Source organism: Nerophis ophidion, unplaced genomic scaffold (assembly GCF_033978795.1).
Source record: "Nerophis ophidion isolate RoL-2023_Sa unplaced genomic scaffold, RoL_Noph_v1.0 HiC_scaffold_37, whole genome shotgun sequence".
Classification (NCBI taxonomy): domain Eukaryota; kingdom Metazoa; phylum Chordata; class Actinopteri; order Syngnathiformes; family Syngnathidae; genus Nerophis; species Nerophis ophidion.
In genome coordinates this window covers 908,539-1,052,717 of record NW_026906959.1, presented here as the reverse complement: position 1 = coordinate 1,052,717, position 144,179 = coordinate 908,539, and the positions used below count along the sequence as shown (strand labels likewise).

Below are 144,179 nucleotides of genomic sequence, written 5' to 3'. Positions count from 1 at the left end.
TTATTGACGTGTTTCTTGCTGCTTTATGTTGTATATTTTTTATATGAGATTTCCAGTTCATTTTATCATCAATCATTATAATTTTTATCATTTTAATTTCTATTCCATCTATTTGTAATTGTGTTTGACATTTCTTTTCTACTGTTACCAAATAGCATTATTTTAGTTTTACCGAGATTCAAAGAGAGTCTGTTTTTGTCAAACCATCTTTTCAATTAAATTTCTTCTGTTATTATTTGTATTATCTTCTGTGTGTTCTCTCCTGAACAAAACACTGTTGTATCATCCGCAAATAATACTAGCTTTCAATATTTTATAACTTTACAAATGTCATTTTCTATAAAGATTGAATAATTTTGGTCCTAGTATTGATCCCTGAGGTACACCACAGGATATATTTAGTGTTGTAGAAGTGTGTTCGCCTAGCTTCACGTATTGTTTTCTGTTGGTTAAATAACTTCTAATCCAGTTTAAGACCAGCCCTCTGGTGCTATATCGTTCTAGTTTTTTGATGAACATATTGTAATTAATTGTGTGAAATGCTTAGGTTGGATCAATAAACACTGCTGCCGCATATTTTTTTTTTTTACTATCTATTGCATTGGTAATTTCTTCTGTCATTTCTATTACAGCCATCGTAGTTGAAATATTAGCTCTGTATACATATGGGTTCTCATCTAATATTCTATGTTGGTTTGTGGAACTCTCTAATCTGTTATTGGACAGTTTTTCCATGATTTTAGAAAATATTGGAAGTAAAGAAACAGGTCTATAATTTGTAAATTGGTGTTTGTCTCCAGTCTGATAAATTGGTGCAATTTTAGCTATTTTCATTTTGTTTGGGAATTTACCTGTTTGAGATGATGGGTATTTTTACGCTGCTTTTGCAGTGTAGCGTGTAGTGTAGCTTGCTACAATTCTCTGAGGATAGCTTAGCTACATTTAATGGAGAGTAACTTGTAGCTTAGCTTACTACATTTTCCAGGTAGTTTGCCCATCACTGTCTATTTGGCCTAGATTAGATAGTACTTTATTTATTCCGTCAGGAGAGTTCCTTCAGGAAAATTAAAATGTTCAGCACAATCCCATTCAAGATCAGACAAACATTAAAGGGAGACAGAACAGGATCGTTGACGGGTCTGCCGGCTTCCAGCGCCCCTTACAAAAAAGATGAGATACAGGTAAACAAGGGCGGGGAATGGGAGAAAAAAATAGAAGATTAAAATAAAATTAAATAAAAATCGGTCTTAGCCTGGGCCCTGGAAAGGGGGTGCAGACTGAGGCCAAGGGAAAAAACAACAACTCATAGCCATAGTACACATCCCTCTTACATGTGTGTAAGAGGGAAACATCAAACATCAAAGAACACAGAGGACATTAAAGACATTAAAGCAGCAGATCCAACCAGACACTTCTACATACATACATGAATAAAAAGTTAAAGAAACATATACACTTTGGTGGCCTCTGCGGTGTTCCACGCCATCGTCTGCTGGGGTGGAGGGAGCATGGACAGAGACAGGAGCAGACCCAACAAAGCAACCAAGACAGCCGACTCCACTCTCGACCAGTGTCCAGTCCGCATGGATGAGCGAGGATACGTCCAAGGTGACTGAGGTGTCCGACACCTGCTCACCCAGCCAAGACACCGCGAGGCCTCTCCGTCCCGGCGCTCAGTGCTAGCTCCGCAGCCCTGTCCCCTCATCCGCATCTCCTCCAGTCCCTCCAAACAGACTCCGGTGTGGCAGAGACCCAGCAGCTGGTCTCCATGGCCAAAAGGCTCCCGGGAGGCAGATCCAGAAGTCCCCCAAAAAAGCACCACAGAGGTCACGAAAGTGCCACCCCTTGTCACACAGTCCCGAAGGGTCCTGGACCAAAAAGCAAAAAAAAATATAATAACACATGAAAACAAGAGGGAAACACAAAAGGATGACACAAGAGCACAGAGATCCTGCCAACAGCAGCCACTACAGCAGCGCCATCTTGGAAAAAAAAAAAAAAAAAAGCTCACATGTGAATAGTTTGAATACTGCAAACTTCAATACAGTAACACCTCATTTGTGTTTTATGTTCTGCAGACGTCCAGCAGGTGTCAGCAGAGAGTCAAGAAGAGATTCCCTCTAAGCAGCAGGAGTGGAGCTCCAGTGTGGGACAAAAGGAGCTACAGGCCCCCTCTCACATTAAAGAGGAAGAGGAAGAACTGTGGGAGCAGCTTCAAAGGTTGGTGGAGGATAATGATGAAGATGAAGCTCAGTCCTTACAGCTTCATCACAGTCAAAGTGAGGAGAACAGAGGGGCGGAGCTTGTAAGTCAACACATCACAGAAGCTGATGGAGAGCATTGTGAAGATATAAAGTCAGAACCAGACAGCATCTTTGCTCCACTGTCAGACATGGACCACATGATGTCACACTCTTCTGATCACAGTGACCACATCCAAAAACCTTTGGAGAGTAAAAATTACTTTAAAGGTGATACGAGACATCACACTAACAACAAACACTTTGACTGCTCTGAATGTGGGAAATCATTTAGACTGAAGACTGATTTTACAAGACACATGAGAATACATACTGGAGAGAAACCTTTTACTTGCTCTGTTTGTAAAAAAAGTTTCTCCACAAAGCAACACATGACCACACACATGAGAACACACACTGGAGAGAAACCTTTTACTTGCTCTGTTTGTAAGAAGAGTTTCTCCATTAAGCCTGCCATGACCAGACACATGAGAACACACACTGGAGAGAAACCGTTTACTTGCTCTGTTTGTAAGAAGAGTTTCTCCAGAAAGTATAACATGTCCTCACACATGAGAACACATACTGGAGAGAAACTTTTGTCTTGCTCTGTTTGTAAGAAGCGTTTCTCCACAACGCAACATATGATCACACACATGATCACACACATGAGAACACATACTGGAGAGAAACCTTTTACTTGCTCTGTTTGTAAGAAGTGTTTCTCCAGAAAGCCTGACACCTCCACACACATGAGAACACACACTGGAGAGAAACCTTTTACTTGCTCTGTTTGTAAGAAGAGTTTCTCCACAAAGTCTAACATGTCCTCACACATGAGAACACATACTGGAGGGAAACCTTTTACTTGCCCTGTTTGTAAGAAGCATTTCTCCACAAATCTTGTCATGACCAGACACATGAGAACACACACTGGAGAGAAACCATTTAGTTGCACTGTGTGTGATAAGATGTTCTGGCATAAGTGTCAGGACAGTAAACACAAGTGTGTAACAGTCATGGAAGCTGCAGGGATTTAAAAACACTTAGTGATTGTGCTAAATGTACTTTAAAAACACAGCATGTTTAATATGAATGTATATTTGATGTTGTATGTAGTGCCTCTCATCTTCTACTGTTAAATTTAAAGGCCTACTGAAAGCCATTACTACCGACCACACAGTCTGATAGTTTACATATCAATGATGAAATATTAACATTGCAACACATGCCAATACGGCCTTTTTAGTTTACTAAATTGCAATTTTAAAGGGGAACATTATCACCAGACATATGTAAGAGTCAATATATACCTTGATATTGCAGAAAAAAGCCCATATGTTTTTTTAACGGATTTCCGAACTCTAAAAGGGTGAATTTGGCGATTTAAACGCCTTTCAATTGTTCGCTGTCGGAGCAATGACCTTTCACCTGTGACGTTACAACGGGAAGCAATCCACTATTTTCTCAAACACATTACACACACAAGTCAAATCAGCTCTGTTATTTTTTGTTTTTACTACTGTTTTCCGTCCCTTGGAGACATCATGCCTCGTCGGTGTGTTGTCGGAGGTGTAACAACACGATCAGGGACGGATTCAAGGTGACTTACGTGGCGTGTGCATCGATTAGCATGGCATGCTAATCGATGCTAACATGCTATTTAGGCTAGCTGTATGTACATATTGCATCGTTATGCCTCATTTGTAACTATATTTGCATCCAGCCTTTCCCTCCACCCACATTTAATGTCAAACAAACACATACCAATTGACGGATTCAAGTACACCAAAGGTCAAAAGATGCGAAAGTCCCTTGTTTGTTCTGCACATTTTACCGACGACAGCTATGCTACGACAGATGGCACAGAGATGTGTGGATATCCTGCGACACTCAAAGTAGATGCATTTCCAACGATAAAGTCTACGAAATCCCAAAGGTGAGTTTTGTTGATGTTATTGACTTATGTGCTAATCAGACATATTTGGTCACGGCATGACTGCCAGCTAATTGATGCTAACATGCTATTTAGGCTAGCTGTATGTACATTTGTAGCTATATTTGCCTCCAGCCTTTCCCTCCACCCACATTTAATGCCAAACAAACACTTACCAATCGACGGATTTAAGTTGCTCCAGTGGTCAAAAGATGCAATCTTTGGTTAGAAGGCGATCGCCGAATAGCTTCAATAGCTATTCACTCAAAAGCTTCAGTTTCTTCTTCAATTTTGTTTTCGCTATCTGCCTCCACACTCCAACCCTCCGTTTCAATACATACGTAATCTGTTGAATCGCTTAAGCCGCTGAAATCCGAATCTGAATCTGAGCTAATGTCGCTATATCTTGCTGGTCTATCCGCCAAGTTTGATTGTATTGGCATCACTATGTGACGTCACAGGAAAATGGACGGTGGATTTACAGATAGCGAAAATCAGGCACTTTTAAGCCTTTTTTCGGGACATTCCATGATTGGTAAAATTTTGAAAAAAACTTAGAAAAATAAAATAAGCCACTGGGAACTGATTTTTGTTGGTTTTAACTCTTCTGAAATTGTGATAATGTTACCCTTTTATATGAATGTATATTTGATGTTGTATGTAGTGCTTCTCATCTTCTACTGTTATATGTTGTCCTGGAGTTTTTAAGTTGTGTGCATGTATTGAATATCATGTATGTAGCTACTAATTTATTTGATTTTCTCATTGTTAAAGAGAGGACATCTTTATTTTCACTTGGGGTTTTTTTTCACACATTTTCTTCCTATGTATTTTTATTGATGTTATTATCCAATTAAAAGTATGAATGAATAAAATATTTAACAAAATGTGGACTCTAGTAGATGAGCAGCATTGTTACATCATGGATGTTAACTACTGCAAAACATCAACAAAGAAGAAAAAGGCTGAAGTTAGCAACACATCACTGAACTTTAGAGCCATCGTGAGTGGAGATGCTTGTTTTTATTGCTGCATTTGTACTTATTTCACCTCACATCAATCACTTTCAACTCTAAAGTCTTTTTCAAATATATTGTTGTATGCTTCTAAGATTGATGTTTACTATGTGTGTGTAGTCTGTGGAAAGGGTTGTTGTCCCTTGTGGATCCATTTGTTCACTTGAACAGATACATCATCATCATCATCATCATCATCATCATTATCAAAATACAGATTTAAGCACTGTATTAGAGTGTCTCTTGTAGTACTCCAACTCGCCACACTGAGAAGTGGGGGCGATCGTGAGCTAGCAGATGCATGTTGCTATCATGTTTTATCAGCGAGGAAGACAGCAATTGTGTTTACTTTTTTGTCAGATCCAAGTTGTATTGCTCCGCTGAATAAATGAATCACTATGGCTGCCAATATGGAGGATTTTATATACACACATATATATATATATATATATATATATATATATATATATATATATATATATATATATATATATATATATATATATATATATATATATATATATTTAAAGGCCTACTGAAATGAGATGTTCTTATCTAAACGATGTGTCATACTTGATCATTTCGCGATATTGCCATATTTTTGCTGAAAGGATTTAGTAGAGAACATCCACGATAAAGTTCGCAACTTTTGCTTGCTAAGAGAAAAGCCTTGCCACTACCGGAAGTCGCAGACGATGACGTCACATGTTGATGGCTCCTCACATCCTCACATTGATTTTAATGGGAGCCTCCAAGAAAAACAGCTATTCGGGCCGAGAAAATTACAATTTCCCCATTAATTTGAGCGATGATGAAAGATTCGTGTTTGAGTATATTGATAACCAAGGACAAGAAAAAAAAAAATAAGTTAAAAAAAAAAAACGCGATTGCATTGGGACGGATTCAGATGTTTTTAAACACATGTACTTGGATAATTCTGGGAAATCCCTTATCTTTCTATTGTGTTGCTAGTGTTTTAGTGGGTTTAATATTACCTGATAGTCAGATGTGTGTGTTCACGGGTGTGTTGACGCCAGTGTCTCAGGGAAGTCGACGGCTGCTTTATGGACGGCACAAGCTGACCTAAGAAGAGACTTTTTACCACAATTTTCTCACCGAAACCTGCTGGTTGACATTGGGTCGGGATCCATGTTCGCTGTGATCCATAGTAAAGTTTCACCTCTGTGAATTTTAAACAAGGAATCACCGTGTGTTTGTGTGGCTAAAGGCTAAAGTTTCCCAACTCCATCTTTCTACTTTGACTTCTGCAATACTAATTGAACAAATTGCAAAAGATTCAGCAACACAGATCTCCAAAATACTGTGTAATTATGCCGTTAAAGCAGACGACTTTTAGCTGTGTGTGTGTGTGTGTGTGTGCAGCGCTCATATTTCCTAACAGCCTGTGACGTCAAGCGTACACGTCATCATTACGCGACGTTTTCAGGAAAAAACTCCCGGGAAATTCAAATTGCAATTTAGTAAACTAAAGCGGCCGTATTGGCATGTGTTGCAATGTTAATATTTCATCATCGATATATAAACTATCAGACTGCGTGGTGGCTAGTAGTGGCTTTCAGTAGGACTTTAGGTCGGGGTCTGATGTCCAGTCATTGATATTGACACCTAAATCGCCCCCTTGTGGTGGAAAATGATAACAGTCATAACTTCCTTCCACATGCTCCAATCTTCCTGATTTGTTTTATGGTGGGTGAAGATCATCGTCATTCTACATCCTGTACGCAAATTCAAAATGACATTTTTCATACTCAGCACATTTTCTAACAGAATCTTGTTAATATGCTCAATAAGGTTCTATTCAAATGTAATACAAGTAATACGTAAGACTTTATTTGCACACTTAAGGAGATAAGTTTCCAGGTGAAAAAGATTGTTTATAAATTTATTTTCCATGAATCAATTTAGATCCAGAACACACAGTTATATATCTTATTATATTATAATCATTACTATAATTGAATGTAAGTTTGTGTAAAATATTTTCACACAACAAAGTGTGAATACATGTTGTAAAGTGTGGGCTTGAGTTATAATTGATATAATACAATTAGGTATGGCAAATGCATTTTGTTTACTTGCCAACTATTCAAATTATATTTAATATACATATTTATATAATGTCATGTAATATGACTTCAACATTATTTTTGTTAAAATAAGAGTTTATTTGCTAACCAGTTCTACTTCTGAGTATTTATTTTATTTTGTTATTGAACAATTAAACACACATAAACAATGTTTAGACACATTAAGGTACTTTCAATACAATATGAGTGTCAGGCCTTGACGTGGATTGAGTGTGCTCCTTCGACGCAGCGGGATTACAGGACGAGCCAGGCGTGAATTCAGGTACATGTTTTTATTTAAACACTCTAATCAAAAATCATCAAACTAAGGGCGCTCACAAAGAGGAAGAAACTTGGCTAAACAGTACAAACGTGAAACAAAAACACCTGCTCAAGGGCATGAAAGAAAATGTAACTATAAACTTAAACAGCACAATGGCAAGACTAAAGACATGAAACAAAAGAGTGCACTGTGGCATAAATATATAAACTTACTCGGCATGGAACTGTGGACAGGGCATAAAGGTTTGGACAGCATGGGTAGGGTGCGTGTGAGTGTGAAGATCCCAGGACGAAGACAAGAAAAAGAGTGACTTAAATAGCTGTGACTATTAGTGAAAACAGGTGTGAGGCTGAGAACAGGGATGTGACAGGTGAAAACTCATGAGGTTGGCATGGAAACAAACAAAACCAGGAAGTGCAAAACGTGACTGATTGTCCAAAATCAAAAACATAACATGACAAAACAAAACATGATCCATAGGTGTGACAATGAGTCAATGTTTTTTCAATATTTTACTCAGCAATATAAAAAAAACATCACCATCCATCCATCTTCTTACGCTTATCCGAGGTCGGGTCGCGGGGGCAACAGCCTAAGCAGGGAAACCCAGACTTCCCTTTCCCCAGTCACTTCGTCTAGCTCTTCCCGGGGGATCCCGAGGCGTTCCCAGGCCAGCCGGGAGACATAGTCTTCCCAACGTGTCCTGGGTCTTCCCCAAGGCCTCCTACCGGTTGGACGTGCCCTAAACACCTCCCTAGGGAGGCGTTCGGGTGGCATCCTGACCAGATGCCCGAACCACCTCATCTGGCTCCTCTCCATGTGGAGGAGCAGCGGCTTTACTTTGAGTTCCTCCCGGATGGCAGAGCTTCTCACCACTTTCCTCCATCCCGAAGACGGATTTAGATGGAAAATGCGAGACTACTGGTCTGGGTAAGGAGTCTGTTAAATTAGAACAAGTTTTTTCTGCTTTGAGTGTTTCAGAGTTGGACATGTGTTTTACTGAGGTGGCTAACTATGATGCGTGCAGTTTATCAAAGCAACAAACAAACAATCGGAAAATCCCCGTTACTGAGGTGGCTAACCATGATGCGTGCAGTTTATCAAAGCAACAAACAAACAATCGGAACATTCCCGTCGTATCAATTCCTAGATACGGTCGTAATTATACTGAATGCACTGGGCATAATAAACACAACATTATTAATATTGCTACTACGGATAATTTGATCAAAAACTCCCTAAAACAGCCCACTACCTATAATATAGGTTTTTTAAACATAAGATCATTGTCTCCCAAAACGTTGTTAGTTAATGATATTATCAGAGACAACAATCTTAACGTCATCGGTCTCAGTGAAACCTGGCTTAAACCAAACGACTTTTTTGCGCTAAATGAGGCATGTCCTCCTAACTTTACACATGCGCATATTGCCCGTCCGCTTAAAAGGGGTGGGGGGGTCGCACTAATATACAACGAAAACTTTAACCTTAGTCCTAACATAAATAATAAATATAAATCGTTTGAGGTGCTTACTATGAGGTCTGTCACACCGCTGCCTCTACACCTGGCTGTTATCTACCGCCCCCCAGGGCCCTGTTCGGACTTTATCAATGAATTCTCAGAGTTCGTTGCTGATCTAGTGACACACGCCGATAATATAATCATAATGGGGGACTTTAATATCCATATGAATACCCCATCGGACCCACCGTGCGTAGCGCTCCAGACTATAATTGATAGCTGTGGTCTCACACAAATAATAAATGAACCCACGCATCGCAACGGTAATACGATAGACCTAGTGCTTGTCAGGGGTATCACCGCTTCCAAAGTTACGATACTCCCGTATACTAAAGTATTGTCCGATCATTACCTTATAAAATTCGAGGTTCAGACGCATGTTCGTCAAACTAATAATAATAATAACTGCTATAGCAGCCGCAACATTAATACGGCCACAACGACAACTCTTGCTGACCTACTGCCCTCGGTAATGGCACCATTCCCAAAGTATGTGGGCTCTATTGATAACCTCACTAACAACTTTAACGACGCCCTGCGCGAAACCATTGATAACATAGCACCGCTAAAGTTAAAAAAGGCTCCAAAAAAGCGCACCCCGTGGTTTACAGAAGAAACTAGAGCTCAGAAATTATTATGCAGAAAGCTGGAACGCAAATGGCGCACGACTAAACTTGAGGTGCACCATCAAGCATTTAGTGACGGTTTAATAACTTATAAACGCATGCTTACCTTAGCTAAAGCTAATTATTACTCAAATCTCATCCACCGTAATAAAAACGATCCTAAATTTTTGTTTAGTACGGTAGCATCGCTTACCCAACAAGGGACTCCTTCCAGTAGCTCCACCCACTCAGCTGATGACTTTATGCAATTCTTTAGTAAGAAAATTGAAGTCATTAGAAAGGAGATTAAAGACAATGCGTCCCAGCTACAACGGGGTTCTATTAACACTGACACGATTGTATATACGGCGGATACTGCCCTCCAAAATAGTTTCTCTCGTTTTGAGGAAATAACATTAGAGGAATTGTTACAACGTGTAAATGGAATAAAACAAACAACATGTTTACTTGACCCTCTTCCTGGGAAACTGATCAAGGAGCTCTTTGTATTATTAGGTCCATCAGTGCTAAATATTATAAACTTATCACTTTCCTCGGGCACTGTTCCCCTAGCATTCAAAAAAGCGGTTATTCATCCTCTTCTTAAAAGACCTAACCTCGATCCTGACCTCATGGTAAACTACCGACCGGTGTCTCACCTTCCCTTTATTTCAAAAATCCTCGAAAAAATTGTTGCGGAGCAGTTAAATGAACACTTAGCGTCTAACAATCTATGTGAAACCTTTCAATCCGGTTTCAGGGCAAATCACTCGACGGAGACAGCCCTCGCAAAAATGACTAATGATCTATTGCTAACGATGGATTCTGATGCGTCATCTATGTTGCTGCTCCTCGATCTTAGCGCTGCTTTCGATACCGTCGATCATAATATTTTATTAGAACGTATCAAAACACGAATTGGTATGTCAGACTTAGCCCTGTCTTGGTTTAACTCTTATCTTACTGATAGGATGCAGTGTGTCTCCCATAACAATGTGACCTCGGACTACGTTAAGGTAACGTGTGGAGTTCCCCAGGGTTCGGTCCTTGGCCCTGCACTCTTCAGCATCTACATGCTGCCGCTAGGTGACATCATACGCAAATACGGTGTTAGCTTTCACTGTTATGCTGATGACACCCAACTCTACATGCCCCTAAAGCTGACCAACACGCCGGATTGTAGTCAGCTGGAGGCGTGTCTTAATGAAATTAAACAATGGATGTCCGCTAACTTTTTGCAACTCAATGCCAAAAAAACGGAAATGCTGATTATCGGTCCTGCTAGACACCGAACTCTATTTAATAATACAACTCTAACATTTGACAACCAAACAATTAAACAAGGCGACACGGTAAAGAATCTGGGTATTATCTTCGACCCAACTCTCTCCTTTGAGGCACACATTAAAAGCGTTACTAAAACGGCCTTCTTTCATCTCCGTAATATCGCTAAAATTCGCTCCATTCTGTCCACTAAGGACGCTGAGATCATTATCCATGCGTTTGTTACGTCTCGCCTCGACTACTGTAACGTATTATTTTCGGGTCTCCCCATGTCTAGCATTAAAAGATTACAGTTGGTACAAAATGCGGCTGCTAGACTTTTGACAAGAACAAGAAAGTTTGATCACATTACGCCTGTACTGGCTCACCTGCACTGGCTTCCTGTGCACTTAAGATGTGACTTTAAGGTTTTACTACTTACGTATAAAATACTACACGGTCTAGCTCCATCCTATCTTGCCGATTGTATTGTACCATATGTCCCGGCAAGAAATCTGCGTTCAAAGGATTCCGGCTTGTTAGTGATTCCCAAAGCCCAAAAAAAGTCTGCGGGCTATAGAGCGTTTTCCGTTCGGGCTCCAGTACTCTGGAATGCCCTCCCGGTAACAGTTCGAGATGCCACCTCAGTAGAAGCATTTAAGTCTCACCTTAAAACTCATTTGTATACTGTAGCCTTTAAATAGACTCCCTTTTTAGACCAGTTGATCTGCTGTTTCTTTTCTTTTTCTTCTATGTCCCACTCTCCCCTGTGGAGGGGGTCCGGTCCGATCCGGTGGCCATGTACTGCTTGCCTGTGTATCGGCTGGGGACATCTCTGCGCTGCTGATCCGCCTCGACATCTCTGCGCTGCTGATCCGCCTCCGCTTGGGATGGTTTCCTGCTGGCTCCGCTGTGAACGGGACTCTCGCTGCTGAGTTGGACCCGCTTTGGACTGGACTCTCGCGACTGTGTTGGATCCATTGTGGATTGAACTTTCACAGTATCATGTTAGACCCGCTCGACATCCATTGCTTTCCTCCTCTCTAAGGTTCTCATAATCATTATTGTCACAGACGTCCCACTGGATCATTATTGTCACCGATGTCCCACTGGGTGTGAGTTTTCCTTGCCCTTATGTGGGCCTACCGAGGATGTCGTGGTGGTTTGTGCAGCCCTTTGAGACACTAGTGATTTAGGGCTATATAAGTAAACATTGATTGATTGATTGATTGATCTCTAAGGGAGAGACCCGCCACACGGCGGAGGAAACTCATTTGGGCCGCTTGTACCCGTGATCTTATCTTTTCGGTCATGACCCAAAGCTCATGACCATAGGTGAGGATGGGAACGTAGATCGACCGGTAAATTGAGAGCTTTGCCTTCCGGCTCAGCTCCTTCTTCACCACAACGGATCGGTACAACGTCCGCATTACTGAAGACGCCGCACCGATCCGCCTGTCGATCTCACGATCCACTCTTCCCCCACTCGGGAACAAGACTCCTAGGTACTTGAACTCCTCCACTTGGGGCTGGGTCTCCTCCCCAACCCGGAGATGGCACTCCACCCTTTTCCGGGCGAGAACCATGGACTCGGACTTGGAGGTGCTGATTCTCATTCCGGTCGCTTCACACTCGGCTGCAAACCGATCCAGTGAGAGCTGAAGATCCCGGTCAGATGAAGCCATCAGGACTACATCATCTGCAAAAAGCAGAGACCTAATCCTGCAGTCACCAAACAGGAACCCCTCAACGCCTTGACTGCACCTAGAAATTCTGTCCATAAAAGTTATGAACAGAATCGCTGACAAAGGACAGCCTTGGCGGAGTCCAACCCTCACTGGAAATGTGTTCGACTTACTGCCGGCAATGCGGACCAAGCTCTGGCACTGATCGTACAGGGAGTGGACCGCCACAATAACACAGTCCGATACCCCATACTCTCTGAGCACTCCCCACAGGACTTCCCGAGGGACACGGTCCAATGCCTTCTCCAAGTCCACAAAGCACATGTAGACTGGTTGGGCAAACTCCCATGCACCCTCAAGAACCCTGCCGAGAGTATAGAGCTGGTCCACAGTTCCACGACCAGGACGAAAACCACAGAGTTCCTCTTGAATCCGAGGTTCGACTATCTGGCGTAGCCTCCTCTCCAGTACACCTGAAAACCTTACCGGGAAGGCTGAGGAGTGTGATCCCACGATAGTTGGAACACACCCTCCGGTCCCCCTTCTTAAAGAGAGGAACCACCACCCCGGTCTGCCAATCCAGAGGTACCGCCCCCGATGTCCACGCGATGCTGCAAAGTCTTGTCAACCAAGACAGCCCCACAGCATCCAGAGCCTTAAGGAACTCCGGGCGGATCTCGTCCACCCCTGGGGCCTTGCCACCAAGGAGCTTTTTAACTACCTCTGGGACCTCAGCCCCAGAAATAGGAGAGTCCACCACAGATTCCCCAGGCACCGCTTCCTCAAAGGAAGACGTGTTGGTGGGATTGAGGAGGTCTTCGAAGTATTCCTTCCACCTATCCACAACATCCACAGTCGAGGTCAGCAGAACACCATCCGCACCATACACGGTGTTGATAGTGCACTGCTTCCCCTTCCTGAGGCGGCGGACGGTGGTCCAGAATCGCTTCGAAGCCGTCCGGAAGTCGTTTTCCATGGCTTCCCCGAACTCCTCCCATGTCCGAGTTTTTGCCTCCGCTTCCGCTGAAGCTGCACACCGCTTGGCCTGTCGGTACCTGTCCACTGCCTCCGGAGTCCTATGAGCCAAAAGGACCCGATAGGACTCCTTCTTCAGCTTGACGGCATCCCTCACTGCTGGTGTCCACCAAGGGGTTTTAGGATTGCCGCCCCGACAAGCACCAACTACCTTGCGGCCACAGCTCCAATCAGCCGCCTGGACAATAGAGGTGCGGAACATGGTCCACTCGGACTCAATGTCCAGCACCTCCCTCGTGACATGTTCAAAGTTCTTCCGGAGGTGGGAATTGAAACTTTGTCTGACAGGAGACTCTGCCAGACGTTCCCAGCAGACCCTCACAATGCGTTTGGGCCTCCCAGGTCTGTCTGGCATCCTCCCCCACCATCGCAGCCAACTCACCACCAGGTGGTGATCGGTAGAAAGCTCCGCCCCTCTCTTCACCCGAGTGTCCAAAACATATGATTGTACATGTTATACTGTACAATTGAATAAATCAGAAACTGATGACATAGTGCTGTATTTTACTTCTTTATCTTTTTTTCAACCAAAAATGCTTTGCTCTGATTTACTTGAATTAAAAAAATGTTCCCAGGGGGTACATCACTGAAAAAAGGTTGAGAACCACTGTTGTAGTAATTTGCTCCCTGGCCCCCAAAGTCCTAGTGGCAGGTGCTAACCACCGACAGGCAATCAGCCTAATTCTTACCTGTATGATAAGGCTATGGAACGCCTCTACCTTGGAAGTCTGGTGTTCACTCGACAGCATGGCGATATCTTTCAGCAGGGACTTGTTGTTGACAACCTCCTCCAGTTTCACTGCTGAGCGTGAGACTAAACATACATTTAAAATAGAACAATGTTTATACAAAATGTTCCAGTCAACTTGAAAACTGGTTATCTATTCACAAGTTTATCTGAATTTTTTGACTTTCAAAAGATCCATCCATCCATTTTTCTACCGCTTATTCCCTCTGGGTTTGCGGGGGGAGCTGGTGCCTACCTCAGCTACAATCGGGCGGAAGGCGGCGTACAGCCTGTACAAGTCGCCACCTCAAAGCAGGGCACTTTCAAAAGATGTGCAGTAAAATATTGCTATTCCCTCACTGCTTTCGGGCAACTTATTTGCCTTCTTACTTGGTTTGAGACATTTCTTTTGCATACTTCTACCGTGCAGTTGTCCAAGAGCACAAATTGGGAAGAGGTGGCCATGGTCCTTGTGGATGTTCTGAATGTGTCTCTCCACAGACTTCCACTAGGCAACCAGAAGTTCCCCCTCTCCAGGCGGTGTAGACGCTGCACTCCCATGCTGTTCAGCACTTGCAATACCTTGCCAGAAGATCCGCCAGCGAAGAGAATGCCAGCAGATAGCAGGATGTTGCCCGCGGCATAAGGGCCAATGTTTGGCTGGCTGCTCCACCTACTCCTCCGGTCACATGATGTACATTGTATGGTCATGATCAGCTGTGTACCGTTCCAATCCCAAGAAGGGCTTATGTCCTGGCTGCCACAGGCTGGACAGTGACACCACTTGACGAGACTCTGGAGGCACGACTCAAAGATGATGTACTTCGGTACCTTGTGGGCGCCCTCTTCCCGCATCTTGGGAGTACGTGTGGGATCTGGCGGCCCGTCAGATTGACACGGATCCGACGTCGATGACCCACTCGGCACGTAGCTGACATCGGAAGAACCACTATCAGAAGGACTTGATGCTGGTCCTTCATCAAACAATGCAGGAGGTGGTCGTAGCTTGGCTTGCATTCCAGACACACCTGGAGATGCTATGTTGGGCTGCATCTCGGGGCTGCTGCACTTGACGATGGGACTTCACTAACCCTGGCTGGCCCAGCTCTAACCCTCTCGAGGATCTCTGGGGTCACCTGCTGTCCTAGCAATAAAATAAAACACAAGTTGTTTTATATAATCTGTTAAATTTGAACTAGGATCACATACTAATTATTATCTTTGAATCCACTGCTTTCCACCAACAACTTTCTTCTTCGTAGTCTCCATTATTAATTGAACAAGTTGCAAAAGATTCAGCAACACAGATGTCCAAAATACTCTGTAATTACGCGTTGAACAGAGACGACTATTAGCCGTGTGTGGACGTGAGCCAAAATGTCCCCAACAATTTGTGACGTCACGCGCACGCGTAATCATAAACGTCATCATTCCGCCACGTTTTAACTCCGCGGGAAATTTAAAATTGCAATTTAGTAAACTAAAAAGGCCGTATTTGCATGTGTTGCAGTGTTAATATTTCATCATTGATATATAAACTATCAGACTGTGTGGTCGGTAGTAGTGGCTTTCAGTAGGCCGCTAGGTGACGTCATACGCAAATACGGTATTAGCTTTCACTGTTATGCTGATGACACCCAACTTTACATGCCCCTAAAGCTGACCAACACGCCGGACTGTAGTCAGTTGGAAGCGTGTCTTAATGAAATTAAACAATGGATGTCCGCTAACTTTTTGCAACTTAATGCCAAAAAAACGGAAATGCTGATTATCGGTCCTGCTAGACACCGACCTCTATTTAATAATACAACTTTAACATTTGACAACCAAATAATAAAACAAGGTGACTCTGTAAAAAATCTGGGTATTATCTTCGACCCAACTCTCTCCTTTGAGTCACACATTAAAAGCGTTACTAAAACGGCCTTCTTTCATCTCCGTAATATCGCTAAAATTCGCTCCATTTTGTCCACTAAAGACGCCGAGATCATTATCCATGCGTTTGTTACGTCTCGTCTCGATTACTGTAACGTATTATTTTCGGGTCTCCCAATGTCTAGCATTAAAAGATTACAGTTGGTACAAAATGCGGCTGCTAGACTTTTGACAAGAACAAGAAAGTTTGATCATATTACGCCTGTACTGGCTCACCTGCACTGGCTTCCTGTGCACTTAAGATGTGACTTTAAGGTTTTACTACTTACGTATAAAATACTACACGGTCTAGCTCCAGCCTATCTTGCCGATTGTATTGTACCGTATGTCCCGGCAAGAAATCTGCGTTCAAAAGACTCCGGCTTATTAGTGATTCCTAGAGCTCAAAAAAAGTCTGCGGGCTATAGAGCGTTTTCCGTTCGGGCTCCAGTACTCTGGAATGCCCTCCCGGTAACAGTTCGAGATGCTACCTCAGTAGAAGCATTTAAGTCTCATCTTAAAACTCATCTGTATACTCTAGCCTTTAAATAGACCTCCTTTTTAGACCAGTTGATCTGCCGCTTCTTTTCTTTCTCCTATGTCCCCCCCTCCCTTGTGGAGGGGGTCCGGTCCGATGACCATGGATGAAGTACTGGCTGTCCAGAGTCGAGACCCAGGATGGACCGCTCGTCGGGACCCAGGATGGACCGCTCGCCTGTATCGGTTGGGGACATCTCTACGCTGCTGATCCGCTCGAGATGGTTTCCTGTGGACGGGACTCTCGCTGCTGTCTTGGAGCCACTGTGGATTGAACTTTCGCAGTATCATGTTGGACCCGCTCGACATCCATTGCTTTCGGTCCCCTAGAGAGGGGGGGTTGCCCACATCTGAGGTCCTCTCCAAGGTTTCTCATAGTCAGCATTGTCGCTGGCGTCCCACTGAATGTGAATTCTCCCTGCCCACAGGGTGTGAGTTTTCCTTGCCCTTTTGTGGGTTCTTCCGAGGATGTTGTAGTCGTAATGATTTGTGCAGTCCTTTGAGACATTTGTGATTTGGGGCTATATAAATAAACATTGATTGATTGATTGATTTAAAGATGTTCTGTGAAAAACTCGAACAAAATAATGCACAATGAAGAAAAACAATTAATGTGCTCAGTTTGTAATAAAATATTTTCTGTGAAAAACCTGATAAACAAAAGTATGCGGATTGGAGAATAAACATTCAAAAGCTCAATTTGTAAACAAGGATTCTATGCGAATAATCTATTGATAACAGATTAAAAAAATACACACAGAAGTAAAAACATTATTGTGCTCAGTTTGTAATAAAATAGTCTTTGTGAAAAAACTTGATGAACAAAATAATGCACACTGAAGAAAAAACATTAATGTACTCAGTTTGTGATAAAAGATGCTCTGTAAAAAAAAGTGCTAACAAACAAAAGAATGCACACTCGGGAAAAACCATTAATGTACTCAGTTTGTGAAAAAGGATTCTGCGTGAAGAAACTTTTGATAACAGACAAAATAATACAAACTAAAGAAAAACCATTAAAGTGCTCGGTTTGTAATAAAAGATGCTCTGGAAAAAAACATAACAAGCAAAATAATGTACACTGGAGAAACACTCGTGCTCAGTTTGTAAAAAAAAGGATTATCTGTGAAGAAACTATTGATAACAAATAAAACAAATGACACACTGGGTAAAACCATAAATGTGCTTAGTTTGTAATAAAAATATTATCTGTGAAGAAACGTATGATAACAGACAAAATTACACAAAGTAGAAAAACCATTAATGTGCTCAGTTTGTAATAAAAGACTCTGTGAATAAAATTTTGCTAACAAACAAAATAATACACACTGGAGAAAAACATTAATGTGCTCAGTTTGTAATCAAATATTATCTGTGAAGAAAGTCTTGATAACAGAAAAAATTATGCACACTGAAGAAAAACCATTAATGTGCTCAGTTTGTTACAAAGATGCTGTGTAAACAAAACTTGATAAACAAACAAATTCACACAGGAGAAAAACACATTAATGAGCTCAGTTTGTAATACAAGATTCTGTGTTGAAGAGTTTAAGATTCTATGCACACATGGAGACAAACCATTAATGTGCTCAGTTTGTGAAAAAAAAAAAAAAAGATGCTCTAAGAAAAACTTGATAAACAAAAGAATGCACACTGGAAAATCAAGTGCTCAGTTTGTAAACAAAGATTCTCTGTGAAGAATCTATTAATAACAGATTAGAGAAATTCTAAAGGAATCATAATTAAAGGGAGAGAGTATAAATTGGCCAGATGTGGATGACATTTTAGTCTTCCTCTGGCACCCAACATACTCTCTTCCTAAATGAATGCACTCATTTGAACGGTAGGGTCTATTATCAGGATATAAAATCAACATCGGTAAAACTCAACTCCTCTCGTATAATTATAACCCAGAAGCAGTGAAATTGTGTACAAAAATCACACACAAAGGAATATTTTCTTATATTGTTTATTTAATCTCTATAGTTCAAGTTTTACTTAGCTATTGTCTCCATCCAAAATGGATGGAGACTATATATATATATATATATATATATATATATATATATATATACCCCCTGATATGTCTATTAAATACTTGGGCCTCATTTTATCAAAATATATAACAACCTTATCAGTATAAAATTATCTACCCATACATAAGAAAATAAAAGATGACATAGCACGATGGAACTTAATCCCTTTTTTTCGCCTTAGCTGTAGAATTGATCGTATTAAAAGGAATGCACTTCCAAGACTGCTGTACCGATTTCAAACTCTGCCAATAGAGATCAACAAAAAATAATTCAGCTTCATGTAGTGTAATGAAAGATTAAAAATTGCTCAGTTTTGAAACTATTAAAGGGGAACATTATCAGCAGACCTATGTAAGCGTCAATATATACCTTGATGGTGCAGAAAAAAGACCATATATTTTTTTAACCGATTTCCGAACTCTAAATGGGTAAATTTTGGCGAATTAAACGCCTTTTTGTTTATTGCGCTGGAGGCGATGACGTCAGAATGTGACGTCGCCGAGGTAATACAGCCACCATTTTCATTTTCAACACATTACAAAGACCAGGTCTCAGCTCTGTTATTTTCCGTTTTTTCGACTATTTTTTGGAACCTTGGAGACATCATGCCTCGTCGGTGTGTTGTCGGAGGGTGTAACAACACTAACAGGGAGGGATTCAAGTTGCACCACTGGCCCGAAGATGCCAAAGTGTCTGCCGCCAGACCCCCATTGAATGTGCCAGAGTGTCTCCACATTTTACCGGCGATGACAGACATGGCACAGAGATGTATGGATAACCTGCAGATGCATTTGCAACGATAGTCAACGAAATCACAAAGGTGAGTTTTGTTGATGTTGTTGACATATGTGCTAATCAGACATATTTGGTCGCGGCATGACTGCCAGCTAATCGATGCTAACATGCTATTTACTGACGGTTGTAAAGCAGACATGGCACAGAGATGTATGGATAACCTGCAAATGCATTTGCAACGATAAAGTCAACGAAATCATAAAGGTGAGTTTTGTTGATGTTGACTGCCAGCTAATCGATGCTAACATGCTACGCTAATCGATGCTAACATGCTATTTACCGGCGGTGCTAAAGCAGACATGGCACAGAGATGTATGGATAACCTGCAGATGCATTTGCAACTATATTACGTTTCCTTCCACCCACATTTTATGCGAAAAAACCACTTACCAATCGACGGATTTAAGTTGCTCCAGTGTCACAAGATGCGAAAGTCCTGATCGTTTGGTCCGCACATTTTACCGGCAATGCTAACGCAGCTACTCGGCCATGCTATGGCTATGAATAGCGTCAATAGCTATTTGCTCAATAGCTTCAGTTTCTTCTTCAATATTTTCATACTCCGACCATCTGTTTCAATACATGCGTAATCTGTTGAATCGCTTAAATCGCTGAAATCCGAGTCTGAATCCGAGCTAATGTCGCTATATCTTGCTGTGGTATTCCCATTGTTTGTTTACATTGGCAGCACTGTATGACGTCACAGGGAAATGGACAGTGGTTTCGAAGATAGCGAAAATAAGGCAATTTAAAGCTTTATTTAGGGATATTCCGAGACCGGTAAAATTTTGAGTAAAACTTCAAAAAATACAACAAGCCCCTGGGAACTGATTTTTATTGTTTTAACCCTTTTGAAATTGTGATAATGTTCCCCTTTAAAAGGACACATTTTAAAAAAAAAACAAGACTTCTATCAATATCTGCAGTTGCAGCATTTTGTTAATATGAAGGTGAAACATGTAACAAAGACAAGCATTTGTTTCGTTGAACTATTTACAAAAGCATATAATTCAGAAACTATTGATAGAAGTGTTTCATGCTTGTATAAGAAATCATATTTAACTTCATATGTTAAAACAAAATGGGAGAAGGAAGGAGGGATAACTACATCTGAGGAAGAATGGACAATAAAAAGGAGATATCAATGGACTTGTAGCAGCTCACCCAAGTGGAGAGTTTGGCTGGGAAAGTTTTATTCCACCTTCTCAGAAGTCTCAGTATGATAACAACTCCCCTGCCTGTTGGACAAATTGTGGGAATCTAAAGGCAAACCACTAGCATGTTTTCTGGGACTGCTCTGCCATAAAGGACTATTGGAAAGAGATACACCAAGCTCTACAGGATATTTTCAAATCACCCCTTGAAAGTAACATTCTGTTTTTCACACATCGCACCTCAGGATTGGCTGAAAAAAGAGAAATACTTCATGAATATCCTACTAGTGGCTTGTAAAAAGAGCATTACCAGGAAATGGATATTACAGGAGAGCCCAACTTTGAAGAAATGGATGGAAATCACAATGGACATTTATAAAACACAGGAGATAACAGCTTTTATTATTTATAAACTAGAGATATTTACTTCATACTGGGAATACTGGGTTGATTATGTCACGCCACATAAGACTATTTTTTTTTCTAATTAGTGATTAAACTGTTTGAAAAAAAAAAGATTACTCCCTATATGTATATAGTTTTTTTCTATGTATTTATTTACTATCTGTTTATACTATTTATTATTATTATCGTTATTAATTTTATTAATATTATTATTACTTTGTTTTTTTGCTGTTTTTTCTCTTTTTGTGGGGGAGGGGTGCAGGTGTCATCGTTGGGAAATAAACAAAAAATAATATGTTGATCTTTCGGTCAGACAATAGATGTATGATGTATGCACATATGATGTAATGGATAACAATGTCAGCTGATGGATGTCCATGAAAAAAACCAATAACAATAACAATAATTTGTAAGTAAAAAATACATTTAAATGAAATAAGAGTAGTTGTAGTAGTGACTTCTGTCATGCGGACTGTAGCCTCCACATGAGAGAGAAGTGAGAAGAAGATTGTGTGAATCCTGCCTTCCAGTCCCAGTGTGCTGACATGACACTAGATTGCTTCTCCCTCATTATCCAGCCTGTCAATCTTGGCTCAGCTCATTTCTGACACTCCATTTGTCACATCTGGCAAATTTTGTTCACATTTTGTTCGTGTTTTCCGCTGTTTAATGTTTGAATTCCTGTCCTGTGCTTTTATTTTGGTGGCTCTCCCAGTTTTGTACGTGTTTTCCCGTGGCAGCTTCACTTCTGTCCCCGAGCATTTCCCCTCACCTTTTTTCTGTTTGCAATCAAGACTATTTCAATTGATCCTCTTGCTACCTTTGTTGTCCGGACATTATTCTTTGTTCACGGGTGACTATCCTTTTTGATGTCAAGCTCGAGTACGCACATATTTTGTGGACGCCGTCTGCTCCACATTTCCTGTGAGTGTTTTGCTGGGTTTCAGCGGTTTGTTTTGTTGTCTTCACAGTTCCCTGTTGCTCTCGGTTTTTGTTCGTTTATCAAAAACATCCATTTTTTTTACTGCATGGTGCCACCTGGTTCATCTGCATCTTAAGAAATCATTCCCAATTTCCGATTTTTGGTGAATTCTTGTAAAATTTCCACTGTCATGTTACTCTTTAGGGCTTCACGGTGGAAGAGGGGTTAGTGTGTCTGCCTCACAATATGAAGGTCCTGAGTAGTCAGGGTTCAATCCCGGGCTCAGGATCTTTCTGTGGGGAGTTTGCATGTTCTCCCCGTGAATGTGTGGGTTCCCTCTGGGTACTCCAGCTTCCTCCCACCTCCAAAGACATGCACCTGGGGATAGGCCCCTCCCACCTCCAAAGACATGCACCTGGGGATAGGCCCCTCCCACCTCAAAGACATGCACCTGGGATAGGTTGATTGGCAACACTGAATGGTCCCTAGTGTGTGAATGTTGTCTGTCCATCTGTGTTGGCCCTGCGATGAGACGGCGACTTGTCCAGGGTGTATGCCACCTTCCACCCGATTGTAGCTGAGGTAGGCAGCAGCGCCCCTCGCAACACCAAAGGGGAATAAGCGGTAGAAATGGATGGATGTTACTCTTTATAGTTGATTAGAAAATTAAGAAAATATTTACTGAGTCCTGCTGCTAGTTCACTTTTTGTGGAGTCATTTTGCTACCTGTCAAGTAGGGAATTTGTTCTTAAATATATATAAATAATCCTTAATATTGGCCGGCATAGTGATTAATTTATTCAGCAGAGCATTAAAACTTGAATCCGACAAAAAAGTAAACACAAATGCTGTCTTCCTCGCTGCTAAAACATGATAGCAACATGCATCTGCTAGCCCCCACTTCTCACAATGTGGCGAGGTAGATCTATAAGAGGCACTCTAATATGGTACTTAAATCTCTATTTTTAGTCTTATTATCGAGGAATATTGAGGTCACACTTATATTAAAAAATTAATGTCAAAGTTTCGTCCAGTATTCTGATGATGATGATGAATCTGCGTCCAAACTCAGAGTCCAAATTTTGTTAACAATTTTATTAATTCGTACTTTTAATTGGAGAATAACATCAATAAAATGCAATGGAACAAATGTGTGAAAAAAATAAAAAAAGAAATATGACCTCTCTTTAACAATGGGAAATTAGAATAAAAATTTAGAAACATTTATAATATTCAATAAATGCACACAACTTAAAAAGTCATTCCAGGACAACATATAAGAGTAGAAGATAAGAAGCACAACATTCAACATAAAATATACGTTCATATTAATCATGCTGTGTTCTTAAAGTACATTTAGCACAATCACTGTTTATAAGTGTTTTTAAATCCCTGCAGCTTCCTTGACTGTTACACACTTGTAATTACTGACCTGATGCTTAAAACTTAATGTTTTATCACACAATCGGTTTCTCTCCAGTGTGTGTTCTCATGTGTGTGGTCATGTATTGCTTTCTGGAGAAACTCTTCTTGCAAACAGGGCAAGTAAAAGGTTTCTCTCCAGTATGTATTCTCATGTGTGTGGTCATGTCAGGCTTCATGGAGAAACTCTTCTTACAAACAGAGCAAGGAAAAGGTTTCTCACCAGTGTGTGTCCTCATGTGTGTGGTCATGTGTTGCTTTCTGGAGAAACTCTTCTTACAAACAGAGCAAATAAAAGGTTTCTCTCCAGTATGTGTTCTCATGTGTGTGGTCATGTTTGGCTTTGAGGAGAAACTCTTCTCACAGACGGAGCAAGTAAAAGGTTTCTCTCCAGTGTGTGTTCTCATGTGTGTGGTCATGTGATGCTTACTGATGAAAATCTTCTTACAGACAGAGCAAGTGAAAGGTTTCTCACCTGTGTGTGTTTTCATGTGTAATATCATGACACTCTTAGCGTTGAATCTTTTAGCACAAATTGAGCAAGCAAAAGGTTTCTCTCCAGTATGTGTTCTCATGTGTGTGGTCATGTCATTCTTTCTGGGGAAACTCTTCTTACAAACAGAGCAAGTAAAAGGTTTCTCTCCAGTATGTATTGTCATGTGTGTGGTCATGTATTGCTTTCTGGAGAAACTCTTCTTACAAACAGGGCAAGTATAAGGTTTCTCTCCAGTATGTGTTCTCATGTGTACTGTAAAATTACTCTTATGTCTAAAAGATTTTTCACATTCAGAGCAGTCAAAGTGTTTGTTGTTAGTGTGATGTCTCGTATCACCTTCAGAGTCATTTTTACTCTTCAAAGGTTTTTGGATGTGGTCACTGTGATCAGAAGAGTGTGACATCATGTGGTCCATGTCTGACAGTGGAGCAAAGATGCTGTCTGGTTCTGACTTTATATCATCTTCGTCATTAACCTCCTCCAACCTTGGAAGCTGCTCCCACAGTTCCTCTTCTTCCTCTATATGAGTGGGCTCGAGCTTCTTCTGTCCCACACTGGAGCTCCACTCCTGCTGCTTGGAGGGAATCTCTTCATGACTCTCTGCTGACACCTGCTGGACGTCTGCAGAACATAGAACACAAATGAGGTGTTACTTATTGAAGTTTGCAGTATTCAAACTATTCACAGGTGAGTTAGGCCAAATAGACAGCACTCCACGTTATGCATTTATTTAGTTTACCTTTTCTTTGGCCCACCCCTATAAAGTTATTCATTTTCTCCACCTACATTCAAAAGACAGCATCTATCTATATCTTGAAAAACAAAAACAATGATGTGTGTGGTGTTTGAGAACAGTTTGTAAGAGTTTGACAGTAAAACTTTTCATGAACTTTAACTCACCTTAATGTGCTGGACGTCTTTGATCATTATGATTTTGGTTTAGGTTTAGAGCAGGGGTCTCAAAAATGCGGCCCGCGGGCAAAATTGCGATCCGCGATACGTTATTATGCGGCGCGCGCTTTGATGTGACAATTTTATGTTGGTGCGGCCCATGAGTTTAATCTGAACGGCGCTTGATAGGTCATGCTTGCCCACGTCCCCAATTTTCCCGGGAGACCCCTGAATTTCAGGGCACCAATTCTCTCGAAGCCCCTTTCAATTTTTACCAGATCAACAATATTCAGGGAGTGCCATAATGGCACTGCCTTTAGCGCCCCCTATATCCTGAATTGACAGCGTGCAAGCCTAATTAGAATAGAATAGAATAAAATAGACTTTATTGTCATTATATTTGCATATAACGAGATTAAAGACTCCAACTTGAGTGGCGGTTGTGGGAACAAATATGGGGTGAAATAAATAACACAAGAGGTAATAAAGGAAAAACTAACAATTGAAATAAACAGACAACTATCCAATAAAAATAACAAGCAATCCTGTACAATATACAGCACACTGTAGAAATACAAAATACTGTACAATATACAGAACAAGACAAGAGTACGGAAGTAATAAATAACAATCAGTATTGCACTGGAAGGGTATTAGGGCATGATATTGTACAGGGGTGAATTATTATTATTATTATAAGTTAGATTTTAACATGGTGACAGCTCTGGAGAAGAAGCTGTCTCTGAGCCTGTTTGTTCTGGCTCTGATGCACCTGTAGCACCTCTAGCGCCTGCCTGATGGTAGCAGGTGGAACAGGTGGTAGCCAGGGTGTGTGCTGTCTTTGGTGATGGTTTTTGCTTTCTTGAGGCAACGGGAGTTATGTAAATGCTTCAGGGAGGGCAGGGGGCAGCCGATGATTTTTTGTGCAAACTTTATGACCCTCTAATTCGCCCGTTTGTCTGCTTCAGTGCAGCTGGCGTACCACACGGTTATGCAGAGTGGTCTAAAGTCCTGTTTTCAGAAGAAAGCAAATTTTGTATTTCATTTGGAAGTCAAGGCGCTATAGTCTGGAGGAAGGCTGGAGAGGAGCAAAATCCAAGTTGCTTGAATTCCAGTGTGTTCCCACAGTCAGCAATGGTTTGGGGAGCCATGTCAGCTGCTGGTTTTGGTCCACTGTGTTTAATCAAGTCTACAGTCAATGCAGCTGTGTACCAAGAGCACTCCATGCTTCCATCTGTTGTAAAGCTCTATGGAGATGATGACTTCATCTTCCAGCATGATCTGCCAAAACCAGCAGGAACTGGTGTACTGACCATGGCATTACTGTCCGCGATTGGCCTGCCAACTCCCCTGACCTGAACCCCTTAGAGAATTTGTGGGGTATTGTGAAGAAGAAGCTGTAAGACACCAGACCCAATAATGCAAATGAGTTTAAGGCCACTAGCGAAGCATCCTGAGCATCCATAACACCTCAGCAATGCCACAGGCCGATTGCCTCCATGCCACGCCGCATTGATGCAGTAATCCATGCGAAAGGATTCCCAACCAAGTACTTAGTGCATTATTTGACATTTTCAAATATTTGATTTTGTTTTGCTGTTATAAATCTTTTTTTTTACTTGGTCCTAGGAAATGTTCACATTTTTTGAGATAGGATTTTTGAGTTTTCTTAAGCTGTATGCCATAATCAGCAATATTAAAATAATAAAAGGCTTGCAATATTTCAGTTGATGTGTAATGCATCCAGAATGTCTGACATTTCCATGTTTTTAGTTTCATTACAGAAAATAAAGGACTTTATCACAATATTATAATTTTCTGAGACAGTCCTGTGTGTGTGTGTGTGTGTGTATATATATATATATATATATATATATATATATATTTCGCCGCTTCTGTCATCACACATACGAGATTGCAAGGCATATAGTCAACAGCCACACAGGTTACACTGAAGGTTGTGATATAAACAACTTTAACACTCTTATTAATATGCGCCACACTGTGAACCCACACCAAACAAGAATGACAAACACATTTCGGGAGGACATCCTGATAGTAACACAACATAAACCGAACGGAACAGATACCCACAATCCCAGGCATCCGTGACTATTCCTGGCTATATTATACACCCCGCTAGCACCAACCCTCCCCCCCCCCCCCCCCCGCCCCCCGTGTGTCGCTTGAGGTGGGCGGGGTTGGGGGGGCAGGGTTTGGTGCTAGCGGGGTGTATAATGTAGCCACGAATAGTCACAGATGCATGGGATTGTGGGTATTTGTTCTGTTCTGTTTTATGTTGTGTTACTGTGAGAATGTCCTCCCGAAATGTGTTTGTCATTCTTGTATAATCTTGTATAATGTTGAGCTTACTTGGACTGTGATGAAGCTGTGAGGACTCAGGTGGTTTGTCTTCATGCTCTTCAGTCTTCACAGAGACAACAGTCAGTGGAAACTTGCTGACATCAGCCTCCTCCTGCCCTACAGGACACTCTCCCTCCTGACTCATCCACACTTCCTCCTCTTCCTCTTTCATGTGGGGGGGGCTGTGGATCCTCTTCTTCCTCTTTAATGTGTGGGGGCTGTGGATCCTCTTCTTCCTCTTTAATGTGGGGGGCTGTGGATCCTCCCCTTCCTCTTTAATGTGGGGGGGCTGTGGATCCTCCCCTTCCTCTTTAATGTGAGGGGGCTGCTGGACGTCTGTTGGGTAAATAAGTAAATAAGATAAAGAGAGTATAGAAATAGTTTTGAACTGACACTGTTAACACAATGACATGATTTGTGTTCTTTTGTGTGTTGTGTTAAAAGTGTGTAGCAAAACAACCAATAAAAACACTGGAAATACCTACTTTTTTCCTAAAATAATTCAAAAGTGGTAGTGAGTACACAAACAGACTTGGAAATTTGATGGAGGGCAATTTGAAAAGTTTGTATAAGTACGAGGCAGCATTGATTGAAGCATTCTTAACTTCACTGATGTAAAGTGGGTAAATATTGTTTTGTGTATACGGTCTATGACACCTAAACTTGATCAGTAAACTTAACCATAATATTATAATGATATTGTCATTACCATAACTTCAATATCATGGAAATAAAAAAAATATAATTCCAAAATCACTAAAAAAACAAAAAAAACATTCATGGTATGTTTTTGTTATCATGCAACATACTTTCTTGAGGTCATTTTGTTGGCTGGGCCAAAAGGAACTTTTACCAAAACATGTTTTACTATGTGCTGTTTTATGGAGTATCTTCATCAACAATTCCTCTTTAGGAATTGGAGACCATCTACGACACGCTGAAGGAAAGTCAGTCACCTTTATGTGCTTTTAATAAAACAAGTGTTGACTACTTTGGTTACTGAAAATAAATGTTTACTTTCACTTATTGATGCATGTAGGTCAGAATCATGACGTGAAATAATTAGATTTGATTACAGTATAAAATGTATCTTGTGAGTGTGTGAGTTTAGTGTAAACATGTTGATACAGGTTTACTTCTTGGGGACTGGAACACAGATATGTCCTGAAAGGATGCACCCATTTTTAAAACGTTCACTAAACTGTGCCACCAACATTGTCTCACTTAGCTCATTAAGCAAACTACCAGGGTGAGTGAGTTCTTTTAAACCTTCATAGACCTCCTTGTTACTTCTGACCAGTCTCAGATCACCACAACTGGAACTACTGTATGAGGCTTAAGTGATCATTCCATCATTTTCTGTACCCATAAAGAACAGAACCGAGGCTAACGGCCACAAAACAAGCGAAGCTACAATCCTCAAGACCAAGACTAGCAAGGCTTTCAATGACAAACTGCCGAAATAAGACTTGCCTCGGTACTTGCAAGTACACAGGTCTTTGGGTCAATTCCTAACCTCAGAAAAGTAAATAACTTCACAGTCAAAGTGGGCGACAATATTATAACAAACAAAAATTAGATTAACTTTCTTGGCTGCATCGTAGAGACTAATCTCTCCAGTGAAAAAATGACTACTCAGGTAGTGAAAGAATCAACCGACAAATTATATTCTTACTAATGTTGTCCCGATACCAATATTTTGGTACCGAGACCTGTACAAAAATGTATTTTGATACTTTTCTAAAAAAAAGGGATCACAGAAAAGTGCTTTATTGGCTTTTTTAAAATAACATTTGTTTTGGGGTACATTAAACATGTTTCCTATTGCAAGTTTGTGAACATACTGGACAACTTGTCTTTTAGTAGTAAGTATATAAAGAAAAGCTCATAATTTAGTCTGTTGACGTATCCAGTAACATATTGTGTCATTTATATTCTATTATTATTAGGTCAAAATTATTAAGGACAAGTGGTAAAAAATGGATTATTAATTTACTTATCAATTAACTGTAAATATCTGCTTATTTTCTGTTTTAACATGTTCTACCTACACTTCTGTTAAAATGTAATAATCACTTATGTTTCTGTTGTTTGGATACTTTACATTAGTTTTGGATGATACCATAAATGTGGGTATCAATCTGATACCAAGTAGTTACAGGATCATATATTGGTCATATTCAAAGTCCTCATGTGTCCAGTGACATTTTTCCTGAGTTTATAAACATAATATAAATAATTACAAATAAAAAAACGAAAGAAGATGTGATGGCAAAACATTTTGATGTAAACATAGAAGTAGTACTTTTTAGAGGCGGTTTAGTACCGAATATGATTAATGCAGTTGAGATGGGGTCCAACACCCGCCACGACCCCAAACGTGACAAGCAGTAGAAAATGGATGGATGGATAGTATCACGGTACTTTACCAATACCGGCATTCCGTACACCCTTACTTCTTATATAGTAGGATCACCCCGCTGGTGGGTAGAAATACACTTAAGACTCTGACACAAGCACTCATTTAAAGGCCTACTGAAAGCCACTACTAGCGACCACACAGTCTGATAGTTTATATATCAATGATGAAATATTAACATTGCAACACATGCCAATACGGACGGTTTAGTTTACTAAATTGCAATTTTAAATTTCCTGCGGAGTTTATTGGTGAAAACGTCACGGACTGTAAGGAAATATTAGCGGTGCACCACACACAGCTAAAAGTTGTCTGCTTTAACGGCGTAATTACACAGTATTTTGGACATCTGTGTTGCTGAATCTTTTGCAATTTGTTCAATTAATAATGGAGAAGTCAAAGTAGAAAGATGGAGTTGGGAAGCTTTAACCTTTAGCCACACAAACACACGGTGATTCCTTGTTTAAAATTCCCGGAGGTGAAACTTTACTATGGATCAGAGCGGTCCAGCAAACATGGATCCCGACCAAATGTCAACCAGCAGGTTTCGGTGAGAAAATTGTGGTTAAAAAGTCACCTCTTACCGGAGATCAGCTGAACTTGCGCCATCCATACAGCTGCCGTCGACTTCCCTCAGAGACTGGCCTCAAGACACCCGTGGACACACCCCTCCGACTATCAGGTACTATTAAACTCACTAATACGTCACTTCCTGTTCACGAGAAAGGACACAAAAGAAAAAGGCTCCGCTTTTGCTACCGGACTTTTTATTTATTCTGAAGATTTTGACCACTGATTTGCGATCACAGCCACAGGAGAGTCACCTGGCATCCTTGACCTCATTTTGGTCAGTTGTGAGGCACTGATACGCTGAAATGAGGCAAGTTGGATGAGACGTTTGCCTCAAGCCATCGGCGCCTTACCGCAGCTCAAAGCGGTTGCCTAGCAACCAAAAGCTACGGCGAGTTTACAGCTGTTTTAAAGTGCTTCCAACGTCGCAGTGTTATAAGTTGACAGACTAACACCTGAAATCGATCTGTGAACAACGCAATGCACGCATTGTTGGAACAAACAAGTTAAACGTGCTGCAAGTTGCTAAAGTAACTGCCGTTTAAGACACAAGAGTCACTGATGTCATCGATCTGCCACAATGCCAAAAGTTAAAGAGAAGACTGAAACCCAAAACCTTCGTGTCAGCCGACACAGGACACAACTGGGACCAAGATTTGAGACTGGAAACAGGACATGATGGGAATCAAGAAGGAGTACTACTAAAAATACTCCATGAATTAAAAGAAGATTGGAAAGAAATGAAAGAAGAAATGAAAGAAATAAAAAACGATCTGAAAAAAGCAATGGAAGAACACAAACAAGATGTGAAAAGTCTGCAAACTCAAATCATCACCAGAAAAAATGAAGTCTCTGATATGTGCCAACAATTGAAGACCTTTCAAGAAGATATGCGCCAACAAATGAAGACCCTTCAAGAAGACAACTCCATGCTGTGGAATATCATAGATGAAATGGAGCAGGATAAACGAATGAATGATATCATGGTGACAGGGCACCGAATTAAACCAAGATCCTATGCGAAGGCTGTGAATAATGAAGGTGAACCAGATGAAATGGACCTTGTCTCGGCAGAACAGCAAGTGGTCAACTCTCTGCAATCAAAGGAAATTGAAATCGATATTATTACCATCGAAACATGCATCCCACTGAACAGAAGAGACAACAACGCCACTCCAGTCGTGCTCGTGAAACTCGTAAACAGAACATCTAAAATGGCATTGCTGAGACAGGGAAAGAAGCTGAAGGGAACAAATGTGTACATGAATGAGCATCTCACTAAACATAATGCTGGAATCGCCAAGAAAGCACGCAACTTGAGAAAGCAGGGAAAAATCCAGGGAACTTGGAGCGCCAACTGTAAAATCTACATCAAGCTGAATGGAGGTCCAGAAGCAAGAGTAATTGTTGTCAATGACATCAAAGACCTGGACAAATTTGAAGTTTACACAGCTTCCACAGCAATGATGATAATGGACTCTGACAGAAAACAAGCACCTAAATTCAACATCAACACTACTACGCTGCAAGGGACGACTAAAAAAGAAGACCTAGATTCAGGACTGCTTCCATCTACACTTATAGACATTATTGAAACGACATCAAAGATTGTTGAGCAAGGAAATATGGAACTACAAAACTTCTGCAACAAAGAGCACAAAAACCAGGATTTGGAAAACGATATAGATCCAGATACAATTTTTTTCCCCCACATTAGTAATAATTGTTTTTATTACAAAGATGAGCAATACAATAGCATCATTAAAAGTGATAACAAATTGTCAATTGTTCATTTTAATAGCAGAAGCTTGTATGCAAACTACAACAACATTAAGAACTTTTTGAAATACATCAAAAAACCCTTCAAAGTGATCGCCGTCACAGAAACATGGATTGATGATAAAAAAGGAATAGATTTTGATCTGGAAAGATATGAACTAAACTACATCAACAGAGCCAACAAAAATGGAGGAGGAGTAGTTGTGTATGTGATGAAGAACCCGAACCTCAAAGTGGTAAAAAACATGTCATTAGCTATAGATAATATCTTAGAATGTATTACCATTGAAATATGTCTGGAAAATAGCAAAAACATAGTAATCAGTTGTATATATAGATCACCTAAGTCAAGTATAGAAACATTTGAAGAATGGATCAAGGCAACTTACATGGACAATGGTCAAAAAATAATTTTCTTATGCGGTGACTTTAATATTGACTTATTGAACCCTAACAAGCAAAGGTCTATTGATGACTTCATTGATACAATGTACAGCATCAGTTTATATCCTAAAATCACAAAGCCAAGCAGCATCACAGGACACTGTGCCACACTTATTGATCATATTTTTACCAATGATTTTGATAATAACACCACAAGTGGTCTACTTATAACCGACTTTAGGGATCATCTGCCAGTTTTTACAATATATGATGGAAACTGCAAAAAGAACATGGAAGACAAAAGGACATTTCAAAGACTGTGCACAGAGAAGAGGATGATTGCTTTCAAAATGGAGCAACAAAAGCAGGATTGGGACAATGTGTACAATGAAAAAGAGGTTGATGAAGCATACGAACATTTCTTAAACAAGTTCATAATACTTTATGACAAACATTGTCCATGGAGATAACTCAGTAGTAAACAGAGAAAGAATAATCAACCATGGATGACAAAAGGATTAAACAATGCTTGTAAGAAGAAGAATACGCTATATAGAAAATTTATAGTACAAAGAACTACAGAGGCAGAAGTTAAGTACAAAAAGTATAAAAACAAGATAACAAACATACTACGATCATGTAGAAAAGAATATTACATGAGAGCAACATGGGGCATTCTCAATAGCATTATTAAAAATGGCACTAAGAGGGATTACCCCCAATACTTCTTAGATCAGGGGTGTCAAACTCAAATACAGAGTGGGCCAAAATTTAAAACTGAACAAATCCGCGGGCCAAGGTTGAACACATTGCCTTTTAATAGGGACCCAAACAAGTTTTGTAATGAATATTAAACAAGCAAGGCTTAAATATGGCAGCATGGTGGAACAGGGGTTAGTGCATCTGCCTCACAATACGAAGGTCCTGAGTAATCCTGGGTTCTTTCTGTGTGGAGTTTGCATGTTCTCCCTGTGACTGCGTGGGTTCCCTCCGGGTACTCAGGCTTCCTCCCATGGAACAGGCAGAGCTTATATAACGTAATAGTGCAAAATCAACTTTTAAAAAACAAAGGAAAAAACTTCAGTGGTATATTAAATAGAATTTAACTTAAAAAATTAATGCCTCTTTTCTATTTGCAGCCTTCTGAGGTAAATACCAACATTAACTTTTTCCACAGGCTAATAAATTTGAAAATAAAATTAAAATGAGGTGGGCGGGGATTTGGTGGTATATTGTAGAGTTGGTGCTGCAAAGGGTTCTTGGTATTTGTTCTGTTGTGTTTATGTTGTGTTACGGTGCGGATGTTCTCCCGAAATATGTTTCGTCATTCTTGTTTGGTGTGGGTTCACAGTGTGGCGCATATTTGTAACAGTGTTAAAGTTGTTTATACGGCCACCCTCAGTGTGACCTGTATGGCTGTTGGCCAAGTATGTGTGTGTGAAAGCCACATATATTATGTGACTTGGCCAGCACGCTGTTTATATGGAGGAAAAGAGGACATGACGGCATGTTGTAGAGGACGCTAAAGGCATCGCCTTTAAAGCACGCTACCAATATTGTTGTCCGGGTGCAAATCAGGAAAATGGTTGCCCAGAGAGATTTTCGAGAAGGGCACTAAACTTCGGGAGTCTCCCGGGAAAATCGGGAGGGTTGGCAAGTATGAGTATTAGCGGTGAATGTGGTGTTACCGGCGGGCCAGCTCTAATGTTAATTTGATATTACCTCAAGGGCCAAATGAAATTAAACGGTGGGCCAATGTTTGGCCCGCGGGCCAGAGTTTCACACCCATGTCTTAGATGGAAATAAACATAATGACAACATAAAGGAAGTAGTCGAAAGCTTTAATAACTACTTTGTAAATATTGGACCAAAATTGGAAGAAAGGATTCCAGACCTAGTTTCAATTGAGGACTATAATGATACCATAGAGCGAAATCCCAACTCCATGTTCCTCAGAAATGTGACACAGGAGGAAATAGTTAAAATCGTGAAAAAATGTAAATCAAAGTCTTCAACTGATTGTAACGGAATTGATATGGATACGATAAAAAAGGTTATTGATGAGATCTCAGGACCATTAATGTATATTAGTAACCTATCATTTCAAACAGGTACATCTCCAAACAAAATGAAAATAGCTAAAGTTGCACCAATTTATAAGACTGGAGATAAACATCTATTTACAAATTATAGACCTGTTTCTTTACTTCCACAAATTTCTAAAATCATTGAAAAACTGTTCAATAAAAGATTAGAGAGTTTCATAAATAAAAATAGAATACTCGAAGAGAACCAATATGGATACAGAGCTAATGTTTCAACTTCAAAGGCTTTAATTGAAATCACAGAAGAAATGACCAATGCAATAGATAGTAAAAAATGTGCAGCAGCAGTGTTTATGGATCTAACTAAAGCATTTGACACAATTAATCACAATATTTTAATCAAAAAACTGGAATGATATGGCATCAGAGGGTTAGTCTTAAATTGGATAAGAAGTTATCAAACGAACAGGAAACAATACGTGAAACTAGGCGAACACACTTCTACAACACTAAATATATCCTGTGGTGTACCTCAGGGATCAATACTGGAACCTAAATTATTCAATCTCTATATAAATGACGTTTGTAAAGTTACAAGAGATTTAAAGTTAGTATTATTTGCGGATGAAACAACAGCGTTTTGTTGAGGAGAGAACACACAGAGGATAATACAAATAATAACAGAAGAAATGAACAAATTAAAAAAATGGTTTGACAAAAACAGACTATCATTGAATCTCAGTAAAACTAAAATAATGCCATTTGGTAACAGTAGAAAAGAAGTGTCAAACACAAATACAAATAGACGGAATAGAAATTGAAAGAGTAAATGAAACCAAATTTCTAGGTATAATGATTGATGATAAATTGAACTGGAAATCTCATGTAAAAAATATACAACATAAAAGTAACAAGAAATACGTCAATAATGTATAAAGCCAAAATATGTTCTGGACCGAAAATCAGTTTATATTCTCTACTGCTCACTAGTGTTACCATATCTGAGTTACTGTGTAGAAATATGGGGACATAATTACAAAAGTACACTTCATTCACTAACAGTGTTACAAAAAAGATCAGTTAGAATAATACATCATGTTGGATATAGACAACATACAAACCCTTTATTTATTGAATTAAAGATACTGAAATTCCACCACATAGTGAAATTGCAAACAGAAAAAATTATACACAAAGCAAACTATAACCTGCTTCCCAAGAATATACAACGATTCTTCTCAACAAAAGAGAAATATAATCTTAGAGCAAAATGTAATTTCAAACATTTGTATGCACGTACAACACTTAAGACCTTCAGTATATCAGGATGTGGAATTAAATGATGGAATGGATTAAGCAAAGCAATCAAACAATGTACTAATATCATCCACTTCAAGAAACTCTTCAAACTGGAAGTGTTTACAAAGTAGAAAGAAAAAGAACCATGATAATAAACATTCTGATTTTATTCACCCATTCATTCTCAAAATAATCGTACTTATCTCATCGTATGGAATAAAACTTACTTCACCAATTATTTATTTATTTAATTTTATTGTGATTACTTATTACTTATGGAGTATACATTGTGAATACATTGAGAACAGGAAGTGAACAAAAGTTTTAGCAACTGTTATGTAAAGAAAAGGGGTAGGAATAAATAAGCTCTGCTTCTTCCTACTCCTTTTCCAACATGTTGAAAATAGAAACTGGAAATTGTGATGTATCATGTTGTATGTGTGATGTATCATGTTGTATGTGTGATGTATCATGTTGCATGTGTGATGTATCATGTTGTATACATGCATGTGTGATGTATCATGTTGTATGTGTGATGTATCATGTTGTATGTGTGATATATCATGTTGTATACATGCATGTGTGATGTATCATGTTGCATGTGTGATATATCATGTTGTATACATGCATGTGTGATGTATCATGTTGTATGTGTGATGTATCATGTTGTATACATGCATGTGTGATGTATCATGTTGCATGTGTGATGTATCATGTTGTATACATGCATGTGTGATGTATCATGTTGTATGTGTGATGTATCATGTTGTATGTGTGATGTATCATGTTGCATGTGTGATATATCATGTTGTATACATGCATGTGTGATGTATCATGTTGCATGTGTGATGTATCATGTTGTATGTGTGATGTATCATGTTGTATACATGCATGTGTGATGTATCATGTTGTATGTGTGATGTATCATGTTGTATGCATGCATGTGTGATGTATCATGTTGTATGCATGCATGTGTGATGTATGTAAGGGACGACGTGGCGCAGTGGGAGAGTGGCCGTGCGCAACCCGAGGGTCCCTGGTTCAAATCCCACCTAGTACCAACTTGGTCACGTCCGTTGTGTCCTGAGCAAGACACTTCACCCTTGCTCCTGATGGGTTCTGGTTGGCGCCTTGCATGGCAGCTCCCTCCATCAGTGTGTGAATGTATGTGTGAATGGGTAAATGTGGAAGTAGTGTCAAAGCGCTTTGAGTACCTTGAAGGTAGAAAAGCGCTATACAAGTACAACCCATTTATCATTTATCATTTATCATGTTGTATGTGTGATGTATCATGTTGTATACATGCGTGTGATGTATCATGTTGTATGTGTGATGTATCATGTTGTATGTGTGATGTATCATGTTGTATGTGTGATGTATCATGTTGTATGTGTGATGTATCATGTTGTATGCTTGCATGTTCCAAATAAACTCAAACTCAACTCACTAAAACACAAGCAACACAATAGAAAGATAAGGGATTTCCCAGAATTATCCTAGTAAATGTGTCTAAAAACATCTGAATCAGTCCCAATGCAATAACCTTTTTTTTTTAACTTGATTTTTTATTTTTTTTTCTAGTCCGTCGCTATCAATATCCTCAAACACGAATCTTTCATCCTCGCTCATATTAATGGGGAAATTGTCATTTTCTCAGTCCGAATAGCTCTTGCTGCTGGAGGCTCCCAGTAAAAAGAGTGTGAGGTTGTGAGGAGCCCCCACACTTGTGACGACATTGTCTGCGACATCCGGTAAAGGCAAGGCTTTTTTGTCAGCACCAAAAGTTGCGAACTTTATCGTGGATGTTCTCTACTAAATTATTTCAGCAAAAATATGTCAATATCGCAAAATGATCAAGTATGACACAGAATGGAACTGCTATCCCCGTTTGAATAAGAAAATCTAATTTCAGTAGGCCTTTAACCCCACTTTGACTACGGAGTTCATGTTTGTTACCGTGATGCCTTAAAAGCCCTGAAAAACAAACTCCAGACAGCCCAAAACCAAATGATTGGGCTTCTGCTTAACCGTCAATCTCGGCCTCACCTTTCAGCCAACCATTTCCTTAACGTGGGGAGGCTCTTGGTATCTGACAGAGTACATCTTCTTGCAGTTGGTCTGGTGTACAAGATACACCATACCACTAAAATACCCATGTACCTGTCTAGATACTTCAAAATATATTCACCATTATAACACCAAAGGTAGTTGTACAAATCACATTCAACCTAGATCTCACTCCAAAAAAGGTTCTAATGTGTTTGCCTGCCATACCACCAACATGTGGAAGTCCCTATCAAAAAGAAAACATATTACTGCTTGCGGCTACTCGTAACTGGGAATAAACATAGCCTTTTATCTACTTGAAATTATATTTGCATGTATTTTCTTGCAGTATATTTGTATTTTAAATGCTACTTTCTACATAGTACTATGTGAGTTCAAATATATATTTCAACTGAAAGCATCTCAGGCTTTCTTGTAGCAGTGAATGTGTACCGTGATGAAAGTGTACCCTTTCCTATGCAAACTTCTCATAACTCCTTCAATCAATCAATCACACATTGTTACAAACTGAGAGGAACATCAACCTCAAACTGTCCCCTTTTCGTGAAGAATCTAAGTCAGGGGTCTCAAACTCAATTTACCTGGGGGCCACTGGATGCAGAAACCGGGTGAGGCTGGGCTGCAAGAAAATATGTCTTAAAAAATCCAACATGCACTTTTTAATGAATTCACCTTCTTTGAATGGCTTTCCCGCCCTCGTAACATACTTGCCAACTGTGGCGATCTCTCCGGGAAACACCCGAATATCAGTGCCCCTCCCGACAATCCCCCGGGGCAAGCATTCTCCCGGTTTTAACCTGGACAACAATATTAAGGGCGTGTCGCGATGTCACAGTCTTTAGCGTCCTCTACAACCTGCCGTCTCGTCCGCTTTTCCACCATGGCGCACATTAGTAACAGTGTTAAAGTTGTTTATACGGCCACCCTCAGTGTGACCTGTATGGCTGTTGATCAACTATGTCTTGCAGTTGTTTACTGCATCTACAGAAGCCAAATACGGCATGTGGCTGGGCTGGCACGCTGTTTGTACAGGTTGTAGAGGATGCTAAAAGCAGTTCCTCCACGGTGCCCCCTTAATATTGTTATTTTGGATGAAATTCGGGAGAATGATTACCCCAGGAGGGGCACTGAAAAATTGGGAGTCTCCCGGAAGAATCAAGAGTATGCAAGTACACCGCTGTTAGGCGCCGTTCATATAAAACACGCGGGCCGCACCAACATTAATTTTTCATATTAATCAATCGATCAATCAATCAATGTTTATTTATATAGCCCCAAATCACAAATGTCTCAAAGGACTGCACAAATCATTACGACTACAACATCCTCGGAAGAACCCACAAAAGGGCAAGGAAAACTCACACCCAGTGGGCAGGGAGAATTCACATCCAGTGGGACGCCAGTGACAATGCTGACTATGAGAAACCTTGGAGAGGACCTCAGATGTGGGCACCCCCCCCCTCTCTAGGGGACCGAAAGCAATGGATGTCGAGCGGGTCTAACATGATACTGTGAAAGTTCAATCCATAGTGGCTCCAACACAGCCGCAAGAGTTCAGTTCAAGCGGATCCAAGACAGCAGCGAGAGTCCCGTCCACAGGAAACCATCTCAAGCGGATCAGCAGCGTAGAGATATCCCCAACCGATACAGGCGAGCGGTCCATCCTGGGTCCCGACGAGCGGTCCATCCTGGGTCTCGACTCTGGACAGCCAGCACTTCATCCATGGTTATCAGACCGGACCCCCTCCACAAGGGAGGGGGGGACATAGGAGAAAGAAAAGAAGCGGCAGATCAACTGGTCTAAAAAGGAGGTCTATTTAAAGGCTAGAGTATACAGATGAGTTTTAAGGTGAGACTTAAATGCTTCTACTGAGGTAGCATCTCGAACTGTTACCGGGAGGGCATTCCAGAGTACTGGAGCCCGAACGGGTGCGGGCCGCAAAATAACGTCTCGCGGGCCGCAATTGGCCCGCGTGTTTGAGATCCCTGATCTAAATCAAAGCATTGCATCATCCCCACAAGACAAAGCATCTTCCTACTGAAGAAGTGTTAATAATGAAATGTAAAGTTAGTAAAGATGTGAGAGTAAGAAGTAAACAAACCTGTTCTGTGTAACACAACTTGATGTTTCTTGAAAACAGCGTCCAGTAGTTGATGTTGTCGCTCCTTCTCCTCTTTTGTAAGACAAAGTTCCTCCTCATACTTTGCTATAGTTCTTTCGCACATTTTCACACAATCACAACACTTTACTCTCACACTTGATCTCTACTTAGCGATGTGTTGATAACTTCTGTGTCTTCTGTTAGCAGCTAACAAGCTAAGCTAACTAGCGAGCTAAGCTAACTAACAAGCAAAGATAGCACGAGAAGCAGCACAGTGCTTCTAGAGCATCGAGACCACTTTATCCTTACATAAAGAATCAAAGATGTATTTTATACGACGTAAATATTTCAAACTGGATAACAAATAATAAGACTGTCTTTCTCCGTCCATGTGCTGCACACTTGACGTTACAAGGCAGTACTGCTCTCTTCTGCTGCCTTCCGTTTACACCGGAAGCTGGGAATGACGTCACAGCCGAGTTAACGAAGAGGTAGCTCTATATAAGATATTGCCTGCTGTCACTGTTACCATGCTTTTATAACCTGTAATATTTATTTGAATAACAATGTGATATAAACGAGTGTCTTGTTTTTCAAAAATAAATTCAAAGTATATCAAACAAAGCTTTAATGTTGGGGTTCAGTGGCGCCCCCGTGCGACATTTATTGCAATGACAAGAGTGAAAGTGCTAGAAATTGTAGCGATATTACTGCCTGATTCCACGTATTTTTATTGTGGTTCCCTTTTACTCCTAGATAATTTATTTTCATACAAAACATTAATAAAACATTCAAATATCACAGAACGTGATGTCACACGAACCAGAGGTGTGGACTCGAGTCACATGAATTGGACTCGAGTCGGACTCGAGTCATAAATTTGATGACTTTAGACTCGACTTGACCACATTTAAAAAGACTTGCAATTCGACTTAGACTTTAACATCAATGACTTGTGACTTGACTTGGACTTGAGCCTTTTGACTTGACATGACTTGCTACTTTCCCCGAAACCCAAAGATTAAAAAGTTATTCAGGAGCGCTCCGTATCTTTCATTTAGTATTTGTGTGTGTCTGCGTGTTGTTCCCGTCAGCTTGTATGCTCTCAGTACAACAGCCAATCACATTGCAGGTCAGCTTGTATGCTCTCAGTACAACAGCCAATCACATTAGTACTGTTGTTTTGCTCCCACAGCACTCATCCAATCACATTGCAGGTCAGCTTGTATGCTCTCAGTACAACAGCCAATCACATTGCAGGTCAGCTTGTATGCTCTCAGTACAACAGCCAATCAAATTAGTACTGTTGTTTTGCTCCCACAGCACTCATCCAATCAAATTGCAGGAAAACCAAGGAAGAATAATTCTTAAACAACGCGCCATTGAGAAAAAAAATATGCCAACGTTGGTTTCGTCCGGGTATAAAAAACTACGACTTGGTCAACAAAAAACGAATTGCCGTATGCAAAACATGCAGTTCGAATATGTAGACGCAACAACTTCCAATTTCGTTCGACATTTGAAGATGCACAAAGAAGGGTAAGTTTTGATTGTAAGCTAAAGTTTATTGGCTGAGTAATGTGACTTTTATTTGCTGTGTAGTTAAATGAGTGAGGCTGTAAACTCACTGCTAACGTTATAACCATAGTCATCTTATAAGTAGACGCGGTATAGAGCACTTCTGCTACTGGCGCTGAGGAGACGAGACGCGCGGCCGCCATCTTGGAGTGGTGATCCGCTTCACTCAGTGCAATTAATTTGTCAGGAGCAATGAACAGTCGGCCTCCATCTTGGAGTGGTGATCCGCTCCACTCAGTGCAATTAATTTGGCAGGAGCAATGAACAGTCGGCGCATTTAATTAATCTTACCTCACTAAAAAACACTGATTTTCGTCATACGTGTAACTATGATAAAAGGACACATGTTTTGGTGTGTTTTATTATTCATTGTTTGCTTAACAGTAACAGAATATTTGTATATGCTATAAGTGACCAGACGTCCAAGATCAATACTGGGAATATAATCCCAGAGAAGGGGAAAAAAACATATGCATGTACATATGTATATACATGCATATGTTCTACATAAAAAAATGTATGAATACATTAGATATCTATGTATCTTACGGACCTATAGACTATCTCTGTTGCTGCAGCAGCAGGGAGTTTATTCTGTCTCGGCATTTTGTATTGATATTCTATTATATTCTTCCCTTAAATGATCATGTTTTCAGTGATTGTTTTATATGTATTTTTTATGTATGTCACTTTGGATAAATGCGTCTGCCAAATACTTCAACATAAACATATATTAACACGCCGAGTCATACCAAAGACTATAAAAATGGGACTCATTACCTCCCTGCTTGGCACTCAGCATCAAGGGTTGGAATTGGGGGTTAAATCGCCCAAAATGTTTCCCGGGCGCCCACTGCACCCCTAACCTCCCAGGGGGTGAACAAGGGGATGGGTCAAATGCGGAAGACAGATTTCACCATACCTAGTGTGTGTGTGACAATCATTGCTACTTTAACTTTAACCTGTAAGTTTTTAGATCAGCTAAAACCACCAATCTGTTTGACTGGATTCAGAATAAAACTAAATTCTGTTGTACCCAACAATGTTAGTATTTGAATATTGTTACTTGAAAACTTATTCCTGGTTACATACATACTGTTAAGAAAGTATTGTCTTATATTTTGCCTAAAATGAGAATGCATCATAATCATTGGCAACTGGTGAATTTTGTTTTAGGTGGGGCTGAAAGTTTGTAAAGCAAATACCTGTAGGGGCGTCATCCTCCCCCAGAAGATTTCTTTGTGATTTTCACATACAAATATTGAAGATCTTTGCTCCTTCACAACTCTGTTGTAATATTCTTTTCACAAAATACAACCATCCATCCATTTTCTACTCCTTATTCCCTTTGGGTTGCGGGGGGCACTGGTGCCTATCTCAGCTACAATCAGGCGGAAGGCAATAGTACGTTAATGTTAAATCTTACTTGTGAAAAGTAATCCCCCAATTCCTATTTTCAACAGTCCGCTAATATTAACAGGAAAACGCTGAACACCGCCCGGCATCTTTGTTTTCTACCTGTCAACTGTCAGTTTAAGCTGCTCGCCAGCTCCTCATCACCACTTCAAGATGGCGGCCAAATTGCTCGCGTCACAGCAGCCAATGCGGCGTCTACTTATAAGATGTCTCTGGTTATAACGTCATTGCAAACACGACAATCTGTTGCATCCACTGCAGTTTGCTACCATATTCATACTTTTTGTAAAGTGATTTTTTTCAAGCAGGGTTGCATGAGGTACCTACACATAGTGTTACGTTTGTCAGTGTATCACAAACGGTAACGTAAGGTTATACGGTGGTCAGCAGCACCGCATATTTTAGCCACCTACAAAAAGACAAACATAGTCAAATAAAGGTCAGTTAAAATGTAAACTATATTAAGAATATGTGTACAGATTGCTTTTGCATAGGGCCCTGAAATCTAAACAGTACATTGTTCATTGTTATTTTCATGTATTTGTTATGTTTTTCATGTGTACGCAGACATAAACACACAAACAGAATGAGATGAGATCAATGACATAAGGTAAGAACAGGATAGAAACTGCTGTGGAACTAACTAGCTACAATGCAATATGACATGGAAATACAATGTTAACACTTTTGTACAAATAAGTACAGTTCAACTTGTTTTTCCAAATGTGTTTATTCTGTAAAGCAATGAGTTAAATGTTTAAAATGACTGGTTAATAGTGTTATTATGAATTGCAAGGTCAGCACTATTTTTTTTCCTGCAATTTCAAATGCACTTGGTTTTAATAAATAAATACAGCATTTTAAAAACATACATAATCTGTGTAAATGTATTAGTCTGTGATTAAAATGACCTGAAAGGACTCGAAACTCAAAATGCAGGACTTGGGACTTGACTTGAGACTTTCCAGTCTTGACTTTGGACTTGACTCGGGACTTGCCTGTCTTGACTCGAGAGTTGAGGGCAAAGACTTGAGACTTACTTGTGACTTGCAAAACAATGACTTGGTCCCACCTCTGGCATGAACTCTGACATAAAACAAATTGTAAGTACAGGAAGTGACGTACTCTTCGCGCATGCGTGGATCGATCGTGTCGTGAATTTATATCAATTTTTAAAAAGTGTGAAACATTTGCTCTCATACACAAAAGTGTCTTTCTTAAAGTGAAATCCAAATTCTAACATTGTGTTAATGATTTGAATTTATTAATTTAATCTTGGAAGATTGTACAAAATAGAAAAAGCCCTTATTATATTTACTGAAATAATTTAAGTGTATCATTTATTTATATACATTTTATTTTAATCTTATTCGAATGGTCTCTCATATTTACTTTTACTTTCTTTAACGGGTTTTGTTTGTAAGAGGATTGGATTTAATGTGATGTTTTTTATATTGCTGAGTAAAATATTGAAAAAGCATTGACTCATATTGTATTGAAAGTACCTTAATGTGTCTAAACATTGTTTATGTGTGTTTAATTGTTCAATAACAAAATAAAATAAATACTCAGAACCAAAACTGGCTAGCAAATAAAGTCTTATATTAACATAAATAATGTTGAAGTCATATTACATGACATTATATAAATATGTATATTAAATATAATTTGAATAGTTGGCAAGTAAACAAAATGCATTTGCCATACCTAATTGTATTATATCAATTATAACTCAACCCCACACATTACAACATGTATTCACACTTTGTTGTGTGAAAATATTTTTACACAAACTTACATTCAATTATAGTAATGATTATAATATAATAAGAAATTTAACAATGTGTGTTCTGGATGTAAATTAATTCATGGAAAATAAATTGATTAACAATTAATCTTTTTAGCGAGGTAGCATCTTTTTTTACCTGGAAACTTATCTACTTAAGTGTGCAAATAAAGTCTTACGTATTACTTGTATTACATTTGAATAGAACCTTATTGAGCATATTAACAAGATTATGTTAGAAAATGTGCCGAGTATGGAAAATGTCATTTTGAATTTGCGTACAGGATGTAGAATGACAATGATCTTCACCCACCTTAAAACAAATCAGGAAGATTGGAGCATGTGGAAGGAAGTTATGACTGTTATAATTTTCCACCACAAGGGGGCGATGTTGGTGTCGATATTTATGACTAGTCATGATCAGACCCCGACCTAAAGACCTACTGAAAGCCACTACTAGCCACCATGCAGTCTGATAGTTTATATATCAATGATGAAATATTAACATTGCAACACATGCCAATACGGCCTTTTTAGTTTACTAAATTGCAATTTTACATTTCCCGGGAGTTTCTTGTTGAAAATGTTGCGGAATGATGGCGTATACGCGTTACGTTAAGGACTGTCAGGAAATATTAGCGCTGCGCACACACACAGCTAAAAGTTGTCTGCTTTAATCGCATAATTACAGATAATTTTGGACATCTGTGTTGCTGAATCTTTTGCAATTTGTTCAATTAATAATGGAGACTATAAAGAAGAATGCTGTTGGTGGAAAGCGGTGGATTGCAGCTGTCTTTAGCACCGAGACACAGCCGGTGTTTCTTTGTTTGTTGTGAAAGCAGAGCGGTCAAGCGAACATGTTTTCTCTACGTCAACCAGCAAGTTTTTGGATGGGAAAATGGTGATATATATCTTACCGAAGACATCAGTGGATTATTTGTCGTTCTGCAGCAGCTGTGAGTTTGGCTCCTCGGCTTCTCTCTTAGACTCGAGGTATGCCTTTACAATCTTTAAAACCTCACTAAAACACTATTAAAACAATAAGCAGATAAGGGATCTTTCAGAATTATCCTAGTAAATGTGTCTAATTGCATCTGAAACGCTCACACTGCCGTCGCCCGGAGCTGTCACTTTTTTTTTTCCCTTTCTATTCCTTCACTTTCAATATCCTAATTCAAGAATCTTTCATCCTCACTCAAATTAATGGGGAAATTGTTGCTTTCTCGGTCCGAATTGCTCTTACTGCTGGTGGCTCCCATTAAAAACAATGGGAATATGTGTGGAACCCTGCAACTCGTGACATCACGCGCACATACTTCCGGTAAAGGCAAGGCTTTTCTATTAGCGACCAAAAGTTGCGAACTTTATCGTCGATGTTCTCTACTAAATCCTTTCAGCAAAAATATGGCAATATCGCAAAATTAAATGATCAAGTATGACACATAGAATGGACCTGCTATCCCCGTTTAAATAAGAACATCTCATTTCAGTAGAGATTTTCAATGAGATTTTCTTATTTAAACGGGGATAGCAGGTCCATTCTATGTGTCATACTTCATCATTTCGCGATCTTGCCATATTTTTGCTGAAAGGATTTAGTAGAGAACATCCACCATAAAGTTCACAACTTTTGGTCGCTAATAAAAAAGCCTTGCCTGTACCGGAAATATGTTGCCGTGACGTCACGAGTTGTAGGACTCCACACATATTCACATTGTTTTTAATGGGAGCCACCAGCAGTAAGAGCAATTTGGACCGAGAAAGCGACAATTTCCCCATTAATTTGAGCAAGGATGAAAGATTTGTGAATTAGGATATTGAAAGTAAAGGACTAGAAGAAAAAATGGCAAAAAAAAAAAAATGTGACGGCTCCGGGCGACGGCAGTGTGAGCGTTTCAGATGTAATTAGACACATTTAGTAGGATAATTCTGGAAAATCCCTTATCTGCTTATTGTTTTAATAGTGTTTTAGTGAGGTTTTAAAGATTGTAAAGGCATACCTCGAGGTCGGATGGCTGCGGTGAACACACTGTGTCTCAGAGAGAAGCCGAGGAGCCAAGCTCACAGCTGCTGCAGAACGACGAATAATCCAATGATTTCTCCGGTAAGATATATATCACAATTTTCCCATCCAAAAACATGCTGGTTGACGTAGACAAAACATGTTCGCTTGACCGCTCTGTGTTAAAAACAAACAAAGAAACACCGGCTGTGTCTCGGTGCTAAAGGCAGCTGCAATCCACCGCTTTCCACCAACAGCATTCTTCTTTATAATCTCCATTATTAAATGAACAAATTGCAAAAGATTCAGCAACACAGGTGTCCAAAATACTTTGTAATTGCACGATGAAAAGAGACGACTTTTAGCCGTGTTTGGTGCTACGCTAACATGTCCCCTCCAACAGGTGATGTCACGCGTATGAGTCATCATTCCGCAACGTTTTTAAAGGGGAACATTATCAGCAGACCTATGTAAGCGTCAATATATACCTTGATGGTGCAGAAAAAATACCATATATTTTTTTAACCGATTTCCGAACTCTAAATGGGTGAATTTTGGCGAATTAAACGCCTTTCTGTTTATCGCTCTGGAGGGGATGACGTCAGAATGTGACGCAGCTATTCGGCCATGCTATGGCTATGAATAGCGTCAATAGCTATTCACTCAATAGCTTCAGTTTCTTCTTCAATACTTTCATACTCCAACCATCCGTTTCAATACATGCGTAATCTGTTGAATCGCTTGAGCCGCTGAAATCCGAGTCAAAATCAGAGCTAATGTCGCTATATCTTGCTGTGCTATTCGCCATTGTTTGTTTATATTGGCAGCACTGTATGACGTCACAGGGAAATGGACAGTGGCATCGCAAATAGCAAAAATCAAGCACTTTGAAGCTTTTTTTAGGGATATTCGGAGACCGGCAAAATTTTGAAAAAAAATTCAAAAAAAACAACATGCCACTGGGAACTAATTTTTATTGTTTTTAACCCTTTTGAAATTGTGATAATGTTCCCCTTTAACAAGAAACTCAAGGGAAATTTAAAGGGTAACATTATCACAATTTCAGAAGGGTTGAAACCAATAAAAATCAGTTCGCAGTGGCTTATTTTATTTTTCGAAGTTTTTTTCAAAATTTTACCAATCATGGAATATCCCAAAAAAGGGTTTAAAAAGCCTGATTTTCGCTATCTGTAAATCCACCATTCATTTTCCTGTGACGTCACATAGTGACGCCAATACAACCAAACATGGTGGATAGAACAGCAAGATATAGCAACATTAGCTCGGATTCAGACGTGGATTTCAGCGATTTAGGTGATTTAACAGATTACGCATGTATTGAAACGGATGGTTGGAGTGTGGAGGCAGATAGCGAAAGCGAAATTGAAGAAGAAACTGAAGCTATTGAGCGAATAGCTTTAGAAGTTATTCGGCGATCGCCTTCTAACCAACGATTGCATCTTTTGACCACTGGAGCAACTTAAATCCATCGATTGGTAAAAGTTTGTTTGGCATAACATGTGGGTGGAGGGAAAGGCTGGAGGCAAATATAGCTACAAATGTACATACAGCTAGCCTAAATAGCATGTTAACATGGATTAGCTAGCAGTCATGCCGTGACCAAATATGTCTGATTAGCACATAAGTCAATAACATCAACAAAACTCACCTTTGTGATTTCGTTGTCTTTATCGTTGGAAATGCATCTGCTTTGAGTGTCGCAGGATAGCCACACATCTCTGTGCCATCTGTCGTAGCATAGCTGTCGTCGGTAAAATGTGCAGAACAAACAAGGGACTTTCGCATCTTTTGACCACTGGTGTACTTGAATCCGTCAATTGGTATGTGTTTGTTTGGCATTAAATGTGGGTGGAGGGAAAGGCTGGATGCAAATATAGTTACAAATGAGGCATAACGATGCAATATGTACATACAGCTAGCCTAAATAGCATGTTAACATCGATTAGCACGCCATGCTAATCGATGCACACGCCACGTAAGTCAACTTTAATCCGTCCCTGTTAGTGTTGTTACACCCTCCGACAACACACCGACGAGGCATGATGTCTCCAAGGCACGGAAAACAGTAGAAAAAACGGAAAATAACAGAGCTGATTTGACTTGTGTGTGTAATGTGGTGGAGAAAATGGCGGATTGCTTCCCGTTGTAACGTCACGGGTGAAAGGTCATTGCTCCGACAGCGAACAATTGAAAGGCGTTTAAATCGCCAAATTCACCCTTTTAGAGTTCCGAAATGGGTTAAAAAAACATATGGTCTTTTTTTCTGCATCATCAAGACCGAACTCTATTTAATAATACAACTCTAACATTTGACAACCAAACAATTAAACAAGGCGACACGGTAAAGAATCTGGGTATTATCTTCGACCCAACTCTCTCCTTTGAGGCACACATTAAAAGCGTTACTAAAACGGCCTTCTTTCATCTCCGTAATATCGCTAAAATTCGCTCCATTCTGTCCACTAAAGACGCTGAGATCATTATCCATGCGTTTGTTACGTCTCGTCTCGATTACTGTAACGTATTATTTTCGGGTCTCCCCATGTCTAGCATTAAAAGATTACAGTTGGTACAAAATGCGGCTGCTAGACTTTTGACAAGAACAAGAAAGTTTGATCACATTACGCCTGTACTGTATATACCTTTATATACATATATACATACATATATACATATACTGGCTCACCTGCACTGGCTTCCTGTGCACTTAAGATGTGACTTTAAGGTTTTACTACTTACGTATAAAATACTACACGGTCTAGCTCCATCCTATCTTGCCGATTGTATTGTACCATATGTCCCGGCAAGAAATCTGCCTTCAAAGGACTCCGGCTTGTTAGTGATTCCCAAAGCCCAAAAAAAGTCTGCGGGCTATAGAGCGTTTTCCGTTCGGGCTCCAGTACTCTGGAATGCCCTCCCGGTAACAGTTCGAGATGCCACCTCAGTAGAAACATTTAAGTCTCACCTTAAAACTCATTTGTATACTGTAGCCTTTAAATAGACTCCCTTTTTAGACCAGTTGATCTGCTGTTTCTTTTCTTTTTCTTCTATGTCCCACTCTCCCCTGTGGAGGGGGTCCGGTCCGATCCGGTGGCCATGTACTGCTTGCCTGTGTATCGGCTGGGGACATCTCTGCGCTGCTGATCCGCCTCGACATCTCTGCGCTGCTGATCCGCCTCCGCTTGGGATGGTTTCCTGCTGGCTCCGCTGTGAACGGGACTCTCGCTGCTGAGTTGGACCCGCTTTGGACTGGACTCTCGCGACTATGTTGGATCCATTGTGGATTGAACTTTCACAGTATCATGTTAGACCCGCTCGACATCCATTGCTTTCCTCCTCTCTAAGGTTCTCATAATCATTATTGTCACAGACGTCCCACTGGATCATTATTGTCACCGATGTCCCACTGGGTGTGAGTTTTCCTTGCCCTTATGTGGGCCTACCGAGGATGTCGTGGTGGTTTGTGCAGCCCTTTGAGACACTAGTGATTTAGGGCTATATAAGTAAACATTGATTGATTGATTGATATATTGATGCTTAAATAGGTCTGCTGATAATGTTCCCCTTTAAAATTGCAATTTAGTAAACTAAAGCGGCCGTATTGTCATGTGTTGCAATGTTAATATTTCATCATTGATATATAAACTATCAGACTGCGTGGTCGCTAGTAGTGGCTTTCAGTAGGCCTTTAAATTTAACAGTAGAAGATGAGAGGCACTACATACAACATCAAATATACATTCATATTAAACATGCTGTGTTTTTAAAGTACATTTAGCACAATCACTAAGTGTTTTTAAATCCCTGCAGCTTCCATGACTGTTACACACTTGTGTTTACTGTCCTGACACTTATGCCGGAACATCTTATCACACACATTGCAACTAAATGGTTTCTCTCCAGTGTGTGTTCTCATGTGTCTGGTCATGACAAGCTTTGTGGAGAAATGCTTCTTACAAACAGGGCAAGTAAAAGGTTTCTCGCCAGTATGTGTTCTCATGTGTGCGGACATCTTAGGCTTTGTGGAGAAAGTCTTCTTACAAACAGAGCAAGTAAAAGGTTTCTCTCCAGTATGTGTTCTCATGTGTGAGGTCATGTTAGACTTTGTGGAGAAACTCTTCTGACAAACAGAGCAAGTAAAAGGTTTCTCTCCAGTGTGTGTTCTCATGTGTATGGAGATGTCAGGGTTTCTGGAAAAACACTTATTACAAACAGAGCAAGTAAAAGGTTTCTCTCCAGTATGTGTTTGCATGTGTGTGATCATATGCTGCTTTGTGGAGAAACGCTTCTTACAAACAGAGCAAGTAAAAGGTTTCTCTCCAGTATGTGTTCTCATGTGTTCGGTCATGTTAGACTTTCTGGAGAAATTCTTCTTACAAAGAGAGCAAGTAAAAAGTTTCTCTCCAGTGTGTGTTCTCATGTGTCTGGTCATGGCAGGCTTAACGGAGAAACTCTTCTTACAAACAGAGCAAGTAAAAGGTTTCTCTCCGGTGTGTGTTCTCATGTGTGTGGTCATGTGTTGCTTTGTGGAGAAACTTTTCTTACAAACAGAGCAAGTAAAAGGTTTCTCTCCAGTATGTATTCTCATGTGTCTTGTAAAATCACTCTTCAGTCTAAATGATTTCCCACATTCAGAGCAGTCAGAGTCTTTGTTGTTAGTGTGATGTCTTGTATCACCTTTAGAGTCATTTTTACTCTCCAAAGGTTTTTGGATGTGGTCACTGTGATCAGAAGAGTCTGACATCATGTGGTCCATGTCTGACAGTGGAGCAAAGATGCTGTCTGGTTCCGACTTTATATCTTCACAATGCTCTCCATCAGCTTCTGTGATGTGTTGACTTACAAGCTCCGCCCCTCTGTTCTCCTCACTTTGACTGTGATGAAGCTGTAAGGACTGAGCTTCATCTTCATCATTATCCTCCACCAACCTTTGAAGCTGCTTCGACAGTTCCTCCTCTTCCTCTTTAACGTGGGAGGGGGCCTGTAGCTCCTTTTGTCCCACACTGGAGCTCCACTCCTGCTGCTTGGAGGGAATCTCTTCATGACTCTCTGCTGACACCTGCTGGACGTCTGCAGAACATAAAACACAAATGAGGTGTTACTCTATTGAAGTTTGCAGTATTCAAACTATTCACATGTGAGCTAGGCCAAACAGACAGTGATGGGCAAGCGACCTGGAATATGTAGTAAGCTAAGCTACAAGTTACTCTCCATTAAATGTAGCTAAACTATCCTCAGAGAATTGTAGCAAGCTACACTACACGCTACACTGCAAAAGTAGCTTGCCACATCAAAGCTACATTTAACAGCATTTCTATCTATTGGCCCACATGTATAATATCAATGTTAATGTAACTGAGAGTGTACACATGGACCCAGTGAGGTTCCATTGCTGTTAACTACCTGTCATTCAGCTGGGGATACCTTACAACTACCTCAAGGGGTCTCCGCAATCCACTGTATGTATTTATTCATTTATTTTATTTCTACCATTCTTGAGAATCCATCAAGGATAAGTAGCTTCCGTATGAGCAGGTGTGAACAAGTTAGGACATACATCATGGTCCCTATACGGAAAACCATTGCATCGAATAGAGAATGTCTCATTTGCACCCCTGGTGGTGAAATCTATCAAAATGAGGGTGGTCCCAAAAAGGAGGAATTTTTCAAATTGACTGTGTGTCAGTTTTGAATGTGTTCCCCTTCTGAGCAACGTATGAAATAACAAGTGTATGTAAGACATTGAAATGTGCCCCTTTTGGCCAAAATTATTAAAGAAAATATGTTTACACACACAGAGAGAAAGAGAGAGAGAGATCGTAATAACATCAAATAAATAATGTATCAATCAATGATTATTTATATAGCCCTAAAACACTAGTGTCTCAAAGGGCTGCACAAACCACAACACAAACCACAACGACATCCTCGGTAGAGCCCACATAATGTAAAATAAAAACCAGTTAAAAAACAGAATCCAAAAGAAATTTACAAAAAGCTTATTTTTTTATATTAGAATAGTATGTATATATTAATAATGTTGTAAATATAAATCTTGATATATCTAAAAAGGGTAAACCTAAATAGGTCGGCATTTTTCAGAGGTCTCAAGAAGGTCACACATACAAGAATGTACAGTATGTGTGTGTGCGTGTGTGTGTGTGTGTGTGTGTGTGTGTGTGTGTGTGTGTGTGTTTGTACAAACCCTGTTTCCATATGAGATTGGAAATTGTGTTAGATGTAAATATAAACGGAATACAATGATTTGCAAATCATTTTCAATCCATATTCAGTTGAATATGCTACAAAGACAACATATTTGATGTTCAAACTCATAAACATTTTTTTTTGCAAATCATTAAATTTAGAATTTGATGCCAGCAACATGTGACCAAGAAGTTGGGAAAGGTGGCAATAAATACTGATAAAGTTGAGGAATGCTCATCAAACACTTATTTGGAACATCCCACAGGTGTGCAGGCTAATTGGGAACAGGTGGGTGCCATGATTGGCTATAAAAACAGCTTCCCAAAAAATGCTCAGTCTTTCACAAGAAAGGATGGGGCGAGGTACACCCCTTTGTCCACAACTGCGTGAGCAAATAGTCAAACAGTTTAAGAACAACCTTTCTCAAAGTGACATTGCAAGAAATTTAGGGATTTCAACATCTGTGCTCCATAATATCATCAAAAGGTTCAGAGAATCTGAATAAATCACTCCACGTAAGCGGCATGGCCGGAAACCAACATTGAATGACCGTGACTTTCGATCACGAATCTCTAAATGAAATCACCACATGGGCTCAGGAACACTTCAGAAAACCACTGTCACTAAATACAGTTGGTCGCTACATCTGTAAGTGCAACTTAAAGCTCTACTATGCAAAGCGGAAGCCATTTATCAACAACATCCAGAAACGCCGCCGGCTTCTCTGGGCCCGAGATCATCTAAGATGGACTGATGCAGAGTGGAAAAGTGTTCTGTGGTCTGACGAGTCCACATTTCAAATTGTTTTACGAAATATTTGACACTGTGTCATCCGGACCAAAGGGGAAGTGAACCATCCAGACTGTTATCGACGCAAAGTTCAAAAGCCAGCATCTGTGAAGGTATGGGGGTGCATTTCCACTTCCTGGGAAACTGATCAAGGAGCTCTTTGTATTATTAGGTTCATCAGTGCTAAATATTATAAACTTATCACTTTCCTCGGGCACTGTTCCCCTAGCATTCAAAAAAGCGGTTATTCATCCTCTTCTTAAAAGACCTAACCTCGATCCTGACCTCATGGTAAACTACCGACCGATGTCTCACCTTCCCTTTATTTCAAACATCCTCGAAAAAATTGTTGCGGAGCAGTTAAATGAACACTTAGTGTCTAACAATCTATGTGAAACCTTTCAATCCGGTTTCACGGCAAATCACTCCACAGCCCTCGCAAAAATGACTAATGATCTATTGCTAACGATGGATTCTGATGCGTCATCTATGTTGCTGCTCCTCGATCTTAGCGCTGCTTTCGATACTGTCGATCATAATATTTTATTAAAACGTATCAAAACACGAATTGGTATGTCAGACTTAGCCCTGTCTTGGTTTAACTCTTATCTTACTGATAGGATGCAGTGTGTGTCCCATAACAATGTGACCTCGGACTACGTTAAGGTAACGTGTGGAGTTCCCCAGGGTTCGGTCCTTGGCCCTGCACTCTTCAGCATCTACATGCTGCCGCTAGGTGACATCATACGCAAATACGGTGTTAGCTTTCACTGTTATGCTGATGACACCCAACTCTACATGCCCCTAAAGCTGACCAACACGCCGGATTGTAGTCAGCTGGAGGCGTGTCTTAATGAAATTAAACAATGGATGTCTGCTAACTTTTTGCAACTCAACGCCAAAAAAACGGAAATGCTGATTATCGGTCCTGCTAGACACCGAACTCTATTTAATAATACAACTCTAACATTTGACAACCAAACAATTAAACAAGGCGACACGGTAAAGAATCTGGGTATTATCTTCGACCCAACTCTCTCCTTTGAGGCACACATTAAAAGCGTTACTAAAACGGCCTTCTTTCATCTCCGCAATATCGCTAAAATTCGCTCCATTCTGTCCACTAAAGACGCTGAGATCATTATCCATGCGTTTGTTACGTCTCGCCTCGATTACTGTAACGTATTATTTTCGGGTCTCCCCATGTCTAGCATTAAAAGATTACAGTTGGTACAAAATGCGGCTGCTAGACTTTTGACAAGAACAAGAAAGTTTGATCACATTACGCCTGTACTGGCTCACCTGCACTGGCTTCCTGTGCACTTAAGATGTGACTTTAAGGTTTTACTACTTACGTATAAAATACTACACGGTCTAGCTCCATCCTATCTTGCCGATTGTATTGTACCATATGTCCCGGCAAGAAATCTGCGTTCAAAGGACTCCGGCTTCTTAGTGATCCCCAAAGCCCAAAAAAAGTCTGCGGGCTGTAGAGCTTTTTCATTTCGGGCTCCAGTACTCTGGAATGCCCTCCCGGTAACAGTTCGAGATCCTACCTCAGTAGAAGCATTTAAGTCTCACCTTAAAACTCATTTGTATACTCTAGCCTTTAAATAGACTCCCTTTTTAGACCAGTTGATCAGCCATTTCTTTTCTTTTTCTTCTATGTCCCACTCTCCTTTGTGGAGGGAGTCCGGTCCGATCCGGTGGCCATGTACTGCTCGTCTGTGTATCGGCTGGGGACATCTCTGCGCTGCTGATCAGCCTCCGCTTGGGATGGTTTCCTGCTGGCTCCGCTGTGAACGGGACTCTCGCTGCTGTGTTGGATCCGCTTTGGACTGGACTCTCGCGACTGTGTTGGATCCATTATGGATTGATCATTCACAGTATCATGTTCTCATAGTCATCATTGTCACCGACGTCCCACTGGGTCATTATTGTCACCGATGTCCCACTGGGTGTGAGTTTTCCTTTCCTTGCCCTTATGTGGGCCTACCGAGGATGTCGTAGTGGTTTGTGCAGCCCTTTGAGACACTAGTGATTTAGGGCTATATAAGTAAACATTGATTGATTGATTGATTGAAATTACTCAATGCAAGATGCAGAATTAGTAACACTAATAGAAGCATGTAAAGTAATGAAAGATCTAAAGGTCACAATATACACAGATAGCCAATACACATTTTCAACAGTGCACACATTTGCATAACACTGGAAGAATATAGCAACGTCAACAGGAAAACCTGTAAAACATGGAGAATTATTGGAAAAAAATGAGTAAAAGCAGTACAGCTACCAGCTAAAATAGCAATATGCAAATGTGCAGCACACACACCAAAGGAGCAGACGCAGTGTCACTGGGAGGTGTGTTTGCTGACAGCAGCAAAACAAGGAACAGGAAAAAGAAATACACATTTCAAATTACAAATTAGTGACATAAATAATGATATACTAAAATATATGCAACAACAAAGTACTCCAAAAGAAAAAGATAAATGAATAAAAAAAAAACAGAGTCACGTTGTACAAAGAATACATCTATGTATGTCCAGACAATACACTAATCATACCAAACAATCAGTAGAAGTGGGTAGCAGTTGTGAGCCATAGGTGAACTTATGGCTCAACAGGAGGGACATGACTAGAAGTACCATACTTCCTATAGTTTCATTCATACAAAAAATAAAAAAAATGTATACAACATCTATGCATGGATTTTATTGAACTAAATGAGAGTGAAGGAAAACATTATTGTCTGGTCATAGCAGATGCATTTTCAAAGTGGGTAGAAATATTTCCTAAAGGAAAAGCAGATGTGCTAACAGTAGCAAAAGCATTATGCAAAGAGTTAGTAAAAATGTACAGTATATGAACCTTACAAGTACAACAGGACTAAGACCCTTTGAAATAATATTTGGAAGACCTTGTCAGCTCCCAAAATTTTGAAAAATCGATGAAAAGGAAACATTGGCATTCTCCAAGGGGGGAGAGAGGTTGTAAACAACTAAGACAGCAGTAAAGATAGTGGAAAGACCAAGCTGACTACACTTAGCACATTGTAAAAAGGTCATATAATGGAAAAAAAAGTATTTGGGATTGTATTTGTCTTATTAAAGGGACATGTTAACTAGCACACTACAAATTCCACTGTCACAGTTGTGTCAAAGTTTGATAATAATTGGTTCCTGTTTTGGCAATTAATTTGTTCCTTATGGCAGAGCAAGTAGGAAAAGCTACACAAATTGATTGTGTTGTATGCAAAAGCCCAGACAATTGCTCAAGATGAGTCAAAAAGGTTTGATTGAAGTAATGAGCAAAACAAAATGTACCTGTAGCTAAAGAGACAAAACAGAAACTAATATTTGATAAATATGTAAAATAATAAAATAAAATAAAAAAAAGCTAATTATACCTGCATTGACACGTACAGCAGTTAGGAAACTTATCATAAGATAACTGCTTACACATAGCAAATGTATGGATATTTGTACAAGGGTTGTTAACATATCTGAACAGTTTGATACCTGGACATTGGAAAATAACTAGACATGATGTAAACTGGCAAAGTGTTTTAGATCTAACTTGATCGATCCAATGGGTGTCCAAAGAAGTGTATCTGACGACTATAAATTGGTAAATTAAGTTGTAGCTGGATTTGAATCCTCCGTCTACTGGTGGTGTACGATTAACAAGAATGTTGATAGAATAAACTACGTCTACTACAACGTACAGAGATTAGAAAATTACACAGGCCGACTTGAAGCCGTCGCTGATCAACTCGTCGCCACCTTCCTTATGGCTTTTCAAAACCGTATAACGCTAGACATGTTGTTAGCGGAAAAAGGGGGCGTGTGCACAATATTTGGTGAACAGTGTTGCACGTTCATACCAAACTACAATGATGCAGAAAGTAGCCTGACCAAAGCACTGGAAGGCCTGCACACCCTTAACGGTAAGATTAAAAAGTACTCTGGCATAGATACATCTATGTGGGAGGGGTGGTTGGACGTGTTTGGCAAATACAAGTCTTTGATATTTAGTATCTATGGCCGTGTTCAACAAGACTGACGTTGTGTGGATGTTGTTGTATTCCCTGTCTTGTGTTCTCTGCTTAACCGTCTTGATTACCACAGTGATTAGCCCAGCAGACAATAAAGCTGTTCAGACGCACTTTCTGGCGGACGACAGAGAAGATGAATCTGACGACGAGAATACCTACCTGGATGGTGTTCCTGATTTATTTCCAGAAATGTCATAATAAATAAAAAAATACCGGACAATTCTGCAAACTTTATGGCTGGCTCACATCGTGGTCACTCCGTGATCACTTACGACCGCCAGACACTTCTGGATGTGTATAGATCGGGCCATTTTGGACTGATAGACGCGTGCTTGCTAGACCTGCTAGCTAGCACGGGAATACTTCACCGGCTACATCCAGCGGCCTGTGAAGCAGCGGAGTATAGTAGCGGCGGAGGCCGTCAACGGAGCAGACGCCAGTGGTGTGATCGGAAACGCGGATGCCGAGCGGGGCTAAAAACAAAGCTAAAGGCTAATGCCCACAGAACACCACTTCCCTCCATCCTGAAGCAGGATTTAAATGGAAGATACGAGACGACTGGTCTAGGTAAGGAGTCAGTTAAATTAGAACAAGTTTTTTCTGCTTTGATTGTTTCAGAGTTAGACATGCGTTCTACTGAGGTGGAAAACTATGATGCGTCCAGTTTATCAAAGCACCAAACAAACAATCGGAAAATTCCCGTCGTATCAATTCCTAGATATGGTCGTAATTATATTAGGTGCACTGGGCATAATAAACAGACCATTATTAATATTACTACTACAGATAATTTGATCAAAAATTCCCTAAAACAGCCAATTACCTATAATATAAGTTTTTTAGACATAAAATCATTGTCTCCCAAAACGTTGTTAATTAATGAGGTCATCAGAGACAACAATCTTAACGTCATCGGTCTCAGCGAAACCTGGCTTAAACCAGTCAACTTTTTTGCGCTAAATGAGGCATCTCCTCCTAAATATACATATGCGCATATTGCCCGTCCCCTTAAAAGGGGTGGGGGGGTCGCACTAATATACAACGTAAACTTTAACCTTAGTCCTAACATAAATAATAACTATAAATCGTTTGAGGTGCTTACTATGAGGTTTGTCACACCGCTGCCTCTATTCCTGGCCGTTATCTACCGCCCCCCAGGGCCCTATTCGGACTTTATCAATGAATTCTCAGAGTTCGTTGCTGATCTAGTGACGCACGCCGATAATATAACTATAATGGGGGACTTTAATATCCGTATGAATACCCCATCGGACCCACCGTGCGTAGCGCTCCAGACTATAATTGATAGCTGTGGTCTTACACAAATAAAAAATAAACCCACGCATCGCAACGGTAATACGATAGACCTAGTGCTTGTCAGGGGTATCACCGCTTCCAAAGTTACGATACTCCCGTATACTAAACTATTGTCAGATCATTACCTTATAAAGTTCGAGATTCAGACGCATGTTCGGCAAACTAATAATAATAATAACTGCTATAGCAGCCGCAACATTAATACGGCCACAACGACAACTCTTACTGACCTACTGCCCTCGGTAATGGCACCATTCCCAAAGTATGTGGGCTCTATTGATAACCTCACTAACAACTTTAACGACGCCCTGCGTGAAACCATTGATAGTATAGCACCACTAAAGTTAAAAAAGGCTCCAAAAAAGCCTACCCCGTGGTTTACAGAAGAAACTAGAGCTCAGAAATTATTATGTAGAAAGCTGGAACGCAAATGGCGCACGACTAAACTTGAGGTGCACCATCAAGCATGGAGTGATAGTTTAATAACTTATAAAAGCATGCTTACCTTAGCTAAAGCTAAATATTACTTGAATCTCATCCACCTTAATGAAAACAATCCTAAATGTTTGTTTAGTACGGTAATAATAATAATAATGGATTAGATTTATATCGCACTTTTCTATTGTTAGATACTCAAAGCGCTCACAGAGAAGTGGGAACCCATCATTCATTCACACCTGGTGGTGGTAAGCTACATCAGTAGCCACAGCTGCCCTGGGGTAGACTGACGGAAGCGTGGCTGCCAGTTTGCGCCCACGGCCCCTCCGACCACCACCAATCATTCATTCATTATTCATTCACCAGTGTGAGCTGCACCGGGGGCAAGGGTGAAGTGTCCTGCCCAAGGACACAACGGCAGCGATTTGGATGGTAATAGGTGGGAAGCGTACCTGAAATCCTCAGGATTCTGACACGTCCGCTCTACCCACTACACCATGCCGCATCGCTAACCCAACAAGGGACTCCTTCCAGTAGCTCCACCCATTCGGCAGATGACTTTATGAAGTTCTTTAATAAGAAAATTTAACTTATTAGAAAGGAGATTAAAGACAATGTGTCCCAGCTACAACTGGGTTATAGTAACACAGATACGACTGTATATACAGCAGATACTGCAAATATCCAAAAATAGTTTCTCTCGTTTTGAGGAAGTAACATTAGAGGAATTGTTACAACGTGTAAATGGAATAAAACAAACAACATGTTTACTTGACCCACTTCCTGGGAAACTTATCAAGGAGCTCTTTGTATTATTAGGTCCATCAGTGCTAAATATTATAAACTTATCACTTTCCTCGGGCACTGTTCCCCTAGCATTCAAAAAAGCGGTTATTCATCCTCTCCTTAAAAGACCTAACCTCGAAACTGACCTCATGGTAAACGACCGACTGGTGTCTCACCTTCCCTTTATTTCAAAAATCCTCGAAAAAATTGTTGCAGAGCAGCTAAATGAAAACTTAGCGTCTAGCAACCTGTGTGAAATCTTTCAATCCGGTTTCAGGGCAAATCACTCCACTGAGACAGCCCTCATAAAAATTACTAATGATCTATTGCTAAAGATGGATTCTGATGCGTCATCTATGTTGCTGCTCCTCAATCTTAGTGCTGCTTTCCATACCGTCGATCATAATATTTTATTAGAGCATATCAAAACACGAATTGGTATGTCAGACTTAGCCCTGTCTTGGTTTAACTCTTATCTTACTGATAGGATGCAGTGCGTCTCCCATAACAATGTGACCTCGGACTACGTTAAGGTAACGTGTGGAGTTCCCCAGGGTTCGGTCCTTGGCCCTGCACTCTTCAGCATCTACATGCTGCCGCTAGGTGACATCATATACAAATACGGTGTTAGCTTTCACTGTTATGCTGATGACACCCAACTCTACATGCCCCTAAAGCTGACCAACACGCCGGATTGTAGTCAGCTGGAGGCGTGTCTTAATGAAATTAAACAATGGATGTCCGCTAACTTTTTGCAACTCAACGCCAAAAAAAACGGAAATGCTGATTATCGGTCCTGCTAGACACTGACCTGTATTTAATAATACAACTTTAACATTTGACAACCAAACAATTAAACATGGCGACTCGGTAAAGAATCTGGGTATTATCTTTGACCCAACTCTCTCCTTTGAGCCACACATTAAAAGCGTTACAAAAACGGCCTTCTTTCATCTCCGTAATATCGCTAAAATTCGCTCCATTCTGTCCACTAAAGACGCTGAGATCATTATCCATGCGTTTGTTACGTCTCGTCTCGACTACTGTAACGTATTATTTTCGGGTCTCCCCATGTCTAGCATTAAAAGATTACAGTTGGTACAAAATGTGGCTGTTAGACTTTTGACAAGAACAAGAAAGTTTGATTATATTACGACTACAACGTATATACCTTTATAAACATATATACATACATATATACCTATACTGTATATACCTTTATATACATATATACATACATATATACCTATACTGGCTCACCTGCACTGGCTTCCTGTGCACTTAAGATGTGACTTTAAGGTTTTACTACTTACGTATAAAATACTACACGGTTTAGCTCCAGCCTATCTTGCCGATTGTATTGTACCATATGTCCCGGCAAGAAATCTGCGTTCAAAGGACTCCGGCTTATTAGTGATTCCCAAAACCCCAAAAAAGTCTGCGGGCTATAGAGCGTTTTCAATTCGGGCTCCAGTACTCTGGAATGCCCTCCCGGTAACAGTTGGAGATGCCACCTCAGTAAAAGCATTTAAGTCTCACCTTAAAACTCATTTGTATACTTTAGCCTTTAAATAGACTCCCTTTTTAGACCAGTTGATCTGCCGTTTCTTTTCTTTTTCTCCTATGTCCCACTTTCCCTTGTAGAGGGGGTCTGGTCCGATGGCCATGGAACGTACTGGCTGTCCAGAGTCGGGACCCAGGATGGACCGCTCGTCCAGAGTCGGGACCCAGGATGGACCGCTTGCCTATGTATCGGCTTGGGACATATCTGCGCTGCTGATCCGCCTCCGCTTGGGATGGTTTCCTGCTGGCTCCGCTGTGGACGGGACTCTCGCTGCTGTGTTGGATCCGCTTTGGACTGGACTCTCGCGGCCGTGTTGGATCCATTATGGATTGAACTTTCACAGTATCATGTTAGACCCGCTCGACATCCATTGCTTTCGTCCTCTCTAAGGTTCTCATAGTCATCATTGTCACCGACGTCCCACTGAGTGTGAGTTTTCCTTGATCGAGAATGTCGTAGCGGTTTGTGTTGTGGTTTGTGCAGCCCTTTGAGACACTAGTGATTTAGGGCTATATAAGTAAACATTGATTGATTGATTGATAATTATGAGGGAAAAATTGATGTTCAATTCTGAGTGTAAACATAGCTTGTTTCAAGGGAAGTTAAACAATAACTGAAAATCGCAAGAAGAAGTTATTAGGGATACGAAGATTATGGGGAATTTATTTGATAAACGGGGGAATGTCAGAAAAATTCTGTGTAAATTATCAAATAAAACCTTGTATTACATTGTGTTCCTGACGAGAAGAAAAAAGGCTGGAGCTTTCCAAGAAGAATGCTGGACTTCCAGGCGGACAGATGGCAGAATCTGCCCAACTTCCAGAGAAACTCTTTTAAGTATTTTTACGAACCCTCTTTGATCTATTTTATGGGACTCTCTGTGATCTATTTTATGGGATTTTCTTTGATCTGTTCGGGAACCGAAGGCAATGCTGGTCATGACCCACTTCCATGAGGAAGCAGCTGTGGGAAGGAGGGGGGTGAAAATCAAATAAAGAACCACGAGAACGATCTTGGGGCAGAGCATGGTGCAGGATTTGTACAGGCAGTACAATGGCCATTCCTCTCCTCGGATCCGAGTATAAATTGAATTCTGTCTCTGTTTGATTCTTTGCCCTTTTGTCCTGTTTAATAGATGTCATCAATGTTTGAACCTGACAGATGGAGGTCTCGCAACTACGGTAAGCAGCTGCCAACTTCATTTTCCCCCGTAGAAGAAGTGCGCTTCTTTTTCTTTTTGAGCCGCCGACCTTATTTTGCCCCGTAGAAGAAGAAGTGCGCTTCTTCTTCTACAGCCGCCAACCTTAATTTCCCCCATAGAAGAAGAAGTGCGCGGTGCATGCTGGGATACATGACTGCGGGAGGCATGCCGTTTCTGTGTGTAAAGACTCCAAAATGGCTCCCACCACGCAGAGTTTAAACTCAAGGAGATCAGTCACACAGTAGAAGACGGGAATAGAGCAGCAGCGAGAGAATTTAACATTAACTGCAACGACAATGACTCATTTAATGACGACTTTGACGAGACATGTTGGATGTTGTATACGCCCAACTGTTTGATTGGAACACTGAGGAAGAAGAATTAGAGGGATTAGTGGATGAGGAATAACTTAATAAAGTGAGCTTTACATGTTTATTTTGTGTTTTGTGACATTAGGGTTTGAGCAACGTTGAGTTATTGATATATTATTGCTTTGCACTATTTCCAGTGTTACTATATTGTGATTGCACTAACCTTTGATTTACCGTAACAGTATCAGACTGTTTTTTACCTGTTTATTGAATCGGGGAAAATAATAAAACAGCTGTTTATTCATTTTGGGAGTGAACGGAGTTGTCAGAACGCTGGTTTGTAATCTATTAATAAAGTTTGACTGACCTATCTGACTGTTTTGTTGACATTCCCTTTAGCTCAGCTCCCTCCAAAGCAGGGGTGTCAAACATTTTAGGTGGGGGGCCATATGGAGAGAAATCTACTCCCAAGTGGGCTGGACTGGTAAAATCACGGCACAATAACTTAAAAATAAAGACAACTTCGGATTGTTTTCTTTGTTCGAAAATAGAACAAGCACATTCTGAATTTTTTTTTTTTACATTTATATGTTGCTGTTGATAGTATTCTATCTTTATTTGTTGTTATCTATACTTTCTGATTAAATTATGTGATAAGGTTCATCAATCAACTCGTTGGTGTTAATGTTCCATCCATCAAGATAAAAAAAAAAAAATTAAAATCAAATTACAGGATGTTATTTATGTACGTTGATCATTTTTGTCTACTGGTGCACTAAAATCATGTGTGTTTTTTGTGTTTTTAGATATGTAGCATCATCTACAAAAATACACAAAATTGTTATTGCGACATCTAGTGGACACATTTAGAACAGCAGTTTCTTTCATTCAAACATTTTGGCTCATTTTCATACTTAGCCACCTCATCCCGCGGGCCGGATAAAACCGGTTTGAGGACCTGATCCGGCCCGCGGGCTTTACGTTTGACACCCCTGATGTAAAGGATGCATAACGTGACCCCAGCCTCTACTCAGTGGCCTAGTGGTTAGAGTGTCCGCCCTGAGATCGATAGGTTGTGAGTTCAAACCCCGGCTGACTCATACTATAGAATATAAAAATGGGACTCATTACCTCCCTGCTTGGCACTCAGCATCAAGGGTTGGAATTGGGGGTTAAATCACCAAAAATTATTTCCGGGCGCGGCACCACTGCTGCCCACTGCTCCCCTCACCTCCCAGGGGGTGATCAAGGGTGATGAGTCAAATGCAGAGAATAATTTCACCACACCAAGAGTGTGTGTGACAATCATTGCTACTTTAACTTTAACTTTACTGTTCCATCTATTCTATGCACCTTATAATGCGGTGTGCTTTATATATGAACAAAGTTTTAAAATAGGCCAATCATTGAAGGTGCACCTTATAATCCGGTGCGCCTTATAGTGCGGAAAATACAGTATATCTCCATCTTTAGTGATAAATGTGGCCCCCGGATAAACATGTGTCACAAACATTGTATTAGATGATATGTGGATGTTGTGCTTACTTGGACTGTGATGAAGCTGTGAGGACTCAGGTGGTTTGTCTTCATGCTCTTCAGTCTTCACAGAGACAACAGTCAGTGGAAACTTGCTGACATCAGCCTCCTCCTGCCCTACAGGACACTCTCCCCCCTGACTGATCCACACTTCCTCCTCTTCCTCTTTAATGTGGGGGGGCTGTGGATCCTCCTGTTGCTGAAGGGGACGTTCTTCTTGACGAGCGTTCATCTGTTGGACGTCCGCAAGACAACACAAACAAACTTCAGCTCAGATGTGTCAAATATTTTTTAGTCTATCAAATATAATATTTTCCAAGTGGACTGACACCACTTTGTGGTGATGTTCTTCTACACATGGAATAATCATCAGTTATTGATTATTATGAATTGTGTCATTGATCCTTTTTTCTGCATTTACATTAATTATTGATGAAAAAGTAACAACTTAAAGAAAACCTCCTGCTGGGATTTTAATACCGTCATGACTGCATGAAGTCAGTCTGCACGTATAAAAGTTTCATTGTGCTGCAGCATCAAGTGACGCCAACTGGCTCCTCCCACTACCAACCTACCAGCCAACCTTGACGTGCACCTCCAAAATAGTCCCACCTCACGTCAACGGTGACCAGGACTACAGAGCTGTGGTCGGTTGGCTTTACTTTTATGCGCAATATCCTCTCCTTGTTCTCCATTACCTACCTGCTTGGCACTCAGCATCAAGGGTTGTGATTGGGGGTTAAATCACCATAAATGATTCCCGGGCGCAGCACTGCTGCTGCTCACTGCTCCCCTCACCTCCCGGGGGGTGATCAAGGGGATGGGTCAAATGCAGAGGACACATTTCACCACACCTAGTGTGTGTGTGACAATCATTGCTACTTTAACTTTCTTCTGCGAAAGCAACATTTTTAACCCAACAGAAAACAAACAGAAGTGCAGCAAAGCACGTGGAACAAGTGCCAGCGAGTATATATATATATATACATTTATAAATATAAACAAATATTTAGAATATTTGGGTACCTCATGTTCCGATTACAAACAAAATATTGATGCAAATTCATTTTGTGTGCAGTATATTAAAGCTATTTTTTAATATTTAACATTTATTTAATAAATATTTGTTTTAGTCTGACTGAATAAGCATTAATCACTTACAATTGTGCAAATAGTGTATTCGTAATAACAAACATCAGTTGATTTAATTTCCATGATATGTCCACCAAATGCAGCTGAGATAGGCTCCAACACCCCCCCGCAACACCAAATAGGGACAAGCGGTAGAAAAATGGATGGATGGATGTTATCAAGGTAATAGAAGTGCGTGCAAACATCATTTGTATTTATTGCTAATACAGTTGACACCAACATAAAGCAGACCACTGCAATAATACATTATATTACACTGTCATTACAATAACAATAATATTTTTTGTTCATCCTGTAAAGCATCTTTGAGTGCACTGAAAAGCGCTATACCAAATAAAATGTATTATTATTATACCATGTGACTTATTCCAGACTTAAATTTCGAGACGTTCGTTTCTTTCTAGTAACAAATATTCAATGATGTTAAGCGTGACTGTAATATACAACAAAAATACTGTTAAAAGTATTAAATAAGTCAATATAATTCTCACAGAGAACATATAAAATACACTCCTCAAAAAAAAAACGCTCGCATTTGCGACAAAGGCCTGCTAGCGGGCTAAAGCTAGCACGTTAGCTGCGAACAACATATGAGGTAAATAATATAAATAATATGAAAATATATCATGTGTATTACCTCATAAGCCGCGTGTACAAGAGAGGAGTGGAATATATTCTTCCTATTGTTACACCAGCAACTCTTTTTTGTCTTCTGTGGCCGGGCGAAGGAAGTGTGCACCACTCACTATTGTCCCAGTGAAACACGTGTTTGAAGGAAGTGTGCACCACTCACTATTGTCCCAGTGAAACACGTGTTTGAAGGAAGTGTGCACCACTCACTATTGTCCCAGTGAAACACGTGTTTGAAGGAAGTGTGCACCACTCACTATTGTCCCAGTAAAACACGTGTTTGGCCAACATTTGTTCCGCGGTTGAGAACACTTCGATGACGTCACACAGGAGGAAGACCAGAACAAGATGGCGTCTGGCGGAGATTACGTTGTTTTGGTTATTATGGTTTCTAGGTCTTAATTACAACGTACATGTGCACATGTGTGTCGTTTAACAGAGTAAACGTCGTTATTAATTGTTTGTATGCGGATACATTAGTCTGAGTGCACTTTGACGTGCTAGCCTAGCCTGCTGGTTAGCTTAGCTTGTTAGCTGCTAACAAAGAGAGGCGGAAGTGATCGACACATCAAAGCAGAGATCCAATGTAAGTGTAAAGTGTTTTTATTGTGTGAACATGTCTATATTACAAATGATGTGAGTGTTGCTGAATCAGCGACTAACTGCTGCCATTGAAGAAATGTTTGTGATGTTAGAAAAAAAACAAAAAAACGATAGCAGAGGACAAGGAGGAATTTTGTCCAACAAAAGAGGAGAAGGAGCGACAACATCAACTACTGGACGCTGTTTTCAAGAAACATCAAGTTGTGTTACACATCCAGCCTTCCATCCATCTTCTTCTGCTTATCTGAGGTCGGGTCGCGGGGGCAGCAGCCTAAGCAGGGAACCCCAGACTTTCCTCTCCCCAGCCACTTCATCCAGCTCTTCCCGGGGGATCCCAAGGCGTTCCCAGTCCAGCCAGGAGACATAGTCTATTCAACGTTTCCTGGGTCTTCCTCGTTGCCTCCTACCGGTCGGACGTGCGCTAAACACCTCCCTAGGGAGGCGTTCGGGTGGCATCCTGACCAGATGCCTGAACCACCTTATCTGGCTGTTCTCGATGTGGAGGAGCAGCGGCTTTACTTTGAGTTCCTCCCAGATGACAGAGCTTCTCACCCTATCTCTAAGGGAGAGACCAGCCACACGGCAGAGGAAACTCATTTAAAATAGAATAGACTTGATTGTCATTATATTTGCGTATAACAAGATCAAAGACTCCAACTAAAGGTGCGGTAGTGGGAACAAATATAGGGTCAAATAAATAACACAAGAGCTAATAAGGGAAAACTAACACTTGAAATAAACAGACCGCTTCGGACACTTGTACCCGTGATCTTATCCTTTCGGTCATGACCCAAAGCTCATGACCATAGGTGAGGATGGGAACGTAGATCGACCGGTAAATTGAGAGCTTTGCCTTCCGGCTCAGCTCCTTCTTCACCACAACGGATCGATACAGCGTCCACATTACTGAAGACGCCGCACCGATCCGCCTGTCGATCTCACGATCCACTCTTCCCTCGCTTGTGAACAAGACTCTGAGGTACTTGAACTCCTCCACTTGGGGCAGGGTCTCCTCCCCAACCCGGAGATGACACCCCACCCTTTTCTGTACGAGAACCTTGAACTCGGATTTGGAGGTGCTGATTCTCATCCCAGTCGCTTCACACTCTGTTGCAAACCGATCCAGTTAGAGCTAAAGTTCCTGGCCAGATGAAGAGACCTAATCGTGCAGCCACCAAACCGGATCCCCTCAACGCCTTGACTGCGCCTAGAAATTCTGTCCATAAAAGTTATGAACAGAATCGGCGCTTTGGCGGAGTCCAACCCTCACTGGAAAAGTGTCCGACTTACTGCCGGCAATGCGGACCAAGTTCTGACACTGATCGTACAGGGAGCGGACCGCCACAATCAGACAGTCCGATACCCCATACTCCCTGAGCACTCCCCACAGGACTTGCCGAGGGACACGGTTGAATGCCTTCTCCAAGTCCACAAAGCACATGTAGACTGGTTGGGCAAACTCCCATGCACCCTCAACAACCCTGCCCAGAGTATAGAGCTGGTCCACAGTTCCACGACCAGGATGAAAACCACACTGTTCCTCCTAAATTTGAGGTTCGACTATGCGGCATAAACTCCTCTCCAGTACACCTGAATGGACCTTCCCGGGAAGGCTGAGGATGCTTCTACATATTGACAAAAAAAAAAAAAAAAAAACTCACCTTGTGACGGATGCTTTTGCAATTGCTTTATTTGATCTTTCACAACACCTGCTGGCCACAATAATTCATGAAGTCAAGCTCATGGCGCAGAATGTTGGCTAACGCAGACTTGTTTGTTACTGGATACTTGCTATCAGACTTTTGTTTTGGAGACTTTGTGTACGTATTAAGCAACTATAATTATTTGATATGCTTAAAAGTGCTGTTTTAGCTTAGCTGTTGTGTAGCTGCTCGCTCCTTGTAGCTTACAGCAGGTGTGTCCAAAGTGCAGCCCATAGCTATGTTTTTAATTGACAACGGGGAATTTTGAAAATGTGGTATCTGCGTGTCGGTCCAATCAGCAGCAGTTACGCCCTGTTTCATCATTGGACCTAAGTCTTTGGCTTGGTAGGCGGGTACGAGGCTACCAAGCCAGGTGGTACGAGCACGAGCACAGAGGAGCCTTTGTAGTGGTGTCGCAGCTCGGTGGTCGTGCCGTCAGGTAACACCAGGAAGGTTCCTTCTGTGCGATATTGACTGGTGCTTTTTTTCCCCCTGGACTCTGACTTCATATCTGGTGTTGTCCTTCAGACCTCGGCCAAGAAGCCACGTAAAAAGTGTGAAGAATGTGGGCGATAAGAGTGTGTGTGCGTGAGCATGAACTTGCACCCACTTTCAACTGGAACTCAGGACATATGATTAGTTGCACGGCCTATTCTAATCTATATTAAACAGCGTCCGGGGCTTGCGTCCACTGCAGGGGTGCGTCATCGCTCTCTCGGTGTGGGTCGTTGCGCTCTTCATCTGCTGGCCGTTGTTTCCTCCTCCGTGCTGCTCTCCCGCTCGTTCCTCCCTCGCCCTTTTTGTACTCTAGCAGCAGATAGACAGATTGTAAGCAGGTGTGTAATATACGCACCTGGCTCAGATTGCCGCTGCAGTGTCGCTTCGCGTGTGTCATGCCTCTCCTCGCCGCCGCATGCCCCGCCTCCTGGCCTCCAGGTGGGCCCGCGCTACTGCTTTCCGCCCATTGTCGGCCCGTCGGCTGTGTCTCTCCACACATACAATGTCTGCTTTCACTGGGATGCCGACTGATGGGATGTTCATATCTTCCCGTTTAGATGAAGAATTAATCATCGCAAACGGTTAAAAAGGGTGGGTGCAAAAGAGCATATTACTTAATCTTTCTAGCCATCTCCAGGTCTAAGTTGGATGTCAGTGTTGACCAAGTTCTCGGTTTATGTCCACAACCTTCTACTACATAAGTGAGAAGCATGATTTATATTCTAGAATTAGCTTTCACCATCTTAGAGGTGAGGAAGCAGCTCAGTATGTCAATATAGCAGCATAAGCTAGTTACTTCTGTGATCAATGCGCCGCTAAAAGTAGGTCCTTAGTGTTAGCGCTTATAATAACAATATCACTAATACTTGGTTAATATTCAGGTCACAAAATGTAAATGGAGTATTGTTGGCAATTTTTTTGGAGGACTTTGTGGGTCAAATAGAGGAGCTCCCATTGACTCCAATGTTAGCTGATTTTTGCTCACGTTTATTTAATAATTAAATTTATAAAAGTTTAAAACATATGTCTTACATAAGGATTGTGAATGATAGGCAACATTTTAAAAAGTGCAGTTTCCTTTGAATTTGTCAGATAAGTAAACAGTCCTTCAAATTAAAGATGTAAAACAATTGAGGTTGTTTATAGATATTATCCACTATGAAGTTACAGTAAAACTAAGCACACAAGGGAAAGTACATTCATATACACATGAAGTACACACACGTGTAAGAATCATGTTAACCACCAAAATATTGTCTTGTTCTCCTAAAGCCAATATCGAGTATCCTTTGGTGAGCTGACCGTATCGTCACACCCTTAGTTGAAAGCACACCATCCCCATGACATGACACTTCCACGTGATGTAGAACAGTAGTCCCACATTTTAAACATACACACACATCTGAAGAATATTAAAATTAAATATATTTGGTGGGCCAAACAAAATGTCTTGGCGAACCAATGTTTGGTATGGGCGATATGACCTCAAATCTATATCCTAATAACAATATATGTCACAATATATAATTTGGTGTATAATTGATACTAGAAGAATTTTAAAGTGGGTTACAAAAGCTCCTAATTTGGCAGCTGACATATGCAGTAACATATTGTATCATTTATAATTGTATTATTTTGTTGAAAAAAATATTTTTAATGTACTTGTTTATTTACTGTTAATATCTGGTTACTTTATTTGAGAAAATAATACTGGAAATGATGTAATATTTTACTGCATATTTCAACAACTAAATTAGGAGCCTGTGTAGCCTGTTTTAAAATGGTTCTGTTAGTAATTCAATATGAAATAATATATCGTAAAATCAATTTTAAATCAAATCGTTTATCCATAGTAAAAAGTCCTGTTGTTCTAGTTGGTTTTTATTTTCCTGTGAAAAATGTTGTAAAGAGTAACGTGTTTGTGCATCACTGAGATTTCAAGACAGTTGATACAATATTTTGTTTTTCCTAAGTGCATGTCAAAGTACTTAATGCATTATGTGACTGAGCAGATATGGATGTTTCTCAAACTTGTGTTTGTCTTGCAGACGTCTGTGAAGAACATCTTCACCCTGAGCAACAGAAGTGGAGCTTCAGGATGCAGACGGAGGAGCCACAGCACAACCTCATTAAGAAGGAAAAGGAATACCCACTGATCCCCCATTTTAAAAATGAAGAGGAACACCCACTAATCCCCCATTTTAAAGAGGAGATGGAGGAACCACTGACACCACATTTTAAAAAGGAAGCGATGGATCCACCGAGCCCTCACATTAAGGCGGAAGAGGAGGACCCACTGACCCCTCACATTAAAGAGGAAGAGGAGGAACACAGCATCAGTCAGCAGGGAGAGTGTCTTGAAGGACTGGAGGAGGTTGATGTCACCAAGATGCCAGTGACTGGTGTCCCTGTGAAGAGTGAAGATGATGAGGTGAAAGGTGAAAGTGAGGAGAGGGGAGGGGGGGAGCCTCCAAGCAGCAGCTCAACACAACACATGACAACAGAAGCTGATGGAGACCACTGTGGAGGATCACAAGCAGACAAGCTCTTAGCTCCACTATCAGATAGTGAGGACACAACGTCACACTCTCCTGACACTGATGATGAAGACTCTAAAGATGATAAGACATGTCACACTGACAACACTCACTTCACATCTTCTCACTCTCACAAAACTTTTAAATACCATTGTCGTCTGAAATTACACATGAGAACACACACTGGAGAAAGACATTTTTTGTGTTCGATCTGCGGTAAAGATTTTACTCAAAGATACATTTTGAAAATACACATGAGAATACACACTGGAGAAAAACCTTTTTCCTGCTCAGAATGTGGTAAAAGTTTTGGAAAAAATCAAAGTTTAAAAGTACACATGAGAACACACACAGGAGAAAAACCGTTTTCCTGCTCAGAATGTGGTAAAAGTTTTGTAAGAAATGAACATTTAAATGTACATATGAGATCACACACTGGAGAAAAACCTTTTTCATGTTCAATCTGCGGTAAAGATTTTACTCGAAGGGACCATTTCAAAAAACACATGAGAATACACACTGGAGAACAACCTTTTCATGTTCAATATGCGGTAAATATTTTGCTCGAAAGAACTACTTGAAAATACACATGAGTACACACACTGGTGAAAAACCTTATACTTGTTCAGTATGTTGTAGAAGTTTTATACAAAGTATGCATTTGAAAAGACACATGAGAATACACACTGGAGAAAAACCTTTTTCATGTTCAATCTGCAGTAAAGATTTTACTCAAATGCACCATTTCAAAGCACACATGACAAGACACACTGCAGACAAACCTTAAACATGTTCAGTGTGTTGTAAAAGTTGTATACAAAGTCCGTATTTTGAATAGACTCATGAGAAGACACCCAGGAGAGAAAGTGTTGAGTTGCAGTGTGTGTGGTGAAAGATTGTCTTCTAAGTAGCAGTGTAAGAAACACAAGTGTGCTGGTGAGAACAGCAGCAGCAAATTAAACTGCAGGATTTGAAATAAACTGTCAAATCTTAACTTCGACTTTGTAACAACATCAGCACATAGATTCTAACATTTATAGATTAGATATTTCAGATTATTGCTTTTTTCAGTCAAGTACATGTTTTAATATACAACATTGTGTACTTTTATTTAAAAATGAACACAACACTTTGACTGTAATGGTGAGAATAAACAGGACAAAACATGTTACGAATACTTTTTATGTGTATAGATATATTCAGAAATCATGTTTGATTTTTAATGATGTTGTAGAGTAACTCCTTTATATGATGTACATATTTGTTTTACATGTGTTCATACCTTTGCTTTTGAATACACATAAATCCCTCTTAATTCAAATTTAGTGGTTCACACTTGAAACATCTTCTGGACCACTTCTGGAAGCATATTATTATTTACTTTATACATTTTCAGCAGTTGTCTTTTATACAAGATCATTTACTTTTAAAATCTGTGACTTTATGAATCATTTGTTGGGTCTCAATAATCCATTCTTTTAATTATCTTTATTACTCTCTTTTGTAATATGAATATTGTTTTATATGTATGTCCCCTTTATGCAATATGTAGATTACAGAAAATGGCAACATTATATGTGGAAGGTTATGAAGGATATTTTTGTTTTTAATAATCTACATTTCTTTTTTTTTTTTAAAAACTACACGACAATTTAAAAAAAAAAGGTGTTTATGATTTTGTTCCCCCTTTTTTAGAATCCCTCAAACATTATCAATTTCAGAAAACATGGGGAAGTTTGGATTGTTAGGGAAAAGTCAATAAAAGTCAATCCATCCATTGTTTCTACCGCTTGTCCCTTTCATTTTTTATGTACAGCATTTAATCACAAACTTGTCCGCCAAAGGGTGTTGTGTTTTGGAGAAACTCCTTCTGTCAGAGTGCTGTTCAACACTGCAAAGAGGAACCAAAGGATGTGCAGGACGCTGAGTAAAACACATTTTTTACTGCGGAAATCTACTCACAAAAACAATCCAAACAGGAGGAAACAAAAAGCGACGGTGCGAAAGAAGACAAAATGTGTATTGTGGACAAAATAACAAAAGATACATATATACAAAAATGAACTAAACTTGGTTTGGAGTTACAAGACGTGCACACTACAAAACAACACCAAGATGGATGGCACTGGGAATGGCCAAGGTAGCAAAATACTCAAAGCATAGAATCAACTGGCGTGGAGCGGATTCACCGAGTGCTATCCAGCTGTCAATGTGCTGCTTAAGTAGCACCAGGGTCAATTGGAAGCAGCTGTGCACGTCCCACAACTCCGCCCACAAAGGCAACACAGGGACTTTAGGAGGAAGGAGAAATGTAAGAACAAGATCAACTGCACTAAAAGAGGAAAACTGACAATACAAACCACTAGGTGGCAGCAGGTGGTGACAACTTCCCTCAAATTAAATTTGGGAAAAAATGGACTGACCATAAGAGATAAATCATCACAAATGAAGTTAAATCATTCAAAAGTTTACCTTTGTAATTCATTTCTATCCAAATAAATCCAGGATGGTTCTCCAGAATGTTCCATTCGAGAATGCTGTCAAACTGTTATGTCTACTAGGAAAATTAGATTCCAATACATTGTTAAATATTTGAATATTTTTACGAAAATAAGTTGTATGTCTTTGTTTAGAAATTTTGAAATTGACAGGTTTACTTTTATTTTCACAATAAATAAATAGTATATAATAAAATAGTTTTACCGTTGTGGGAAACTGGTTGTACTTATTTCTCTCGCGAGATTTGGAAAAGAGCTGGTTACTTGTTTCTCTCGCGAGATCTGACAACACTGCGCGCGAACCAAACACGGCGAGGATAAAGCAAGATGGCGTCTGACGGTGAAGACGTTATTGCAGTCGTCACAGTTCAGTGTTCTTAATCTATGCCTCCATGTACACATATATGTCCTTTATTACACTCTAGTAAATAGAGTAAACATCGTTAATAACTGTTTGCATCCGGTTATATTAGTCTGAGCGCACTTTGATGCTTCTCGAGCTAGCTTAGCCTGCTAGTTAGCTTAGCTTGTTAGCTGCTAACAAAGAGAGGCGGAAGTGATCAAAACACATCACTAAGTAGAGATCAAGTGTGAGTGTAAAGTGTTGTGATTGTGTGAAAATGTGCCAAAGAACCATAGCAGAGTACGAGGAGGAACTTTGTCCAACAAAAGAGGAGAAGGAGCGACAACATGAAAAACATCAAGTTGTGTTACACAGAACAGGTTTGTTTACTTCTTACTCTCACATCTTTACTAACTTTATATTTCATTATTAACACTATTCTTAAATAGATTGTCTATAGGAAGATGAATTGTCATGTGAGTATGATGCACTAATTGTTTTATGTTGTTCATAAGAAGGAGACAGTGCCAGACACACAATATTTATGAGAGGTTGATGTTTGTAACAATGTGTATCAACATGTTTACACAAAACTCACACAGTCACCGGGGGAATATTCCAGAGAGCAGGTTAAGTGCAAAGTCCTGAGTATGTAAAGCTCGAGAGTTTTACCTCCAAAAATAAGAGAGGTAAGACAAAGTCAGAGTCAGTTACCATGGTGACTGACGCTGTAAACCTAGCCTGCTAGCTGGCAGGTTTGACAAGTTATATATGTGTGTCAAAGCATACTGACCTGCTATTTCCTTCATGTCGGTGCACCCTCCCTGAGATGGGTAGGTTGTGAGTTCAAACCCCAACCCAGTCATACCAAAGACTATAAAAATGGGACCATTACTTCTCTGCCTTGCACTCAGCATCAAGGGTTGTAATCGGGGTTTAATCACCATAAAAGTTATTCCCAGGCATGGCCACCGCTGCTGCTCACTGCTCCCCTCACCTCCCAGGGTGTGATCAAGGGTGATGGGCCAAATGCAGGAAATAATCTCCCCACACCTAGTGTGTGTGTGACAATCATTGCTAATTTAACTTTCTAATGTGTCTGTGATTGTAAAAAAAACAAAGCCTGATCTAAAGATGACATCTTGATCTCATACCATCTCAAACCAATTGGCCGTTCATTATTAAGTGAAATGTTTTATAGTCGCTTAAATTTGTCTTTAACCAAGCAACACTGTTTTTTCCAGTTACTCAACTAATTGGAAACATTTCCATTAGAACACTTGATTAATAACATTTTCAATAGCCACAGCCCTATATGTCATGTACAATTTAATATTTAACATGTAGGAGTTAAAATGTGTTTTGTTTGTGTCTTGTAGACATCCATCAGCTGATTGGACACCAAGAAGAATGTCTCCCTCATCTGCAGGGGGACAGTTTCACTTTAGAGTATCCACAGCCCTCACATTTTAAAGGGGACAAAGATGAGCCACAGCCCTCTTATTTCAAAGAGGAAGAGGAGGGAGAGTGTCCTGTGGGGCAGGAGGAGGCTGATGTCAGCAAGTTTCCACTGACTGTTGTCTCTGTGAAGACTGAAGAGCATGAAGACAAACCACCTGAGTCCTCACAGCTTCATCACAGTCCAAGTAAGCACAACATCCACATATCATCTAATACAATGTTTGTGACACATGTTCATCCGGGGGACACATTTATCACTAAAGATGGGAGATATATTTGCTTTTTAACACCACCATTTAAATATGAATGCTCATCAATCATCAACAGTGTAATTGCTGGGGTGTAACCATGTGACCTAGAGGCCGTCCTCCTTACCTCACGTGGTCAAATGAAGGCAAACATTCAATATGGCTACTGTTTATTTACCTTAGCAGCACATATGTCAGCATATTTCAAAGGTTTAGTGGTGAAGATTATGGATGTACACCAGGTACCATTTTTTTAATTAATACTGGTTCCTAATTATGTCGTCCATGAGGACCGTGAAAATTCTGGATTAAAGACACAACTATTTGTATTTTTAATTCCAGCTGACTGAGGTAACTATGACACGTTGTCACATTGAGTTCAGCTGCCGCTGCTACACATTACAATCAGCTTTGAATGATGACAAATAAGGAAGCAACCAAAGTTTGATGTGTGTGTTATTGAGAAGAAGATGACATAACTGCATTTTACCTTGCACTGCACACATAGTTGACTTCTTTAAGACTTCAAATAAACAGCTGCTGATAAAAGACTTCCCTGCTCTGAGATGTTACAGAACATCATGTTGGAGGTGTTCAACCTCTTGTGCTAGTAGGAATGCTATTTAAAATGACTTTTTCCACTTTTTTATTTCCACAAATGACATGTAGTACCAAAAAAAGTACCGACAAATACTGGTATCGATTAGGGTATCATATCGATACATTTCTAAGGATTTATATCCCTACTTAAAATACAAGCCAGATATCTTAAAAAAATAATTTCAACGTTTGTTTGGATTTAGTTACTTCTCTGCTGTCCAGCAATGTCTCAATTAATCTAGTTTATTAGTACTAATTAGCAAAGTTGTCTTGTCTTTCTAAAGTCTTTCTTCCAATAGCCTCCTCGCGGTAAAGTTGTCCGATTGCAAACTGAGGCAGTATTTGTGACTGATAAAACTTTCGGCGAATCAAAATTTAAGAAATTGTACCGGAAAGTTAATTATGTTTGAAGATGGCTGATAGAAACACAATCAGAATCAGAAACACTTTAATAATCTCAGAGGAGAATTTAAGATTTTCAGCACAATCCCATTCAAGAGCAGACAAACATTACAGGGAGACAGAACAGGTCTGCCAACTTCCGCCGCCCCTTAAAAAAAAGGTGAGAAACTGGTAAAAAGGAGGAGAGGTGAGAAAAAAAAATCAGTCTAAGCCTGGGACCCTGGAGAGGGGATCCAGACTGAGGCCAAAGAGAAAACAAAAATCTAATATCCAGCGCCGGGGACCGGGCTCGGCGTGTAGTTGTTGACAACCTGCTGCTCCACTTTGACATGTTAGGCTTACAAAAGACATTCCTCCCAAAACTAGACCTGGGGCTGTTGAATTATATTAATAATGGGAATTGTATGAGGGAGGATAGCGGGAGGTGTTGCTGTGCTCTGGCACAAAAAGCACGATGCAGTTATTAGTGTTATTAGGCTCGAAGTGTATTGCTGTTCAGTATAAGTCCGACAATAGGGAGTTTATTGTTCTCAATGTGTACACTCCGTATGAATGTAAAGACAATGAGGATGAATCCATGTTTAAACTTGCTTTTATTAATTCTTTTATACAGGATAATCACTGTACGTGTATTTATGTGGTCGGTGACTGGAATGCTGATATTTCTGATGGCAGCTCTGATAATGCAAGACACCTAATACAGTTTTGTGATGATAATGCACTCACCTTATCTAGTCAAGGGTTGTTGCCAGCTGATAGCTACTCTTATATTAGTGAAGCCTGGCACACAACATCATGGCTTCGGGTGGGGGGACGGGTCCTGACTGTTGTTTGTGCTTAGCCACCAAACAGCAGCTCAGAGTACCCACTCTTTTTGGATTCCCTTGAGGGAATACTGGAGAGTGCTCCCTCGCTGATTCCCTTGTTCTGCTGGGGAACTTCAACGCTCATGTTGGCAACGACAGTGAAACCTGGAGAGGCGTGCTTGGGAAAAATGGTCTCCCGGATCTGAACCCAAGTGGTGCTTTGTTATCGGATTGTCACGGATTGTCCATGACAAACACCATGTTCAAACATAAGGGTGTCCATATGTGCACTTGGCACCAGGACATCCTCGGCCGCAGTTCCATGATTGACTTTGTAGTTGTGTCATCGGATTTGCGGCCTCATGTTTTGGACACTCTGGTGAAGAAAGGGGCAGAGCTTTCTACCAATCACCACCTTGTGGTGAGATTGTGAGGGTCTGCTGGGAACGCCTAGAAGAGTTTCCTGTCAGAGAGAGTTTCAATTCCCACCTCTGGAAGAACTTTGAACATGTCACGAGGGAGGCAGTGGATATTGAGTCCGAGTGGACCATATTCCGTGCCTCTATTGTGGAGGCGGCTGATTGGAGCTGTGGCCGCAAGGTGGTTGGTTCCTGTCGTGGCGGTAATCCTAGAACCCGCTGGTGTACACCAGCAGTGAGGGATTCCATCAAGCTGAATAAAGAGTCCTATCGGGTCCTTTTGGTTCATGGGACTCCAGAAGCAGTGGACAGGTACCGACTGGCCAAGCGAAGTGCGGCTTCAGCGGTCGCGGAGGCAAAAACACGGACATGGGAGGAGTTTGGGGAAGCCATGGAAAACGAGTTCCGGGCGGCTTCGAAGCAATTCTGGTCCACCATCCGCCGCTTCAGGGTGGGAAGCAGTACACTGTCACTGTATGGTGAGGATGGTTTGCTGCTGACCTCTACTGCGGCTGTTGTTAATCAGTGGAGGGAATACTTCGAAGACCTCTTCAATCCCACCAACACATCTTCGTATGAGGAAGCAGTTCCTGGAAAATCTGTGGTGGGCTCTCCTATTTCTTGGGCCGAGGTCGCCGAGGTAGTTAAAAGCTCCTCGATGGCCGCGCTCAGGAAACATTTGGTGATTTAACCCCCAACCCTTGATGCTGAGTGCCAAGCAAGGAGGCAATGGGTCCCATTTTTATAGTCTTTGGTATGACTCGGCCAGGGTTTCAACTCATGACTTTCCAGTCTCAGGGCAGACTCTCTAACCAAAAGGCCACTGAGTAGGTCGATGGTTAATGCATCCTAAATAGAAAATAAACCTTGAGCAATTGAGTCATTGGTAGCCGCTCTATTCTGCTTTCAAAGCAGAATAGAGGCCTTTAACATCTTAAAGGCCTACTGAAATGAAATTTTCTTATTTAAATGGGGATAGCAGGTCCATTCTATGTTTCATACTTGATCATTTCGCGATATTGCCGTATTTTTGCTGAAAGGATTTAGTAGAGAACATTGACGATAAAGTTTGCAACTTTTGGTGCTGACAAAAAAGCCTTGCCTTTACCGGAAGTCGCAGACGATGATGTCACAAGTGTGAGGGCTCCTCGCGTCCTCACATTGTTTTTAATGGGAGCCTCCAGCAGCAAGAGCAGTTCGGACCGAGAAAACGACAATTTCCCCGTTAATTTGAGCGAGGATGAAAGATTCGTGAATGATGATATTGATAGCGAGGGACTAGAAAAAAATAAATAAAAAATAAGTTAAAATAAAAGGCGATTGCATTGGGATGGATTCAGATGTTTTTAGACACATTTACTAGGATAATTCTGGGAAATCCCTTATCTTTCTATTGTGTTGCTAGTGTTTTAGTGAGTTAAATAGTACCTGATAGTCGGAGGGGTGTGTCCACGGGTGTCTTGACGTCAGGCTCTGAGGGAAGTTGACGGCAGCTGCATGGACGGCGCAAGCTCAGCTGATCTACAGTAAGAGGAGAGTTTTTATCACAATTTTCTCAGCGAAACCTGCCGGTTGACAAGTGGTCGGGATCCATGTTCGCTTGACCGTTCTGATCCATAGTAAAGCCGTGTGTTTGTGTGGCTAAAGGCTAAAGCTTCCCACCTCCATCTTTCTACTGTGACTTCTCCATTATTAATTGAACAAATTGCAAAAGATTCAGCAACACAGATGTCCAGAATACTGTTTAATTGCGTGATGAAAAGAGACGACTTTCAGCCCGCAAATGGTGCTGCGCTAATATGTCCCCTCCAACCCGGGACGTCACGCGCACGCGTCATCATTCCGCGACGTTTTCAACAAGAAACTCCGCGGGAAATTTAAAATTGTAATTTAGTAAACTAAAGCGGGCGTATTGGCATGTGTTGCAATGTTAATATTTCATCATTGATATATAAACTATCAGACTGCGTGGTCGCTAGTAGTGGGGTTCAGTAGGCCTTTAACGTTAGCGCTTATAATAACAATATCACTAATACTTGGTTAATATTCAGGTCACAAAATGTAAAATGAGTATAGTTGGCAGTTTTTGGATGTTTTTTGGAGGACTTTGTGGGTCTAATAGAGGAGCTCCCATTGACTCCAATGTTAGCTGATTTCTGCTCATGTTTATTTACTAATTAGAATTCATAAATATTTAAAAAATATGTCTCACATAAGGATTATGAATGACAGGCCACATTTTAAAAAAGTGCAGTTTCCTTTGAGTTTGTCAGATAAGTAAACAGTCCTTCAAATTAAAGATGTAAAACAATTGAGGTTGTTTATAGATATTATCCACTATGAAGTTACAGTCAAACTAAGCACACAAGGGAAAGTACATTCATATACACATGAAGTACACACATGTGTAAGAATCATGTTCATCGTCACATCCTTAGTTAAAAGCACACCATCCCCATGACATGACACTTCCACGTGATGTAGAACAGTAGTACAACATTTTAAACATACACACACATCTGAAGAATATAAAAAATACATATATTTGGTGGGCCAAACAAAATGACTCGGGGAAACAATGTTTGGTATGGGCGATATGACCTCAAATCTATATCCTAATAACAATATATGTCACAATATATAATTTTTTTATATGATTGATAATAGAATAATTTCAAAGCGGGTTAAAAAATGCTCCTAATTTGGCAGCTGACATATGCAGTAACATATTGTGTAATTTCTAATTGTATTATTTTATCGAACCCATCCATCCATCCATCCATCTATCCATCATCTTCCGCTTATCCGAGGTCGGGTCGCGGGGGTAGCAGCCTAAGCAGGGAAGCCCAGACTTCCCTATCTCCAGCCACTTCGTCTAGCTCTTCCCGGGGGATCCCGAGGCGTTCCCAGGCCAGCCGGGAGACATATCTGGTTACTTTATTCGAGGAAAAAAAATACTGGAAATTATGTATTATTTCACTGCATATTTCAGCAACTAAATTAGGAGCCTGTGTAACCTGTTTTAAGATAGTTCTATTAGTAATTCTATATGAAATAATTTAATCGCAAAATCTAATTTAAACCATATCGTCGATCCACAGTAAAAAGTCCTGTTGTCCTGGTTTGTTTTTCTTTTCCTGTGAATAATGTTGTTAAGAGCAGCGTGTTTGTGCGTCACTGAGATTTCAAGACAGTTCTTACAATAACTTGTTTTTCCTAAGTGCATGTAAAAGTACTGAATGCGTTGTGTGACTGAGCAGAGATGCTGTGTTTGTCTTGCAGATGTCTGTGAAGAACATCTTCACCCTGAGCAACAGAAATGGAGCTTCAGGATGCGAACGGAGGAGCCACAGCCCTTCCACATTAAGAAGGAAGAGGAATACCTACTGACCCCCATTTTTAAAGAGGAAGAGGAGGACCCACAGACACCCCATTTTAAAAAGGAAGCGGTGGATCCACTGACCCCTCACATTCAAGAGGAAGAGGAAGAACACAGCATCAGTCAGCAGGGAGAGCATCTTGAAGGACTGGAGGAGGTTGATGTCACCAAGATGCCAGTGACTGGTGTCCCTGTGAAGAGTGAAGATGATGAGGTGAAAGGTGAAAGTGAGGAGAGGGGAGGGGGGGAGCCTCCAAGCAGCAGCTCAACACAACACATGACAACAGAAGCTGATGGAGACCACTGTGGAGGATCACAAGCAGACAAGCTCTTAGCTCCACTATCAGATAGTGAGGACACAACGTCACACTCTCCTGACACTGATGATGAAGACTCTAAAGATGATAAGACATGTCACACTGACAACACTCACTTCACATCTTCTCACTGTCACAAAACTTTTAAATCTCCTAGTAAGTTGAAAAGACACATGAGAACACACACTGGAGAAAAACCTTTTTCATGTTCAATCTGCGGTAAAGATTTTACTCAGAGGTACGATTTGAAAAGACACATGAGAACACACACTGGAGAAAAACCTTTTTCATGTTCAATCTGCGGTAACGATTTTACTCATAGGCAACATTTGAACACACACAAGAGAATACACACTGGAGAAAAACCCTTTACTTGCTCAGAATGCTGTAAAAGATTTGCGCGAAAAGCAGAGTTAAAAAGACACATGAGAATACACACTGGAGAAAAACCATTCATATGCTCAGTTTGTGGCAAAGGATTCTCCCAGAAGGGACATTTGGTAAACCACACAAAAACACACACTGGAGAAAAACCTTTTTCATGTTCAATCTGTGGTAAAGGATTTACTCAAAGGCACCTTTTCAAAGCACACATTAGAAGACACACAGGAGAAAAACCTTTTTCATGTTCAATGTGTGGTAAAGCTTTTACTCAAAGTGACCATTTCAAAGCACACATGAGAATACACACTGGAGAAAAAACATTTTTATGTTCAATCTGCGGTAAAGATTTTACCCGAAGGGACCATTTCAAAGCACATATGAGAATACACAATGAATAAAAAACCTTTTCACTGTTAAGAATGTGGTGAAGCTTTTGTACAATGAAGCACTTTGAAAGTACACATGAGAACACACACTGGAGAAAAACCTTTTTCCTGCTCAGAATGTGTTAAAGCGTTTGTGTGAAAAAGCACATTGAAAGTAGCCATGAGAACACACACTGAAGACATACCTTATTGTAACCTGGGTGACAAAACCCCATTAAATATCCTCATTTAAATATCCTTTTAAAACCCCATTGAATATTCTTTGTAATTAAATCTTCCTATTTAAATAATTGTATTTAAATATCCTCTCAAAACCCCATTGAATATTATTTCTAATTAAATATATTTCTATTTAAATATAATTTTACTTAAATATCCTATTTATTTTCGTGTCTTTGCGTGCGTCATTGCGTCACGCGGTCACGTGACCTATTGCGGGAAGCATAAAATCCAGTAGTGGGCTGCTTCCAGGAAGAGCGAGAGGGACGTTGCTGCAGGAGCCAACTACTGAAGCCGTGGGTCGTCGTGCGAGAGTGTTTAAGTGGGATTTATCTGCGGAATTGGCCATGTTGGATGGCAAGCTAGAGCCTGAACTAGAGTCTGAAGCTTTATGCCTGGAACTGAACCAACCCAACTGAATCCACCCAACCGAGCCAGGCGGCTAGGAGGCTCCTCAGCAGCCGCTCTGTTTTTTCCCTTTGGTTTTCCATAACGCAACGTGTTCATTTCTGTCCTCCCTGAACTTTCACATTTACCCCGTTACCTTCACTAAAACCCCTCTGGACACTGCCACCACAACGTGGACTTTGCGAGGTCGTTTAATGAACTGTCGTGTTGCGCCTATACCATTCTTGGTAAAAACAAGGACTGAATCAAGTACTGTATCACATTGTAAATATTGAACGTTCTGTAATTTATGTTGAAAATGTGAATGGCCATTCCAATTTACATGTCTTTTTGTTGTTGTTTATTTTCCCTATAATTCTTTAATATAATTTGGTACCATTTAAACATAAAACCTGTGTTCAGTCTTCATTACTCTCCATTCCTAGAGCTGAATTGAGTTTCTTCTGATCTAGCCCAGTTATATAATTCATTGTTTACTTAATACTTGTACAGTGCTTTACTTAAGTAACATGCAGGCTACATTATACATATATTGTAAAAGTTTTATACAAAGTCTGCTTTTGAAAAGACTCATGAGAATACACACTGGTAAGTAAGTGTTGAGTTGCAGTGTGTGTGGGGAAAGATTCTCTTCTAGGCTTCACGGTGGCAGAGGGGTGAGTGCGTCTGCCTCACAATACAAAGGTCCTGAGTAGTCCTGTGTTCAATCCCGGGCTCGGGATCTTTCTGTGTGAAGTTTGCAGGTCCTCCCCGTGAATGTGTGGGTTCCCTCTGGGTACTCCGGCTTCCTCCCACTTCCTGTCAAAGTTTGTTGTTGACGAACCCCATGATGCGGAGACGGAGTCAGGCATTGAATAAGGAAACATGGTTTTAATATAAAATACTAGAACAAAACCAAACAAAGGGTACAAACAAAAAGCACCCACATGGGAGGATAACAACCCAAGAGAGCTAGCATGGGAGCTAGAAAACAAAAAGGAAATTTAGCTTGGAAAACAGAAGTCGTACTTGTACTTAGAAAACAAACTGGAAGCAGGGAACAAAAGGCAGTAAGCTAAAAACTGCAATCAAACATAGCTTACAGCAACGCTGCAGGGACAAGACAAGATACGACAGGTAGCAAAGACAAGTGCGACATGTGGCAACGACAATAATCCAGCACTGACTGGAGGAAAAAAGCAGGTAAAATAGGAGCGGGCTGATTGTAGCCAGGTGTAGCCAGGTGCCAATCAGCCGCAGCTGAGGGAAAAACAGCACACAGGGAGACAAACAGGAAGCTGGACTAAAATAAGAGTGCTGACAGGAACTAAGGACAGGATATTCTAAACACATAGAGGAGAAACTAAAACACAAACTGTCAGTGGCAAGCGTGACATTTCCCAAGACATGCACCTGGGGATAGGCTCCTCCCAACTCCAAAGACATGCACCTGGGGATAGGCCCCTCCCACCTCCAAAGACATGCACCTGGGGATAGGCCCCTCCCACCTCCAAAGACATGCACCTGGGGATAGGCCCCTCCCACCTCCAAAGACATGCACCTGGGGATAGGCCCCTCCCACCTCCAAAGACATACACCTGGGGATAGGCCCCTCCCATCTCCAAAGACATGCACCTGGGGATAGGCCCCTCCCACCTCCAAAGACATGCACCTGGGGATAGGCCCCTCCCACCTCCAAAGACATGCACCTGGGGATAGGCCCCTCCCACCCCCAAAGACATGCACCTGGGGATAGGTTGATTGGCAACACTGAATGGTCCCTAGTGTGTGAATGTGAGTGTGAATGTTGTCTGTCTATCTGTGTTGGCCCTGCCATGAAGTGGCAACTTGTCCAGGGTGTACACTGCCTTCTGCCCGATTGTAGCTGAGATAGGCACCAGCTCCCCCCGCGACCCCAAAGGGGGATAAGCGGTAGGAAATGGATGGATGGATGGATTGTCTTCTGAGTAGCAGTGTAAGAAACACAAGTGTGCTGGTGAGAACAGCAGCAGCAAATGAAACTGCAGGATTTGAAATAAACTGTCCAGACTTTCATTTTGACTTTCTAAAAACATTGGCACATATAACATGTGTGACATTGTTGTTTGTGTAACAATCTGTTTAATATGATCTTTACATTTATAGATTACATAGTTTGAAATATAAAATTATTACTTATTTGTATTTGTAATTGTTAATAATCCCATAGATTATCACCTTTATATGATATACATATGTACTGGTTCACATCTGAAACATCTTCTGGACCACTTCAGGAAGCATATTATTATTTACTTTATACATCATTTGAACAGTTGTCTTTTATACAATTTTAAAATGTGTGACTTTTTCAATCATCTCTTGGGTCTTTATAATCTATTTTATTCATTATCTTTATTATGATTGTGTATGATGATTGTGTTGTGATTGTTTTATATGTATGTCCCCAGACCTTTATGCAATATAAAAGTGAGAGAAAATCTCTGAATTGTTTGTGGAAGGATGTTTTTTTTTTACAAACTTACATTTGTGGATACATCAAATAAATCCAGTATTGTGTTTTAAATATTTTTATGTTTTTTTTTGTTTTTTTAACATCCCAAAAACATCAATATCAGTCAAAGTTTGGAGTGTCAGACAAAAGCCAATATTGTACATCATCCCACAGAGATTTACTTTGCATACATTCTTAAAATAAACTGTTTATTGTGTTTCCCAGTCACAAAAACAAACAAGTGTTGTCGTCAATTGCAAAACAACATCCTAAAAAATATTTTAAGTGGTTAATTATGTTTTTTTTTTTTATAAATTAACTCCTTTGCCTTAGGAAGAATGGAAACTTACAAGTTATGAGTATTTTTTTGTTCCAGAGAAAATACAGTAAATAAGAAATAGTAAATAATTAAAAAAGATGATATACAGTAATTTGAATATTTTGAATGAAAGCCTTTTTATTTTTTTTTATTTTTTTTTTGCAGGTAGTACTTAATGAAATCTTCAAATAATAAACTATTTTTATCAGTCAATAAGTGCATCAGTGACCAAATGCCTTTTTCAAACCATTGCTGTACAAAGATGGATTTTTTTCTCATTTTAATGTACGAACAATTCCATAGTGGAGTATTGTGTGTGATGAAGTTGTGTTTGTAAATTAGTTTCCAGTACAACAACACTTGCTGGTAGGGATGGGTACTGTTCACTTCTAATTCCATGTTTTATGTGTTATATATGTCGTTGAGGAAATGGCATAAAGAGGAAGATGACAATATAATGTCACTTGGACAATGATGTACAGAACAGAGGCGATTTAGTTCATTTTTATTTTTGGTTTTAGACTATTCTTTTTTTAAATAGTATTATTTCACAAAACCTCTCCATTATCCAGCTATGGATTCTGGTAGCTGGTTGAAAAGAGATGGAAGGGGATAGTGAGCTGATGTATGAGGAAGGTATGGACATGGATAGGACTAGAGGGGAGATAGGAAAGAAGGGGGCAGTGTTGGATTAATTGTAAATAAGTTATCAAATTTCTATTCAAATATGATTGTTTTGCGCATTCTGTAGACAAGTATAAATGAAACTTTGCTTAGATTGAACTTAGGTTGACCTACCCACTTAAACGAGGAATTTGCAGATGGCCCAGAGCAATGCAGGAAGTTGCTAATCTTTTTATTGCTATGTATTTGCCTGTGTTTAATTCTCACCACAGGGGTTAGTTATCCCGTACAGCTGTAAATCCCCCCCCCCCCCCTGAGCGCAGCTGTGTGTGCGTATTTTTACTGAAAGGGCTTCTCTAAATGAATTAGAAAGGCGAGGAGGCTGGAGAAAGTGTCAGAATAAATTAGGAGCCTGTAACTGAAAACTTGCTCCAGTTTCTCTCCTCGTACGTGAAAAGCAATCACTGGTTTGTTTTCTATTCTCTGTTTTTGTGTCCATATAATGTCTCATGGTATTTGACCCTGACATTAACTTGGTCCTTCGAGCCGAATACCAATATTCCTGAGGATTCCAGCGGATGTCAGCGGAGATCCAGAAAGACCGTGGCCATGGCAGGACCTCTAGGAGGATTCCTAATTAACCCTTTTAAAAAAGGCTGGGTGTCAGCTCGTCCGTTGGAGTCCAACGGTTGACGGTATTCCAAAGAAGAGGTGAAGACAGCCAGTGGGTAAGTTAATCTTTTTCTTGCTAAAATAAAAAAAAAGATTAAAAAAGCGCGTGACTGAGGGTTGTGACGCATAGACAAACCCTGTAAATCCTAGGCTCTAACAGGTAAAATAGAAGGACTGCGGGGACGCGCAAAGAATTCCGAAGGTACTGGAATTCGGTCTCCAGAAAGTACTTGTAGATTTAAAGGCACTTTGTTGTATCAAGACACAGAAAATTCCGCAAAACTGCAGTCTGTAGGTCGACAGAAACCGCGAAAACTGAAATTTCTGTGTGTGAATGGTGTGAAGGTGAGTGTGATTGGGAGTGATTAACACTTGGTTTTTCACTCCATATTGAAAGTTGTAAGAAGTAAATAGTGGGTTATTTGTGGGTACTTTAGGTAAGACACCTCCACCGGGTAATAATCACCAGTGGAAACGACGTGTACCACAATAATATATCTTAACCACTATCTTACAACGTGACAACAGTAATCCTTATACGTGCGGCCCTGCAGGGGACGACGGATTACTCCAAACTCTCAAAATGGAAAGAGTGACACAAAGAAACGCAGATCTGATATGGTCTATTACAATCTATTTCAACCCAAATAGAAGACAACAACAACGGAAGCGGATACACCCTACTGCGTGTTGGCGTTGCGGCAAAGAGGGACATTCTGCAAGAGACTGTACTGAAAAAGAAAAAGAAAATAGAAGACAGCAACAACAACAACAACAACAGCAGTTAAACCCTACTGCTTGTTGGCGTTGTGGCAGAGAAGGACATTTTGCAAGAGACTGTCCTGAGAGAAAAAATAAAAGAACAAAGTAACTCAGCATGAATGTTAAAAGACGACACCAATTAGTCATGTTGTCAGCGTATGCCATTAAATAAATAAATGATAAATGGGTTGTACTTGTATAGCGCTTTTCTACCTTCAAGGTACTCAAAGCGCTTTGACACTACTTCCACATTTACCCATTGACACACACATTCACACACTGATGGAGGGAGCTGCCATGCAAGGCGCCAACCAGCACCCATCAGGAGCAAGGGTGAAGTGTCTTGCTCAGGACACAACGGACGTGACGAGGTTGGTTCTAGGTGGGATTTGAACCAGTGACCCTCGGGTTGCGCACGGCCACTCTCCCACTGCGCCACGCCGTCCCTATGTATTACGCTAGCTAGATCCACCCAACGTCCATTGCAGCGGTCCCCTCCAAGGTTTCTCATTGTTATCCCATTGGGTTGAGTTTTTTCTTGCCCTGATGTGGGATCTGAGCCGAGGATGTTGTTGTGGCTTGTGCAGCCCTTTGAGACACTCCGGATTTAGGGCTATACAAGTAAAGATTGATTGAATGGTTAAGCTTTTATTGTTTTTAATAGTGGTAAGATCGCTGCAATCTTGTTTGTTTGTTTGTTAATGTGTGTTTAAGTGTGTAAAAACCCCAAAAGTTCAAATACAAATAAAAATAGGTTAAGATAAAATTAAAAAAGGAAAAACAACTCAAAGTGCTAAAGTGAGATAAAAGTAAAAATGTATTAAGAAATGAGAAGAAATCAATAAGAATTAATTCAAAATGGAATAAACTCATGCGTACGACAGAGATAATGTGGGGGTATTGATATAAGATGTGAATAAATTGGAGACTGAAGAGATACATGTATGTTTGAGTAGATAAATAGCGCTGTTATATATGCAAATATATATATGTATATTTTTTAAATAATGAAACAAATAAAAACCTAGATTAATAACTATAATAAGTGTTCATATGTATAGGATGATAAAGTGGGATATGCGTTTATTCGCTGAGGAAAGAAGAAAAAAACAAGAAACGCTCCTCAAGTGTTGCTGACCTTTGCCCTTAGGAGTGCAAGCACACACTCACACACAACTTTGTGTGTGTGTGTGTGTGTGTGTGTGTGTGTGCGTGGTGCACTGGGGAGGTGTGAAAAAGAATGTAACACATGTAAGTTTAAAGTAGGTTTAACTTTGAAGTGTAGTATAACATTATTAGGTTAATATATGTTGTGGACATTTTTAGTACAGCATACATCTGGGTGTCGAGCTAAGATAAGATAATAACATAACATAGAATAAATTAGGAAACATGGCAATCAAAACAACTATCAATTAGCAATAGACAACTATTTGCTTTGAATATTGTTGAATAATAATTGCAAATAAGAAATATAAACAATTGGAAGAATGTTAATTCTGAATGTAAAAGTATAGATTAAGTGGCGTATAGACAGTTAAGTGAGTTTAAAATGTTACTTAAAAAATGACATAAAGTAATGCGTATAACATTTGAATTAGGAGAAAAATAACATTAGCTTTATTAAATCATTTACATAGTGAAGAATATTGAACAGTACTGCACAGAGATGGAGGGTCTGAGGAGATCTTACAACCTGAGCGGGACTAAAGTCCAACAAATTTGGATGACTGCTCTGGGACCAGATTGGCATTTAATCAGAGGGGACCGGACACCCAACAATGGCCACGATCAACCCTTGCCCTATAACAGCTTAGAATTACACCATCAAGTAGAAGGGTTGAGTAACCGAGCACGCAACAGATACAGAATGAGAGCAAATTATACAGAAATAGGAAGAACAAAGCAAAAAGATGATGAAACTTTTGCTGAATATCGAGTACGTGTGACAAAAGTGTTTAAAGCACACAGTGGATTGGTGGAAGATAATGCACCCCAGGGTGCTAATCAGCAACAATTAAAAAAGGCCCTCCACGCTGGGTCTAAAGCAGCTATACATGCATGGGTTACCAAACATTACATAGGAAAAGTTTTCCTTGCCCTTATGTGGGCCTACCGAGGATGTCGTGGTGGTTTGTGCAGCCCTTTGAGACACTAGTGATTTAGGGCTATATAAGTAAACATTGATTGATTGATTGAATGACAACAGGCCCATTGGAAGAATATATAAACCATGCACTTCATGCGGAAAAACTAGTGAAAGAGAAACAAAAAGTCGTGAAAGCAACAAAAGACACTTTCCTGTTAGATCAGAAGAGTGACACGTTTTATCAAAACACAGGCAAAGGTGGGGGAGGTCAGAGAAGACGAGGTCAGTTCGAGGAGGCTTTAGAGGCCGGGGGAAGACGGTTTGCATATCAAACAGGGTGCTGGAGTTGTGGGGAAGACGCTCACATTGCAAGTGACTGCCCAAAAAGACAAAAACAAGCATGACTTGGCCAAAATCAAACTAAGTCAGATTCTCACATGACAGAGTTGGCACTTGACTGTCAAAAAGAAATAGAAGTCAGTTTAAACATACAGGAAATATTTGCATTAGACACAAAAAGCCCACAGATGGAACTAATGGTAGACGAAAAGCAAATGACTTTCTTGTGTGATTCCGGAGCACGCAAGACAGTTTGTAAAGAATTAATACCAGGTTCGCATTTGTCAAGACACATGGTGGGAGTTAAAGCTGCAAATGGACAAGTAACTCTAGTCAGTGAATCTGAGCTAGTTTGGATAAGAGACCCTGAGGGAGAGACATGCAAATTGACCATTTTACTATACGCAAATTGTCCAATGAACTTATTGGGAAGAGATGGCTTGACAAAATTGAAATTGGCACTGACAACAGACCCTAGTGGAAAGCTAGTGGTAAAAAGACAATTTGAACTATCAGAAAGTAATGCAATGGTTTTCCAAGGTGCAGGACAACCATTTTATTACTATGCCTTGGCAGTGCCTGATAAACAGCCAATGAAAGCCACACCCTTATGATAGTGTCACCCGTCAGAGCCACAGTTACATATCTGTACTCGGATACTGAAAGTGTGGCGGAGGCAGCAATAACAATACCAGAGGAAATTAATCCAAAATCAAACACAATGTGGCAACCGTTACACATATAATTATTTCGAAACAAACATATGGAACAAGATTGTTTGTACAAGATATGCAACAACAAAGCCCAGAGAATGAAATTAAATTTTGGAAAAAAAATTAAAATAAAGGGGGCAAAAATAGAAAATGGCATCTTTAAATAACCAGAGGGAAAACTTATCCTACCAAAAAACCTATCCTACCAAAAACCTATACAAATGGGTAGCAATATTGTCCCATGTCTCAAAAGGGGGGTGGTTTGGACAGGTTAACCAAAGTTACACAACATATGGTTACAAATCTTATTAAAAATGTTTTTTTGTCGAGTATGTTTGACATGCGCCAAACACAATCCATAGGGTCACTTACGACCGAGATGAGGGAAATTTCCCCAACCACAATATCGGTTTCAAGTAATACATATGGATTCTATTGAATTATACCAAAGTGAAGAAAATATATATTGCCTGGTCATAATAGATGCATTTTCAAAATGGATTGAATTAACTCCAACTAAAACACCAGATGCTTTGACAGTAGCAAAAGCATTGTGCAAAGACATAATACCAAGATATGGGATCCCAGAGAGAATTTACAGTGATAATGGGGCACACTTTGTAAACCAAATAATAAAAATGATAAGTACTATGTTCCATAAAGAATTGAAAAATCACTGTGCATATCATCCCCAAAGTGCAGGGTTAGTAGAAAGAATGAATAGAACAATTAAAAATAGGTTAAAAAAGTGCATCGAAGCAACAGGAAGACCATGGACACAATGTTTAGATCTGGTCAAATTGTACATAAACATTACGAGTACCATGGGCTTAACACCATATGAAAAATTGTTTGGACGACAATATAGATTACCTTATTTCAGAAATGAAGGTGAAACTGATGATGATTCAAATTTGGCAGACTATATGAGAAAAATATTTGAAAGACAAAAAGAACAAACACTTAACGAGGATGTTTCTGTCCCCCAACAGGAACTGGAATTAGTGGAACCAGGAGATTGGGTTTAAATTAAGAGCATCAAAAGGAAGAACTGGCATTCTCCCAAGTGGGAGGGGCCATAGCAAGTATTGCTGACTACACCAACAGCCATTAAAATAGCAGAGAAATCAACTTGGGTACATTTGACACGTTGCAAAAAGGTCATCTCTTACGAGGTAACGTCCAAACAGGAAGGTGAGCCAAAGTCTGATCAATAGTGTGGTCTTAGACGGTTAGCAGCTGGGAAAAACCCAAACGTCAGTAAAGATCTTAGAAGGACACCGACCTACGTAGAGAACCTTACCTCTGAGAGATGCCAAAAACAAGGAAGTGGATTAATGATGCTATCGCATGTTGGGTAGCCACTCTCATTACCATTTTGGTATTTTTAGCAATATGGTATTTGTGGAAACCACCAGGAGTACATTCATCCACAAAAAGGATGGAAGAGACAAGTGTACAGTTCAATCAATCAAATGGTATTGTATCGACTTAAAAGACAAGTGGGACTCATTGTCCACCCACAAACCGAGTCTGCAGGACAAACTACAGACAGATGTGTAAAAAAGTCTGGCAGGAGTGTAGAAATACTGCACCAAAAAGGGACATGTTAACCAGTGCACTACAAAGTCCACTTTCACAGTTGTAAGCATACCATTTGATGGTGTGTCAAAGTTTGATAATAATTGGTTCCTGTTTTGGCAATTAATTTGTTCCTCATGACGGAGCAAGTAGGAAAAGCTACAAAAATTGATTGTGTTGTATGTAAAAGCCCAGACAATTACTCAAAGATGAGTCAAAAAAGGTTTCATTGAAGTAATGAGCAAAACGAAATTTACCTTGTAGCTAAAGAGACAAAACAGAAACCAATATTTGATGAATATGTAAAAAAAAAGAAGCTAATTATACCTGCATTGACACGTACAACAGTTAGGAAACTTATCATAAGATAACTGCTTACACATAGTACATGTATGAATATTTGTACAAGGATTGTTAACACGCCTGAACAGTTTGATATCTGAACATTGGAAAATAACTAGACATGATGTAAACTGGCAAAGTGTTTTAGATCGAATTTTGATCGATGCAATGGATGTCCAAAGAAGTGTATCTGACGACTATAAATTGGTAAATCAGGTTGCAGCTGGATTTGAATCCTCCGTCTACTGGTGGTGTACGATTAACAAGAATGTTGACAGAATAAACTACGTCTACTACAACGTACAGAGATTAGAAAATTACACAGGCCGACTTGAAGCCGTCGCTGATCAACTCGTCGCCACCTTCCTTATGGCTTTTCAAAGCCGTATAACGCTAGACATGTTGTTAGCGGAAAAAGGGGGCATGTGCACAATATTTGGTGAACAGTGTTGCACGTTCATACCAAACTACACTGATGCAGAAAGTAGCCTGACCAAAGCACTGGAAGGCCTGCACACCCTTAACGGTAAGATTAAAAAGTACTCTGGCATAGATACATCTATGTGGGAGGGGTGGTTGGACGTGTTTGGCAAATACAAGTCTTTGATATTTAGTATCTATGGCCGTGTTCAGCAATACTGACGTTGTGTGGATGTTGTTATATTTCCTGTCTTGTGTTCTCTGCTTAACCGTCTTGATTACCACAGTGATTAGCCCAGCAGACGATAAAGCTGTTCAGACGCACTTTCTGGCGGACGACAGAGAAGATGAATATGAAGATGAGAATACCTACCTGGATGGTGTTCCTGATTTATTTCCAGATATGTATTTACTGTCTGAACAACAAATTGATGATGATGATGATGATGATGATGATGATGACACAGACGATCTTGCACCTGCATTACCAGACTTGTTTCCAGATCCATATGACTCCGAATAATGAAATTGCAACATCTATATTCTGAGCGTAATCATATTTTTGAAAATCGAAAGAAGTGGTCATTTCAAGGTGATGTGAGAATTTGAATAAAAATACGATTAAACAGGAAGGAAATGTTGGATTAATTGTAAAAAAGTTATCTCATTTTATTCAAATATGATGGTTTTGTTAATTGTGTAGACAAGTAGAAAGGAAACTTTGTGTTGGATTGAATTTAGGTCTACCTACCCATGTAAACGAGGAATTTGCAGATGGCCCAGAGGAATGCAGGGGGTTGCTAATTTTTGTATTGCTATGTATTTGCTTGTATTTAGTTATCAGCACAGGGGTTAGGTATCCCACACAGCTGTAAATCGCCTTCCCTGAGCGCAGCTGTGTGTGCGTGTTTGTACTGAAAGGGCTTCCCTAAATGAATTAAAAAGGCGAGGAGACTGGAGAAATTTTCAGAGTAAATTGGGAGCCTGTAACTGACAACTTGCTCCTTTTTCTCTCCTTGCACGTGAAAAGCAAACACTGCTCTGTCTTCTATTCTCTGTTTTGGTGTCTTTATAATGTCTCATGGTATTTGACACAAACATAATCTATGTTAACATGCTATTTAGGCTAGCTGTATGTACATTTGTAGTTGTATTTCCATCCAGCGTTTCCTTCCACCCACATTTAATGCCAAACAAACACTAACCAATCGACGTATTTAAGTTGCTCCAGTGTCAATGCAAAAGTCCCTATCGTTTGGTCCGCACATTTTACCGGCGACGCTAAAGCAGATATGGCCGAATAGCGTCAATAGCTATTCGCTCAATTTTCAGTTTCTTCTTCAATTTCGTTTTCGCTATCTGTCTCCATACTCCAACCATCCGTTTCAATACATGCGTAATCTGTTGAATTGCTCAAGACACTGAAATCCGAGTCTGAATCCGAGCTAATGCCGCTATATCTTGCTGTGGTATCCGCCATGCTGTTTGTATTGGCATCACTGGATGACGTAAGAAAATGGACAGTGGCTTCGCAGATAGCGTAAATCAGGCAGTACCTTTTTTCGGGATATTCCGGGACAAGTAAAATTTTGAAAAAAACTTCGAAAAATAAAAGAAGCCATTGGGTACTGATTTTTATTGGTCTTAACCCTTCTGAAATTGTGTTAATGTTCCCCTTTAAGGTGCGGTAGTGGGAACGAATATGGGGTCAAATAAAGACCACAAGAGGTAATAAGGGAAATGTATTAATTAAAATGTACAGACCGCTTCGGCTGATTGTACCCGTGATCTTGTTCTTTCGGTCATAACCCAAAGCTCATAACCATAGGTGAGGATGGGAACGTAGATCGACCGGTAAATTGAGAGCTTTGCCTTCCGGCTCAGCTCCTTCTTCACCATAACAGATTGATACAGCGTCCACATTACTGCAGACGCCGCACCGATCCACCAATTGATCTCAGGATCCACTCTTCCCTCACTTGTCAACAAGACTCCGAGGTACTTGAACTCCTCCACTTTGGGGAGGGTCTCCTCCCAAACCTGGAGGTGGCACACCACCCATTTCCGGGCGAGAACCTTGGACTCGGACTTGGTGGTGCTGGGTCCTATCCCAGTCACTTCACACTCTGCTGCAAACCGATCCAGATGGCCAGATGAAGCCATCAGGACCACATCATCTGAAAAAGCAGAGACCTAATCCTGCAGCCGCCAAACCGGATCCCCTGAACGCCTTGACTGCGCCAACAAATTCTATTTATAAAAGTTATGAATAGAATCAGTGCCATGGCGGCGTCCAACCCTCATTGGAAACTTGTCCGACTTACTGCCGGCAATGCGGACCAAGCTCTGACACTGATCGTACAGGGAGCGGACCGCCACAATCAGACAGTCCGATACCCCATACTCTCTGAGCACTCCCCACAGGACTTCCCGAGGGACACGGTCCAATGCCTTCTCCAAGTCCACAAAGCACATGTTGTCTGGTTGGGCAAACTCCCATGCACCCTCAAGAACCCTGCCCAGAGTATAGACCTGGTCCACAGTTCCACTGCCAGGACGAAAACCACACTGTTCCTCCTGAATCCCAGGTTCAACTATGCGGCGTAAACTCCTCTCCAGTACTTCTGAATAGACCTTCCCGGGAAGGCTGAGGATGCTTCTACATATTGACACAAATATATAGAAAACACTAACCTTGTGACGGATGCTTTTGCAATTGTTTTATTTGATCTTTCACAACACCTGGTGGCCACAATAATTCATGAAGTCAAGCTCATGGCACAGAAAGTTGAATAATGCGGGCACGTTTGTTACTGGATACTTTCTATCAGACTTCTGTTTTGGAGACATTGTGTACGTATTAAGCAACTATAATTATTTGATATGCTTAAATGTGCTGTTTTAGCTTAGCTGTTGTGTAGCTGCTGGCTCCTCGTAGCCTACACACTAAGGGTGTAACGGTACACAAAAATTTTGGTTCGGTATGTACCTCGGTTTTGAGGTCACGGTTCGGTTCGTTTTTGGTACAGTAAGAAAACAACAAAATATACATTTTCTGGTTATTTATTTACCAACATTTGTAAACAATGGCTTTATCCTTTTAACATTTCTTTAAAAGAGCTTTTGTTTGTGTCTACTAGTCATGAATGCTAAGCATAACAATAACATACATATACACACAGGGTTGGTTGCCAGGGTTAATGCGGTCAAAATATATCAATCAATCAATCAATCAATATTTATTTAGATAGCCCCAAATCAGTAGTGTCTCAAAGGGCTGCACAAGCCACAACAACATCCTCAGTTCAGAGCCCACAAAAGGGCATGGAAAAACTCACTACCCAGTGGGACGTTGATGTGAATGACTTTGAGAAACTTTGGAGAGGAATGCACATGACTCGCCCCCCCCCCCCCCCCCCCACCCCCCTCCTTCTAGGGGAGACCGGATAAAATGGACGTCAAGTGGGTCTAGTATAATCTTGTGAAAGTCCAGTCCATAGTGGATCTAACATAATAGTTAGAGTCCAGTCCATAGTGGGGCCAGCCAGAGACCATCCCGAGCGCAGACAGGTCAGCAACGCAGAGATGTCCACAACCGATGCACAGGTGAGCGGTCCACCCCGGGTCCCGACTCTGGACAGATTATATATATATATATATATATATATATATATATATATATATATATATATATATATATACACACACACACATATATACATACACACATATATATATATATATATATATATATATATATATATATATATATATATATGTATATGTATTTGTATATATATATGTATATATATATATATATATTTATGTATATATATATTTATATATATATATATGTATATATATGTATATATATTTATATATATATATATATATATATATATATATATATATATATATATGTATATGTATATGTATTTGTATATATATATGTATATATATATATATATATATATATATATATATACATATATATATATATATATATTTATGTATATATATTTATATATATATATATATATATATATATATATATATATATATATATATATATATATATATACACAGTGGGGCAAAAAAAATGTTTAGTCAGCCAGCGATTGTGCAAGTTCTCCCACTTAAAATGATGAAAGGTCTGTAATTTTCATCATAGGTACACTTCAACTGTGAGAGACAGAATGTGGGAAAAAAATCCAGGAATTCACATTGTAGGAATTTTAAATAATTTATTTGTAAATCATGGTGGAAAATAAGTATTTGGTCAACCATTCAAAGCTCTCACTGATGGAAGGAAGTTTTGGCTCAAAATATCACGATACATGGCCCCATTCATTCTTTCCTTAACACAGAAAAACAGCCCCAAAGCATGATGTTTCCACCCCCATGCTTCACAGTAGGTGTGGTGTTCTTGGGATGCAACTCCGTATACTTCTTCCTCCAAACACGACGAGTTGAGTTTATACCAAAATGGATACATGGATGATACAGCAGAGGATTGGGAGAATGTCATGTGGTCAGATGAAACCAAAATAGAACTTTTTTCGGTATAAACTCAACTCGTCGTGTTTGGAGGAAGAAGAATACTGAGTTGCATCCCAAGAACACCACACCTACTGTGAAGCATGGGGGTGGAAACATCATGCTTTGGGGCTGTTTTTCTGCTAAGGGGACAGGACGATTGATCCGTGTTAAGAAAAGAATGAATGGGGCCATGTATCATGAGTTTTTGAGCCAAAACTTCCTTCCATCAGTGAGAACTTTGAATGGTTGACCAAATACTTATTGTCCACCATAATTTATAAATAGATTCTTTAAAATTTATACAATGTGAATTCCTGGATTTTTTTTCACAATCTGTTGAAGTGTACCTATGATGAAATTTACAGACCTTTTGTCCTCATTTTAAGTGGGAGAACTTGCACAATCGCTGGCTAACTAAATTATTTTTCGCCCCACTGTGTGTGTATATATATATATATATAATAAAAACTAAATAAGATAAGGCTTAGAATTGGTTTCTTGACAAAACCTTTCTACATATAAAGTGCAACATTAAACTGCTTCAAGTTGTTGCTCAGATTAAATAAAATGACAAAACTTTTCTTCTACATACAAAAAGTGCAGCATTAAACAGTTTCAAGTCAACTCAGCCTCATATTAACATTTCTTTTTCCCACCCTCCAGCCTTTAACCCTGATGACTTTCAATCAATTTTCATGTTTTCTGCCAGAAAAATCAGTTTATCCACATTGTCTGCAGAAAGAGCAGACCTGCTTGCAGTTACAATGTCCCCAACTGTGAAAAATACCCTTTAGCTGGGCACAGAGGTCGCAGGTATGGCAAGGTAGTGCCTGGCTAACTTGGCAGTAAGAGGATATATGGGCTCATTGTTCTTCCACCACAGAAGTGGGTCAAAATCTAGTTTTTAATGCAATATGGTCTTAAATCCGCTGCTGTAAAAACACCAACGGCATTTGTTATCGCTTTAGCCCTGCCTGAGTCGCAGAGTAGAAGCTGCTTGAATGCAGTGGGAGCTGCGTTTGTTCGTCTTTCTCTTCGTTGAAGCCATGTTATCCATTGTTGTATCGCACTGCAAAGCCGAAGTGTTCCCAAACGGGAGATCTTAACGAGGCAGGAGTGTCTTCCAGCTCTGACTTTTACATGTTGTAGTAGCCCGGTCGTTGTTAGCATGCTGTGTGTTGTGCCTCAGTGTGCATTGTTGACACAACGTGTGGTGCGCTACTTAATATGTCCGTGTGGAAACTTGTTCGATACACCTCCGAACCAGAACCCCCGTACCGAAACGGTTCAATACAAATACACGTACCGTTACACCCTTAATACACACACATCCGAAGATTATAAAAAAAAATAATATATTTGGTGGGCCAAACATAATGACTCGACGAACCAATGTTTGGTATGAGTGCTATGACCTCAAATCTATATCTTAATAACAATATATGTCACGATACATCATTTGATATATGTTTGATGATAGAAAAAATTCAAAGCGGGTTACAAAAGCTCCTAATTTGACAGTTGACATATGCAGTAACATATTGTGTCTTTTCTAATTGTATTATTTTGTCGAAACAATTATTATTAAGGACTTGTTTATTTACTGTTAATATCTGGTTAATTTATTTGCCAAAATAATACTGGAAATTATGTAATATTTGACTGCATATTTCAGCAACTAAATTAGGAGCCTGTGTAGTGTCAGAATAATTGTTTCTAAGTTATCACAAAAACTTTGTGTTGCATTGAGTGACTGGTGAGAAGCAAAAGCTGTCTTTGAAACCTACCAAGAGTAAGGCTCGTAAAACTCCACTGTGTTGGGGAAAGCAAGATGAAGGTGTTCCTGTTTTCTTTCAAACATAAAGATAATTTCTGACCCAAGTACTACAAAAGCAAAGAGGAAGCAGGACCAGTCTCCCCTGCAGGGGACCTCTTTTTGAACCTCCTTTTTCAACTGTTTTACGAACTTCTTTTTGAAATCATTTACAACCTTTTCTGTGAAGTGTTTAGGACCTTTTCTTTTGAACTGTTCCGTAAACAAAGGCAACGCTGTTTACCACCCACTTCCCTCTTGAAGCAGTTGTGGTCATTTGGTCTGAGAAAATAAAATAAAGAAGGGGGAGTACAATCTTTCGCCAGAGCGTGGGTGACACTGTAAGAGGTTAGAGGTCGACACATTTCTCCTCAATTGAATTCAAATTGAATTATGTCTCTGTTTGATTCTTTGCATCTTGTCTTGTTTAATTGATGTCATCAGTGTTTGAACCTGACATGTAGCCTGTTTTAAAATGTTTTTTTTTGTAATTCTATATGAAATAATTTAATCGCAAAATCTAATTTAAACCATATCGTCTATCCATAGTAGAAAGTCCTGTCGTCCTGGTTTGTTTTTCTATTCCTGTAAATAATGTTGTAAAGAGCAGCGTGTTTCTGTGTCACTGAGATTTCAAGAGAGTTCATACGATAACTTGTTTTTCCTAAGTGCATGTAAAAGTACTGAATGCATTGTGTGACTGAGCAGACATGGTGTGTGTTTGTCTTGCAGACATCTGTGAAGAACATCTTCACCCTGAACAACAGAAGTTTAAGGATGCGGACGGAGGAGTCACAGCTCTCCCACATTAAGAATGAAGAAGAATACACACTCATCCCCCATTTTAAAGAGGAGGAGGAACACCAATGGATCCCCCATTTTAAGGAGGATGAGGAGGACCCACTGACACCTCTTCCTCACATTAAGGAGGAAGAGGTGAATCCACTGAGCCCTCACATTAAAGAGGAAGAGGAAGAACACAGCATCAGTCAGCAGGAAGAGCATCTTGAAGGACTGGAGGAGGTTGATGTTACCAAGATGCCAGTGACTGGTGTCCCTGTGAAGAGTGAAGGAGATGAGGTCGAAGGTGAAAGTGAGGAGAGGGGAGGGGGGGAGCCTCCAAGCAGCAGCTCAACACAACACATGACAACAGAAGCTGATGGAGACCACTGTGGAGGATCACAAGCAGACAAGCTCTTAGCTCCACTATCAGATAGTGAGGACACAACGTCACACTCTCCTGACACTGATGATGAAGACTTTAAAGATGATAGGACATGTCACACTGACAACACTCACTTCACATGTCCTCACTGTCACAAAACTTTTAAATACCAAAGTCGTCTGAAAAGACACATGAGAAAACACACTGGAGAAAAACCTTTCATTTGTTCAATCTGTGGTAAAGGCTTTACACAAAGTTGGAGTTTGAAAAAGCACATGGGAATGCACCGTGGTGAAAAACCTTATATCTGTTCATTCTGTGGTAAAGGTTTTACACAAAGTCAATATTTGAAAATACACAAGAGAACACAAACTGGTGAAAAATCACATTTCTGTTCAATATGTAGAAAATATTTTGTACAACGTCGAGATTTGAAAGTACACATGAGAACACACACTGGTGAAAAACCTTTTTCCTGTGTGGTCTGTGGTAAAGGTTTTACACAAAGTCATAATTTGAAAGTACACATGAGAACACACACTGGTGAAAAAGCCTTTTTCTTGTTCAATCTGTGGTAAAGGTTTTACAGACAGTCCAACTTTGAAAAGACACAAGAGAACACACACTGGTGAAAAACCTTTTTCCTGTTCAATCTGTAACAGAAGCTTTGGTGAACAATCAAAGCTTGTAGTACACACGAGAATACACCCAGGAGAGAAAGTGTTGAGTTGCAGTGTGTGTGGTGAAAGATTGTCTTCTAAGTACCAGTGTAAGAAACACAAGTGTGCTGGTGAGAACAGCAGCAGCAAATGAAACTGCAGGATTTGAAATAAACTGTCCAGACTTTCATTTTGACTTTCTAACAACATCAGCACATATGACATGTGTGACATTGTTGTTTGTCTAACAATCTGTTTAATGTGCTTCTACATTTATAGATTAAGATAGTTTGAAATATGAAAGTATTACATATTTGTATTTCTAATTGTTAATAGTCCCATAGATTATCACCTTTATATGATATACATATGTACTGGTTCACATCTGAAACATCTTCTGGACCACTTCAGGAAGCATATTATTATTTACTTTATACATCATTTGAACAGTTGTCTTTTATACAATTTTAAAATGTGTGACTTTATGAATCATTTGCTGGGTCTCTTTAATCTATTTTATTCATTATCGTTATTACTCTGTATTATTATGATTGTGTTGTGATTGTTTTACATGTATGTCCCCAGACCTTTATGCAATATAAACGTGAGAGAAAATGGCAGATTATTTTTGTGAAGGGATTTTTTTTTTTACAAACTTACATTTGTGGAAATATCAAATAAATCCAGTATTGTGTTTGAAACATTTTTTTATGTTTTTTTTTTTTTTCTTTTTTAACATCCCCACAACAACATCAATATCATTCAAAGTTTGGAGTGTCAGACAAAAGCCAATATTGTACATCGTCCCACAGAGATTTACTTTGCATACATTCTTAAAATAAACAGTTTATTGTGTTTCCCAATCACAGATCGAACAAGTGTTGTATCCAATTGCAAAACAACATACAAAATATTACTTTAAGTGGTCAATTCTGTCTTTTTTTCTTACATTAACTCTTTTGCCTTAGAAAGAATGGAAACTTTTAATTTATGGGTATTTTTCTTGTTCCAGGTTGTACTTAATGAAATCTTCAAATAATAAACTATTTTTATCAGTCAATAAGTGCATCAGTGACCAAATGCCTTTTTCAAACCATTGCTGTTCAAATATGGATTTGTTTCTCATTTGAATATAAGAACAATTCCATAGTGGAGTATTGTGTGTGATGAAGTTGTGTTTGTAAATTAGTTTCCAGTACAACAACACTTGCTGGTAGGGATGGGTACTGTTCACTTCTAATTCCATGTTTTATGTGTTATATATGTCAATATATTGTGTGTTTGTATTTTGCCAACATGGTAGAATCACATGATAGGCAGGTTGTATCATGTTTTTCTGTCACCTTGAGGAAATGGCATAAAGAGGAAGATGACAATATAATGTCACTTGGACAATGATGTACAGAACAGAGGAGAATTAGTTCATTTTTATTTTTGCTTTTAGGTGATTCTTTTTTTAATTATTATTTCACAAAACCTCTCCATTATCCAGCTATGGATTTCTGGTAGCTGGTTAAAAAGAGATGGAAGAGGATAAGGAGGGGATGTGTGAGGAAGGTATGGACATGGATAGGACTAGAGGGGAGAGAGGAAAGAAAGGGAGAGGAGGTCATGAAGGAAAGTAGAGCGCTAAGAGAGTAGAAAGGATGAAAAATATTATGGTTGATAATTGCAAGATTATATATACATTGAAGTCAGATCAAGACATGAAAGATATTAATTTGATGACACTGGTTAAGAGATGAAAGAAGGACATTGGAGAGGTGGAGATGGCCAAAGTGCTAAAGGACGGAAGTAGTTTGATTAAATGTAAAAATGGAGAGTAAAAGTACAAAGCAATGCGATTGCAAAAGCTGTGCAATAAGATACTAAAGGAAATAATGGAAGTGGGAGAATGAAAGGGGGCCAGAGGAGTCGTGACAGGAATCCCAAGAGCAGAACATTTAGAAGATTTGAAAATAAAAATGAAAAGGGTGAACTGTCACAATGATGAAGATAATGATGGCATTTAGAAATGGAGAAAAGATGGAGAGCGAATCTGTGCTTGTGCAGTTTGTCCAGGAAGTCATCCCAGGAAAAAGTCATGTTTTATGCTTTTCAAGCTTTTAGGTTAGAACTTACGTGCCACCCCCAGTACCTTGTTTCAAGTGCCAACACTCTGGGCACATAGTAGTGTGTGTCATGCCAAGATGAGATGTGGACGGTGTGGAGGGGAGCAGGAATATGGACAATGTGGAAAATAATGGTGACTGGGAACAATTTATGGAAATAACAGACATGATATTAAAGGAAGTGGATACAAATCAAGTTATTGTGCAAATGAATGTAGATATTACAAAGTGCATAATGGAAGCAGCCAAATAGAGCATACCAAGGAGTAGAATAGGGAGAAGAAGGAAGATGGTGGACACATGTGTGACACTTACAATTAGTAGTCACAATTGTTTTGCAAAATGAATGTGGAAATATAGTATCCTAATCTAGTTGGAGGTATTTTCATACCTAAAGTAACAGTTAAAGGCCTACTGAAAGCCACTAATAACCACCACGCAGTCTGATAGTTTATATATCAATGATGAAATATTAACATTGCAACACATGCCAATACGGCCTTTATTAGTTGACTACATTACAATTTTAAATTTCCCGCCAAGTGTCGTGTTGAAAACGTCGCGGTATGATGACTCGTATGATGACGCGTGCGTTTGACGTCTCGGGTTGTAGTGGACATTATTTTCCAGCCTCATCCCAGCTATAAGTAGTCTGCTTTAATCGCATAATTACACAGTATTCTGGACATCTGTGTTGCTGAATCTTTTGCAATTTGTTCAATTAATAATGGAGAAGTCAAAGTAGAAAGATGGAGGTGGGAAGCTTTTAGCCTTTAGCCACACAAACACAGCCGGTGTTTTCTTGTTTACATTCCCGGAGGTGAAGCTTTACTATGGATCAGAGTGGTCAAGCGAACATGGATCTCGACCACATGTCAACCGGCAGGTTTCGGTGAGAAAATTGTGCTAATAAGTTGGCTCTTACCGTAGTTATGAGCGGAGCCAGCGTCGTCCTGCAGCTGCTGCAGCGACTATTAACTCCTCCCACGAACACACTGGCCATCACCACACCCGTGGCCACACCCCTCTGACTTTCAGGTACTGTATAATCTCACTAAAACACTAGCAACACAGTAGGCAGATAAGGGATTTTCCAGAATTATCCTAGTAAATGTGTCTAATAACATCTGAATCGCTCTCACTGCAATCGCCTTTTTTTTTCTAGTCCTTCACTCTGAATTTCATCATCCACAAATCTTTCATCCTCGCTCAAATTAATGGGGAAATCATCGTTTTCTCGGTTCGATAAGCTCTAGCTGCTGCTGGCTATGATTATAAACAATGTTCAGATGTGAGGAGCCCTACAACCCGTGACGTCACGCGCACATCGTCTGCTACTTCCGGTACAGGCAAGGCTTTTTTATTAGCGACCAAAAGTTGCGGACTTTATCGTCGATGTCCTTTTTCTTTCTTTTCTTAGTTTATTTGGAATATGAATATTTACAACACAATACAATACGGACAATACAATATTACCTCACATTTCATCAGGAGTAGGAAAAAGCAAATCTTATTTAATCCTACCCCTCTCCCACTTCAGAGCGCCCACAAATACATACATACATACATCTACTCACCCTCTTTACAGCAGAATATCAAAATGACATCCGTGAATGAGCAATACAACGGTTCTGTTACATGCAATTAACTAATCCAGTCGTTACCAACATACTGAGATGAAGAATATCTTATTTTCAATAAGGTTGAAAGTGTTTCTCATAATTCTTCTTCTTTGTACTTTGTAAGCACTATTAATTTAAACATCTTCTTAAAATGGATCATATCAGTAAAATGTTTAATTTCTTTACTTAATTCATTCCATAATTTAATTCCACATACTGATATGCTAAAGGTTTCAAGTGTTGTACGTGCATGTTTTAAATTAGATTTTCCTCTAAGGTTATATTTGTTCTCTACTAAATCCTTTCAGCAAAAATATGGCAATATGGTGAAATGATGAAGTATGACACAGAATGGACCTGCTAGCCCCGTTTAAATAACAACATCTCATTTCAGTAGGCCTTTAAAACTCTGATTGTTAAGACCTTTTCTAGGTATAGTCAGGTAAGAAAATGTGTAATTGTAATTGATTTCTAGTGACAGTGACTATCTAGAAAAAAGAAAGCAGCAATATTAAAAGGAGGCAATGTCAGGATACAGTACAAACATGTCAAGTGAAGAGGTTTATTCAAGCAACAGTAGACATGTTTAATAAAAGAGTCAGGCCACACCCTGCCATGAGAAGACAATAAAGCACTTTGTGTCTTCTTTTTATTCCTCTAAAAGAGAACAGGACACATGATTGGGAACACTAGGACCAGGCTACTCAGTGCGAGGCCTGTAACATGAGCACTGAAGTGAACACTAGGACCAGGCTACTCAGTGCGAGGCCTGTAACATGAGCACTGAAGTGAACACTAGGACCAGGCTACTCAGTGCGAGGCCTGTAACATGAGCACTGAAGTGAACACTAGGACCAGGCTACTCAGTGCGAGGCCTGTAACATGAGCACTGAAGTGAACACTAGGACCAGGCTACTCAGTGCGAGGCCTGTAACATGAGCACTGAAGTGAACACTAGGACCAGGCTACTCAGTGCGAGGCCTGTAACATGAGCACTGAAGTGAACACTAGGACCAGGCTACTCAGTGCGAGGCCTGTAACATGAGCACTGAAGTGAACACTAGGACCAGGCTACTCAGTGCGAGGCCTGTAACATGAGCACTGAAGTGAACACTAGGACCAGGCTACTCAGTGCGAGGCCTGTAACATGAGCACTGAAGTGAACACTAGGACCAGGCTACTCAGTGCGAGGCCTGTAACATGAGCACTGAAGTGAACACTAGGACCAGGCTACTCAGTGCGAGGCCTGTAACATGAGCACTGAAGTGAACACTAGGACCAGGCTACTCAGTGCGAGGCCTGTAACATGAGCACTGAAGTGAACACTAGGACCAGGCTACTCAGTGCGAGGCCTGTAACATGAGCACTGAAGTGAACACTAGGACCAGGCTACTCAGTGCGAGGCCTGTAACATGAGCACTGAAGTGAACACTAGGACCAGGCTACTCAGTGCGAGGCCTGTAACATGAGCACTGAAGTGAACACTAGGACCAGGCTACTCAGTGCGAGGCCTGTAACATGAGCACTGAAGTGAACACTAAGACCAGGCTACTCAGTGCGAGGCCTGTAACATGAGCACTGAAGTGAACACTAGGACCAGGCTACTCAGTGCGAGGCCTGTAACATGAGCACTGAAGTGAACACTAGGACCAGGCTACTCAGTGCGAGGCCTGTAACATGAGCACTGAAGTGAACACTAGGACCAGGCTACTCAGTGCGAGGCCTGTAACATGAGCACTGAAGTGCCTTGATCGCACACGTGGCTCACTCTTGGTGATACTGCAAATCTTACTTTCAATCCCAAACCCAGTCAAAACTAAACAAACATGTTTTGGGTGGAGAGCAGCGTTTTGTTTGGACCAGCAATATGTAGCTGTATTGACAAGTATGGCAAGTACCGACAGCCTTTGTGACAAAAGCAAAAGGGGAAAAGGGCGCCCTATGCTGGGAGCGTCGCCAAAAGCTTACGTAACTGTTGTGGGTCAGCACAATGATGAGACTTGTTCCACTGTTCTCAGCTTTATTTATTTTCCTTCCAACCTGCGGGCGACAATCTTACGCCCTCAGCCATGTAGAACTTTTCTGTGTAAATATACATCTTTAACAATTTACAATGAAAAAGACAGATACTATTCAAACTAAATACAGGTTACAGGACTGCTAAGTGAAGTCTTTGCAGAAATGTAAAGAGGCTAGCATCAGTTGCCTGAATAAGGACTTGAACCCTGGACCCTCAGATTAAAAGTGTGATGCTCTGCTGTCTGAGCTACCCAGTCCCTCTTCAAGCCTGATTTGCCCAACATCTAAGAGAACAGCCATATTGGCAACCTCAGATGAACGTGGATTAGTTAGGATGTTCAGTGACAAGCTGGGAACTGTCAAAGCTCAACTCACCAATTGCTTGAACACAAACCTCATTATTGACAATTAAGACACTTTTACATCCTCATCAAGTAAGAAGGTTTTGACCAAAAAAGAAGCTACTCTCCCAAAGTTGCCAACTCTGAGCTGGATTTATCTTGGATGTTCCCCACATGTTGGAGCCAAATGCCTTGGGGACACAAGTTTAATAGTCAGTTGAGACAAATAGTCAGCTACTTTTGTTAAAGTCCAATTAACAGCAACATGGCTGAACAAGGTACACAACAGGGTATTCAAACAAGATGGTTTCAAAGGGTTTCAGGCAGGTTACATGAAGTTTAATTGTATGCAATATTCCTAACATTTATGGTAGTAAAACATTCTTCAATGACGTGGCCTCATTTTGGTATATTTTTAATTACATCTGCGGTCCCCTCCAAGGTTTCTCATTGTCATCCCATTGGGTTGAGTTTTTTCTTGCCCTGATTTGGGATCTGAGCCCAGGATGTTGTTGTGGCTTGTGCAGCCCTTTGAGACACTTGTGATTTAGGTCAACTAAGTCAACTTTGATTGTTTGATACTAAAGTGACTCAAAAATCAGAGTTAGTATAAGGTGATACTAACCTTCGATAGCTCAGTTGGTAGAGCGGAGGACTGTAGTTGCTCATGCTGAAATACTTAGGTTGCTGGTTCAAATCCGGCTCGAAGGATTACTCTTTTTTTTTTATTATGAAATCAAGATAAACAACACAAGATACACTTACAATTAGTGCACCAACCCAAAAACTGTCCCTCCCTCATTCTCACTCATTCATACATTACATTTCTGTGTGACGTCGTTCAAATAAGAATCCAAATAATGTCTTACATCCTGAGGATGTAAACTGTGTGTTGTTTTGGCGTAAGATGTTTACGAAACACAACCTGTCCTACAGTGAGATGTTTCTTTCTGTAGGGATAGTGATGCAATGGATTATGTGTCTCACTACGGACTAGAAGATTCTAGGTTCAACTCCTAGCCAGCGTGCTGTTGTTTGTTAACTCAACTGAAACAGTATTCTGTACAATTTTGGGGGGAAGTTATTTTGCTTTTTTTTTTTTTTTTAAATATATTAACTGAAATATGTGTTTTTTTTCTTTTTATTATTGCGAATGTATAACTGGTAGTTGTATCTGTTCTTATACCGTTTAAACTACCTTTCTTCTAAGCAAGGTTCATCTACACTTGAAGAATTAATTATTAGCCAGCTAAGAACTTTTGAACATTTCTGAAAAATCTGCCAAATGTTTGCAATAATCATAACATTCTCGGTAGTAAAACATTCTTCAGAAGCATTTAGGTACATTTTTTAGAGACCCTGAAATGCTCAGTCATGGAGCGCAAGACATTCTTTTTGAGCTTCCGGGACTCAAGTACCTGTTCTGCTGACCAATACTAGGCTTTGAGACCCCTTGGAAAGACCTCCTTCCACCCCTCAAAAGTCACCAATAGGGCAGACCTTGGTTACATTTGAACATGTAAACCCATGAAGGTGTTGCGTAGCTGAAATAGCTCAGTTGGGAGAGCGTCAGACTGAAGATCTGAAGGTCCCTGGTTCGATCCCGGGTTTCAGCACAACTCGCTGAGTTTCTGAATCAAATCTTCTTACTAATAAGCCTTCTGTGGCTCTTACAATACTGAAATGGTCTCCCTGGACTGCCAGCCTTGCTGGTGGAATCCTAGTATCAGTTGTTACAAACATTTCCTCTCTTTTTAATTTGGACAACTGTTACGTGGTTTAACGGTGTATTGTTCCTTAAGCCAATGTTTGGTCTTTAACTGAGCCTTACATCGGGCTGTTTCAAACACAAATGTGTTGCCTTAAGGGTTTGTCTTGGACTGTATAACTTGAAAGTGAGAGTAATAAAGCTGTGCTCAGTGTGAGGTGAAGGTGCATCCAACACACCTACAGCAAAATATTAACCACAACTTTTTCATACAGATACACTGTCTAACAATTTGTGTTTTAGGTATTGTGGTTAAACCTTCAGATGATCACACTAACGCTCTCCCACCTGAACTAAAGTGGATGTGAGGGATGTTTTTGAATATCAGTTTTTCAAATTAAACAGAGGAAAAACAATCATTGTTGAAAACTATTTAAATTAAATATAGATTCGGAGGACTGCTGCAGGGGGGCAAAGGGACATTTTTTGAGAAATGTATGGCGGTCAGCATCAGCCACTTAAACAAGGACTTGAACCCTGGACCCTCAGATTAAAAGTCTGATGCTCTGCCGACTGAGCTACCCAGGACCTTTTCAATGCTGATATGTCCAACATCTGAGATAACATCCATATTGGCAATCTCAGGTGAAAGTGAATTAGTCAGCATGTTCAGTGACAAGCTGGGAACTGTCAAAGTTCAAGCTCCCCAAGTGCTTGAACCCAAAGCTCATTTTTGACAGATAGGCCAGTTTTACATCCTCATCAACAAAGAAGGTTTTGACCAAAAAAGACGCTCCTCTCCCGAAGTTGCCAACTCTGAGCTGGATGCTCCCCAAAATATTGCCAGAAGCATTTTGTTTTAATTTTTAGTGGAGGTTAGCTGCAACAGGTAGAGCTGGTGAAGGCCCAGGCTGCAACAAATAGAAGGTCACTAGATTTTAAAGTCCAACATAAGCAGTCAGTAAAGCCCTGTTTTGGTAGTAAGCCTCATGTAAACTGTGTGTTCCTTTGGAGTAAGATGTTTTCAATATACAACCTGTGTTAGAGTAAAACCTTTCTTCACATAAGGCTAGTGGCTCAATGGATAACACGTCTGACCACAGACCAGAAGATTCTAGGTTCAACTCTTGGCTAGCTCATTGGTTTTCGTTAATTGAACTGAAACAAAATTCAGTGCTGTTTCTTTGAGTGTTTTTTTGCATTTAAAATAAATATCTACTAACTGGAACATTTTGTCTTGTTATCATTGTGAATAGATAACTGGACGTTGTATCTGTTGGTATACTCGGGACATTTATTTAGAATAAAGTGGGTGAGGAAAAAGGTGAAACAAAACAAATCTTGCCTGAGCACGCCTTCCTCTTGTTAGAGTAAAACATGTTGGGGCTTGGTCACTAGTATTCAAACTAGATGTGACTATTCTGTCTATGAACATGAACAGGGAAGCAAACACATTATCATTCAGGATGGTTTGTTACAGCCGTGATGGTATAGTGGTTAGTACTCTGTGTTGTGGCTGCAGCAACCCTGGTGTGACTCCGGGTCATGGCACCATACCCTTCCTGTACTTTTTTGATGATTTTTGAAAAAAGAGGTATCTTTTTCCCTCTGGTAAGTGGTTGAACAAGATGTGAAACCAACCAGGTACCCTGGTGAAATAAAAAATATCTATTTGATGTCATTACAGTATTGTCCTTGATGCATCATTTAATATGACTGATGTGTGCTTTGTGCTGTTACTTTATCACTTCGTAAAATTGCATTATAAACTCAGTCAATCGATCAAAACTTTCTTTCTTTTATTTCTTTCTTGTGTTTATTCCGAACATGAACATACTTACAACATAATACATCAGACACTTTAATACCATTTCACATTACATCATGTCCGAAAAGGAGTAGGATGAAGCAAAGCTTATTTAATCCTACCCCTTTCCCACTTCAGAGCGTTTACAAATATATACATTCATTTACTGACCTTTTTTGTAGTCAAATAGTGAAATGACATCCGTGAATGAGTGATACAACAGTTTTGTAATATGTAATTCATTAATTCAGTCATTATTAGCATACTGAGATGAATATCTTATTTTCAATAAGGTTGAAGTTTTTCCTCTTCTTTGTACTTTATAAGCACTATTAATCTGAACAACATCTTAAACTGGATCATATCAGTACAATTTTTAACTTCATTACTTAATCCATCAATCCACCCATCTTCTTCCACTTAACCGAGGTCAGGTCGCGGGGGCAGCAACCTAAGCAGGGAAGCCCAGACTTCCCTCTCCCCAGTCACTTTGTCCAGCTCTTCCCGGGGGAACCCAAGGTGTTCCCAGGCCAGCCGGGAAACATAGTCTTCCCAACGTGTCCTGGGTCTTCCCCGTGGCCTCCTATCGGTTAGGTGTGCCCTAAATCCTGACCAGATGCCCGAACCACCTCATCTGGCTCCTCTCCATGTGGAGGAGCAGCGGCTTTACTTTGAGGTCCCCTCGGATGACAGAGCTTCTCACCCTATCTCTAAGGGAGAGACCCACCACCCAGGCGGAGGAAACTCTTTTGGGCCGCTTGTACTCGTGATCTTGTCCTTTCGGTCATGACCCAAAGCTCATGACCATAGGTGAGGATGGGAACGTAGATCGACCGGTAAATTGAGAGCTTTGCCTCTCGGCTCAGCTCCTTCTTCACCACAACGGATCGATACAGCGTCCGCATTACGATCCGCCTGTCGATCTCACCATCCACTCTTCCCTCACTCGTGAACAAGACTCCTAGGTACTTGAACTCCTCCACTTGGGGCAGGGTCTCCTCCCCAACGCGCAGATGGCACTCCACCCTTTTCCGGGCAAGAACCATGGACTCGGACTTGGAGGTGCTGATTCTCATCCCAGTCGCTTCACATTCGGCTGCGAACCGATCCAGTGAGAACTGAAGATCCTGGCCAGATGAAGCCATCAGGACCACATCATCTGCAAAAAGCAGGAACCTAATCCTGCAGTCACCAAACGCGATCCCCTTAACGCCTTGACTGCGCCTCGAAATTCTGTCCATAAAAGTTATGGACTTGAATCCTGGAAGTCAGAATGAAAGTCTGATGTTCTTACAACAGAGCACTTCAGGGTTTCTTCACAACACGTAACAATAAATAAAAATGAAGCAAGATGCTTCTGGCAACATTTTACTTGCATATTTGACCCCGTTCTTGGAAATACTGGTAGATTTGATTGAAATGTGTTGCTTTCTTGACACAGAGCCAGTTCAAAGCAATGTTCTCAAATGTTTAGCAGGGTTAAGGTCCAGTCTCTGGAACGGACATTCCAGAAACCTGCCTGAAACCCTTTGAAAACAGTTTTTATGTGTGTTTAATATTGTTGTCTTGTTGGAAAAGCTGCTTGTGTACAAAGATCAGCCTTTTCACTCTTGATTGGAGGTGAGGCAAAGTCTCATCTGACCTGTAAACTTTTCTCCCAAAACTGCTTTGGGTTCAAGCACTTGGTGGGCTTGAGGTTTGACAGTTTCCACTCTGTCACTAAACATCCATCCATCCATTTGCTACTGTTTATCCCTTAAAACCGGACAATTCAAGGCATGAGCCGACTACAGCAGTGATGAACAAACAATATGAAAGTAGGTTTGAGGTTCTAGGTCACATGACTAAAGCTATTGACAATTGAAATGTTCTTAGTGAGCTAATGACAAGTACTTTATTGACGGTCCCTTAAAGTAAAGCACTTGTCAGCAGGGACTGACAGACGTGGCATGAGTTTTCAAACAGTCAGCCTGGCTGGATGTTGAATGTCTGTTGAATATCCAACTTGGAACTCATTTGACCTATGTTTGGCATTTGGAGATCACTCCAGCAGCACTGAGAGCAGTCTGAGTCAAACTACCTTGAGATAAATGTTGCAATTGTCAATGCCAACAAAGAAATGGACTCAAAAAAACGCTATAAAAGTTATGGTAGCTTGATGCTAATATACATTGGCTTTGCTATTGACATGCTACTGATTAGCATTAGCAATTTCTCATGACGTTAACACCCACCAAATGAGTTAATTAAAACTATAACTAAGATAAATGTTAGAATCAGACAGCTGGTGCATAATAAATCCAATATTTACAGTATTAACACTTTTTTGGGCGCAACAAAACACATTATGAATTTACACTACAGCCATCTAGCGTACTGGACTTGCAAATGTAAATAAAGCTACATGTAAATGATGATATGAAAACAAAAAAACAAAAAACAAAGGGTAACGAAAGGACCGCAGTTATCAATAATAATCTTATTTTTAAACGTTGCAATATAAATTTATCGCAAACAATCAAAATTATTAACAGACACAAAAGTACCAAAAAGTCGTACTGTTGAGGACTGGTATTGATTTGGAGGTAGTGGAATTTGTTCCGAATCAGTTGAAATGTGAACAGTACCCATCCCTACCAGCAAGTGTTGTTGTACTGGAAACTAATTTACAAACACAACTTCATCACACACAATACTCCACTATGGAATTGTTCTTATATTAAAATGAGAAACAAATCCATCTTTGAACAGCAATGGTTTGAAAAAGGCATTTGGTCACTGATGCACTTATTGACTGATAAAAATAGTTTATTATTTGAAGATTTCATTAAGTACAACCTGGAACAAGAAAAAAACTCATAACTTAAAATTTTCCATTCTTTCTAAGGCAAAATAAATAATTTGAGAAAAAAACGACGGAATTGACCACTTAAAGTAATATTTTGGATGTTGTTTTGCAATTGAAGACAACACTTGTTCGATCTGTGATAGGAAAACACAATAAACTGTTTTTTTTAAGAATATATGCAAAGTAAATCTCTGTGGGATGATGTACAATATTGGCTTTTGTCTGACACTCCAAACTTTGACTGATATTGATGTTGTTTTGGGGATGTTAAAAAAGAAAATAAAAAACATTAAAACAAATGTTTAAAACACAATATATATAATACACAAATGTAAGTTTGTAAAAACAAAACCATCCTTTCACAAAAAAAAAAAATCTGCCATTTTCTCTCACTTTTATACTGCATAAAGTGTTGGGATGTCGCATGGCTGCAGTTGTGTGACCTCAAGTATGCAAAAATCCAGGAGAGCAGAAAGCAGGTAAGATGATTTTAATTTCATCAAAGTAAAAGATATAAACAGAAAGCAGTCTTGCATGGAGATGTTCCCAACATAGGTTTTAACTTCGAGCACTGAGGAGTGCTCGAGTGAAACATAAATAGACCTATGTTGATTGACAGCAGCTGAGGACCGCTGCCAATCAACGGCGAGTGTGACAAAAACAGTGCTCAGCGGAGTAAACAGGAAGTATGACAAAATAAGAGCACTGAACAGGAAATAAAGTACAAAACACGAAAAACTATCAGAAAGTAAGTGACAGATCGTTACAGGACCTCCCCCTCAAGGAACAGATACCAGATGTTCCCTGGAAAAGAAAAATGGAAAAAAATGTCCACAAAGTAAGGGAGGATGGAAGGAGGATTTGGTGGAAGGTCGCCAAACCTCGTGTCCCCGCAGCCAGCGAGGGAAAGTCAGGTGGCGACGGCGCGTAGAGCGCCGCTGGAACTGGCGGGGCGGGCGGCCACGGAACAGCCACATCATTGGCCGAAAAAGAGACGAGTGCATCCCGCGAGGAGGACGCCCAGGGCACGGCCACATCCGCGGCTGACGTGGAGGCGGGCGCGCTGAAGCAGGCCCGGAGACAGCAGACAAAGCGGCGGGGGCTGCAGCCAAAACAGATACCTCTGCAGGAGGCGGCTGAGGAGCCGATGTTGGTGCCGGCGTGGAAGCGGCAGACGTCATCAACGGCGTGGAAGCGGAAGACGTCATCGGCGGCGTCGAAGCGGCAGACGTCATCGGCGGCGTCGAAGCGGCAGACGTCATCGGCGGTGTCGAAGCGGCAGACGTCATCGGCGGCGTGAAAGCGGCAGACGTCATCGGCGGCGTGAAAGCGGCAGACGTCATCGGCGGCGTGAAAGCGGCAGACGTCATCGGCGGCGTGAAAGCGGCAGACGTCATCGGCGGCGTGAAAGCGGCAGACGTCATCGGCGGCGTGAAAGCGGCAGACGTCATCGGCGGCGTGAAAGCGGCAGACGTCATCGGCGGCGTGAAAGCGGCAGACGTCATCGGCGGCGTGAAAGCGGCAGACGTCATCGGCGGCGTGAAAGCGGCAGACGTCATCAACGGCGTGATTGTTGCAGATGTCATCGGCGGCGTGAAAGCGGCAGATGACGCCGGGCGAGGAGCAGCAAATGCTGGCCGAGGAATAGCGGATGCCGGCGGTGACGAAGCCCGGCGTGGTGCTGCTCTTGGCGGCGTTGGAACCGTGCGTAGTGCCGGCGTTGGAGCTCGGCGTGGTGCCGGCGTTGGAGCTCGGCGTGGAGCCGGCGTTGGGGCTCGGCGTGGAGCCGGCGTTGGGGCTCGGCGTGGAGCCGGCGTTGGGGCTCGGCGTGGAGCCGGCGTTGGGGCTCGGCGTGGAGCCGGCGTTGGGGCTCGGCGTGGAGCCGGCGTTGGGGCTAGGCGTGGAGCCGGCGTTGGAGCTGTGCGAAAGCCCGCTAGGGACGTAGATGTCTCCGTGGAAGGAGACGCTGGCGGGGGTGACAGCGGTGTGTGCCTGGCTGCACCGCAGTGTATAGTGGGCCCCCCTCCACTAGGTGGCTGCCAGACACCGTTCACACATGCGGGAAAACGTGCCTGCTCGTCGGAGTCCCCCGGTGCGAAAACCAGGGACGGGCGGGAGGGGACCAGGAGGAGGGACGAAGACACGTCCCGTGCCAAGTCCCAGCAGGAGGACAAAAGCGACCTCACTGTGGGCTCCACTGGAGCTCTCGGCGAACCAAAAAAGAGAGCGGGAGCTGGCAAAAGGAGCAGCCGGGGAGCAGCCGCTGGAAGCTGCGTAGGAGCAGGGAGAAGCAGCTCAGCAGACGACGGGAAGGATGGCGGCGGCGGACGTGCCGGTCGGAGAGCCGCAGTCGGCGACGGAGCCGCAGGAGCCGCGAGACGTGAAGGAGGAGGCGGGCGCGCCGGTCGGTGAGCCGTAGCCGGCAGCGTTGCCGAGAGGAAGGATGGCGGCGGAGGACGCGCCGGTCGGAGAGCCGTAGCCGGTAGCGTTGCCGCGGGAGCCGCGAGGCATGCAGGAAGTGGCGGACGTGCTGGTCGGAGAGCCGTAGCCAGCCGTTGAGCCGAGAGGAAAGATGGCGGCGGGGGACGCGCCGGTCGGAGAGCCGAAGCCGGTGGCGTTGCCGCGGGGAGAGGGTCCGCGTCTGTAGGCTGGGACCGCACAAACCTGGCCTTCAAGTCCTCCAGGAATTGTGCGGTCCAGAACGTCGGCTGAGGATTGCCGACAGGGATTCTCGCGAGGTCACAATTTTCTGGCTCGAAGTTACTGTTGGGATGTCGCATGGCTGCAGTTGTGTGACCTCAAGTATGCAAAAATCCAGGAGAGCAGAAAGCAGGTAAGATGATTTTAATTTCATCAAAGTAAAAGATATAAACAGAAAGCAGTCTTGCATGGAGATGTTCCCAACATAGGTTTTAACTTCGAGCACTGAGGAGTGCTCGAGTGAAACATAAATAGACCTATGTTGATTGACAGCAGCTGAGGACCGCTGCCAATCAACGGCGAGTGTGACAAAAACAGTGCTCAGCGGAGTAAACAGGAAGTATGACAAAATAAGAGCACTGAACAGGAAATAAAGTACAAAACACGAAAAACTATCAGAAAGTAAGTGACAGATCGTTACATAAAGGTCTGGGGACATACATATAAAACAATCACAACACAATCATCATAATACAGAGTAATGACGATAATGAATAAAAATGATTGTAGAGACCCAACAAATGGTTTAAAAAGACACATTTTAAAATTGCATAAAAGACAACTGTTTAAATGATGTATAAAGTAAATAATAATATGCTTCCTGAAGTGGTCCAGAAGATGTTTCAGATGTGAACCAGTACATATGTATATCATATAAAGGTGATAATCTATGGGATTATTAACAATTACAAATACAATATTTCATATAATTAAGTCTAAAATTGTATGATGAATATACAGGATATATATATATATATATATATATATATATATATATATATATATATATATATATGTGTGTGTGTGTGTGTGTGTGTGTGTGTATACATACGCACAAAATGTTTATTGCATGTAAAATGTGTGTTGTACTGTTTACTCAGCTTTTTACTCAAATTGTTCTGTCCATTTTTTAATAAAAGTACACAATGTTGCATATTAATGCATGTGCTTGACTGAAAAAAGGATTAATATAAAATATCTAATCTATAAATGTGGAAGCATTTTAAAAAGATTGTTGGGCTTCACGGTGGCAGAGGGGTTAGTGCGTCTGCCTCACAATACGAAGGTCCTGCAGTCCTGGGTTCAAATCCAGGCTCGGGATCTTTCTGTGTGGAGTTTGCATGTTCTCCCCGTGAATGCGTGGGTTCCCTCCGGGTACTCCGGCTTCCTCCCACTTCCAAAGACATGCACCTGGGGATAGGCCCCTCCCACCTCCAAAGACATGCACCTGGGGATAGGTTGATTGGCAACACTAAATGGTCCCTAGTGTGTGAATGTGAGTGTGAATGTTGTCTGTCTATCTGTGTTGGCCCTGCGATGAGGTGGCGACTTGTCCAGGGTGTACCCCGCCTTCCGCCCGATTGTAGCTGAGACAGGCGCCAGCGCCCCCCGCGACCCCGAAAGGGAATAAGCGGTAGAAATGGATGGATGGATGTTGGAAAAACAACAATGTCACACATGTTATATGTGCTGATGTTGTTAGAAAGTCAAAATGAAAGTCTGGACAGTTTATTTCAAATCCTGCAGTTTCATTTGCTGCTGCTGTTCTCACCAGCACACTTGTGTTTCTTACACTGCTACTTAGAAGACAATCTTTCACCACACACACTGCAACTCAACACTTTCTCTCCTGGGTGTCTTCTCATGTGTGCTTCAAGGGTTGATTGTTGACAAAAGCTTCTGTTACAGATTGAACAGGAATGTGAATTTTCACCAGTGTGTGTTCTCTTGTGTACTTTCAAACACCAGTTTTCTGTAAAACCTTTATCACAGATTGAACAGGAAAAAGGTTTTTCACCAGTGTGTGTTCTGTCGTGCAGTTTTAAATGATGACTTTGTGTAAAACCTTTACCACAGACTGAACAGGAAAACGGTTTTTCACCAGTGTGTGTTCTCATGTGCACTTTTAACCATCGACTTTCTGTAAAACCTTTACCACAGATTGAACAGACAAAAGGTTTTTCACCAGTGTGTGTTCTCATGTGTGCTTTTAAAAGGGGACTTTGTACAAAATCTTTACCACATTCTGAGCAAGAAAAAGGTTTTTCACCAGTGTGTGTTCTCATGTGTCTTTTCAAATTTTGACTTTCTGTAAAACCTTTACCACAGGTTGAGCAGGTAAAAGGTTTTTCACCAGTGTGTGTTCTCATGTGTCTTTTCAAATTTTGACTTTCTGTAAAACCTTTACCACAGGTTGAACAGGAAAAAGGTTTTTTACCAGTGTGTGTTCTCATGTGTATTTTCAAATTGTGACTTTCTACAAAACCTTTGACACAGGTTGAACAGACAAAATGTTTTTTACCACTGTGTATTCTCATGTGCACTTTCAAACTCCAATTTTGTGTAAAACCATTACCACATATTGAACGGATAAAAGGTTTTTCTCCAGTGTGTCTGCTCATGTGTGTTTTCAGACGACAACCTCTATAAATGGGTTGTACTTGTATCGCGCTTTTCTACTTTCAAGGTACTCTTTGACACTACTTCCACATTTACCCATTCACACACTGATGGAGGGAGCTGCCATGCAAGGTGCTAACCAGCACCCATCAGGAGCAAGGGTGAAGTGTCTTGCTCAGGACACAATGGACGTGACGAGGTTAGTACTAGGTGGGGATTGAACCAGGGACCCTCGAGTTGCGCACGGCCACTCTCCCACTGCGCCACGCCGTCCCTATTATTACATCATTCCCAGTACTATGTTCTCAAATAAAGTAACCAGATATTAACAGTAAATAAACAAGTACATTAATAATAATTGTTTCGACAAAATAATACAATTAGAAAAGACACAATATGTTACTGCATATGTCAGCTGCCAAATTAAGAGCCTTTGTAAACAGTTTTGAAATTCTTCTATTATCAATCATATACCAAATGATGTATCGTGACATATATTGTTATTAGGATATAGATTTGAGGTCATATCCCTCATACCAAACATTGTTTCGCCGAGTCATTTTGTTTAGCCCACCAAATATGTTTATTTTTTTATAATCTTCGGATGTGTGTGTATTAAGGGTGTAACGGTACGTGTATTTGTATTGAACCGTTTCGGTACGGGGGTTTGGGTTCGGTTCGGTGGTGTATCGAACAAGTTTCCACACGGACATATTAAGTAGCGCACCGCACGTTGTGTCAACAATGCACACTGAGGCACAACACACAGCATGCTAACAACGACCGGGCTACTACAAAGAGTAAAAACCAGAGCTGAAAGACACTCCTGCCTCGTTAAGATCTCCCGTTTGGGAACACTTCGGCTACGCAGTGCGATACAACAATGGATAACATGGCTTCAACAAAGAGAAAGACGAACAAACGCAGCTCCCACTGCATTCAAGCAGCTTCTACTCGGCAACTCAGGCAGGGCTAAAGCAATAACAAATGCTGTTGGTGTTTTTACAGCAGCAGATTTAAGACCATAGTGCATTAAAAACTCGATTTTGACCCACTTCTATGGTGGAAATACAATGAGCCCATATATCCTCTTACTGCCAAGTTAGCCAGGCACTACCTCGCCATACCTGCTACCTCCGTGTCCAGCGAAAGGGTATTTTTCACAGCTGGGGACATTGTAACTGCAAGCAGGTCTGCTCTTTCTGCAGACAAGGTGGTTAAACTATTTTTTCTGGCAGAAAACATGAAAATTGAGTGAAAGTCATCAGGGTTATAGGGTGGGGAGGGGGAAGAAAAGTTAATCTGAGGCTGAGTTGACTTGAAACTGTTTAATGTTGCACTTTTTGTATGTAGAAGGAAAGTTTTGTCATTTTATTTAATCTGAGCTACAACTTGAAGCAGTTTTATGTTGCACTTTATACGTTAAAATGTTGCATTTTATAAGTAGAAATGTTTTGTTAAGAAACCAATTCAGAGCCTTATCTTATTTTGTTTTTAATTTTATATATATATATATATATATATATATATATATATATATATATATATATATATATATATATGTCCAGAGTCGGGACCTGGGGTGGACCGCTCGCCTGTGCAACGGTTGGGGACATCTCTGCGTTGCTGACCTGTCTGCGCTCGGGATGGTCTCCGGCTGGCCCCACTATGGACTGGACTCTCACTATTATGTTAGAAACTGGCTGGCCTGGGAACGCCTCGGGATCCCCTAGAAAGAGCTGTATGACGTGGCTGGGGAAAGGAAAGGCTGGGCTTCCCTACTTAGGCTGCTGACCCCGCGACCCGACCTCAGATAAGCAGAAGAAGATAGATGATTGGATGTGTAACACAACTTGATGTTTCTTGAAAACACTGTCCAGTAGTTGATGTTGTCGCTCCTTCTCCTTTTTTGTTGGACAAAGTTCCTCCTCTTATTCTGTTGTCGTTTTTTTTTTTTTTTTCTAACATCACAAATATTTCTTCAACGGCAGCAGTTAGTCGCTGATTCAGCAACACTCACATCATTTGTAATGTAGACATGTTCACACAATAAAAACACTTTACACTTACATTGGATCTCTGCTTTGATGTGTCGATCACTTCCGCCTCTCTTTGTTAGCAGCTAACAAGCTAAGCTAACCAGCAGGCTAGGCTAGCACGTCAAAGTGCACTCAGACTAATGTATCCGCATACAAACAATTAATAAGGACGTTTACTCTGTTAAACGACACACACGTGCACATGTACGTTGTAATTAAGACCTAGAAACCATAATAACCAATACAACGTATTCTCCGCCAGACGCCATCTTGTTTTGTGCTTCCTCCTGTGTGACGTCATCGAGGTGTTCTCAACCGCGGAACAAATGTTGGCCCAGCACGTGTTTCACTGGGACAATAGTAGGTGGTGCACACTTCCTTCAAACACGTGTTTCACTGGGACAATAGTGAGTGGTGCACACTTCCTTCAAACACGTGTTTCACTGGGACAATATTGAGTGGTGCACACTTCCTTCAAACACGTGTTTCACTGGGACAATAGTGAGTGGTGCACACTTCCTTCAAACACGTGTTTCACTGGGACAATAGTGAGTGGTGTACACTTCCTTCAAACACGTGTTTCACTGGGACAATAGTGAGTGGTGCACACTTCCTTCAAACACGTGTTTCACTGGGACAATAGTGAGTGGTGCACACTTCCTTCGCCCGGCCACAGAAGACAAAAAAGAGTTGCTGGTGTAACAATAGGAAGAATATATTCCACTCCTCTCTTGTACACGCGGCTTATGAGGTAATATACATGATATATTTTCATATTATTTATCTTATTTACCTCATATGTTGTTCGAAGCTAACGTGCTAGCTTTAGCCCGCTAGCAGGCCTTTGTAGCAAATGCGAGCGTTTTTTTTTTGAGGAGTGTATTTTATATGTTCTATGTAAGAATTATATTGACTTATTTAATACTTTTAACAGTATTTTTGTTGTATATTACAGTCACGCTTAACATCATTGAATATTTGTTACTAGAAAGAAACGAACGTCTCGAAATTTAAGTCTGGAATAAGTCACATGGTATAATAATAATAATAATACATTTTATTTGGTATAACGCTTTTCAGTGTACTCAAAGATGTTTTACAGGATGAACAAAAAATATTATTGTTATTGTAATGACAGTGTAATATAATGTATTATTGCAGTGGTCTGCTTTATGTTGGTGTCAACTGTATTAGCAATAAATACAAATGATGTTTGCACGCACTTCTATTACCTTGATAACATCCATCCATCCATTTTTCTACCGCTTGTCCCTATTTGGGGTTGCGAGGGGGGACAGGGGGTGTTGGAGCCTATCAGCTGCATTGGGTGGACATATGGAAATTAAATCAACTGATGTTTGTTATTACGAAAACACTATTTGCACAATTGTAAGTGATTAATGCTTATTCAGTCGGACTAAAATAAATATTTAATTAAATAAATGTTAAATATTAAAAATAGCTTTAATATACTGCACACAAAATGAATTTAGATTAGATTAGATAGTACTTTATTTATTCCGTCAGGAGAGTTCCTTCAGGAAAATTAAAATTTTCAGCACAATCCCATTCAAGATCAGACAAACATTATAGGGAGACAGAACAGGATCGCTGACGGGTCTGCCGGCTTCCAGCGCCCCTTACAAAAAAGATGGGGTGGGGGGGGTGGTGGGGGTAGGAGAAAAGAATAGAATATTAAAATAAAATTTAAAAAAATTTGCATCAATATTTTGTATGTAGTCAGAACATGAGGTACCCAAATATTTTAAATAATTGTTTACATTTATGAATTTGTATATATATATATATATATATATATATATATATATATATATATATATATATATATATATATATATATATATATATATATACATATATACATATATGTATATATGTATATATATACTCGCTGGCACTTGTTCCACGTGCTTCGCTGCACTTCTGTTTGTTTTCTGTTGGGTTAAAAATGTTGCTTTCGCAGAAGAAAGTTAAAGTAGCAATGATTGTCACACACACACTAGGTGTGGTGAAATTTTTCCTCTGCATTTGACCCATCCCCTTGATCATCCCTTGGGAGGTGAGGGGAGCAGTGGGCAGCAGCGGTGCTGCGCCCGGGAATCATTTATGGTGATTTAACCCCCAATCACAACCCTTGATGCTGAGTGCCAAGCAGGGAGGTAATGGAGAACAAGGAGAGGATATTGTGTGTAAAAGTAAAGCCAACCGACCACAGCTCTGTAGTCCTGGTCACCGTTGACGTGAGGTGGGACTATTTTGGAGGTGCACGTCAAGGTTGGCTGGTAGGTTGGTAGTGGGAGGAGCCAGTTGGCGTCACTTGATGCTGCAGCACAATGACACTTTTATACGTGCAGACTGACTTCATGCAGTCATGACGGTATTAAAATCCCAGCAGGAGGTTTTCTATAAGTTGTTAATTTTTAAACAATAATTAATGTAAATGCAGAAAATAGGATCAATGACACAATTCATAATAATCAATAACTGATGATTATTCCATGTGTAGAAGAACATCACCACAAAGTGGTGTCAGTCCACTTGGAAAATTTGATATTTGATAGACTAAACAACATTTGACACATCTGAGCTGAAGTTTGTTTGTGTTGTCTTGCGGACGTCCAACAGATGAACGCTCGTCAAGAAGAACGTCCCCTTCAGCAACAGGAGGATCCACAGCCCCCCCACATTAAAGAGGAAGAGGAGGAAGTGTGGATCAGTCAGGAGGGAGAGTGTCCTGTAGGGCAGGAGGAGGCTGATGTCAGCAAGTTTCCACTGACTGTTGTCTCTGTGAAGACTGAAGAGCATGAAGACAAACCACCTGAGTCCTCACAGCTTCATCACAGTCCAAGTAAGCACAACATCCACATATCATCTAATACAATGTTTGTGACACATGTTCATCCGGGGGACACATTTATCACTAAAGATGGAGATATATTTGCTTTTTAACACCACCATTTAAATATGATTGCTCATCAATCATCAACAGTGTAATTGCTGGGGTGTAACCATGTGACCTAGAGGCCGTCCTCCTTACCTCACGTGGTCAAATGAAGGCAATCATTCAATATGGCTACTGTTTATTTACCTTTGGCAGCACATATGTCAGCATATTTCAAGGGTTTAGTGGTGAAGATAAGAGCTGTATACCAAGTACCATTTTTTTTTTTTTAGTACTGGTTCCTAAAGGCCTACTGAAAGCCACTACTAGCGACCACGCAGTCTGATAGTTTATATATCAATGATGAAATATTAACATTGCAACACATGCCAATACGGCCTTTTTAGTTTACTAAATTGCAATTTAAAATTTCCCGGGAGTTTCGTCTTAAAAACGTTGTGTAATGAGGACGTGTACACAAGACGTCACGGGTTTTTAGGAAGTATGAGCGCTGCACACACACACAGCTAAAAGTCGTCTGCTTTCACGGCATAATTACACAGTATTTTGGAGATCTGTGTTGCTGAATCTTTTGCAATTTGTTCAATTAATATTTCAGAAGTCAAAGTAGAAAGATGGAGTTGGGAAACTTTAGCCTTTAGCCACACAAACACATGGTGATTCCTTGTTTAAAATTCCCGGAGATCAAACTTTCCATCATAGCTGAGACAACAATACAGAATACAGATTTACACTGTAAACAACCTCATCTTTTCTCCAAGCTTATACATCAGTAACTGACATTAACATCACAGGGGGCGCTGGAGCCTATCCCAGCTGCATTCAGGTTAAAGGGAATTTATCACAAATTAGATTTTAGGCCATATTGCCCACCCCTCGTAAAAAGTGGTCTTCTATTCCTGTGAATAATGTTGTAAAGAGCAATGTGTTTGTTTTCAGGCCAATTAATATAATCACTTTTTATTTTAAGTACATGTAAACTTACTGAATGCCTCATGTGACTGAGCAAATCTGGACATTTCTCAAGCATGTTTGTCATTGTGTGTCCTGCAGACGTCTGTGGAGAACAACGTCTGCCTGAAAAAAAGGAGAGTAGCTTCAGGATGGTGAAGGAGGATCCTTCAAAGAGGAAGACCAGGCGCCACGGACCCTCTGGCGTCTCCTTTTCCTCTTTGACACAGACCCTTCCCTGTAAAAAGGAAGAGGAAGACTCACTGATGCCCCACATTAAAGAGGAAGAGGAGGAACACAGCATCACTCAAGAGGGAGATCATCTTGAAGGACTGGAGGAGTTCCCAGTGACTGGTGTCCCTGTGAAGAGTGACGATAATGAGGTGAAAGGTGAAAGTGAGGAGAGGGGAGGGGGGGAGCCTCCAAGCAGCAGCTCAACACAACACATGACAACAGAAGCTGATGGAGACCACTGTGGAGGATCACAAGCAGACAAGCTCTTAGCTCCACTATCAGATAGTGAGGACACAACGTCACACTCTCCTGACACTGATGATGAAGACCCTAAAGATGATAAGACATGTCACACTGACAACACTCACTTCACATCTTCTCACTGTCACAAAACATTTAAAAACCATAGTCATCTGAAAAGACACATGAGAACACACACTGGAGAAAAACCTTTTATCTGTTCAGTCTGTGGTAAACGTTTTGTTCGAAGTCACAATGTGAAAGTACACAAGAGAACACACACTGGTGAAAAAGCTTTTATCTGTTCAGTCTGTGGTAAACGTTTTGTTCGAAGTCATAATGTGAAAGTACACATGGGAACACACACTGGCGAAAAAACGTTTTCTTGTTCAATCTGTGGTAAAAGTTTTATACAAAGTCAATATTTGAAAGTGCACATGAGAACGCACACTGGAGAAAAACCTTTTCCCTGTTCAACCTGTGGTAAAGGTTTTACACAAAATCAATATTTGAAAGTACACATGAGAACACACACTGGCGAAAAACCTTTTTCCTGTCCAATCTGTAGTAAAGGTTTTGTACAAAGTAACAGTTTGAAAGTACACACTAGAACACACACTGGTGAAAAATCACATTCTTGTTCAATCTGCAACAGAAGCTTTTGTGACCGATCAAACCTTTTAGCACACATGAGAAGACACCCAGGAGAGAAAGTGTTGAGTTGCAGTGTGTGTGGTGAAAGATTGTCTTCTAAGTACCAGTGTAAGAAACACAAGTGTGCTGGTGAGAACAGCAGCAGCAAATGAAACTGCAGGATTTGAAATAAACTGTCAAGACTTTCATTTTGACTTTCTAACAACTTTATGATTCATTTGTTGGGTCTCTATAATCTATTTTATTCATTATCGTTATTACTCTGTATTATAATGATTGTGTTGTGATTGTTTTATATGTATGTCCCCAGACCTTTATGCAATATACAAGTGAGAGAAAATAGCAGATTTTTTTTTTGTTTTTGTGAAAGGATTTTGTTTTTACAAACTTACATTTCTGGATACATCAAATAAATCCAGTATTGTGTTCTAAACATTTTTTATGTATTTTTTTCTTTTTTCAACATCCCCAAAACAACATCAATATCAGTCAAAGTTTGGAGTGTCAGACAAAAGCCAATATTGTACATCATCCCACAGAGATTTACTTTGCATACATTCATAAAATAAACTGTTTATTGTGTTTCCCAATCACAGAACCAACAAGTGCTGTCTTCAATTGCAAAATAACATCCATAATATAATTTTAAGTGGTCAATTCCATCCTTTTTTTAATTTAGATTAACTCTTTTATCTCAGAAAGAATGGATACTTTTAAGTATTTTTTTGTTTCAGAGAAAATAATAATAAGAAGAAATAGAAAACAATTAAAAAAGATGCATTAACTAGAATATTTTAAATAAAAGCCTATTTAAATTTTGTAATATTTCTTATTTGCAGGTCATACTTAATTAAATCTTGAAATATTAAAATATTTTTATCAGTCAATAAGTGCATCAGCGACCAAATACCTTTTTCAAACCATTGCTGTACAAAGATGGATTTGTTTCTCATTTTAATATAAGAACAATTCCACAGTGGAGTATTGTGTGTGATGAAGTTGTGTTTGTAAATTAGTTTCCAGTACAACAACACTTGCTGGTAGGGATGGGTACTGTTCACTTCTAATTCCATGTTTTATGTGTTATATATGTCAATATATTGTGTGTTTGTATTTTGCCAACATGGTAGAATCACATGATAGGCAGGTTGTATCATGTTTTTCTGTCACCTTGAGGAAATGGCATAAAGAGGAAGATGACAATATAATGTCACTTGGACAATGATGTACAGAACAGAGGAGATTTAGTTCATTTTAATTTTTGGTTTCAGGCAATTATTTTGTATTATTATTTTTTCACAAAACCTCTCCATTATCCAGCTATGGATTTCTGGTAGCTGCTTAAAAGGAGATGGAAGGGGACAGTGAGCTGATGTATGAGGAAGGTATGGACATGGATAGGACTAGAGGGGAGAGAAGGTCATGAAGGTAAGTCGAGTGCTAAAAGAGTAGAAAAGAGGAAAAAGATTATAGTGGTGTCAGGTTCAAACACTGATGCGTCTATTAAACAGACGAGAAGGAAGAAATCATGCACAGACAGAGTTACATTTTGCTCAATTGAGGAGAGATGTGTTTTGGGCTGTACTCTAGTTACAGATCCAAACTACGTTCTAAAAGTCCAGCCCACGTGCTGCCTCTATTTATTTGGGAGGTCCCTGGTTACATCACTGAGGCTGTCGCTGAGGGAAGGGGGTCATCTTCACAGCTCCAGCTAGACACAATATATAATTATACATAAATGCAAATGTGCTGACAGTCGTGATATCACCTTGTCTCTGTTCTGTCTACGTCACGGTACTCGATGTTCGGTCTTGGCAGTCAGCAGGCCGGTTCTGGAAACAAACACTGATAAGAGACTTGCTTGCAATCTTGTGGATTGCCAGCTTTGCACAGACAAAGAAAAAATAATTTCAGCACACTTGATAATAACCATAGCAACAGCCTTTAAGCATAAGAGTTGTGTGATAATATACCGTAGTTCCTTGAATAGGCGCCGGGGCGCTAATTAATTTAAAACCTCTTCTCACTCCTGCGCTTAATCAAGGCATGCGGTAAAAGTAAGCAGGAGCTAATAATTTTAAAACCTCTTCTCACCCGTGCGCTTACCAGTGGCATGCAGTAAAAATCTGACTGTGATTAAAACATAAATAAATAAACATTTATTCTGTGGCCGCGGCCCGGTGGTTGGGGACCACTGCTCTACAAGGTTTCTCATTGTCATCCCATTGGGTTGAGTTTTTTCTTGCCCTGATGTGGGATCTGAGCCCAGGATGTCGTTGTGGCTTGTGCAGCCCTTTGAGACACTTGTGATTTAGGGCTATAGAAGTCAACTTTGATTGATTAATTGCTTGATAATAATGTGACTCAAACATCAGAATTAGTATTGTTTGATCCTAACCTTCGATAGCTCAGTTGGTAGAGTGGAGGACTGTAGTTGCTCATGCTGAAATCCTTAGGTCGCTGGTTCAAATCCGGCTCGAAGGATCACCCGTTACGCTTTTTTTTTTTTTTAATTAAATCAAGATAAACAACACAAGATACACTTACAATTAGTGCACCAACCCAAAACATCCCTCCCTCATTCTCACTCATTCATACATTACATTTCTGTGTGACGTGGTTCAAATAAGAATCCAAATAATGTCTTACATCCTGAGGATGTAAACTGTGTGTTGTTTTGGCGTAAGATGTTTACGAAACACAACCTGTCCTACAGTAAGATGTTTCTTTCCATAGGGATAGTGATGCAATGGATTATGTGTCTCACTACGGACTAGAAGATTCTCGGTTCAACTCCTGGCCAGCGTGCTGTTGTTTGTTAACTCAACTGAAACAATATTCTGTGTGATTTTTGGGGGGAGTTTACTTTGCTTTGGCTTTTCTAAATCTACAAACTGAAAAATGTGTTTTTTTTCTCTTTATTATTGTGAATGTATAACTGGTAGTTGTATCTGTTCTTATACTCGGGGCATTCAATCAGAATAAAGTGGGTGAGGAAAAAGGTGAGCACAACAATATAAATGTGACTATTTTACATCTTAGCAGTTGTTCTTTACACCACAATGGAGTAAAACCTAAATATTTCCCCAGAACATCAAGTATTAGCACACTGATTGAGATTCTCTTCCATGATGTCGTTCAAACAGAATGTGGCTTGAGCAGATGGTTTAACATTAGACATCAGGAGAGCAAACACATTATCAATCAAGATGAGTAGGAACATCCGTGATGGTATAGTGGTTAGTACTCTGTGTTGTGGTCACAGCAACCCTGGTTCAATTCCGGGTCATGACGCTTAAACTGCTTTTCTTTTCAGCATTTTTCATCTTCACTTGAAGACTTATTTATTAGCCTGCTAAGAACTTTTGAACATTTCTGAAAAATCTGCCAAATGTTTGCAATAATCATAACATTCTCGGTAGTAAAACATTCTTCAGAAGCATTTTGGTACATTTTTTAGAGAGCCTGAAATGCTCAGTCATGGAGCGTAAGACATTCTTTTTGAGCTTCCGGGATTCAAGTACCTGTTCTGCTGACCAATACTAGGCTTTGAGACCCCTTGGAAAGACCTCCTTCCACCCCTCAAAAGTCACCAATAGGGCAGACCTTGGTTACATTTGAATATGTAAACCCAAGAAGGTGTTGTATAGCTGAAATAGCTCAGTTGGGAGAGCATCAGACTGAAGATCCAATGCTCCGTGGATCGATCCTGGGTTTCAGCATAAATATACGTGCTTCTAAAATGGTACTTATTACTAATAATCCTTCTGTGGCTTTTACAATACTGAAATGGTCTCCCTGGCCTGCCAGCCTTGCTGGTGGACTCCGAGTATCAGTTGTTACAAACATTTCCTCCATTTTTAATTTGGACAACCGTTACGTGGTTTAACGGTCTTTAACTGAGCCTTACATCGGGCTGTTTCAAACACAAATTTCTTTCCTTAGGGGTTTGTCTTGGACTGTATAACTTGAAACTGAGAGTAATAAAGCTGAGCTCAGTGTGAGGTGAAGGTGCATCTAACACACCTACAGCAAAATATTAACCACAACTTTTTCATACAGATACACTGTCTAACTATTTGAGTTTAATGCCATCCATCCATCCATCCATCATCTTCCGCTTATCCGAGGTCGGGTCGCGGGGGCAGCAGCCTAAGCAGGGAAGCCCAGACTTCCCTATCTCCAGCCACTTCGTCTAGCTCTTCCCGGGGGATCCCGAGGCGTTCCCAGGCCAGCCGGGAGACATAGTCTTTCCAACGTGTCCTGGGTCTTCCCCGTGGCCTCCTACCAGCTGGACGTGCCCTAAACACCTCCCTAGGGAGGCGTTCGGGTGGCATCCTGACCAGATGCCCGAACCACCTCATCTGGCTCCTCTCGATGTGGAGGAGCAGCGGCTTTACGTTGAGCTCCTCCCGGATGGCAGAGCTTCTCACCCTATCTCTAAGGGAGAGCCCCGCCACCCGGCGGAGGAAACTCATTTCGGCCGCTTGTACCCGTGATCTTATCCTTTCGGTCATGACCCAAAGCTCATGACCATAGGTGAGGATGGGAACGTAGATCGACCGGTAAATTGCGAGCTTTGCCTTCCGGCTCAGCTCCTTCTTCACCACAACGGATCGATACAACGTCCGCATTACTGAAGACGCCGCACCGATCCGCCTGTCGATCTCACGATCCACTCTTCCCCCACTCGTGAACAAGACTCCTAGGTACTTGAACTCCTCCACTTGGGGCAGGGTCTCTTCCCCAACCCGGAGATGGCACTCCACCCTTTTCCGGGCGAGAACCATAACCAGAACCATTTATGAGTTTAATGCAATATTTTTAATCCTTCGGATGATCGCATTAACGCTCTGCCACCTAAAGTAAAGTTGATATAAGGGAGGTTTTTAGTTTCAGTGTTTCAAATGAAATAGAGAAAAAAACAATCACTGTTGAAAACTATTTAAATCAGATATAGATTACAAGGACTGCTGCAGTGTGGCAAAGGGATGTCTTTTGAGAAATGTAAGGAGGTTGGCATCAGCTGCCTGAACAGAGACTTGAACCCTGGACTCTCAGATTAAAAGTCTGATGCTCTGCCGACTGAGCTACCCAGGACCTTTTATATGCTGATATGTCCAACATCTGAGATAACATCCATATTGGCAACCTCAGATGAAAGTGAATTAGTCAGCATGTTCAGTGACAAGCTGGGAACTGTCAAAGTTCAAACTCCCCAATTGCTTGAACCCAAAGCTCATTTTTGACAGATAAACCACTTTTACATCGTCATCAACAAAGAAGGTTTTGACCAAAAAAGAAGCTCCTCTCCCAAAATTGCCAACTCTGAGCTGGATTTAACTTGGATGCTCCCCAGAGTTTTGCCAGAAGCATTTTGTTTCAATTTTTAGTGGAGGTTAGCTGCAACAGGTAGAGCTGGTGAAGGCCCAGGCTGCAACAAATAGAAGGTCACTAGATTTTAAAGTCCAACATAAGCAGTCAGTAAAGCCCTGTTTTGGTAGTAAGCCTCATGTAAACTGTGTGTTCCTTTGGCCTAAGATGTTTACAATATACAACCTGTACGAAATTACAGGGCACGGAGCTAGTGGTGCACTGGATAACATGTCTGACTACGGATCAGAAAATTCTAGGTTCAACTCCTGGCTAGCTCGTTGTATTTTGTTAATTGAAGTGAAACAAAATTCAGTGCAATTTCTTCGGGAGTGTTTTTTTGCATTTAAAATAAATATCTACTAACTGGAACATGCATTTTTTTTCTTTTTTATTAATGTGAATATATAACTGGTAGTTGTATCCGTTGGTATACTCGGGACATTCAATCAGAACAAAGTGGGTGAGGAAAAATGTGAAACAAAACAAATCTTGCCTAAGCACGCCTTCCTCTTGTTAGAGTAAAACTTGTTGGGGCTTCGTCATGTTGAGAGACACTTTTTGTGCCGTCTCACCCGGGCCGGGAGTAGGAACACAATTTGAGGAGGCAGGAGTTGAGTCAAGTAGAAGTATTTTATTGAACGCAGTCTGCAGAGAGTGGAGATCGTATAGTACACTTGAACAGTAGTACCAGTAAAACCCAAAGCGATCTGTCTGAGAGTTTGTTGTACAGCAGCTTATATACACTGTGCCAGTAGTTATCTGATTGGTCAGTCTACTGACTGACGTCTGTTGCTATGTGTCTCGTGTCTAGGAATAATTATGCTGAACTACTCTTGGTTTCCTGTTATGCTCGTTGTTGCTCAAGTATCTGTTTCCTGTATGTGCAGTGTTTGGCACACTGAGTCAAATTGAGGTCAGGACGTTTCCTGTTTTGTTTGGTCCACTCTGTACTCTCAGAAATGAGGCCTTGTACACAAAATTGAGGTCAGGACGTTTCCTGTTTTGTTTGGTACACTCTGAACTCTCAGAGTGTACCTAACTATACGAATGCGCATATTGCCCGTCCCCTTAAAAGGGGTCGGGGGGTCGCACTAATATACAACGAAAACTTTAACTTTAGTCCTAACTTAAATAATAAATATAAATAGTTTGATTTGCTTTCTATGAAGTCTGCCACACCTCTGCCTCTGTGCCTGGCCGTTATCTACCGCCCCCCAGGGCCCTATTCGGACTTTATTAGTGAATTCTCAAAGTTTGTTGCTGATTTAGTGACACACGCCGATAATATAATTATAATGGGGGACTTTAATATCCATATGAATACCCCATTGGACCCACCGTGCGTGGCGCTCCAGACTATAATTGATAGCTGTGGTCTTACACAAATAATAAATGAACCGACGCATCGCAGCGGTAATACGATAGACCTAGTGCTTGTCAGAGGTATCACCATTTCCAAAGTTATGATACTCCCGTATACTAAAGTAATGTCCGATCATTACCTTATAAAATTCGAAGTTCAGACTCATGTTCGGCAAGCTAATAATAATAAAAACTGCTATAGCAGCCGCAACATTAATGCTGCCACAACGACGACTCTTGCTGACCTACTGCCCTCGGTAATGGCACCGTTCCCAAAGTATGTGGGCTCTATTGATAACCTCACTAACAGCTTTAACAACGCCCTGCGCGAAACCATTGATAACATAGCACCGCTGAAGTTAAAAAAGGCTCCAAAAAGGCGTACGCCATGGTTTACTGAAGAAACTAGAGCTCAGAAATTATTATGTAGAAAGCTGGAACGCAAATGGCGCACGACTAAACTTGAGGTGCACCATCAAGCATGGAGTGATGGTTTAATAACTTATAAACGCATGCTTACCTTAGCTAAAACTAATTATTACTCAAATCTCATCCGCATTAATAAAAACGATCCAAAATTTTTGTTTAGTACAGTAGCATCGCTAACCCAACAAGGGACTCCTTCCAGTAGCTCCACCCATTCGGCAGATGACTTTATGAAGTTCTTTAATAAGAAAATTGAACTTATTAGAAAGGAGATTAAAGACAATGCGTCTCAGCTACAACTGGGTTATAGTAACACAGATACGACTGTATATACGGCGGATACTGCAAATATCCAAGATAGTTTCTCTCGTTTTGATGAAATAACACTAGAAGAATTGTTACAACGTGTAAATGGAATAAAACAAACAACATGTTTACTTGACCCACTTCCTGGGAAACTTATCAAGGAGCTTTTTGTATTATTAGGTCCATCAGTGCTAAATATTATAAACTTATCACTTTCCTCGGGCACTGTTCCCCTAGCATTCAAAAAAGCGGTTATTCATCCTCTCCTTAAAAGACCTAACCTCAATCCTGACCTCATGGTAAACTACCGACCGGTGTCTCACCTTCCCTTTATTTCGAAAATCCTCGAAAAAATTGTTGCAGAGCAGCTAAATGAACACTTAGCTTTTAAAAATCTATGTGAAACCTTTCAATCCGGTTTCACGGCAAATCACTCGACTGAGACAGCCCTCGCAAAATTGACTAATGATCTATTGCTAACGATGGATTCTGATGCGTCATCTATGTTGCTGCTCCTCGATCTTAGCGCTGCTTTCGATACCGTCGATCATAATATTTTATTAGAGCGTATCAAAACACAAATTGGTATGTCAGACTCAGCCCTGTCTTGGTTTAATTCTTATCTTACTGATAGGATGCAGTGCGTCTCCCATAACAATGTGACCTCGGACTATGTTAAGGTAACGTGTGGAGTTCCCCAGGGTTCGGTCCTTGGCCCTGTACTCTTCAGCATCTACATGCCCCTAAAGCTGACCAACACGCCGGATTGTAGTCAGCTGGAGGCGTGTCTTAATGAAATTAAACAATGGATGTCCGCTAACTTTTTGCAACTCAACGCCAAAAAAACGGAAATGCTGATTATCGGTCCTGCTAGACACCGACCTCTATTTAATAATACAACTTTAACATTTGACAACCAAATAATAAAACAAGGTGACTCGGTAAAAAATCTGGGTATTATCTTCGACCCAACTCTCTCCTTTGAGTCACACATTAAAAACGTTACTAAAACGGCCTTCTTTCATCTCCGTAATATTGCTAAAATTCGCTCCATTTTGTCCACTATAGACGCCGAGATCATTATCCATGCGTTTGTTACGTCTCGTCTCGATTACTGTAACGTATTATTTTCGGGTCTCCCCATGTCTAGCATTAAAAGATTACAGTTGGTACAAAATGCGGCTGCTAGACTTTTGACAAGAACAAGAAAGTTTGATCACATTACGCCTGTACTGGCTCACCTGCACTGGCTTCCTGTGCACTTAAGATGTGACTTTAAGGTTTTACTACTTACGTATAAAATACTACACGGTCTAGCTCCATCCTATCTTGCCGATTGTATTGTACCATATGTCCCGGCAAGAAATCTGCGTTCAAAGGACTCCGGCTTGTTAGTGATTCCCAAAGCCCAAAAAAAGTCTGCGGGCTATAGAGCGTTTTCCGTTCGGGCTCCAGTACTCTGGAATGCCCTCCCGGTAACAGTTCGAGATGCCACCTCAGTAGAAGCATTTAAGTCTCACCTTAAAACTCATTTGTATACTGTAGCCTTTAAATAGACCTCCTTTTTAGACCAGTTGATCTGCCGCTTCTTTTCTTTCTCCTATGTCCCCCCCCTCCCTTGTGGAGGGGGTCCGGTCCGATGACCATGGATGAAGTACTGGCTGTCCAGAGTCGAGACCCAGCATGGACCGCTCGTAGGGACCCAGGATGGACCGCTCGCCTGTATCGGTTGGGGACATCTCTACGCTGCTGATCCGCCTCCGCTTTGGATGGTTTCCTGTGGACTGGACTCTCGCTGCTGTCTTGGATCCGCTTGAACTGAACTCTCGCGGCTGTGTTGGAGCCACTATGGATTGAACTTTCACAGCATCATGTTAGACCCGCTCGACATCCATTGCTTTCGGTCCCCTAGAGGGGGGGGGGGGGGTTGCCCACATCTGAGGTCCTCTCCAAGGTTTCTCATAGTCAGCATTGTCACTGGCGTCCCACTGGATGTGAATTCTCTCTGCCCACTGGGTGTGAGTTTTCCTTGCCCTTTTGTGGGTTCTTCCGAGGATGTTGTAGTCGTAATGGTTTGTGCAGTCCTTTGAGACATTTGTGATTTGGGGCTATATAAATAAATACTGATTGATTGATGATTGATTCTTTTACATAACAGTTGCTAAAACTTGTGTTCACTTCCAGTTCTTAATTTATTGACAATATACTCCATAAGTAATCACAATAAAAATAAATAAATAACTCTCAGTGAAGTAAGTTACATTTCATATGGTGAGATGAGTAAGAACATCTAGAAAATGAATGGATTGATGACATAAATTCAGAATGTTTATTATCATGGTTCTTCTTCTTTCTACTTTGTAAAGACTTGAAGTTTGAAGAGTTTCTTGAAGTGGATGATATTAGTACATTGTTTGATTGCTTTGCTTAATGCATCCCATCATTTAATTCCACATACTGATGTGCTTAAGGTCTTAAGTGTTGTACGTGCATACAAATGTTTTAAATTACATTTTTCTCTAAGATTATATTTCTCCTCTTTTTTTTGAGAAAAATTGTTGTATATTCTTGGCTAGCAGGTTATAGTTTGGTTTGTGTATAATTTTAGTTGTTTGCAAATTCACTATGTTGTGGAATTTCAGTATTTTTGATTCAATAAATAAATTGTTTGAATGTTGTCTATATCCAACATGATGTATTATTCTAACTGATCTTTTTTGTAACACTGTTAGTGAATGAAGTGTACTTTTGCAGTTATTTCCCCATTTTTCTGCACAATAACTCAGATATGGTATCACTAGTGAGCAGTAGAGAATATGAAGTGATTTTTGGTCCAGAACATGTTTTGCTTCATTCATTATTGCCGTGTTTCTTGCTACTTTATGTTGTAAATTTTTTACATGAGATTTTCAGTTCATTTTATCATCAATCATTATACCTAGAAATTTGGTTTCATTTACTCTTTCAATATCTATTCCGTCTATTTGTATTTGTGTTTGACACTTCTTTTCTACTTTTACCAAATAGCATTATTTTAGTTTTACCGAAATTCAAAGATAGTCTGTTTTTGTCAAACCATCTTTTTAATTTGTTCATTTCTTCTGTTATTATTTGTATTATCTTCTGTGTGTTCTCTCCTGAACAAAACACTGTTGTATCATCCGCAAATAATACAAATTTTAAATATTTTATAACTTTAAAAATGTCATTTATATAAAGCTTGAACCATGTTGGTCCTAGTTTTGATCCCTTAGGTCAGGGGTGCCCATTACGTCAATCGCGAGCTACCAGTCGACCGCGGGGGGTGTGTCAGTCGATCTCCAGCCAGGCTTTTAAAAAAAATAGACCTAAAAATGAGTGATCATCAATCTTCACCAAGACGTCACTTAAATGACATTCACGGTACCGGAGGGTCTTGTGAGATGACGCTGGCTGCTGCAAGATCATTATTATTAAAATATGACCAAGAGGAAGGCGAGAAACACTTTTTATTTCAACAGACTCTCGCGCCGTACCTTCCGTCAAAACTCTAAAGGCCGACTGCACATTTCCTATCTTCACAATAAAAGCCCTGCTTCATGCTGCCTGCGCTAACTAAATAAGAGTCTCGGAAAACTGGCGTGCACAAGCGATCCCTCAGAAAGCTGGCGTGCACATCACTTGTGCACGCCAGCTTTCCGAGACTCTTATTTAGTTAGCGCAGGCAGCATGAAGCAGGGCTTTTATTGTGAAGATAGGAAATGTGCAGTCGGCCTTTAGAGTTTTGACGGAATGGACGGCGCGAAAGTCTGTTGAAATAAAAAGTGTTTCTCGCCTTCCTCTCTGTCATTTTTTCAAAATAATGAACTGGCAGCAGCCAGCGTCATCTCACAAGACCCTCGGGTGCCGTGAATGTCAATCAAGCAAGCTACGGAATTTGCCGCCAATGTTTTTCTTGTAAAGTGTATGGAAGCTGGATGAATTAGATGCCAAAAACCAACCACTTTCATGTGGTATTGTACAGAAAGGACAACTTTTTTTCTCCTCCATTTGAAAATGTGGGCGTTATCATCATTACTGTCTGATTCCAATCAATGCAAGTCATCAGAATCAGGTAATACACCAACTTATATTCTTGTCTTGGTGAAAGAAAGACATCTATATGTGTTACACATGCTTGTATTATCATTAAACACATTTAACTTGTTTACAAAAATGTCTCTTTCATAAATAAATAAATATAAATGATATATATAAATGAGGTAGATCCCTTCGAGTTGGTCAATTGAAAAGTAGCTCGCCTGCAGAAAAAGTGTGGGCACCCCTGCCTTAGGTACACCACAGGATATATTTAGTGTTGTAGAAGTGTGTTCGTCTAGCTTCACGTATTGTTTCCTGTTGGTTAAATATCTTCGAATCCAGTTTAAGACCAACCCTCTGATGCCATACCAGTATAGTTTTTTGATTAAAATATTGTGATTAATAGTGTCAAATGCTTTAGTTGGATCAATAAACACTGCTGCTGCATATTTTTTTTTTACTATCTATTGCATTGGTCATTTCTTCTGTCATTTCTATTACAGCCATCGAAGTTGAAATATTAGCTCTGTATACATATTGGTTCTCATCTAATATGTTATGTTTGTTTGTAAAACTCTCTAATCCGACAGTTTTTCAATGATTTTACAAAATTGTGGAAGTAAAGAAACAGGTCTATAATTTGTAAATTGGTGTCTGTCTCCAGTCTGATAAATTGGTGCAATTTTAGCTATTTTCATTTTGTTTGGGAATTTACCTGTTTGAGATGGTGGGTATTTTTACGCTGCTTTTGCAGTGTAGCGTGTAGTGTAGCTTGCTACAATTCTCTGAGGATAGCTTAGCTACATTTAATTGGGAGTAACTTGTAGCTTAGCTTAATACATTTTCCAGGTCGCTTGCCCATCACTGTCTGTTTGGCCTAGCTCACATGTGAATAGTTTGAATACTGCAAACTTCTATACAGTAACACCTCATTTGTGTTTTATGTTCTGCAGACGTCCAGCAGGTGTCAGCAGAGAGTCATGAAGATATTCCCTCTAAGCAGCAGGAGTGGAGCTCCAGTGTGGGACAGAAGGAGCTACAGGACCCCTCCCACATTAAAGAGGAAGAGGAGGAACTGTCGAAGCAGCTTCAAAGGGTGGAGGAGGCTAATGATGAAGATGAAGCTCAGTCCTTACAGCTTCATCACAGTCAAAGTGAGGAGAACAGAGGGGCGGAGCTTGTAAGTCAACACATCACAGAAGCTGATGGAGAGCATTGTGAAGATATAAAGTCAGAACCAGACAGCATCTTTGCTCCACTGTCAGACATGGATCACATGATGTCACACTCTTCTGATCACAGTGACCACATCCAAAAACCTTTGGAGAGTAAAAATGACTCCAAAGGTGATACGAGACATCACACTAATAACAAATACTTTGACTGCTCTGAATGTGGGAAATCATTTAGACACAAGAGTTATATTAAAATACACATGAGAATACATACTGGAGAGAAACCTTTTACTTGCTCTGTTTGTAAGAAGAGTTTTTCCATTAAGCCTGCCATGACCAGACACATGAGAACACACACTGGAGAGAAACCTTTTACTTGCTCTGTTTGTAAGAAGAATTTCTCCAGAAAGTCTAACATGTCCTCACACATGAGAACACATACTGGAGAGAAACCTTTGACTTGCTCTGTTTGTAAGAAGCGTGTCTCCACAACGCAACATATGATCACACACATTAGAACACATACTGGAGAGAAACCTTTAACTTGCTCTGTTTGTAAGAAGTGTTTCTCCAGAAAGCCTGACATCTCCATACACATGAGAACACACACTGGAGAGAAACCTTTTACTTGTTCTGTTTGTAAGAAGAGTTTCTCCACAAAGCCTAAGATGCCCGCACACATGAGAACACATACTGGAGAGAAACCTTTGACTTGCCCTGTTTGTAAGAAGCATTTCTCCACAAATCTTGTCATGACCACACACATGAGAACACACTGGAGAAAAACCATTTAGTTGCACTGTGTGTGATAAGATGTTCCGGCATAAGTATCAGGACAGTAAACACAAGTGTGTAACAGCCATGGAAGCTGCAGGGATTTAAAAACACTTAGTGATTGTGCTAAATGTACTTTAAAAACACAGCATGTTTAATATGAATGTATATTTGATGTTGTATGTAGTGCCTCTCATCTTCTACTGTTAAATTTAAAGGCCTACTGAAAGCCACTACTACCGACCACGCAGTCTGAGAGTTTACATATCCATGATGAAATATTAACATTGCAACACATGCCAATACGGCCTTTTTACTTTACTAAATTGCAATTTTAAAGGGGAACATTATCACCAGACAGATGTAAGCGTCAATATATACCTTGATGTTGCAGAAAAAAGACCATATGTTTTTTTTAATGGATTTCCGAACTCTAAAAGGATGAATTTGGCGATTTAAACGCCTTTCAATTGTTCGCTGTCGGAGCAATGACCTTTCACCTGTGACGTTACAACGGGAAGCAATCCACCATTTTCTCAAACACATTACACACACAAGTCAAATCAGCTCTGTTATTTTCCGTTTTTTCTACTGTTTTCCGTACCTCGGAGACATCATGCCTCGTCGGTGTGTTGTTGGAGGGTGTAACAACATGAACAGGGACGGATTAAAGTTGTGCATCGATTAGCATGGCATGCTAATCGATGCTAACATGCTATTTAGGCTAGCTGTATGTACATATTGCATCGTTATGCCTCATTTGTAACTATATTTGCATCCAGCCTTTCCCTCCACCCACATTTAATGCCAAACAAACACATACCAATCGACGGATTCAAGTTGCACCATTGTCAAAAGATGCGAAAGTCCCTTGTTTGTTCTGCACATTTTACCGGCGATGCTACGACAGACATGGCACAGAGATGTGTGGATATCCTCCGACACTCAAAGCAGATGCATTTCCAACGATAAAGTCTACGAAATCCCAAAGGTGAGTTTTGTTGATGTTATTGACTTATGTGCTAATTAGACATATTTGGTCATGGCATGACTGGTAGCTAATCGATGTTAACATGCTATTTAGGCTAGCTGTATGTACATTTGTAGCTATATTTGCCTCCAGCCTTTCCCTCCACCCACATGTTATGCTAAACAAACACTTACCAATCGATGGATTTAAGTTGCTCCTGTGGTCAAAAGATGCAATCGTTGGTTAGAAGGCGATCGCCGAATAGCTTCAATAGCTATTCGCTCAATAGCTTCAGTTTCTTCTTCAATTTCGTTTTCGCTATCTGCCTCCACACTCCAACCATCCGTTTCAAAACATTCGTAATCTGTTGAATCTGCTGAAATCCACGTCTGAATCCGTGCTAATGTCGCTATATCTTGCTGTTCTATCCGCCATGTTTGTTTGTATTGGCGTCACTATGTGACGTCACAGGAAAATGGACGGGTGGATTTACAGATAGCGAAAATCAGGCACTTAAAGCCTTTTTTCGGGATAATCCATGATGGATAGCATTTTGAAAAAAACTTCAAAAAATAAAATAAACCACTGGGAACTGTTTTTTATTGGTTTTAACCCTTCTGAAATTGTGATAATGTTACCCTTTAAATTTCTCTCCAGTTACTTGTTAAAAATGTCGCGGAATGATGACGCATACGCGTGACGTCACCTGTTGGAGGGGACATATTAGCGTAGCACCAAACACGGCTAAAAGTCGTCTCTTTTCATTGCGCAATTACAAAGTATTTTGGACACCTGTGTTGCTGAATCTTTTGCAATTTGTTCATTTAATAATGGAGATTATAAAGAAGAATGCTGTTGGTGGAAAGCGGTGGATTGCAGCTGTCTTTAGCACCGAGACACAGCCGGTGTTTCTTTGTTTGTTTTTAACACAGAGCGGTCAAGCGAACATGTTTTCTCTACGTCAACGAGCATGTTTTTGGATGGGGAAATTGTGATATATATCTTACCGGAAAAATCGTTGGATTATTTGTCGCCCTGCAGCAGCTGTGAGCTTGGCTCCTCGGCTTCTCTCTGAGACACTGGCGTGTTCACCGCAGCCATCCGACCTCGAGGTATGTTTTTACAATCTTACTAAAACACTATTAAAACAATAAGCAGATAAGTGATCTTCCACAATTATCCTAGTAAATGTGTCTAATTACATCTGAAACGCTCACACTGCCGTCTCCCGGAGCCGTCGCGTTTTTTTTTTGTTTTTCTTCTAGTCCTTTACTATCAATATCCTAATTCACAAATCTTTCATCCTCGCTCAAATTAATGGGGAAATTGTCGCTTTCTCGGTCCGAATTGTTGTTACTGCTGGTGTGAATATGCGTGGAGTCCTACAACTCGTGACGTCACGCGCACATACTTCCAGTAAAGGCAGGGCTTTTTTATTAGCGACCAAAAGTTGCCTACTTTATCGTGGATGTTCTCTACTAAATCCTTTCAGCAAAAATATGGCAATATCGCGAAATGATCAATTATGACACATAGAATGGACCTGCTATTCCCGTTTAAATTAGAAAATCTAATTTCAGTAGGCTTCTAAAGTTAAAGTAGCAATGATTGTCACACACACACTAGGTGTGGCGAAATTATTCTCTTCATTTGACCAATCACCCTTGATCACCCCCTGGGAGCTGAGGGGAGCAGTGGGCAGCAGCGGTGCCGCGCCTGGGAATCATTTTTTGGTGATTTAACCCCCAATTCCAACCCTTAATGCTGAGTCTTGGTATGACTTGGCCGGGATTTGAACTCACGACCTACCCATCTCAGGACGGACACTCTAACCACTAAGTCACTGAGTAGGTTATATGTTGTCCTGTAGTTACTTTTTAAGTTGTGTGCATGTATTAAACATTATATATGTAGCGACATTTTATTATTTTCATTTGTTTTTTTCCACACATTGTTTCCATTGCATTTTATTAATGTTATTATCCAATTAAAAGTATGAATGAATCAAAACGTGGACTCTGGTAGATGAGCAGCATTGTTACATCATGGATGTTAACTACAGCAAAACATCAACAAAGAAGAAAAAGGCTGAAGTTAGCAACACATCACTGAACTTTAGAGCCATCGTGAGTGGAGTTGCTTGTTTTTATTGTTGCATTTGTACTTATTTCACCTCACATCTTCACTTTTAACTCTAAAGTCTTCTTCAAATATATTGTTCTGGGCTTCTAATATTGATGTTTACTATGTGTGTGTAGTCTGTGGAAAGTGTTGTTGTCCCTTGTGGATCCATTTGTTCACTTGAACGGATACATCATCATCATCGTTATCATTATCAAAATACAGATTTAAGTACTGTATTAAAGTGTCTCTTGTAGTACTCCAACTCGCCACATTGAGAAGTGGGGGCAATCCTGAGCTAGCAGATGCATGTTGCTATCATGTTTTATCAGCGGGGAAGACAGCATTTGTGTTTACTTTTTTGTCGGATCCAGGTTGTATTGCTCCGCTGAATAAATGAATCACTATGGCTGCCAATATGTAGGATTATATATATATATATATATATATGTATTATATATATATATATATATATATATATATATATATATATAT

The 144,179-nt window shown here is 40.5% G+C and overlaps 3 protein-coding genes and 3 non-coding genes across 6 annotated transcripts in view; 4 read left to right on the top strand and 2 right to left on the bottom strand.

The window, feature by feature from the left end:
* Positions 1 to 5,063, top strand: part of LOC133546694 (gastrula zinc finger protein XlCGF57.1-like) — a 20,088-nt gene extending 15,025 nt beyond the window's left edge. The window contains exon 2 of the mRNA XM_061892489.1: positions 2,079 to 5,063. Within this exon, the coding sequence (XP_061748473.1) occupies positions 2,079 to 3,280 (1,202 nt within the window). The 3' untranslated portion in view covers positions 3,281 to 5,063. The remainder of the gene's footprint in view (positions 1 to 2,078) is intronic.
* An 18,173-nt stretch (positions 5,064 to 23,236) lies between these two features.
* On the bottom strand, positions 23,237 to 66,937 carry LOC133546695 (zinc finger protein 271-like). Its single transcript, XM_061892490.1, has 6 exons — positions 66,805 to 66,937; positions 65,025 to 65,247; positions 50,615 to 51,876; positions 40,001 to 40,160; positions 27,345 to 27,671; positions 23,237 to 24,701 (listed from the first exon to the last, which is right to left on the bottom strand). Exons 2-6 carry the CDS (start codon positions 65,245 to 65,247, stop codon positions 23,620 to 23,622), a joined length of 3,054 nt encoding a protein of 1,017 aa, XP_061748474.1. The 5' UTR covers positions 66,805 to 66,937; the 3' UTR covers positions 23,237 to 23,619.
* Positions 66,938 to 76,362: 9,425 nt separating this feature from the next.
* LOC133546692 (gastrula zinc finger protein XlCGF8.2DB-like) lies at positions 76,363 to 84,907 on the top strand. The gene is made up of 2 exons (XM_061892488.1): positions 76,363 to 76,625; positions 82,198 to 84,907. The coding sequence occupies exon 2, from the start codon at positions 82,248 to 82,250 to the stop codon at positions 83,391 to 83,393; it is 1,146 nt and encodes a 381-aa protein (XP_061748472.1). The 5' UTR covers positions 76,363 to 76,625; positions 82,198 to 82,247; the 3' UTR covers positions 83,394 to 84,907.
* A 25,247-nt stretch (positions 84,908 to 110,154) lies between these two features.
* trnaf-gaa (transfer RNA phenylalanine (anticodon GAA)) lies at positions 110,155 to 110,227 on the top strand. Its single transcript has one exon. It is a non-coding gene; the product is annotated as a tRNA-Phe (tRNA).
* Positions 110,228 to 129,512: 19,285 nt separating this feature from the next.
* Positions 129,513 to 129,599, top strand: trnay-gua (transfer RNA tyrosine (anticodon GUA)). Its single transcript is given in 2 exon segments — positions 129,513 to 129,549; positions 129,564 to 129,599. It is a non-coding gene; the product is annotated as a tRNA-Tyr (tRNA).
* A 2,543-nt stretch (positions 129,600 to 132,142) lies between these two features.
* On the bottom strand, positions 132,143 to 132,215 carry trnak-uuu (transfer RNA lysine (anticodon UUU)). The gene has a single exon. It is a non-coding gene; the product is annotated as a tRNA-Lys (tRNA).
* Positions 132,216 to 144,179: the final 11,964 nt, after the last annotated feature.

Bases quoted from the DNA above. Each gene is read 5' to 3' on its own strand.
- LOC133546695 (XM_061892490.1), bottom strand. From the start codon at position 65,247: ATGAACGCTCGTCAAGAAGAACGTCCCCTTCAGCAACAGGAGGATCCA. The intron at 51,877-65,024 runs GTAAGCACAACA...TATGTTCTGCAG, and splicing joins ACAGCTTCATCACAGTCCAA to ACGTCCAGCAGGTGTCAGCA. The intron at 40,161-50,614 runs GCAGGGATTTAA...GCTAAGTAGAGA, and splicing joins GTGTAACAGTCATGGAAGCT to TCAAGTGTGAGAGTAAAGTG.
- LOC133546692 (XM_061892488.1), top strand. From the start codon at position 82,248: ATGCGAACGGAGGAGCCACAGCCCTTCCACATTAAGAAGGAAGAGGAA.